At 40.5% G+C, this 144179-nt stretch overlaps 2 protein-coding genes across 2 annotated transcripts; both read left to right on the forward strand.

The window, feature by feature from the left end:
- Window positions 1-20659: 20659 nt before the first annotated feature.
- Window positions 20660-72431, forward strand: LOC104107220 (cytosolic Fe-S cluster assembly factor NBP35-like). The gene is made up of 3 exons (XM_070192063.1): window positions 20660-20775; window positions 20874-20975; window positions 71617-72431. Exon 3 carries the CDS (start codon window positions 71640-71642, stop codon window positions 72429-72431), a length of 792 nt encoding a protein of 263 aa, XP_070048164.1. The 5' UTR covers window positions 20660-20775; window positions 20874-20975; window positions 71617-71639.
- LOC138903362 (uncharacterized) lies at window positions 21634-22839 on the forward strand. The gene is made up of 2 exons (XM_070191327.1): window positions 21634-22060; window positions 22178-22839. The coding sequence occupies exons 1-2, from the start codon at window positions 21634-21636 to the stop codon at window positions 22837-22839; spliced, it is 1089 nt and encodes a 362-aa protein (XP_070047428.1).
- Window positions 72432-144179: the final 71748 nt, after the last annotated feature.

A 144179-nucleotide genomic window follows, 5' to 3' on the forward strand; every position in this document is an offset into this window, starting at 1 on the left:
TATGATGACCCCCACTTTCTTGTCCTTAAGGATACAATTTAGCATAGTGATGCCAAGGAAGTCACTATTGGAGATGACGGTGTAATACGGATGCAGGGCAGGCGATGTGTACCCAATGTAGATGGCTTGCGTGAGTTGATTCTCCAGGAGGCTCACAGTTCGCGGTACTCCATTCATCCGAGTACTGCAAAGATGTATCTGGACTTGAGACAACACTATTGGTGGAGGCGGAAGAAGAAAGACATAGTGGAGTATGTAGCTCGGTGTCGAAATTATCAACAAGTGAAATATGAGCATCGGCGACAGGGTGGATTGCTTCAGAAGTTGGAAATTCCAGAATGGAAATGGAAGCGGATCACTATGGATTTCGTTGTTGGGTTCTCACAGACTCAGAGGAAGTTCGATGCAGTTTGGGTAATTATGGATAGATTGACCAAGTCAGCGCATTTAATTCCTATGATGACTACCTACTCTTCCGAGCAGTTGGCTCGAATCTATATTCGCGAGATTTTCAGACTTCACGACGTACCGGTATCTATCATTTCTGACTGAGGTATGCAGTATACATCACAGTTCTGGAGGGCAGTACATCGTGAGTTGGGTACTCGGGTAGAGTTGAGTATAACATTTCACCCTCAGACGGACGGGAAGTCTGAACGCACTATTTAGATACTGGAGGATATGCTTCGTGCGTGTGTAATAGATTTTGGGGGTGCTTGGGATCAGTTCTTAGCACTTGCGGAGTTTGCTTACAACAACAGTTACTAGTGAAACATTCAGATGGGTTGTATCGAATCGGGCAAGGCTAGACTATTAGGTACAGACTTAGTTTAGGATGCCTTGGAAAAGGTTAAGTTGATTCAGGATTGTTACGATCCAAAATCCCAACCTGTCGTGACGACGCCTATCTCGGTACTAGGCAAGCTAATAATCTCGATAAACCACAATTTCTCTTAAGTTTTAAATCACAATAATTTAATACAACTTTCACAAATACTAACACGAACACTCCCCAAAACCTGGTGTTACTGAGTAAATGAGCATCTAATATGAATACAAGTCTGGAAAATACGGTCTATAATAGTCTGAGACCAAATACAGTATACAAGGATATAGAGAAGGAGAGGCAAGGTCTGCGGAACACGTCAGCTACCTAAAACTCTTCTAAAAATTAACTGCACAAAATGATCAACACTCGCTATGTCCAGGAACATCTGGATCTGCACACGAAGTGCAAGGTGTAGTATAAGTACAACCAACTCAGCAAGTAACAATAATAACTAAGGAACTGAAGATAATGACGAGCTAAATAATTTTCGTTCAATTTCAGTAATTCCAGCAAAGAATAGACATGCTTTCAAATCCGGCAGTTTAAGTCAAATCAATTTTTATACAGTTCAATTTTATGTAATCCGGATAAAAAATCTTCCAGAGATTTCACAACAATGACAGATAGCAATCAAGTACAATAACAAATGCAAAGCAAGTACAACCTCTCAAGCAACAGTCACTCAACTCATCACTCGGCTCTCAGCCCTCAGCACTCACACTCAATGGGTACTCGCGCTCAGTGGGGGTCTACAGACTCCGGAGGGGCTCCTACAGCCCAAGCGCCATAATCTGCATGGACAACTCACGTGCTATAATATCCTCCACGGACAACTCACATGCCATAATATCCTTACCTCACCGACAGGCCCTCGGCCTTACTTAGTCCTCAACCTCTCTAGTCTCTCGGGCTCTCAAATATCACAAAGATCATCCCAAATAAAGATAACATAATGCATCAACAAATATCAAGAAAGACTGAGGTATAATACGCAAGTAAAATCATGACTGAGCACAAGATAGAAATTAGCAAATAAATCAATAAGTACGTGCCTTCTGTGGGTCCCAATAATACTATCACATAGACTAAGCATGATTTCTAACATGATTTATAGTCAAATTTCCTCAACATATAGAGAGCATATAGCTAACAACAAATTATTCAACTTTACAGTTTCACGGGATGGACCAAGTCACAATCCCCTCGGTGCATGCCCACACACATGTCACCTAGCATGTGTGTCATCTCTAAAATCATCACTTGACACAAATATTGGGTTTCATACCCTCAAGACCAGATTTATAACTGTTACTTACCTCAAGCCGTGAAATTCTTATTCTGCAATGTCCTTTCCTCGTGAATTGGTCTCTAAATGCCTCCAATCTAGCCATAAATAATTCGTTTCAGTCAATAAAATTCATTGGAAATAATTCCATAAGAAAATGATAATTTCCCATAAAAATCCGAAATTTAGCTCAAAAATTGCCTGTGGGGCCCACGGCTCGGAACCCGACAAAATTTACAAAATCCGAAAGCCCATTGAACCACGATTCTACCCATACCAATTTTACCAAAATCCGACCTCAACTCAACCCTCAAATCTACAAATCTTATTTCCAAATTTCTAAGTACAAATCTCCGATTTACACCTCAAAATCACGTAATCTAGTCCGATTATTCAATGATAATTGAATATTATGGAGTAGAAATGATCACAAGGGACTTACCTGAAGTTTTCCTTGAAAATCTATCAAAACTCGCCTCTACTCAAGCTCAGATTTGTCAAAAATGGCGAATGGGACGAAATCCCTGTTTTTATAATTCTGCCTTGACCACCTCGATTCTGCCTCGATCTTGGTCTTCGATCTTGGCCTTCGGTCAAGGTCCTCGATCCTCGGCCACGATCCTGGGCCTTGGATCTTGGGACTCGATCATGGCTTCTATCCTGGTCCTTGATCATGGCCATCGATCATGTCTTTGACCCTGGCCTTCGATCGTGGCTTCGATCGTGGCCCTCGACCATGGGCTCGATCATGGCTTCGATCGTGGCCCTCGACCCTGGACTCGATCTGGGATCATATCTGGGCTCGATTTCTAGGCTCGATTCTGGCAGATTCTGGACTAGATTCTGGGAGATGAAATTTGTAGTAGAAGGAAATTGCAGCATCTATTTTTGTCCGCTTTTTGATCCGTTAACCATCTAAAACTCACCCGAGGCCCTCGGGACCTCAACCAAATATACCAACAAGTCCTAAAACATCATATGAACTTAGTCGAGTCTTCAAATCACATCCAACAATACTAAAAACATGAATCAAACATAGATTCAAGCCTAATGAACTTTGAAACTTTCCATTTCTACAAACAACGCCGAAATCTATCAAATCACGTCTGATTGACCTCAAATTTTGCACACAAGTCATGAATGACATAACGGAGGTACTCAAATTTTCAGGATCGAATTTAGACCCCGATATCTAAAAGTCAACCCCCGGTCAAACTTTCCAAAAATTAAACTTTCAGCATTTCAAGCCTAATTCCACTACGGACCTCCAAATAATATTCTAGACACGCTCCCAAGACCAAAATCACCATACGGGAGCTATTGGAATCATTAAAATTCAAATCTGAGGTCGTTTACACATAGGTCCATATCCGATCCATTTTTCTAACTTAAATTTTCAATTATGAGACTAAGTGTCTCATTTCATTCCGAATTTCTTCCGGACCCGAACCAACTAACCCGATAAGTCACATATCAACTGTAAGGCATAAATTGCGCAGTAAATGGGGGAACGGGGCTGTAATACTCAAAACGACCAGCCGGGTCGTTACATTCTCCCCCTCTTAAACAAACGTTCGTCCTCGACGTGCCAAGAAGTTGTTCCAAGCCATGAAATCACTATTCAATCTTACCACGCGCGTACCCGGGGGTGATCCCACGTCACCATATTTCACATAGGCCTCACAACGCAATACAACTGGAAATCCTTAATTTAGACTTAGCCCAAAAACCTTGGAATTCAATTCCCAACCTTCAGAATTTCTTTTCTAGACACGAATCTTACATTTACACATTGTATGAGTCTGAACAAGCTGCATCGAGCAATAACTATAATCACGGATATAATCACCCGGCATATTACACAACTCGCCCACTCGTAGCACCATTCCTGATCACAGTAACTATTTCAAACCAACCAAATACTAGCATTAAACCCCATATCGAACAAAAACTCATCCCAATACCTTCGTACATTGTTGATAATAAATGAAACGCGCAGAAATTCGTAACTATTCATCAAATCCGCTAGTTGTGGATCTCCCTCTCCTTCGACAAGAACCATAGCAATTCCTAAGCCGACTTTCAATATTATCCTTCCGAATATACTGTAATCAAACATAATAGTACCCATTCTAGGTCCGATGACCTTTTATTATTAAACACAACTATCCCACAGACACGCCATATAAATATAACTCCAGCCACCACTGCGCAATCTGTGTACCCAAATATGGGAGATGTCTCAAGAAAGAGAACCATATTGCAAGTTCAACAAGCACCACCACAACCACAATGTTACAACCAACTCCTCAAATTTCGTGAAGAGGATAACCATAGGTGCATGTACACAATTCCTCAAATACGCTGCTCGTGTAATTTTTTTTTTATCATAGAGGAAGGAAAGCAATGAAATTCGATAAATTATCAAAGAAATAAAATTCTTACACACGGCACGGACAACTCACGTGCCAATAATATGAACCGCCTGGCATGGTCACAGGCCTCCAGTCCCAGCATATCATACAAGAGTAATTAAACAAGTACACTTGTATATGATAATGAAATAAGATTCTCATGCTCCTAGACTGGTATAAATAGCACGCCATAGTGCAAACATGTGTATAGTCTGCTATCACACTTCAAATCGGCAATTATAGTCAAGATAGTTCTCAACAAAGGTACGAATATGGGAAACATTATAACTTTACACTTAACAATCAACTCTAGGCATATTATAGCCTAAGCATTCCTCCGAGTATGAATACTTGCTCTAATGCCCACACATGGGCTCAAACCTCACATATATGCGCACTCATAGCGCATAGATATCATAAATAATTAACGCAACTAGTGCCTCTACTTAGTTTAAATAAAGTACTCACCTGAAACAATATGCTTCTGAGAACTCTCAGTCTCCAAATTCATCGAACACATGACTCACCATAACTGATCTCAACTCCAGCACTAGAATGACTAATATGTCTTCCATTAACGATCTTCCCATGAGGAATACATCCATAATTCTTTTGTGTCACATAGAAATAATTTGAATATTAGTAGTCTATCAACTAGGTGAGTCTGCAATACCGATGGACATCCGTAAGTCAAAAAATAACGCGCCTTCTGAAATGCGCACCCTTCTTAGGAATTACCGGGCAGTTATAACATTAATTAAAATATCTGAAACTGACCATGTTGTCCAACATTCGTTACCTTTTCTTCAAGACTGAACTGTGATTTTGTACATGTAAATTCTAATCCCACACAACACACCACATCTACTATGCCATCATATGACAAGCACAAGAATCTCATTATCAACTCTAAGTCACTAGCAAATTACATACCTTATTAGTTAGAAACCTCTCTCTTGCTCCTTTCCAGGAGGAAATCACAATACACAACATGTTCCATACACCGGTAGAATATATACGGTTCAAACCATGGTGGAAACCATCATGAACACTTTGAAATCCGTTTACACATAACCAAGCTATCAGAACTAAATTTTTCTAACTCCACCAAGCCACACAGGTTGCCAAATCTGAGCGTATTGCCACAAAACACTCATAAAGTCCCACATCATCATAAGAACCAAAAGAACCGAGCATACCATTACCATACTAATCCAGCATGTTACCCATTTGTCCTATTTTCTCCGAGTTTCTTCTGAATCACCCTCAAGTTGACATATCCCCTTGTCAAAACACTATTATCCTTACCCAAAGCTCACTACAAGACATCCTAAAATAAAACCACATCACCCTAAGGCCCATAAGCCATTATATTCTTCTTAATCACCTTCATAATAAACCCAACCGTAACACTCACTCTTAAATACCTTATGCGAATTTAAAATTGTTCTTCTTTCCTTTCTTATACGAAAATGTAGAATCCATAGTCAAACAGAATTATCGCATGTCCTGATACCATCCAATATAAGTAACTGATTCTAGTGATACACAAATTAAAAAAAAAATTCAATTTCCACATATACATTTTGAATCCATTAGAACCCTCTCGATAGTCTTCCACTCTGCTCAAATCTAATTTACTCCGCCTGAAACAGGCCGAAAGACATGTGCTCCTTTAGCACAGTCAACACTCAAAAAAGTAACCCTGCCTTAACACGACCAATCAAATTTATACTTTGTGTGCACTACATCCTTCAAAATAACAATTTAATTGTTCTATAACTTTCATATTTCTATAAAGTGCCATATATCCCGTATTCAGGAATTTCCTTACTCGGGTCATCCTCGATATCCATCTCTGCAAGTCATAACTGATCCACAAGTATGCCTATCGCCAAAACTAAAATTTAACACATAACCATGATATCAAATTGTTAATAGCAGGCTCCCTCACTTAGCCTTAAGCTACAATTATATAAAATTAGAACCCGCAAGGATTTCCCTTTCTCAATTACCAAGATCTCACACTGTTAACCCGCTAGACTTTTCGAAGTCTTTTGTTAAGCTTTTCATGAACATTCTGAATCATCAGCTACAGTCACACACTCGACCTTTTACCAAGTAACAACTAATATTCCTCGCAGAAGTTTCATCAACATCACGCCACCGCTAACTACTCACAGGAGATAACCCACATGTGGAATTCCTTACCGACATCTTCCGACGACGCTGCACTGGGTGCAACGACTATGTAATCAGTAAATTCTCCTAAGCTCATGCTCGCCCACCATTTGTATAAGTTTGCACTTTCCTTATTGACATTAACTGAAAGTTTAACAATGCCTTCCGAACTTAAGTCATATTCAATCTTTCTCCGTACAGTAACCATTACTCAAATAAAGTCCGTAGGCCAAATCACATTCTATCACGATTCCAAACCGTTCTACACTTTCTCAAGGCACGAGACTACCCTACCACATAATCCATATGCTAATCTTCCACTCTTATTTTGGTTAAACCATCTCCTTTAAGCAACTTCTTAAACTCTACTTCTCCTACTTGGCTTGCTAGTACTTCAACCACCATGAAACACTTCCCATCATGTCTTCCCTCACACTTTGCTGCCCACTGTTGCATCAAATCAAAATGCATCTTTGTCTCACCTGAACCAATAAAATGTTACCGACTCTAAGCCTCTTAGAAGCTCACCTTTCTCGAGCCATTAACATTAGAAGTATCCATTCGCAACCACAATTACTACATAATCACTTACTCTTCTTGATTCCAAACTCATTGACAAGCCATGAGAATTTAATTTGTCCTACAATTTAACAACGTGAAAGACCCTTCAATACACTCACAACTCGAGACTATACGTCAAATCAAGACAGAAATCAAGTACCCAATAGCAAACTCTTGAGTCATAAGTAAACTTTATTTGTCTCATTCAACCCATCTGAACACATCCTGCACTCACTTCATACTTATCATATAGTCATTCAACCATTCATCGAGCCACAAATTCCACTCATAGGGACACTACCGAACATATGAGTCCAAATATACAAGTTCACATAACAGAAGCTACTAAGCCTAAGCTGCGGTCTAACCCTGGCCTCAAGTCCTCTAGACTAGCCCATTATCGAAACACAGAATACACATCTTGAACCTCGTTCATAGAATCAAAAGTCGGCGATGCACAGCTGATACCGAGCGCTCATATGTGCATACAAAATGCGTGGAAGGAATTCAAAGAATTATGTTTCAAGCTGAATCAATTCTGCACGATAGAAAACAAGAAGGGAAATTTTCCTAAGGGTTCTGCAGCCTCTCGAAGATAAGTACAGACGTCTCCGTACCGATCCACAAGACTCTACTAAACCTGCTCATGACTCGTGAGACCTATGTAACCTAGGGATCTGATACCAACTTGTCACGATCCAAAATCCCAACATGTCGTGATGGCGCCTATCTCGGTACTAGGAAAGCCAATAATCTCGACACCATAATTTAATACAATACAAAATTCCACAAATACTGACACGAACACTCCCCAAAACCTGGGGTCATTGAGTACATGAGCATCTAATATGAATACAAATCTGGAAAATATAGTTTATAAAAGTCTGAGACCAAATACAGTATACAAGGATATAGAGAAGGAGAGGCAAGGTCTGCGGAACAAGTCAGCTACCTAAAAATCTTCTAAAAATTAACTGCGCAAAATGATCAACACCCGCTATGTCCGGGAACACCTGGATCTGCACACAAAGTGCAGGGTGTAGTATGAGTACAACCAACTCAGCAAGTAACAATAATAAATAAGGAACTGAATATAATGACGAGATACACAATTTTAGTTCAATTTCAGTAATTCTAGCAAAGAATAGACATGCTTTCAAATTCGGCAGTTTAAGTCAAATCAATTTTTATATAGTTCAATTTAATGTAATACAGATATAAAATCTTTCAGAGATTTCACAACAATGACAGATAGCAATCAAGTACAATAACAAATGCAAAGCAAGTACAGCCTCTTAAGCAACAGTCACTCAACTCATCACTCGGCTCTCAGCCCTCAGCAGTCATACTCAATGGGTACCCGCGCTCACTGGGGTTTACAAACTCCGGAGGGGCTCCTACAGCCCAAGCGCCATAATCTGCACGGACAACTCACGTGCTATAATATCCTGCACGGACAACTCACATGCCATAATATCCTTACCTCACCAACAAGCTCTCGGCCTTACTCAGTCCTCAACCTCTCTAGTCTCTCGGGCTCTCAGAAATCACAAAGATCATCCCACACAAAGATAATATAATGCATCAACAAATATCAAGAAGCACTGAGGTATGATACGCAAGTAAAATCATGACTGAGAAAAAGATAGAAATTAGCAAATAAATCAATAAGTACGTGCCCTCTATGGGTCCCAACAGTACTATTACATATCCTAAGCATGATTTCTAACATGATTTATAGTCAAATTTCTTCAAGCTATAGAGAGAATATAGCTAACAATAAATTATTCAACTTTACAGTTTCACGGGATAGACCAAGTCACAATCCCCTCGGTGCATGCCCACACTCCTATCACCTAGTATGTGTGTCACCTCTAAAATCATCACATGACACAAATCCGGGGTTTCATACCCTCAGGACCAGATTTATAACTGTTACTTACCTCCAGCCGTGAAATTCTTATTCTGCAATGTCCTTTCCTCGTGAATTGGTCTCTAAACGCCTCGAATCTAACCATAAATAATTCGTTTCAGTCAATAAAATTCATTGGAAATAATTCCATCAGAAAATGCTAATTTTCCAAAAACATGCGAAATTTAGCTCAAAACTCGACGTCTCGGAACCCGACAAAAGTTACAAAATCCGAAAGCCCATTCAACCACGAGTCTACCCATACTAATTTTACCAAAATCTGACCTCAACTCAACCCTCAAATCTACAAATCTTATTTCCAAATTTCTAAGTTCAAATCTCCGATTTACACCTCAAAATCACGTAATCTAGTCGGACTATTCAATGATAATTCAATATTATGGAGTAGAAATGATCACAAGGGACTTACCTCAAGTTTTCCTTGAAAAGCTACCAAAACTAGCCTCTACTCACATGCCATAATATCCTTACCTCACCGACAGGCCCTCGGCCTTACTTAGTCCTCAACCTCTCTAGTCTCTCGGGCTCTCAAATATCACAAAGATCATCCCAAATAAAGATAACATAATGCATCAACAAATATCAAGAAAGACTGAGGTATAATACGCAAGTAAAATCATGACTGAGCACAAGATAGAAATTAGCAAATAAATCAATAAGTACGTGCCTTCTGTGGGTCCCAATAATACTATCACATAGACTATGCATGATTTCTAACATGATTTATAGTCAAATTTCTTCAACATATAGAGAGCATATAGCTAACAACAAATTATTCAACTTTACAGTTTCACGGGATGGACCAAGTCACAATCCCCTCGGTGCATGCCCACACACATGTCACCTAGCATGTGTGTCACCTCTAAAATCATCACTTGACACAAATCTTGGGTTTCATACCCTCAAGACCAGATTTATAACTGTTACTTACCTCAAGCCGTGAAATTCTTATTCTGCAATGTCCTTTCCTCGTGAATTGGTCTCTAAATGCCTCCAATCTAGCCATAAATAATTTGTTTCAGTCAATAAAATTCATTGGAAATAATTCCATAAGAAAATGATAATTTCCCATAAAAATCCGAAATTTAGCTCAAAAATCGCCTGTGGGGCCCACGGCTCGGAATCCGACAAAATTTACAAAATCCGAAAGCCCATTGAACCACGATTCTACCCATACCAATTTTACCAAAATCCGACCTCAACTCAACCCTCAAATCTACAAATCTTATTTCCAAATTTCTAAGTACAAATCTCCGATTTACACCTCAAAATCACGTAATCTAGTCGAATTATTCAATGATAATTGAATATTATGGAGTAGAAATGATCACAAGGGACTTACCTGAAGTTTTCCTTGAAAATCTATCAAAACTCGCCTCTACTCAAGCTCAGATTTGTCAAAAATGGCGAATAGGATAAAGTCCCTATTTTTATAATTCTGCCCAGACCACCTCGATTCTGCCTCGATCTTGGCCTTCAATCTTGGCCTTCGGTTGAGGTCCTTGATCCTAGGCCTCGATCCTGGGACTCGATCCTGGGACTCGATCGTGGCTTCTATCTTGGTCCTCGATCATGGCCCTCGACCCTGGCCATCGATCATGTCTTCGACCCTAGTCTCCGACCCTGGCCTTCGATCGTGGTTTCGATCGTGGACCTCGACCCTGGGCTCGATCATGGCTTCGATCGTGGCCCTAGACCTTGGGCTCGATCTGCGATCACATCTGGGCTCGATTCTGGGAGATGAAATTTGCAGCAGAAGGAAATTGCAGCATCTATTTTTGTCCGCTTTTTGATCCGTTAACCATCTGAAACTCACCCGAGGCCCTCGGGACCTCAACCAAATATACAAACAAGTCCTAAAACATCATAAGAACTTAGTCAAGTCTTCAAATCACATCCAACAACACTAAAAACAGAAATCAAACATAGATTCAAGCCTAATGAACTTTGAAACTTTCCATTTCTACAAACAATGTCGAAACCTATCAAATCATGTTCGATTGACCTTAAATTTTGCACACAAGTCATGAATGACATAACGGAGGTACTCAAATTTTTAGGATCGGATTTTGACCCTGATATCTAAAAGTCAACCCCGGGTCAAACTTTCAAAAAATTAAACTTTCGGCATTTCAAGCCTAATTCCACTACGGACCTCCAAATAATATTCCAGACAAGCTCCTAAGCCCAAAATCACCATACAGAGCTATTGGAATAATCAAAATTCAAATCTGAGGTCCTTTACACATAGGTCCATATCCGATCCATTTTTCTAACTTAAATTTTTAATTATGAGACTAAGAGTCTCATTTCATTCCGAATTCCTTCCGGACTCGAACCAACTAACCCGATAAGTCACATATCAAGTGTAAGGCATAAATTGCATAGTAAATGGGGGAACAGGGTTGTAATACTCAAAACGACCGGCCGGGTCATTACAAGGATTGACTTCGTACAACCCAATCTAGACAAAACAGTTATACGGATTGGAAGGTTCATGATGTTACATTCATGGTTGGTGAGCGGGTATTGCTTCGGGTTTTGCCTATGAAGGGTGTGATGAGGTTCGGGAAGAAGGGCACGTTGAGCCCTAGGTATATTGGGCCTTTTGAGATTCTTGATAGAGTTGGATATGTGACTTACAAACTTGCACCACCACCTAGTCTCTCTGCGGTTCATCCGGTATTCCATGTTCCCATGCTTTGAAAATATCACGCTGATCCGTCTCATGTGTTAGACTTCAGTTCGGTTCAGTTGGACAAGGATCTATCTTATGTTGAGGAACTAGTGGCTATATTAGATAGGCAGGTTCGAAAGCTGAGGTCAAAGAACATTATTTCCGTGAAAGTTCAGTGGAGGGGTCATCCAATCGAGGAGGCGACTTGGGAGATCGAGCATGATATGCACACCTGTTATCCACACTTATTCACCAGCTCAGGTACTTTTTCTAACTCTGTTCGAGGACGAACGTTTGTTTTAGAGGTGGAGAATGTGATGACCCAAAATGTCATCTTTAAATTTAATAATTAATTATGTGTTCTAAAATATCAAAAAGCACTATTTATCATTCCTCGACTTGCGTGCACAGTCAGTAAAATTTTACAAAACATTTGTAGGTGAAAAATAGATTAAAATGTGAATTAGAGCTTTAAAACTCAACTAGGTTGACTTTGGTCAATATTTTGAACAAACGGACTCGAATCAGTGTTTTGACAGTTCTAGTAGGTCCATATCGTGATTTGAGACTTGGGCGTATGCCCGGAATCAAATTCCAAGGTCCCTAGTCTGAGATATGGGATTTGGATGAAAAATTAAAAGTTTAAGTTCAAATAGTGAACGGATATCGAATTATGTGCAAACGACACCGGAATAGAATTTTGATGATTTCAACAGTTTTATATGGTGATTTTGGACTTAGAAGCGTGATCGAAATTTTATTTGGAAGTTCGTAGTGAAATTAGGCTTGAAATGGCAAAAATAGGAATTTAATGTTTGGAAGTTAGAGCTAATTTCAGATTTTATTGAAAAGTGTAATATTGTCATATGAAATTAGTTCCTATAATTTTTGTTGACTGTATCGAATTAATTATGACTAGGTACTAGTTGATCGGAGTCGAAAAATCGAGGAAAAAGCATAATACTTGGTTAAATTAGAGCAAGTCGAGGTAAATGACTTGTCTAACCTTATGTGGGGGAAATTTCCCCTAGTATTGGTATTGATGTGATTATTGAAATGTGTTGAAAGTCGTGTACACGAGGTGACGAGTATGTACACGGGCTAAATATGAAAGATTATATTTTTAAATTGTGTAGATCATTGTTGCGCATTTATTAAATTATTTTATCTTGTTATATTCTTCATCATTGATCTGAGATATATACTTTAAATTTGTTTGACCTTTTCCTACCAATTGTTTTACCTATTTAGTTGAAACTTTATTTCTTTTATTCGGTGTATTATTTGAAGGTTGATTTTCTTTAAATTAAATAATATTAATATGAAGTATTTGACATTTTTAAATTTTATATTGAAGCAACGTATTAAAGATTTTAAAATATTATTTTCCTGAATATTTTTGTAAGATTTTCGTACTCATTGTGATGGAGCCGTGAGCTCTTTGTTGTGAAAAATTATTATTGATGATTTATTTTGGCATGAGCCGTGAGCTCTTTATTGTGGAAAAATATTGTTGTTGAATTATTTTGGCAAGTTAAATTATTTGAGCACTTGAGGTGCAAATTGTGATATATTGTGATATTGATATGCATGCGGTGGTATAAGGACTGGGTATTGAAACGCATGCGGTGAGATAAGGGTGGCTTGATACGCTTGGCTAGTAGGAAAAACTACTAGAAGTCATGCGGTGTGATAAGGATGGCTAAAACGCAGGATGCTATTTCGGGAAAAAGGTTTTCTTTAAAATAAATTATGAAGGCTCCCGCGGTGAGATAAGGAAATGAGATATTGTGAATTTATTTATGATTTGGGACTACGAGGCGATACCTCGGGAGTGCCCTTGTTGTTATTAATTTATGGCGCAGTTGCCTTTGATTATTTGTTGTGATTTTCTTAAAATTGAAAGGAATTTTGTTTTGTTTCGATGAGATATTATTTGCCATTATTTTGCGTAATTAAATAGTGACATACTACTTGATTCATTTCTAAATATCATTTTATTTTACTATATTGTTAAACATTTTACCATGTCATTATTATATTCCAGTAGGGCCTCACCTGACCTCGTCACTACTCTACTGAGGTTAGACATGGCACTTACTTGGTACCGTTATGGTGTACTCATACTACGCTTCTGCACATATTTTTGTAAAGATCCAGGTACATCTTACCAACCTAGACGTCAGTGAGTTACCTGCGCATCGGAGACTTCGAAGTATATCTACCAGCGTCCGCAAACTCCGGAGTCCTCTTCTATAATTTTTATGTTGCTTCCTTATTTTACTTTAGACCTTGGTGTATAGAGACATTGAGAATAAATTCTTAGAAGGTTGTGACTTATTTTTACCGGGTTTTGGGAGTTGAAATTGTTTGAATTGTAGTTTATTTATTTCAGTTATTATTATTATTATTCCGTATTGATAGGCTTACCTAGTCTTAGAGACTAGGTGCCATCACGACATCCTACGGAGGAAATTTGAAGTCGTGACAATAATAATAACTGATATATATATATTATTTAACACCCCACACACAAATATTAATAAATATATATTTTAATTATTTTAAAATCGTTTTTCCTACCAAAATCGGTCGGAAATATTCAATTATAACTTATTTCGGTTGGTTAATTAAATATATATAATTTTTGTCTTGGACGGGAATTAATTATTTTAAACTTTTCGACCGATTTCGGTCGGAAATTTGGAAAATATTTTAATAAATAATTATTTTTGTACATTATATACACATATGACCAAATTGGTTGATGTATTTTTCATGCAGTTACATTGCATGTTCACACTTAATATGATGTCATGCACGACATTATTAAGGCCATTTCCCTTTTATAAATAGCAAGGGTTTTGTTCATTTGAAAACATCTCTCACTTGCCTTCTTATCTCCTAAGGCATTTGAATCTTCTTCCTATCTTGTAGTATTTCACTTGTATTTTTGGAGTGAAATAAATTTGAGTTGATTGTGTCCGAGGACTAGGCAAAAATTAAACTTTGTCGAACCTCGTTAATTTCTGGTGTTCATTTTACTATTGTCTCATTTACTATTTATTAGTTACCTTTAGATATAGTAGTTGTGATTTAATCACTCTCTATATATTCAGCTTCCACAATAATTGGTATCAGAGCCAAGGTTCTATCTTAGTATGCTATGTGGTTGCAGCATAGTTTGAACTTCCACATCAGAAAAGAATTATTTTGGTATTCTGTACTGTCAGCAAATAAATAGTATCTGTAGTCAAAATGGGAGATAATAAAAATAAAGAGTCCACATCGGGTGTCAGTAATACGTCGTTGGCATATTCGCTTATGACAAGAATTATGTCAATTGCAAAATTTGCGGTTGAAATTTTTGACGGATCGGGACATTTCGGGATGCTTAGGTTCTTGATATCCTTTTTCAACAAGGGCTAGATATTGTCATAGAAGAAAAGAAACCAGACAATTTCGGAGAAGGAGATTGGAAGATTATCAACCGCGTTGCTTGTGGTACCATTCGATCTTACCTCGCAAGAGAACAGAAGTATTCATACACAAAAGAAACTTCTGCAAGTAAATTGTGGAATGCGTTGTAGGATAAATTCTTGAAGAAAAACAGTCAAAATAAACTTTACATGAAAAAAAGACTGTTACGCTTCACATATGTTCCTGGTACTATAATGAATGATCATATCACCAGCTTTAATAAGTTGGCGAATGATTTGCATAATATGGACGTGACTTTTAGTGATGAAGATATGGCCTTAATGTTATTAAGTTCACTTTTCGATGAGTACGAGCACCTTGAAACTGCTCTACTTCATGGGAATGATGAAGTGTCTCTCAAAGAAGTTTGTTCTGCCTTGTACAACTATGAACAAAGAAAGAGAGAAAAACAAAAGAGTGGAGAAGGAGAAGCACTGGTCGTGAGAGGTCGTTCTCAAAATCATATGAGAATGAAGAAAAGAAGATCCAAGTCAAGATCCAAACCCAGCAAAGATGAATGTGCTTTTTACCGAGAAAATGGGCACTGGGAGAAAGACTGTCCAAAGTTGAAAAACAAGGCCAAACCTAATAATGGGAAGGTTCTCATGGATTTAAATGTAGCTAATTGTGACGACTCTGATTTCTCACTAGTTACAACTGAGCCATTCAAACCATCTGACATATGGCTGATGGATTCAGCTTGTAGCTATTATATGTGTCCTAACAAGGATTGGTTCGTTGATTTTCAAGAAGGAGAATGTGGAGTTATTCACACCGCAAATAACAATCCTCTTACCACATATGGTATTGGTTCAATCCTATTAAGGAACCATGATGGATTGATCAGAATATTAACAGATGTTCGATAGTACCGGAATTGAAGAAAAATCTCATTTCTGTAGGAGCCCTAGAGTCAAAGGGGCTCAAAGTCTTGCAGAAAATGGGGTAATAAGAATATGCTCTGGTGCACTAGTGGTAATGAAGGGAATTCAGCGAAATAATAACATGTACCACTACCGTGGTAGTACAATTATTGGAACAGCAACAGTAACATCCAGCGATGACAAAGAGGCAGAAGCAACCAAGTTATGGCACATGCGCTTGGGACATGCTGGAGGAAAATCCTTGAAACTTTTATCAGATCAAGAATTGTTAAAAGGAGTAAAGACTTGAAATTTGGAGTTTTTTTAGCATTGTGTCAAGGGAAAACAGACAAGGGTAAAATTTGGAACAGTTATCCATAATACTAAAGGTATTTTGGGTTATGTTCACTCTGGTGTTTGGGGTGCTTCCAAAACATCTTCATTAGGTGGAAAACACTATTTTGTAACCTTTATTGATGACTTTTCCTAAAGAGTGTGGGTGCATACTATGAAAACCAAAGATGAGGTACTGGGAATTTTTCTCAAATGGAAGGCGATGATAGAGGCTCAAACAGGCAGAAAGAGAAAGTGTCTCCGCACAGATAATGGTGGATAATACAAAAATGATCTTTACAATAAGATTTGTGAAGATGATGGCATTTTGAGATATTTCACTGTCAGAAATACACCACAACAGAATGGAGTGGCAGAACGCATGAATCGGACTTTGCTCGAGAAGGTTCAATGTATGTTGTCCAATGCAGGTTTGGGCAAAGAATTTTGGGCTGAGACAATAACATATGCATGTCACCGCATTAATCGTCTACCATTTGCCGCTATTGGTGGCAAGAAACCATTTGAAAAATGGTATGGAAAACCTGCTGAAGATTATAATTTTTTACATGTGTTTGGCTCAATTGCATACTATCATGTGAAAGAGTCAAAATTGGATCCGAGAGCAAAGAAAGCTATATTTATGGGAATTACTTATGGAGTCAGAGAATACCGATTATGGAGTCCAGAGACAAGAAAAATTATATTCAGCAGAGATGTTACCTTTGATGAATTTTCCATAACAGATAAGGTAATAGTTGAAGATGTCAAACAAATTGATGGTACTTCAAAGCAGGTGGAGTTTGAGGGAAAATTATTTTTTTCCAACACATGGAGAAAAGGAGGAAACAATAGAAGATTTTCCTGGGGAAGAAGAGTCAGTAGAGAGGGAGATTCTAATTCGGAACCTCAATAACAACTTGAATCAATAGCAATCAGTAAGCCAAAAAATAATAAAGAAACTTGTTCGTCTCATAGAGACGGTGGCTTGTACAGCCTCAATTGTAGCTGATGGTGTTCCTACCACTTATAAAGACGCAGTCCAAAGTTCAGAAGAAGATAAGTAGAGGATTTCTATGAATGAAGAAATGCAGTCCCTTCATTAGAATCGCACATGGAAATTGGCCAATCTCCCGAAGGGCAAGAAAACAATTGGGTGCAAATGGGTATTTGCAAAGAAAGAAGCATTTTCTAACCAAGAAGATGTTCTCTACAAAGCAAAATTGGTGGCCAAAGGGTACACTCAAAAGGAGGGAATTGATTACAAACACTTCTCCATTAGAGTTTTGTTGGCCTTGGTAGCATAGGTAAATTTGGAACTAGTTCAGTTAGATGTAAAAACTGCATTTTTACATGGAGACTTGGAAGAGGAAATCTATATAACTCAGCCAGAAGGATTCAAAGTTGCTCAAAAGGAAATTATGGTGTGCAAACTTAAAAAATTATTGTACGGATTGAAACAATCTTCTAGACAATGGTACAAATGATTTGACAAGTTTATGTTGCGACAGAAGTACAGAAGAAGCAAATACGATCATTGTGTGTATTTGCGCAAGCTTGAAGATGGATCCTTCATATATCTTCTCTTATACGGTGATGATATGTTTATAGATTCCAAAAGTCAATAGGAAATTGAGAAGTTGAAAATTCAACTAAGAAAGGAGTTTGAGATGAAGGATTTAGGTGAGGCGAAGAAATTTCTTGGTATGGAGATAAAAAGAGATAGACATTCAAAGAAACTCTATCTATCTCAGAAAGAATACTTGAAGAGAGTAATAGATCAATTTGGCATGAATCAGAACACGAAGTCGGTTAGCACTCCTCTTGCTCCTCACTTTAAGCTTAGTGCTGCTATGTCGCCGAAGAATGAAGATGAACGAGAGTATATGTCAAGAGTGCCATATGCGAATGTCGTTGGTAGCTTGATGTATGCAATGGTTTGCATAAGAACTGATATTTCACATGCTATCGGAGTTGTAAGCAGGTATATGCATGATCCAGGAAAGGAGCATTGGCAAGTTGTGAAATAGATTCTACGATATATTTGTAATACTGTAGATGTTGGATTGATTTTTGAGCAGGAAGATAGTCAGTATCTGGTTGGATATTGTGACTCGGATGCGGGTGATTTGGACAAGCGTAGATCAACTACTGGTTATGTTTTTACTTTTTGAAATGTATCAGTTAGTTAAAAGTCTACTTTGCAGTCAACGGTTGCTTTGTCTACTAATGAGGCAGAGTACATGGCAATTACGGAAGCTGTAAAGGAGGCAATTTGGCTTCAAGGGCTACTTAGAGATCTTGGTATTGGTCAAAAAAGCATCACATTATTTTATGATAGTCAGAGTGCTATCCAATTAGCAAAGAACCAAGTTTATCATACAAGGACGAAGCACGTTGATGTTCGATATCACTTTGTACGAGATATTATAGAAGAAGGTGGAGTTATGGTGCAGAAAATTCGGACTACAGACAACCCTGCCGATATACTAACAAAAGTAGTGACTGCGATCAAGTTTCAACATTGTTTGAACTTGATCAACATTGTTGAACTTTGAAGATTGAAGTTGAAGAAATAATCAAAATTTATCAGTAAGAGAAAATTAAAAAAGTGGAATCTTGCCAAGGTGGAGATTTGTTGAATTTGACAAGATTAATGTAAACTAGTGCGAATATTTGAAGCCTCCTTTTAGAAAGAAATTGATAAATGCATTTTTCATGCATTTGCATTGCATGTTCACACTTAATATGATATCATGCATAATATTATTAAGGTCATTTCCCTTCTATAAATAGCAAGGGTTTTGTTCATTTGAAAATATCTCTCACTTGTCTTCTTATTTCCTAAGGCATTTGAATCTTCTTTCTCTCTTGTAGTATTTCACTTATTTTTTTGGAGTGAAATAAATTTGAGTTGATTGTGTCCGAGGACTAGGCAAAAGTCAAACTTTGCCGAACCTTATTAATTTCTGGTGTTCATTTTATTATTATCTCATTTACTATTTATTAGCTACCTTTAGATATAGTAACTGTGATTTAATCACTCTCTATATATTCGGCTTCCACAATAATGTTATGTTTCATCTTGCTTTACGGATGCATGAACAAGAGACAAAAGTTTTTTAAAAGAAAATACAGTATAGGTTTGTTTTTTGTGGTTTGTGCAAATACGAAAATTAAATAATGATGTTAAAAACATATTTAGCCAATTTTCAATTTGAATTTTATTTTCTTCGCCGTATATAACTGTGATTAGTATAACTAGAGAAAATGTACAAGATACCTATTTTAAATTTTAAAAAAGTGGTATTTTTTTCCTCGTAAAACTGCATTATTTTTCAAGTGAAATACATGTTCAGACACAATTTTAACTTTTAAATATTTTTTCTCAACTTAACATCAAAAACCACGTTTAAAAAACTAAAACAATACAAAGAAAATGATCAAAATAGTTTCTCATGTTTGAGAATAAATTTATACAGAGCTATTTTGGACCTTTAAGTTTGTTAACTTTTAATTTTCGTGAAATATTTAACAATTTATGTATGTTATATTTGACGAAAAATATGAAAAGAAAATTCAGCCTAAACATCACAAAAGTCCTATCAAATCCTAAAAAGTGCATTAGATACCAAAAATAACAAAAACTATACTTCCAAAAGGTGCATCAAACTCTAGAAATTGACCAAAAATAATCGAAATTACAAAATTTTACCTCTAAATGTAAGTGGTAGCTAATTTTCTTTATAATTTTCATCAAATAACAGATATAGTTCGTTAAATGTTTGACGATAGTATTAACTTTTATCAAAATTTAAAATATCAAAATTATTCAATACATACTACTTTGTATCTAACTTCAAATTAAAAATAAGGGAACGAGAAATAATAGTCAAACATTTCCACTTACGTTCCTTTTTTTATCTCTCTCCTACGATAAACTCCATAGCCATTTAGAAATTTGCAGCCATTTGTCAGAGCCTTAAAGGCGGCATAAAAGAACCTACAAAATTTTCGTTTAATTCTGTAAACCTTAGACCGACAACTACTGATTTGTTGCAGAAGAAAAAGGTACTGGAATTTGCAATTACTGATTTAGCTCTAATTCAAGTTTAAATCTTTGGGCTGTATTCTAGCTGCTCTGCATGTTGATAGAGCCAAGGGGAAAAGATGGAAAACGGAGGAGGGTCCAATGAAATCCCGGAAAATGCTCCTGAACGTATGTACATTCTTTGATTTGAAGCTTAATTTTTTTTCCCTTGGATTTAATTCTTTATAAGCGTCTATATTTGTTTTATTTTGTTGTTGGTATTTCAGATTGTCCAGGTCCACAATCAGAAACGGCAGGAAAATCGGATGTTTGCCAAGGATGCCCCAATTAGGAAATTTGTGCTACTGCTCCTAAAGGCCCTGACCCAGGTCTTTTCTTGCTCTGTTGGGAAGAAGAAATCGTACCCTAATTCTAACACTTGTGGAGATTTACTTAGAGATAGAGAAGGAAGAAGAAGAAGAAGGGTGAAGAAGTAGTCGGGCATATTATGTCTTTAGAATATAGGGGACGTAATTAATGGGTTAGGGGACATAAATTAGTGGACACGAGGGGACATAAATTAATGAGGTTAGTAAGAGGATTATAATATAAGGAGACATAAGTTAGTGAGTTAGTGTGGGAGGATTAAATATATATGTCAAGTATATAATATATACATGTACAAAGCAAGCAATGTAAAACACGGGAGATTTTTTTTCAATCAGATTTCTCCTTCAATTTTGTACATGGTATCAGAGCAATAAGCTCGATCCAACAGTAACAACAACAATAACCCAGTATAATCTCACTAGTGAGGTCTGAGAAGGGTAGTGTGTACACATACCTTACCCCTACCCTGGATAGAGAGACTGTTTCCGATAGACCCTCGACTCCCTCCCTCCAAGAACTCCCCACCTTGCTCTTGGAGTAACTCGAACTCACAACCTCTTGGTTGGAAGTGGAGGGTGTTCACCGCTAGAACAACCCACTCTTGTCAACCATCAAATCCATTTACATTAGATTCATCATCATAGTCAGTAACCTAAAATGCCTGAAACAACCATCACTTTTACTGGTGATACGAGCAATGCTGCAAAACCAGTCAGCTATGATGTCAATCACTCTTATCATCTCAACAACTCTGATTCACCTGAAATAACTCTAGTCAACATTGTGTTTGATGGAAGAGGATACCGAGGGTGGAGGAGATCTATTCTCCTGTCTTTGTCAGCCAAGATGAAACTTGGTTTCATCAATGGAGCATGTCAATCTCCAGATATGAAATCTCCGGACTATGAACAATGGAGTTGTGTGAATCACATGGTCATCTCTTGGATCCTAAATGCTCTCTCAAAGGATATTGCAGACAGTGTGATATACTCTAAAACTGCAAAAGAACTTTGGGACAACTTGGAGCAGAGATTTGGGAGATCAAATGGAGCCAAAATTTATCATCTGTGTAAGGAGTTATCAGGTTTAGTACATGGAAACAATGACATTGCAGCATACTTCACTAAGCTCAAACGACCGTGGGATGAATTAGATGCTTTAAATATTATCATATAATGTTCATGTGTTTATGTTTGTGAAGGAAAGGCAAAGTTGACCAAGTGTCTTGAGGATCAGAGATTGATCCAATTCCTAATGGGATTAAATGATATCTATGCCCAAGCAAGAGGAAATATCCTCATGATGAACCCTTTGTCTAGCATAAATGTTGCTTATGCACTTATCTTGCAAGATGAAAATCAAAGAGAAGTTTATGCAAATGCACATTTTAATTCTGAATCAGTATCATTCATGGCAGTTGGAGAGGCCAAGCAGCCCAATACACAACTTCTATCTGATTTTGCAGCTTTTATGATCATAAGACAAGGGAAGAATTATCAGAAACTTAGAAGCCAAATACAAAGAGGGGCAGCTATATCACCTAAATATAACAACTCAGGGCAAAAGTTTAATAAACTTCAGGAAGGGTTTAAAGGGAAAAGGAAGTACAATCCAAATGTGTCTTGTACTTATTATGGAAAAACAAGAAATACACAAGAGGACTGCTATAGAATTATTGGATTTCCAAAAGATTTTGCGTTCACCAATCACAAAGGTTATCAAATTCAAATTGAAGGAAATGCAGTACTAACACACGAGGAACGTGAGAATTCAGAAGGACAAAGCACCGAGCTCAACAATAGTAATTTTGGACAGCAACTCACCAAGGAACAAATTGCAGAAATGATGAAAATATATAAGTAGACAAAGTTAGCACGGCCAGGAAATACATGAATCAAAATGCAGTTGCTAGTACTATTCTAAAAAACTCAAGTTCAATATTTACTAGTCTAAAATCAGACACCTGGATTATTGATTCAGGTGCCTCAGAGCATATGTGTTTTGATCCTAATTCTTTCCTGTTTCTAACTCCACTTCCTGTACCTTTGAATATCATTTTACCTATCTCTTTCAAGGTGATTGTTACTCATATAGGGAGTATTTCTATTCTGCTAGGTCATATCCTGAACAATGTGTTATATGTTTCAGATTTCAAATATAACTTATTGTCAATTAATAGGTTTTGTGTTCAGTTCAAGTATGATATCTAATTCACATCTATTGGGTATGTGTTGAAGGGCCTTTTAATGAAGAGTCCACAAGTTTTTGGTGAAATTAGAAAGGGACTCTACTTATTGGAACCAAGTAGCCTTAAGTCTAAGTGGTTATTCAGTAGTAATGTACCTTCAATTCCAAAAGAAAGAAATCTCATATTCCAGTTCAAGTTAATGGTACTCCTGATGTTAAACTTTGGCATGTAAGATTGGGACACCTACCATTTTCAGCAATGAAACATTTAGATTTCCTTCATTGTAAGTCAAATTCTGAGTTTATCTGTGATGTTTGTCATAAGGCAAAGTAAATCAGGAATCTTTTTCATGCCAGTAGCATAAAATCCAAGAATATATTTGAACTTATACATGTAGACACATGGAGACCTTATAAGTCAAATACTTACAATGGATTCAGTTATTTCCTTACTGTAGTAGATGACTATAGCAGAGCAATATGGACATTTTTATGAAGTGCAAAAAGTAATGCTTTTTCTATGCTTAAATCTTTTCTATCTATGGTTAAAAGGCAATTCAATGTGAAAGTTAGAATGATAAGATCTAACAATGCATTAGAATTGGGAAAAGGTACACAAGAGACAACTTTCCTAGCTTTAGAAGGAATTCTACACCAATTGTCTTGTGTAGCAACTCCTCAACAGAATGGAATTGTTGAAAGGAAGCATAGACACCTCTTAGAGATTGCAAAAAGGTTAATATTTCAATCCAAGCTACATATGTCATATTGGGGTAACTGCTAGGATTCCTTCTAGCGTTCTAAAAGGAAAAATACCATATGAGATTTTATTTCAAAAAAAACTCAAGTATGATCATTTAAGAAATTTTGGATGCCTCTGTTATGCTTCTACAATAGCCCAGGGAAGAGGCAAATTCGATGATAGAGCAACAACTTGTGTTTTGCTTGGTTATCCGCTTCATCAGAAGGGATATAAGCTATTGGAATTGTCCACAGGAAGAGTGTTTGTGACAAGGGATGTGAAATTTCATGAATCACACTTCTCTTTTGTTAAAACCATCACATCATAACATCTTATATTCCCAAGTATAATATTTACTACAGAACCTACCTATTAACCTTCATCACAGGATCAATCCTCACTCATCTCTTTAGAACCTAAAATTTGTGATATTTTCTCCTTATCATTCATACACTCCCTATCATCACCAATTGTCTACTAGCCCAATTCCTTTTCAGTCTATCCTAGATACACCACACAGTACCTCACTTGTTTCTATACCCAAGCAACCTACACCATTGAGAAAGTCAGGTAGAGTTTCTAATCAACCAGCCTACTTGAAAGATTATGTATACAATAATATCATGTTCACAAATGTAGCAGCATCTTGTTTCACTCAACCAAGTAAGCCTATGGAATTTTGTTTCTTTTCTCTGTCACCCAACAATCAATATGTGTTGCAATCCCTCTCTACTCTCATAGAACCTAACAGTTTTGGACATGCTTGTCAATATCCATGTTGGATATAAGCTATAAATTCAGAGCTTAAAGCTCTAGAAGACAACCACACATGGGATGTGATTGAATTACCTAAAGGAAAAAAGGCTCTACCTTTCAAATGGGTGTACAAGGTAAAACATTTGTCGGATGGAAGAATTGAAAGGTTGAAGGCAAGGTTGGTGGTCAGAGAGATATCCAAAGAGAAGGAATAGATTATAGTGAGTCTTTTTCACCAGTGGTAAAAATAACAACCATAAGGTGTTTACCCACTATTGGAGCCAAAAGACATTGGAATGTGTGTCAATTAGATGTCAACAATGCATTTTTACATTGTGATCTAAAAGAGGGGTGTACATGAGGTTTCCAGCAGGGTTAACACCTCCTGGTCCTAAGCATGTTTGTTTACTAAGGAAGTCATTGCATGGTTTAAAACAAGCTTCCAAGCAATAGTATGCTAGGCTTGCAGGAGCTTTGAATTTTAAGGGGTATTCTTCATCATTAAACGATTACTCATTATTCTTTAAACGGACAGGAAACCTGATTTTCTATCCCAGTTGTCTATGTAGATGACATACTGCTTATTGGAGATGACTTGAAAGAAATTCAGCATATCAAGGGTTTTCTAAACAGTGAATTCAAGGTCAAAAATCTAGGAGACATACATTATTTTTTAGGGATGGAAATTCTACGAGAAAATGAAGCTTTTATTGTAAGCCGAAGAAGATTTACCCTGGATATGCTGGTGGAATTTGATGTATCTCATTTGTCTCGAGTCATTTCTCCTCTTGATCCTTCCTCCAAGCTTCAAGCTGATGATGGCCACCCTTTGCAATATCCAACAGTATTTCATCATCTGGTTGGCAGATTGAACTATCTCACTAACACTCACCTGGACCTTTCTTTCATAGTCCTTACCCTCAGTCAATACATGCAGAGACACTGTAAGTCTTATTTCTCTGCTGCCTTATGAGTGCTCAAATATTTGAGTTGTGATCCAGGACAAGGAATTCTTCTCTCAGCAAAACACTCATTCTCCTTGCTTGCATTTTGCGATGCTGATTGGGCCTCTTGCAAGGATTCTAGGAGGTCCGTAAGTGGATTCTTCATCAAACTATGAGGAGCACTAATTTTCTGGAAATCAAAGAAATAAGTGTTAATCTCTCTATCTTCTGCAGAGGCAGAATACACATCTATGAGAAGAGTAACTGTAGAACTTACATGGTTAGTTCGACTTTTTGAAAATCTCTTTGCACCAGTAAGTTTTCCCATACCTCCTCACTCTGACAGCAAGGCAGCCATTCATATCTCCCGTAACCTCGTCTTCAATGAACGCACACAACATGTAGAAATTAACTGTCATTTTGTGCATCAACAGTTCCTTTCCGGTTTAATTACCTTTTCTTTTGTTCTATCTAAAGACCGTCTGACAGATCTCTTCACAAAGCCACTTTTTGGAGTTTCTCACTCCGAGATATTGAGCAAGTTAGGGGTCACAAAGTTACCCTCCAACTTGAGGGGTGTTGGGAAGAAGAAACCATATCCTAATTCTAACACCCGTGGAGATTTACTTAGAGATAGAAAAGAAGGGTGAAGAAGTGGTCGTGTATATTATGTCTTTATAATATTGGGAGAGATAATTAATGGGTTAGGGGACATAAATTAGTAGACATGAGAGGACATAAATTAATGGGTTAGTAAGAGGATTATAATATAAGGAAACATAAGTTAGTGGGTTAGTGTGGGAGGAATAAATATATATGTCAAGTGTATAATATATACATGTACAAAGCAAGCAATGTAAAACACGGGAGATTGTTTTCAATCAGATTTTTACTTCAATTTCGTACATTTTCCAATATTTTTTCCATCACTATTTTGCTCTTTAATCATGCATAATATGATTTTGTAAAATACTTCGTTTGAACTTATTTTTCTTGCCTTGAAATATTAGGTGTCTATTCTTTTGACTTGAAATGTTATCCCTTTTATTTTTTAATATCCTAGTGTCGTGCTAGCTTGTGTGCACTTGGATTATGCATCTTATCGGGTTAACTATGCGCGCCAAAGCTAAAGCTTATCGGGATGGGAAAAAATCAATTGCTTTATTCCAAATGCTAAGAGGAATAAGGATGGGACTATGCCGATGTGTATTGACTACTGCCAGTTGAACAAAGTTACCATCAAAAATAAGTACCTGTTGCTGCGGATCGATGATTTGTTTGACCAGTTGCAGGGTGCTAGGGTATTTTCCAAGATTGATTTGAGATTAGGGTACCATCAACTAAATGTTAGGGACTTAGATCTTCCGAAAACTATCTTCCGTACTAGATATGGCCATTATGAGTTCCTCGTGATGTCCTCTAGCTTGACTAATGCCCCAACGACGTTTATGGATTTGATAAACAGGGTGTTCAGGCCTTATATTGACTCATTTGTCATTGTCTTCGTTGAAGACATCTTGATCTAGTCACGTAGCCTGGGGGAGTACGAGCAGCATTTGAGAGTAGTGCTCTAGACTTTAACAGAAGTTGTATGCTAAGTTCTCCAAGTGTGAGTTTTGGTTAGATTCTGTGGCATTCTTGGGACATGTGGTATCCGGAGAGGGCATCAAGGTGGATCCCAAGAATATTGAGGCAGTTCAGAGTTGGCCTCGTCCTACTTCAGCGACTGAGATCAGGAGTTTCTTGGGATTGGCAGGTTATTATCGCCGGTTTGTGGAGGGCTTTTCATCCATTTTAGCCCCTCTGACTAGATTGACCTAGAAGGGTGCCCCATTCCGATGGACCGACGAGTGTGAGGCAAGCTTCCAGAAGCTCAAGACAGCTTTGACCACATCACCAATTCTAGTCTTGCCTTCCAGTTCGTTGATGTATACAGTTTATTGAGACGATTCACACGTTGGCTTGGGATGTGTATTGATGCAGGAGGGACGAGTTATTGTATATGCTTCACGTCAGCTGAAGGTTCATGAGAAGAACTACCCCGTGTATGATTTGGAGTTAGCAGCAATTATTCATGCCCTTAAGATTTGGAGGCATTACCTGTATGGAGTGTCTTGTGAGGTTTATACAGACCACCACAGTTTGCAGCACTTGTTCAAGCAGAGGGACCTTAATTTGAGGCAACGTAGATGGCTTGAGTTACTGAAGGACTACGACATCACTATTCTTTATCATCCGGGCAAGGCGAATGTGGTTGCAGATGCCTTAAGCAGGAAGGCAGAGAGCATGGGTAGCTTGGCATTCATTTCAGCGGAGGAGAGGCCACTAGTTTTGGATATTCAGTCATTGGTTAACAGACTTGTGAAGCTGGACATTTCAGAGCCCAGCCGAGTCCTTGCATGCGTTGTTGCTCAGTTTTCATTTTTGGGACATATCTAGGCTCGACAGTTAGATGATCCGTATTTAGTAGTTCTCAGGGAGACGATACTACAGGGTGGTTCCAAGGAGGTTTCTATTGGAGAGGATGGTGTTCAGCGACTCCAGGGTCGCCTATGTGTTCCTAATGTTGATGGCCTGAGGGAGAGGATTTTAGAGGAGGCATACAGTTCATGGTATTCTATTCATCAAGGTGCTACGAAGATGTATCGTTACCTAAGGCAACATTATTGGTGGCGGCGAATGAAGAAAGACATAGTGGAGTATGTAACTAGATGCGTAAATTGCCAGCAGGTTAAGTATGAGCACCAGAGGCCAGAAGGCCTACTCCAGCGGATGACTATACTTGAGTGGAAATGGAAGTGCATCACTATGGACTTCGTAGTTGGGTTGCCACAGACTTTGCAGAAATTCGATGCAGTATGGGTTATTGTTGACAGGTTGACCAAGTCGGCACACTTTATTCCAGTAGTCAATACTTACACTTCAGAGAGGTTGGCCCAAATCTACATTCGGGAGATAGTTCGGTTGCACGGTGTGCCTGTGTCCATCATATCAGATAGAGGTCCTCAGTTCACTTCGCATTTCTGGAGAGCCATACAGAGTGAGTTAGGCACCCATGTAGAGCTCAGCACAACATTCCACCCATAGACTAACGGGCAGTCGAAGCGGACAGTTCAGATATTGGAGCACATGCTCAGGGCATGTGTGATTGACTTTGGAGGGCAGTGGGATCAGTTCTTGCCCTTGGCCGAATTTGCTTATAACAACAGCTATTAGTCCATCATCGAGATGGCTCCATTTGAGGCTTTATATGGTTGGTGATGTCGATCTCCCATTGGGTGGTTTGATCCTGGCGAGGCTAAGCTATACGGTACTGATTTTGTAAAGGATGCCTTGGAAAAGGTAAAGTTGATTCAGGAGAGGCTTTGCACGGCTCAGTCCAGACAGAGGAGTTACGCGGATCAGAAGGCGCGTGATGTATCATTTATGGTCAGTGAGAAGGTTCTCTTGAAAGTCTCGCCGATGAAGGGCATTATGAGATTCGAAAAAAGGGCAAGTTTAGACCAAGGTTTATAGCCCCCTTTGAGGTATTGAGGCGAGTTGGGGAGGTTGCTTATGAGCTTGCTTTACCTCTCAGCTTTTTAGGAGTTCATCCAGTTTTCCACGTGTCGATGCTCCGGAGGTATCATCCCGACTTGTCACATATGTTAGACTTCAACACGATTTAGTTAGATGAGAGTCTGGGTTATGAAGACAAGCGAAATGCCATTGTTGATAGATAGAGTCGCTAGTTAAGGTCTAAGAGGGTTTCCACCGTGATGGTCCAGTGGAGGGGCCAACTAGTTGAGAAGGCCACTTGGGAGCCATAGGGCGACATGCAGAGTAGATATCCACACTTTTTCAGCACTCCAGGTATAATTCTAGACCCGTTCGAGGACGAACGTTTGTTTAAGAGGTGAAGAATGTAACGACCCGACCGGTCGATTTGCTTTCTAGAACCTCGTGCCCCTAAATAAGACTTCCCGTACTTTCTTTTATTGATTTATGACTTGCGGGGATGGTTGGTTCAGGATTTTGAAGAATTTGGGTTGGAATCGGAACACTTGGTTCCTTAAGAATGACTTAAAAGGCCAAGTTTGACTTCGGACAACATTTTTAGTAAACGACCTCAGAATAGGGATTTGACGGTTCCAATAGGTTCGTATGATGATTTAGGACTTGGGCGTATGTTTGGAATGGGTTTCAGATGACCCGGTAGCGTTTCGGCACCAAATAGTGAACATATGATTCTTGAAGTTTTAGAAGTTCTATATTTGTGGTTTGGGATGTGTTTTGGTGCTATCAAGGTCCAAACGGAATTTCGAGATCGGGAATAGTTCCGTAATGTCGTTTAAGACTTGCACGCAAAATTTAGTATCATTCCGAGTAGTATAAGTACATTTCGGCATGTTGGAAGTAGATTTAAGAACTTAAAGTTCATAAATGTGATTCAATTGGTTTCAGGGTGTGATTCTTGGTTATAATATTGTTTTGGGTGTTCCGAAGGTTAGAGTGAGTCCGTTTTATGATTTCAAACTTGTTGGTATGTTTGGACGGGACCCCGGGGGCCCCGTATGCCATTCAGACGTCGCGCGAGTCGAGTCCAAGCTCAAAATGAGCTGCTGGTGCACCAGTTATGGTGCGACTGCATCTGCGGTTGGGTATCCGTAGGTGCGAGCTCGCAGGTGCAGGTGAAGCTGCGCAGATGCGGCCCAAGAAACGGAGCCCAGGTTCCGCAGATGCAGTCCCTTTTCCGCAAAAGCGGAACCGCAGGTGCGCTCACCTGTTCGCAGGTGCAACCCTAGCCAGTCCTCTCCTTTCCGCCGATGCGGACGATGGTCCACAGAAGCGAGACCGCAGGTGCGGTCCATGCGCCGAAGATGTGAAAATCACTGAAGGCAGTGGCCTTCATTTAATACGGGAGTTTTGACTCACTTCACTCAATACTTGGACGATTTGGGAGCTTCAAAAGGGGAGATTTTCACCCAGCTTTGTGAGGTAAGTAATTCCTACATAATGTGAGTTTAATACCTAGTTTATGGGTAGATTACAATATGTAAATTAGTGAAAATTATGGGTTTAGAGTAAAACCTAGGGTTTTGATAAAAAAATAAGATTTAATCATGAAATTAGTTATGAAATCTAGTAAAAATCATATATTATTGATCTTAAGGTTATGGGTAACAACTTTCCTTGAGAATTTCCGAAATACGAGCATGTGGGCCCGGGGGTAATTTTTACGAGTCGTACAAATTAGTTTGGGTAATCACTTAAATGGTAGAATTATGAACTTTTGAGCATAGATTGATTAGTTTATGTAATGTTTGGCTAGTTTCGAGTTGTTGGGCGACAAATTTGGAGGTTTGAGCGCATTCTTGAATCGGGAAGTAGGCTTGATATAAGGTAAGTCTCCTTTCTAACCTTGTAAGAGGAAAATTTCCCCATAGGTGAATTTATATGATATGTGAATATTTGTGGGGGACTATGTACACACGAATTGTCGAGAGTCCATGCGTAGTGACTATTCTTACTATGTCTGTGTAGTTTAGGCTTGCACCATGCTTCGTAAACATTGTTAATTGATTACAAGCACTATTTGTATTAAATGGAATTTAATTTCAAGATCTTAAGAATTTAAAGGTTTCAAGTCATTTATTATTTCAAAAGGATTGAGGAAAAATATGTAATGTTTATATGTAACCGCTTCGCAATTATATTCCGCGAGCGGGGTGATTCTTTCCACTACTCTTATGGGAGCGGGTCATTCGCCTCGGTATGTTAATATATGTATCTATGGTACACGCCGTTCGATCCTTCGGCAGTGAACATTTTATTATTCTATTGGATCGGGCCGTATGTCCTCGGCATTATATAGTAATTGAAATACATATATTTACGGAAAGGCTTGTCATTTCTTGTCATTATTTGTTATTAAATCTTGATATTCATGCTTAGCCTCATACTTAAATATAATGTTTGGCCCTAGTAAGTGTCAAGTCGGACCCTCGTCACTACTTCTTCGAGGTTAGGCTGGATACTTACTAGGTACCTATTGTTTATGTACTTATACTACGCTTCTGTACTTAATTGTACATGGTCTGAGGCATGTGTATCTAGCTATTCGTCTGTAGCGCGTTCTTGATATTTGGCCAGAGATTCCACGGTGAGCTACTCCTTTCTGATGCCGTTCAACAGCGTGTTGGAGTCTTTCTTTTGTTTTGACTGTCTATTCTATTTCAGGCAGTAGGGTAGATATATTCTTTTGTACATTCTACTAGATGCCCACATACTTGTGACACTAGTTCCTGATACACACATTGGTAGACTATTCTTTTAGGATGTAATTATTTAAATTTGACTTCTTTTGGTCATTACAATCTAACTTGCCTTAATCACTTGTTATTATCGAATGCTTATCAATTTAAGTTATGTAAAAGTTGGGAAGATTTTGGTAAAATAAATTGAGACTCACTATATGATTAGTGTTGGCTTGCCTAACATCGGTGTTGGGCGCTATCGCGACCTAATGTAGAAATTGGGTCGTGATAAAAGGGGATAACATATGCCCTTCCAAATAAATCATTTTGGCGCTACAAGGCTGAATTGCAAGGTATAGGGACTTCCGCCCAAGGCGAGGCGATTGATAGGTCGACTATATCATCTATGGAACAGAAGATCGCAAAGCTGACAGCAGAGCTTGAAGAGACAAAGGCTAGAGAAAAAAGAGAGATGAACAATTTGGTACAGTTCAAGTTCAGCTAGAAAGGAGGGACGAACAATTTAATCTCCTTTAAGGTCAGCTGGCCAATCTTCTTGCTAGTGGTGATTTCCCCATTCTCCAATCTCGTTAGCCTTCCCCATGTGCTGACGATGAAGGTTCTAAGAGTGTAGATGGAGATGATGCTAGATAAAAAACTTATTGAATGGTGTGCATTGCTAAACAAAGTATTGAACTTGTCAATATTTAGTTGAGACTAGTTTTGAATGATGATTATATTGTTATTTTGTTATTGAACATTTTAGTAGTTGTTGTTGTGATTGTTATTAGTTGTTGTGGTTGTTATTAGTTGTTGTTGTTGTTAGATAATGGTTGTTAGTGTTAGTTAATAGTTTTGTTAAAGTTAATTGTTGTTGTTGTTGTTGTTAGTATTTTCATTGTTGTTGATTAATTATGGTTGCATGGCAGCAATGTAATGCTGCCATTATAGGATGAATATTGGTTATAATTGGCAGGTCGTGTAGCTCAAAAATAGGCATTTTCTGCCCAGTTTTTACCCAGATTTCTGACCGAATTCGGTCGGAAATTTCAAATAAATTCTCCAGTTTATTGAAATTTCCGACCGAATTTGGTTGGAAATTATGAATTTAAATTTATTTGAAATTTTTGACTGAATTCGGTCGCAAATTATGAATCTATATTTATTTTTTAAAATAAATTAACAATTTATTACAATTTACAACTAATTATTTAATTAAATAAAATTATTATTATTTTAAATTTCCGACCGAATTCGGTCGGAAAATGAAAATTAAAAAAAAAAATAGTTTCCAACCGATTTCGGTCGGAAATTTGAAAATTAAAAAAAAATTAATAGTTTCCGACCGATTTCGGTCGGAAATTTGAAAATATTTTAAAAAATATTTTATTATTTCCGACCTATTTCGGTCGGAAATTAAAGTTTGACAGTCAGTCAACTCTTTGAAGTTTCCGACCGATTTCGGTCGGTACAGGTTTGCGACCATCATTTTCCCGACCAATTAAAATCGGTCGGAATTCGGTCGGAAATAGCGGACGGAATTACACTATTTTTTAGTAGTGATAGGTCTTGTTTATTCTTCATAAAAACGGATCAGTAAGCACTAATTTTTGGTGCAGCCCCATCATGGCTAGAAAATGTTCCGAATCTCCTCCCACCGTCGTTACTGAGTAATTAGCAGTAGACCGCACTTGGTCTGTTTGACTGACGCTTTCTAATGAATAATTTGTTTGCTACTGAAAGCTAGTATGCGGACATCCAGAGGTGGATCTAGGATTTCATGGCTACGGGTGCCACTATTTTAATGTAAAACGGCCACTAGTGAAGAAGATTAAATTAGGGTGCACATTCGGTCGATTCGATCCGTTTTGGATTATATCGGTTCGGTTCGATCCATTTTGAATTTATCCAATCCAATTTAAAAATAGCCCGTAGGCTTGGTCGAGTGTATGATTCGAACTCAAAGTAATGTAGCACGTAGGCTTAATGGTCAAGTGAGTGTTTGCTCGAACTCGAAATAAAAATAGCCCGTAGGCTTGGTCCAGTGAATGATTCAAACTCGAAGTAATGTAGGCCCTAGGCTTAATGGTCGAGTGAGTGTTTGCTCGAACTCGAAATAAAAATAGCCTGTAGGCTTGGTCGACTGAATGATTCGAATTCGAAGTAATGTAGCCCGTAGGCTTAATGGTCGAGTGAGTGTTTGCTCGAAATAGAAATAAAAATAGCCCGTAGGCTTAGTCAAGTGAATGATTCAAACTCGAAGTAATGTAGCCCGTAGGTGTAATGGTCGAGTGAGTGTTTGCTCGAACTCGAAATAAAAATAGCCTGTAGGCTTGGTCGAGGGAATGATTCGAACTCGAAGTAATGTAGCCCGTAGGCTTAATAGTCGAGTGAGTGTTCGCTCGAACTCGAAATAAAAATAGCCCATAGGCTTGGTCGAGTGAATGGTTCGAACTCGAAGTAATGTAGCCCGTAGGCTTAATGGTCGAGTGAGTGTTCGCTCGAACTAAAAATAAAAATAGCCCATAGGCTTGGTCGAGTGAATGATTCGAACTCGAAGTAATGTAGCACATAGGCTTAATGGTCGAGTTAGTGTTCGCTCGAACTAAAAATAAAAATAGCCCATAGGCTTGGTCGAGTGAATGATTCGAACTCGAAGTAATGTAGCACATAGGCTTAATGGTCGAGTGAGTGTTTGCTCGAACTCGAAATAAAAATAGCCCATAGGCTTGGTCGAGTGAATAATTCAAACTAGAAGTAATGTAGCCCATAAGCTTGGTCGAGTGAATGATTCAACCTCAAAGTAATGTAGCCCATAGGCTTAATGGTCGAGTGAGTGTTTGCTCGAACTCGAAATAAAAATAGCCCGTAGGCTTGGTCGAGTGAATGGTTCAAACTCGAATTAATGCAGCCCATAGGCTTAATGGTCGAATGTGTGTTCGCTCGAACTCGAAATTAAAATAGACCATAGGGTTGGTCGAGCGAATGATTTGAACTCGAAGTAATGTAGCCCGTAAGCTTGGTCGAATGAATGATTCGACCTCGAAGTAATGTATCCCGTAGGCTTAATGGTCGAGTGAGTGTTTGCTCGAACTCGAAATAAAAATAGCCCGTAGGCTTGGTCCAGTGAATGGTTCGAACTCGAAGTAATGTAGCACGTAGGCTTAATGGTCGAGTTAGTGTTCGCTCGAACTAAAAATAAAAATAGCCCGTAGGCTTGGTCGAGTGAATGATTCGAACTCGAAGTAATGTAGCACATAGGCTTAATGGTCGAGTGAGTGTTTGCTCGAACTCGAAATAAAAATAGCCCATAGGCTTGGTCGAGTGAATAATTCAAACTAGAAGTAATGTAGCCCATAAGCTTGGTCGAGTGAATGATTCAACCTCAAAGTAATGTAGCCCATAGGCTTAATGGTCGAGTGAGTGTTTGCTCGAACTCGAAATAAAAATAGCCCGTAGGCTTGGTCGAGTGAATGGTTCAAACTCGAATTAATGTAGCCCATAGGCTTAATGGTCGAATGTGTGTTCGCTCGAACTCGAAATAAAAATATCCCGTAGGCTTGGTCGAGCGAATGATTTGAACTCGAAGTAATGTAGCCCGTAAGCTTGGTCGAGTGAATGATTCGAACTCGAAGTAATGTAGCACGTAGGTTTAATGGTCGAGTGAGTGTTTGCTCGAACTCGAAATAAAAATAGCCCGTAGGCTTGGTCGAGTGAATGATTCAAACTCGAAGTAATATAGCCCCTAGGCTTAATGGTCAAGTGAGTGTTTTCTCGAACTTGAAATAAAAATAGCACATAGGCTTGGTCGAGTGAATGATTCTAATTCGAAGTAATGTAGCCCGTAGGCTTAATGGTCGAGTGAGTATTTGCTCGAACTCGAAATAAAAATAGCCCGAAGGCTTAGTCGAGTGAATGATGCGAACTCAAAGTAATGTAGCCCGTAGGTGTAATGGTCGAGTGAGTGTTTGCTTGAACTCGAAATAAAAATAGCCCGTAGGCTTGGTCGATTGAATTATTCGAACTCGAAGTAATGTAGCCCGTAGGCTTAATGGTCGAGTGAGTGTTCGCTCGAACTCGAAATAAAAATAGCACATAGGCTTGGTCGAGTGAATGGTTCGAACACGAAGTAATGTAGCACGTAGGCTTAATGGTCGAGTGAGTGTTTGCTCAAACTCGAAATAAAAATAGCCCGTAGGCTTGGTCGAGTGAATGATTCAAACTCGAAGTAATGTAGCCCCTAGGCTTAATGGTCGAGTGAGTGTTTGCTCGAACTTGAGATAAAAATAGCCCGTAGGCTTGGTCTAGTGAATGATTCTAATTCGAAGTAATGTAGCCCGTAGGCTTAATGGTCGAGTGAGTGTTCGCTCGAACTCGAAATAAAAATAGCACATAGGCTTGGTCGAGTGAATGGTTCGAACTCGAAGTAATGTAGCCCGTAGGCTTAATGGTCGAGTGAGTGTTCGCTAGAACTTGAAATAAAAATAGTCCATAGGGTTGGTCTAACGAATGATTTGAACTCGAAGTAATGTCTCCCGTAAGCTTGGTCGAGTGAATGATTCGAACTCGAAGTAATGTAGCCCGTAGGCTTAATGGTCGAGTGAGTGTTTGCTCGAAATCGAAATAAAAATAGCTCGTAGGCTTGGTCAGGTGAATTATTCGAACACGAAGTAATGTAGCACGTAGGCTTAATGGTCGAGTGAGTGTTTGCTCAAACTCGAAATAAAAATAGCCCGTAGGCTTGGTCGAGTGAATGATTCAAACTCGAAGTAATGTAGCCCCTAGGGTTAGTGGTCTAACGAATGATTTGAACTCGAAGTAATGTATCCCGTAAGCTTGGTCAAGTGAATGATTTGAACTCGAAGTAATGTAGCCCGTAGGCTTAATGGTCGAGTGAGTGTTTGCTCGAACTCGAAATAAAAATAGCCCGTAGTCTTAGTCGAGTGAATTATGCAAACTCAAAGTAATGAAGCCCGTAGGTGTAATGGTCGAGTGAGTGTTTGCTCGAACTCGAAATAAAAATAGCCCATAGGCTTGGTTGAGTGAATTATTCGAACTCAAAGTAATGTAGCTCGTAGGCTTAATGGTCGAGTGAGTGTTCACTCGAGCTAGAAATAAAAATAGACCGTAGGCTTGGTCGAGCGAATGCTTTGAACTCAAAGTAATATAGCCCGTAAGCTTGGTCAACTGAATGATTCAAACTCGAAGTAATGTAGTCCGTAGGCTTAATGGTCGAGTGAGTGTTTGCTCAAACTTGAAATAAAAATAACTCGTAGGCTTGGTCGAGTGAATGATTCGAACTTGAAGTAATGTAGCACATAGGCTTAATGGTCGAGTGAATGATGCGAACTCAAAGTAATGTAGCCCGTAGGTGTAATGGTCGAGTGAGTGTTTGCTTGAACTCGAAATAAAAATAGCCCGTAGGCTTGGTCGAGTGAATGATTCTAATTCGAAGTAATGTAGCCCGTAGGCTTAATGATCGAGTAAGTGTTTGCTCGAACGCGAAATAAAAATAGCCCGTAGGCTTAATCGAGTGAATTATGCCAACTCAAAGTAATGCAGCCCGTAGGTGTAATGGTCGAGTGAGTGTTTGCTCGAACTCGAAATAAAAATAGCCCGTAGGCTTGGTCGAGTGTATGATTCGAACTCGAAGTAATGTAGCACGTAGGCTTAATGGTCGAGTGAATGTTCGCTTGAACTCGAAATAAAAATAGCCCGTAGGCTTGGTCGAGCGAATGCTTTGAACTCGAAGTAATGTAGCACGTAAGCTTGGTCGAGGGAATGATTCGAACTCGAAGTAATGTAGCACGTAGACTTAATGGTCGTGTGAGTGTTTGCTCGAACTCGAAATAAAAATAGCCCGTAGGCTTGGTCGAGTGAATGGTTCAAACTCGAATTAATGCAGCCCATAGGCTTAATGGTCGAATGTGTGTTCGCTCGAACTCGAAATTAAAATAGACCATAGGGTTGGTCGAGCGAATGATTTGAACTCGAAGTAATGTAGCCCGTAAGCTTGGTCGAATGAATGATTCGACCTCGAAGTAATGTATCCCGTAGGCTTAATGGTCGAGTGAGTGTTTGCTCGAACTCGAAATAAAAATAGCCCGTAGGCTTGGTCCAGTGAATGGTTCGAACTCGAAGTAATGTAGCACGTAGGCTTAATGGTCGAGTTAGTGTTCGCTCGAACTAAAAATAAAAATAGCCCGTAGGCTTGGTCGAGTGAATGATTCGAACTCGAAGTAATGTAGCACATAGGCTTAATGGTCGAGTGAGTGTTTGCTCGAACTCGAAATAAAAATAGCCCATAGGCTTGGTCGAGTGAATAATTCAAACTAGAAGTAATGTAGCCCATAAGCTTGGTCGAGTGAATGATTCAACCTCAAAGTAATGTAGCCCATAGGCTTAATGGTCGAGTGAGTGTTTGCTCGAACTCGAAATAAAAATAGCCCGTAGGCTTGGTCGAGTGAATGGTTCAAACTCGAATTAATGTAGCCCATAGGCTTAATGGTCGAATGTGTGTTCGCTCGAACTCGAAATAAAAATATCCCGTAGGCTTGGTCGAGCGAATGATTTGAACTCGAAGTAATGTAGCCCGTAAGCTTGGTCGAGTGAATGATTCGAACTCGAAGTAATGTAGCACGTAGGTTTAATGGTCGAGTGAGTGTTTGCTCGAACTCGAAATAAAAATAGCCCGTAGGCTTGGTCGAGTGAATGATTCAAACTCGAAGTAATATAGCCCCTAGGCTTAATGGTCGAGTGAGTGTTTTCTCGAACTTGAAATAAAAATAGCACATAGGCTTGGTCGAGTGAATGATTCTAATTCGAAGTAATGTAGCCCGTAGGCTTAATGGTCGAGTGAGTATTTGCTCGAACTCGAAATAAAAATAGCCCGAAGGCTTAGTCAAGTGAATGATGCGAACTCAAAGTAATGTAGCCCGTAGGTGTAATGGTCGAGTGAGTGTTTGCTTGAACTCGAAATAAAAATAGCCCGTAGGCTTGGTCGATTGAATTATTCGAACTCGAAGTAATGTAGCCCGTAGGCTTAATGGTCGAGTGAGTGTTCGCTCGAACTCGAAATAAAAATAGCACATAGGCTTGGTCGAGTGAATGGTTCGAACACGAAGTAATGTAGCACGTAGGCTTAATGGTCGAGTGAGTGTTTGCTCAAACTCGAAATAAAAATAGCCCGTAGGCTTGGTCGAGTGAATGATTCAAACTCGAAGTAATGTAGCCCCTAGGCTTAATGGTCGAGTGAGTGTTTGCTCGAACTTGAGATAAAAATAGCCCGTAGGCTTGGTCTAGTGAATGATTCTAATTCGAAGTAATGTAGCCCGTAGGCTTAATGGTCGAGTGAGTGTTCGCTCGAACTCGAAATAAAAATAGCACATAGGCTTGGTCGAGTGAATGGTTCGAACTCGAAGTAATGTAGCCCGTAGGCTTAATGGTCGAGTGAGTGTTCGCTAGAACTTGAAATAAAAATAGTCCATAGGGTTGGTCTAACGAATGATTTGAACTCGAAGTAATGTCTCCCGTAAGCTTGGTCAAGTGAATGATTCGAACTCGAAGTAATGTAGCCCGTAGGCTTAATGGTCGAGTGAGTGTTTGCTCGAAATCGAAATAAAAATAGCTCGTAGGCTTGGTCAGGTGAATTATTCGAACACGAAGTAATGTAGCACGTAGGCTTAATGGTCGAGTGAGTGTTTGCTCAAACTCGAAATAAAAATAGCCCGTAGGCTTGGTCGAGTGAATGATTCAAACTCGAAGTAATGTAGCCCCTAGGCTTAGTGGTCTAACGAATGATTTGAACTCGAAGTAATGTATCCCGTAAGCTTGGTCGAGTGAATGATTTGAACTCGAAGTAATGTAGCCCGTAGGCTTAATGGTCGAGTGAGTGTTTGCTCGAACTCGAAATAAAAATAGCCCGTAGTCTTAGTCGAGTGAATTATGCAAACTCAAAGTAATGAAGCCCGTAGGTGTAATGGTCGAGTGAGTGTTTGCTCGAACTCGAAATAAAAATAACCCATAGGCTTGGTTGAGTGAATTATTCGAACTCAAAGTAATGTAGCTCGTAGGCTTAATGGTCGAGTGAGTGTTCACTCGAGCTAGAAATAAAAATAGACCGTAGGCTTGGTCGAGCGAATGCTTTGAACTCAAAGTAATATAGCCCGTAAGCTTGGTCAACTGAATGATTCAAACTCGAAGTAATGTAGTCCGTAGGCTTAATGGTCGAGTGAGTGTTTGCTCAAACTTGAAATAAAAATAACTCGTAGGCTTGGTCGAGTGAATGATTCGAACTTGAAGTAATGTAGCACATAGGCTTAATGGTCGAGTGAATGATGCGAACTCAAAGTAATGTAGCCCGTAGGTGTAATGGTCGAGTGAGTGTTTGCTTGAACTCGAAATAAAAATAGCCCGTAGGCTTGGTCGAGTGAATGATTCTAATTCGAAGTAATGTAGCCCGTAGGCTTAATGATCGAGTAAGTGTTTGCTCGAACGCGAAATAAAAATAGCCCGTAGGCTTAGTCGAGTGAATTATGCCAACTCAAAGTAATGCAGCCCGTAGGTGTAATGGTCGAGTGAGTGTTTGCTCGAACTCGAAATAAAAATAGCCCGTAGGCTTGGTCGAGTGTATGATTTGAACTCGAAGTAATGTAGCACGTAGGCTTAATGGTCGAGTGAATGTTCGCTTGAACTCAAAATAAAAATAGCCCGTAGGCTTGGTCGAGCGAATGCTTTGAACTCGAAGTAATGTAGCACGTAAGCTTGGTCGAGGGAATGATTCGAACTCGAAGTAATGTAGCACGTAGACTTAATGGTCGTGTGAGTGTTTGCTCGAACTCGAAATAAAAATAGCCCGTAGGCTTGGTCGAGTGAATGATTCAAACTCGAAGTAACGTAGACCCTATGCTTAATGATCGTGTGAGTGTTTGCTCGAACTCGAAATAAAAATAGCTCGTAGGCTTGGTCGAGTGAATGATTCGAATTCGAAGTAATGTAGCCCGTAGCCTTAATGGTCGAGTGAGTGTTTGCTCGAACTCGAAATAAAAATAGCCCGAAGTCTTAGTCGAGTGAATGATGCGAACTCAAAGTAATGTAGCCCGTAGGTGTAATGGTCGAGTGAGTGTTTGCTTGAACTCGAAATAAAAATAGCCCGTAGGCTTGGTCGAGTGAATGATTCAAACTCGAAGCAATGTTGCCCGTATGCTTGGTCGAGTGAATGATTCAACCTCAAAGTAATGTAGCCCGTAGGCTTAATGGTCGAGTGAGTGTTTGCTCGAACTCGAAATAACAATAGCCCGTAGGCTTGGTCGAGTGTATGATTTGAACTCTAAATAATGTAGCCCGTAGGCTTAATGGTCGAGTGAGTGTTTGCTCGAACTTGAAGTAATGTAGCCCGTAAGCTTGGTCGAGTGAATGATTCGACCTCGAAGTAATGTATCCCGTAGGCTTAATGGTCGAGTGAGTGTTTGCTCGAACTCGAAATAAAAATTGCCCATAGGCTATGTCGAGTGAATAATTCAAACTCGAAGTAATGTAGCCCGCAAGCTTGGTCGAGTGAATGATTCAACCTCAAAGTAATGTAGCCCGTAGGCTTAATGGTCGAGTGAGTGTTTGCTCGAACTCGAAATAAAAATAGCCCGTAGGCTTGGTCGAGTGTATGATTTGAACTCGAAGTAATGTAACCCGTAGGCTTAATGGTCGAGTGAGTGTTTGCTCGAACTCGAAGTAATGTAGCCCGTAAGCTTGGTTGAGTGAATGCTTCGACCTCGAAGTAATGTATCCCGTAGGCTTAATGGTCGAGTGAGTGTTTGCTCGAACTCGAAATAAAAATTGCCCATAGGCTATGTCGAGTGAATAATTCAAACTCGAAGTAATGTAGCCCGCAAGCTTGGTCGAGTGAATGATTCAACCTCAAAGTAATGTAGCCCGTAGGCTTAATGGTCGAGTGAGTGTTTGCTCGAACTCGAAATAAAAATAGCCCGTAGGCTTGGTCGAGTGTATGATTTGAACTCGAAGTAATGTAACCCGTAGGCTTAATGGTCGAGTGAGTGTTTGCTCGAACTCGAAGTAATGTAGCCCGCAAGCTAGGTCGAGTGAATTATTCAAACTCGAAGTAATGTAGCACGTAGGCTTAATGGTCGAGTGTGTGTTCGCTCGAACTAGAAATAAAAATAACCCGTATGCTTGGTCGAGTGAATGCTTGGAACTCGGAGTAATGTAGCCCGTAAGCTTGGTCGAGTGAATGATTCGAACTCGAAATAATAATATCCCGTAGGCTTAATGGTCGAGTGTGTGTTTGCTCAAACTTTAAATAAAAATAGCTCGTAGGCTTGGTCGAGTGAATGATTCGAACTCGAAGTAATGTAGCACATAGGCTTAATGGTCGAGTGAGTGTTTGCTCGAACTCAAAATAAAAATAGCCCATAGGCTTGGTCGAGTGAATGATTCAAACTCGAAGTAATGTAGCCCGTAAGCTTGGTCGAGTGAATCATTCAACCTCAAAGTAATGTAGCCTGAGGCTTAATTGTCGAGTGAGTGTTTGCTCGAACTCGAAATAAAAATAGCCCGTAGGCTTGATCGAGTGTATGATTTGAACTCGAAGTAATGTAACCCGTAGGCTTAATGGTCGAGTGAGTGTTTGCTCGAACTCGAAGTAATGTAGCCCGTAAGCTTGGTTGAGTGAATGCTTCGACCTCGAAGTAATGTATCCCGTAGGCTTAATGGTCGAGTGAGTGTTTGCTCGAACTCGAAATAAAAATAGCCCATAGGCTAGGTCGAGTGAATTATTCGAACTCGAAGTAATGTAGCACGTAGACTTAATGGTCGAGTGAGTGTTCGCTCGAACTAGAAATAAAAATAACCCGTATGCTTGGTCGAGTGAATGCTTGGAACTCGGAGTAATGTAGCCCGTAAGCTTGGTCGAGTGAATGATTCGAACTCGAAATAATAATATCCCGTAGGCTTATTGGTCGAGTGTGTGTTTGCTCAAACTTTAAATAAAAATAGCTCGTAGGCTTGGTCGAGTGAATGATTCGAACTCGAAGTAATGTAGCACATAGGCTTAATGGTCGAGTGAGTGTTTGCTCGAACTCAAAATAAAAATAGCCCATAGGCTTGGTCGAGTGAATGATTCAAACTCGAAGTAATGTAGCCCGTAAGCTTGGTCGAGTGAATCATTCAACCTCAAAGTAATGTAGCCTGAGGCTTAATTGTCGAGTGAGTGTTTGCTCGAACTCGAAATAAAAATAGCCCGTAGGCTTGGTCGAGTGTATGATTTGAACTCGAAGTAATGTAACCCGTAGGCTTAATGGTCGAGTGAGTGTTTGCTCGAACTCGAAGTAATGTAGCCCGTAAGCTTGGTTGAGTGAATGCTTCGACCTCGAAGTAATGTATCCCGTAGGCTTAATGGTCGAGTGAGTGTTTGCTCAAACTCGAAATAAAAATAGCCCGTAGGTTTGGTCGAGTGAATTATTCGAACTCGAAGTAATGTAGCACGTAGGCTTAATGGTCAAGTGAGTGTTCGCTCGAACTAGAAATAAAAATAACCCGTAGGCTTGGTCGAGTGAATGCTTGGAACTCGGAGTAATGTAGCCCGTAAGCTTGGTCGAGTGAATGATTCGAACTCGAAATAATAATATCCCGTAGGCTTAATGGTCGAGTGTGTGTTTGCTCAAACTTTAAATAAAAATAGCTCGTAGGCTTGGTCGAGTGAATGATTCGAACTCGAAGTAATGTAGCACATAGGCTTAATGGTCGAGTGAGTGTTTGCTCGAACTCAAAATAAAAATAGCCCATAGGCTTGGTCGAGTGAATGATTCAAACTCGAAGTAATGTAGCCCGTAAGCTTGGTCGAGTGAATCATTCAACCTCAAAGTAATGTAGCCTGAGGCTTAATTGTCGAGTGAGTGTTTGCTCTAACGCAAAATAAAAATAACCCGTAAGCTTGGTCGAGTGAATGATTCGAACTCGAAGTAATGTTGCCCGTAGTCTTAATGGTCGAGTGAGTGTTTGCTCGAAATAGAAATAAAAATAGCTCTTAGGCTTGGTCGAGGGAATGATTCGAACTCGAAGTAATGTAGCACGTAGACTTAATGGTCGTGTGAGTGTTTGCTCGAACTCGAAATAAAAATAGCCCGTAGGCTTGGTCGAGTGAATGATTCAAACTCGAAGTAACGTAGACCCTAGGCTTAATGATCGTGTGAGTGTTTGCTCGAACTCGAAATAAAAATAGCCCGTAGGCTTGGTCGAGTGAATGATTCGAATTCGAAGTAATGTAGCCCGTAGCCTTAATGGTCGAGTGAGTGTTTGCTCGAACTTGAAATAAAAATAGCCCATAGGCTTGGTCGAGTGAATGATTCAAACTCGAAGTAATGTAACCTGTAAGCCTGGTCGAGTGAATGATTCAACCTCAAAGTAATGTAGTCCGTAGGCTTAATGGTCGAGTGAGTGTTTGCTCAAATTCGAAATAAAAATAGCCCGTAGGCTTGGTCGAGCGAATGCTTTGAACTCGGAGTAATGTAGCCCGTAAGCTTGGTCGAGTGAATGATTCGAACTCGAAGTAATGTAGCCCGTAGGCTTAATGGTCGAGTGTGTGTTTGCTCAAACTTGAAATAAAAATAGCTCGTAGGCTTGGTCGAGTGAATGATTCGAACTCGAAGTAATGTAGCACATAGGCTTAATGGTCGAGTGAGTGTTTGCTCGAACTCAAAATAAAAATAGCCCATAGGCTTGGTCGAGTGAATGATTCAAACTAGAAGTAATGTAGCCCGTAAGCTCGGTCGAGTGAATGATTCAACCTCAAAGTAATGTAGCCCGTAGGCTTAATTGTCGAGTGAGTGTTTGCTCGAACTCGAAATAAAAATAGCCCGTAAGCTTGGTCTAGTGTATGATTCGAACTCGAAGTAATGTAGCACGTAGGCTTAATGGTCGGGTGAGTGTTCGCTCGAACTCGAAATAAATATAGCCCATAGGCTTGGTCGAGTGAATGGTTCAAACTCGAAGCAATGAAGCCCATAGGCTTAATGGTCGAATGAGTGTTCGCTCGAGCTTGAAATAAAAATAGCCCGTAGGTTTGGTCAAGCGAATGATTTGAACTCGAAGTAATGTAGCCCGCAAGCTTGGTCGAGTGAATGATTCGAACTCGAAGTAATGTAGCCCGCAGGCTTAATGGTCGAGTGAGTGTTTGCTCGAAATCGATATAAAAATAGCTCGTAGGCTTGGTCGAAGGAATGATTCGAACTTGAAGTAATGTAGCACGTAGACTTAATGGTCGAGTGAGTGTTTGCTCGAACTCGAAATAAAAATAGCCTGTAGGCTTGGTCGAGTGAATTATTTGAACTCAAAGTAATGTAGCTCGTAGGCTTAATGGTCGAGTGAGTGTTCGCTCGAACTAGAAATAAAAATAACCCGTATGCTTGGTCGAGTGAATGCTTGGAACTCGGAGTAATGTAGCCCGTAAGCTTGGTCGAGTGAATGATTTGAACTCGAAGTAATGTAGCCCGTAGGCTTAATGGTCGAGTGAGTGTTTGCTCAAACTTGAAATAAAAATAACTCGTAGGCTTGGTCGAGTGAATGATTCGAACTTGAAGTAATGTAGCACATAGGCTTAGTGGTCGAGTGAATGATGCGAACTCAAAGTAATGTAGCCCGTATGTGTAATGGTCGAGTGAGTGTTTGCTTGAACTCGAAATAAAAATAGCCCATAGGCTTGGTCGAGTGAATGATTCTAATTCGAAGTAATGTAGCCCGTAGGCTTAATGGTCGAGTGAGTGTTTTCTCGAACGTGAAATAAAAATAGCCCGTAGGCTTAGTCGAGTGAATTATAAAAACTCTAAGTTATGTAGCCCGTAGGTGTAATGGTCGAGTGAGTGTTTGCTCGAACTCGAAATAAAAATAGCCCGTAGGCTTGGTCGAGTGTATGATTCGAAATCGAAGTAATGTAGCACGTAGGCTTAATGGTCGAGTGAATGTTCGCTTGAACTCGAAATAAGAATAGCCTGTAGGCTTGGTCGAGCGTATGCTTTGAACTCGAAGTAATGTAGCACGTAAGCTTGGTCGAGTGAATGATTCGAACTCGAAGTAATGTAGCCCGTAGGTGTAATGGTCGAGTGAGTGTTTGCTTGAACTCCAAATAAAAATAGCCCGTAGGCTTAGTCGAGTGAATGATTCGAACTCGAAGTAATGTAGCACGTAGGCTTAATGGTCGAGTGAGTGTTTTCTCGAACTCGAAATAAAAATAGCCCGTAGGCTTGGTCGAATGAATGATTCTAATTCGAAGTAATGTAGCCCGTAGGCTTAATGGTCGAGTGAGTGTTTGCTTGAACTCGAAATAAAAATAGCCCGAAGGCTTAGTCGAGTGAATGATGCGAACTCAAAGTAATGTAGCCCGTAGGTGTAATGGTCGAGTGAGTGTTTGCTTGAACTCGAAATAAAAATAGCCCGTAGGCTTGGTCGAGTGAATGATTCAAACTCGAAGTAATGTAGCCCGTAAGCTTGGTCGAGTGAATGATTCAACCTCAAAGTAATGTACCCCGTAGGCTTAATGGTCGAGTGAGTGTTTGCTCGATCTCGAAATAAAAATAGTCCGTAGGCTTGGTCGAGCGAATGCTTTGAACTCGGAGTAATGTAGCCCGTAAGCTTGGTCGAGTGAATGATTCGAACTCGAAGTAATGTAGCTCGTAGGCTTAATGGTCGAGTGTGTGTTTGCTCAAACTTGAAATAAAAATAGCTCATAGGCTTGGTCGAGTGAATGATTCGAACTCGAAGTAATGTAGCACATAGACTTAATGGTCGAGTGAGTGTTTGCTCGAACTCGAAATAAAAATAGCCCGTAGGCTTGGTCGAGTGAATGATTCAAACTCGAAGTAATGTAGACCCTAGGCTTAATGGTCGAGTGAGTGTTTGCTCGAATTCGAAATAAATATAGCCTGTAGGCTTGGTCGAGTGAATGATTCGAAATCGAAGTAATGTAGCCCGTAGGCTTAATGGTCGAGTGAGTGATTGCTCGAACTAGAAATAAAAATAGCCCATAGGCTTGGTCGAGTGAATGAATCAAACTCGAAGTAATGTAGCCCGTAAGCTTGGTCGAGTGAATGATTCAACCTCAAAGTAATGTAGCCCGTAGGCTTAATGGTCGAGTGAGTGTTTGCTCGAACTCGAAATAAAAATAGCCCGTAGGCTTGGTCGAGCGAATGCTTTGAACTCGGAGTAATGTAGCCCGTAAGCTTGGTCGAGTGAATGATTTGAACTCGAAGTAATGTAGCCCGTAGGCTTAATGGTCGAGTGTGTGTTTGCTCAAACTTGAAATAAAAATAGCTCATAGGCTCGGTCGAGTGAATGATTTGAACTCGAAGTAATGTAGCACATAGGCTTAATGGTCGAGTGAGTGTTTGCTCGAACTCGAAATAAAAATAGCCCGTAGGCTTGGTCGAGTGAATGATTCAAACTCGAAGTAATGTAGCCCCTAGGCTTAATGGTCGAGTGAGTGTTTGGTCGAACTCGAAATAAAAATAGCCTGTAGGCTTGGTCGAGTGAATGATTCGAATTCGAAGTAATGTAGCCCGTAGGATTAATGGTCGAGTGAGTCTTTGTTCGAACTCGAAATAAAAATAGCCCGTAGGCTTGCTCGAACGAATGCTTTGAACTCGGAGTAATGTAGCCCGTAAGCTTGGTCGAGTGAATGATTTGAACTCGAAGTAATGTAGCCCGTACGCTTAATGGTCGAGTGTGTGTTTGCTGAAACTTGAAATAAAAATAGCTCATAGGCTTGGTCCAGTGAATGATTCGAGCTCGAAGTAATGTAGCACATAGGCTTAATAGTCGAGTGAGTGTTTGCTCGAACTCGAAATAAAAATAGCCCGTAGGCTTGGTCGAGTGAATGATTCAAACTCGAAGTAATGTAGCCCCTAGGCTTAATGGTCGAGTGAGTGTTTGCTCGAACTCAAAATAAAAATAGTCTGTAGGCTTGGTCGAGTGAATGATTCGAATTCGAAGTAATGTAGCCCGTAGGCTTAATGGTCGAGTGAGTGTTTGCTCGAACTCGAAATAAATATAACCCATAGGCTTGGTCGAGTGAATGATTCAAGCTCGAAGTAATGTAGCCCGTAAGCTTGGTCGAGTGAATGATTCAACCTCAAAGTAATGTAGCCCATAGGCTTAATGGTCGAGTGAGTGTTTGCTCGAACTCAAAATAAAAATAGCCCGTAGGCTTGGTCGAGCGAATGCTTTGAACTCGAAGTAATGTAGCCCGTAAGCTTGGTCAAGTGAATGATTCAAACTCGAAGTAATGTAGCCCGTAGGCTTAATGGTCGAGTGAGTGTTTGCTCAAACTTGAAATAAAAATAACTCGTAGGCTTGGTCGAGTGAATGATTCGAACTTGAAGTAATGTAGCACATAGGCTTAATGGTCGAGTGAATGATGCGAACTCAAAGTAATGTAGCCCGTAGGTGTAATGGTCGAGTGAGTGTTTGCTTGAACTCGAAATAAAAATAGCCCATAGGCTTGGTCGAGTGAATGATTCTAATTCGAAGTAATGTAGCCCGTATGCTTAATGGTCGAGTGAGTGTTTTCTCGAACGCGAAATAAAAATAGCCCGTAGGCTTAGTCGAGTGAATTATGCAAACTCAAAGTAATGTAGCCCGTAGGTGTAATGGGCGAGTGAGTGTTTGCTCGAACTCAAAATAAAAATAGCCCGTAGGCTTGGTCGAGTGTATGATTCGAACTCGAAGTAATGTAGCACGTAGGCTTAATGGTCGAGTGAATGTTTGCTTGAACTCGAAATAAAAATAGCCCGTAGGCTTGGTCGAGCGAATGCTTTGAACTCGAAGTAATGTAGCACGTAAGCTTGGTCGAGTGAATGATTCGAACTCGAAGTAATGTAGCCCGTAGGTGTAATGGTCGAGTGAGTGTTTGCTTGAACTCGAAATAAAAATAGCCCGAAGGCTTGGTCGAGTGAATGATTCAAACTCGAAGTAATGTAGCCCGTAAGCTTGGTCGAGTGAATGATTCAACCTCAAAGTAATGTAGCCCATAGGCTTAATGGTCGAGTGAGTATTTGCTGGAACTCGAAATAAAAATAGCCCGTAGTCTTGGTCGAGTGAATGATTAAAACTCGAAGTAATGTAGCCCGTAAGCTTGGTCGAGTGAATGATGCGAACTCAAAGTAATGTAGCCCGTAGGTGTAATGGTCGAGTGAGTGTTTGCTTGAACTCGAAATAAAAATAGCCCATAGGCTTGGTCGAGTGAATGATTCTAATTCGAAGTAATGTAGCCCGTAGGCTTAATGGTCGAGTGAGTGTTTTCTCGAACGCGAAATAAAAATAGCCCGTAGGCTTAGTCAAGTGAATTATGCAAACTCAAAGTAATGTAGCCCGTAGGTGTAATGGTCGAGTAGGTGTTTGCTCGAACTCGAAATAAAAATAGCCCGTAGGATTGGTCGAGTGTATGATTCGAACTCGAAGTAATGTAGCACGTAGGCTTAATGGTCGAGTGTATGTTCGCTTGAACTCGAAATAAAAATAGCCCGTAGGCTTGGTCGAGCGAATGCTTTGAACTCGAAGTAATGTAGCACGTAAGCTTGGTCGAGTGAATGATTCGAACTCGAAGTAATGTAGCCCGTAGGTGTAATGGTCGAGTGAGTGTTTGCTTGAACTCGAAATAAAAATAGCCCGTAGGCTTGGTCGAGTGAATGATTCAAACTCGAAGTAATGTAGCCCGTAAGCTTGGTCGAGTGAATGATTCAACCTCAAAGTAATGTAGCCCGTAGGCTTAATGGTCGAGTGAGTGTTTGCTCGAACTCGAAATAAAAATAGCCCGTAGGCTTGGTCGAGCGAATGATTTGAACTCGGAGTAATGTAGCCCGTAAGCTTGGTCGAGTGAATGATTCGAACTCGAAGTAATGTAGCCCGTAGGCTTAATGGTCGAGTGTGTGTTTGCTCAAACTTGAAATAAAAATAGCTCATAGGCCAGGTCGTGTGAATGATTCGAACTCGAAGTAATTTTGCACATAGGCTTAATGGTCGAGTGAGTGTTTGCTCGAACTCGAAGTAAAAATAGCCCGTAGGTGTAATGGTCGAGTGAGTGTTTGCTTGAACTCGAAATAAAAATAGCCCATAGGCTTGGTCGAGTGAATGATTCTAATTCGAGGTAATGTAGCCCGTAGGCTTAATGGTCGAGTGAGTGTTTTCTCGAACGCGAAATAAAAATAGCCCGTAGGCTTAGTCGAGTGAATTATGCAAACTCAAAGTAATGTAGCCCGTAGGTGTAATGGTCGAGTGGGTGTTTGCTCGAACTCGAAATAAAAATAGCCCGAAGGATTGGTCTAGTGTATGATTCGAACTCGAAGTAATGTAGCACGCAGGCTTAATGGTCGAGTGAATGTTCGCTTGAACTCGAAATAAAAATAGCCCGTAGGCTTGGTCGAGTGAATGATTCAAACTCGAAGTAATGTAGCCCGTAAGCTTGGTCGAGTGAATGATGCGAACTCAAAGTAATGTAGCCCGTAGGTGTAATGGTCGAGTGAGTGTTTGCTTGAACTCGAAATAAAAATAGCCCGTAGGCTTGGTCGAGTGAATGATTCGAACTCGAAGTAATGTAGCACGTAGGCTTAATGGTCGAGTGAGTGTTTTCTCGAACTCGAAATAAAAATAGCCCGTAGGCTTGGTCGAGTGAATGATTCTAATTCGAAGTAATGTAACCCGTAGGCTTAATGGTCGAGTGAGTGTTTGCTTGAACTCGAAATAAAAATAGCCCGAAGGCTTAGTCGAGTGAATGATGCGAACTCAAAGTAATGTAGCCCGTAGGTGTAATGGTCGAGTGAGTGTTTGCTTGAACTCGAAATAAAAATAGCCCGTAGGCTTGGTCGAGTGAATGATTCAAACTCGAAGTAATGTAGCCCATAAGCTTGGTCGAGTGAATGATTCAACCTCAAAGTAATGTACCCCGTAGGCTTAATGGTCGAGTGAGTGTTTGCTCGAACTCGAAATAAAAATAGCCCGTAGGCATGGTCGAGCGAATGGTTTGAACTCGGAGTAATGTAGCCGGTAAGCTTGGTCGAGTGAATGATTCGAACTCGAAGTAATGTAGCCCGTAGGCTTAATGGTCGAGTGTGTGTTTGCTCAAACTTGAAATAAAAATAGCTCATAGGCTTGGTCGAGTGAATGATTGGAACTAAAAGTAATGTAGCACATAGGCTTAATGGTTGAGTGAGTGTTTGCTCGAACTCGAAATACAAATAGCCCGTAGGCTTGGTCGAGTGAATGATTCAAACTAGAAGTAATGTAGCCCCTAGGCTTAATGGTCGAGTGAGTGTTTGCTCGAATTCGAAATACAAATAGCCTGTAGGCTTGGTCGAGTGAATGATTCGAATTCGAAGTAATGTAGCCCGTAGGCTTAATGGTTGAGTGAGTGTTTGCTCGAACTCGAAATAAAAATAGCCCATAGGCTTGGTCGAGTGAATGATTCAAACTCGAAGTAATGTAGCCCGTAAGCTTGGTCGAGTGAATGATTCAACCTCAAAGTAATGTAGCCCGTAGGCTTAATGGTCGAGTGAGTGTTTGCTCGAACTCGAAATAAAAATAGCCCGTAGGCTTGGTCGAGCGAATGCTTTGAACTCGGAGTAATGTAGCCCGTAAGCTTGGTCGAGTGAATGATTCGAACTCGAAGTAATGTAGCCCGTAGGCTTAATGGTCGAGTGTGTGTTTGCTCAAACTTGAAATAAAAATAGCTCATAGGCTTGGTCGAGTGAATGATTCGAACTCGAAGTAATGTAGCACGTAGGCTTAGTGGTCGAGTGAGTGTTTGCTCGAACTCGAAATAAAAATAACCACAGGCTTGGTCGAGTGAATGATTCAAACTCGAAGTAATGTTGCCCGTAAGCTTGGTCGAGTGAATGATTCAACCTCAAAGTAATGTAGCCCGTAGGCTTAATGGTCGAGTGAGTGTTTGCTCGAACTCGAAATAAAAATAGCCCGTAGGCTTGGTCGAGCGAATGATTTGAACTCGGAGTAATGTAGCCCGTAAGCTTGGTCGAGTGAATGATTCGAACTCGAAGTAATGTAGCCCGTAGGCTTAATGGTCGAGTGTGTGTTTGCTCAAACTTGAAACAAAAATAGCTCATAGGCTTGGTCGTGTGAATGATTCGAACTCGAAGTAATGTAGCACATAGGCTTAATGGTCGAGTGAGTGTTTGCTCGAACTCGAAATAAAAATAGCCCGTAGGTGTAATGGTCGAGTGAGTGTTTGCTTGAACTCGAAATAAAACTAGCCCATAGGCTTGGTCGAGTGAATGATTCTAATTCGAAGTAATGTAGCCCGTAGGCTTAATGGTCGAGTGAGTGTTTTCTCGAACGCGAAATAAAAATAGCCCGTAGGCTTAGTCGAGTGAATTATGCAAACTCAAAGTAATGTAGCCCGTAGGTGTAATGGTCGAGTGGGTGTTTGCTCGAACTCGAAATAAAAATAGCCCGTAGGACTGGTCGAGTGTATGATTCGAACTCGAAGTAATGTAGCACGTAGGCTTAATGGTCGAGTGAATGTTCGCTTGAACACGAAATAAAAATAGCCCGTAGGCTTGGTCGAGCGAATGCTTTGAACTCGAAGTAATGTAGCACGTAAGCTTGGTCGAGTGAATGATTCGAACTCGAAGTAATGTAGCCCGTAGGTGTAATGGTCGAGTGAGTGTTTGCTTGAACTCGAAATAAAAATAGCCCGTAGGCTTGGTCGAGGGAATGATTCAAACTCGAAGTAATGTAGCACGTAGGCTTAATGGTCGAGTGAGTGTTTTCTCGAACTCGAAATAAAAATAGCCCGTAGGCTTGGTCGAGTGAATGATTCTAATTCGAAGTAATGTAACCAGTAGGCTTAATGGTCGAGTGAGAGTTTGCTTGAACTCGAAATAAAAATAGCCCGAAGGCTTAAGTAATGTAGCCCGTAAGCTTGGTCGAGTGAATGATTCAACCTCAAAGTAATGTAGCCCGTAGGCTTAATGGTCGAGTGAGTGTTTGCTCGAACTCGAAATAAAAATAGCCCGTAGGCTTGGTCGAGCGAATGCTTTGAACTCGGAGTAATGTAGCCCGTAAGCTTGGTCGAGTGAATGATTCGAACTCGAAGTAATGTAGCCCGTAGGCTTAATGGTCGAGTGTGTGTTTGCTCAAACTTGAAATAAAAATAGCTCGTAGGCTTGGTCGAGTGAATGATTCGAACTCGAAGTAATGTAGCACATAGGATTAATGGTCGAGTGAGTGTTTGCTCGAACTCAAAATAAAAATAGCCCATAGGCTTGGTCGAGTGAATGATTCAAACTCGAAGTAATGTAGCCCGTAAGCTTGGTCGAGTGAATGATTCAACCTCAAAGTAATGTAGCCCGTAGGCATAATTGTCGATTGAGTGTTTTCTCGAACTAGAAATAAAAATAGCCCGTAGGCTTGGTCGAGTGTATGATTCGAACTCGAAGTAATGTAGCACGTAGGCTTAATGGTCGAGTGAGTTTTTGCTCGAACTCGAAATAAAAATAGCCCGTATGCTTGGTCGAGTGAATGATTCAAACTCGAAGCAATGAAGCCCATAGGCTTAATTGTCGAATGAGTGTTTGCTCGAACTCTAAATAAAAATAGCCCGTAGGCTTAGTCGAGTGAATGATGCGAACTCGAAGTAATGTAGCCCGTAGGTGTAATGGTCGAGTGAGTGTTTGCTTGAACTCGAAATTAAAATAGCCAGTAGGCTTAGTCGAGTGAATGATTCGAACTCGAAGTAATGTAGCCCGTAGGCTTAATGGTCGAGTGAGTGTTCGCTCGAACTCGAAATAAAAATAGCCCATAGGGTTGGTCGAGCGAATGATTTGAACTCGAAGTAATGTAGCCCGTAAGCTTGGTCGAGTGAATGATTCGACCTCGAAGTAATGTATCCCGTAGGCTTAATGGTCGAGTGAGTGTTTGCTTGAACTCGAAATAAAAATAGCCCGTATGCATGGTCAAGTGAATTATTCGAACTCGAAGTAATGTATCCCGTTGGCTTAATGGTCGAGTGAGTGTTTGCTTGAACTCGAAATAAAAATAGCCCGTAGGCTTGGTCGAGTGAATGAATCGAACTCGATATAATGTAGCACGTAGGCTTAATGGTCGAGTGAGTGTCTTCTCAAACTAGAAATAAAAATAGCCCGTAGGCTTGGTCGAGTGAATTATTCGAACTCGAAGTAATGTAGCCCGTAGGCTTAATGGTCGAGTGAGTGTTTGCTCGAACTCGAAATAAAAATAGCCCGTAGGCTTGGTCGAGTGAATGATTCGAACTCAAAGTAATGTAGCCCGTAGGTTTAATGGTCGACTTAGTGTTTGCTCGAACTCGAAATGAAAATAGCCTGTAGGCTTGGTCGAGTGAATGATTCAAACTCGAAGTAATATATCCCGTAGGTGAAATGGTCGAGTGAATGATTCGAACTCGAAGCAATGAAGCCCGTAGGCTTAATGGTCGAGTGAGTGTTCGATCGAACTCGAAATAAATATAGCCCATAGGCTTGGTCGAGTGAATGGTTCGAACTCGAAGTAATGTAGCCCATAGGCTTAATGGTCGAGTGAGTGTTCGCTCGAACTTGAAATAAAAATAGCCCATAGGCTGATCGAGCGAATGATTTGAACTCGAAGTAATGTAGCCCGTATGCTTGCTCGAGTGAATGATTCGAACTCGAAGTAATATAGCCCGTAGGCTTAATGGTCGAGTGAGTGTTTGCTCGAACTCGAAACACAAATAGCTCGTAGGCTTGGTCGAGTGAATGATTCGAACTCGAAGTAATGTAGCACATAGTGTTAATGGTCGAGTGAGTGTTTGCTCGAACTCGAAATAAAAATATCCCGTAGGCTTGGTCGAGCGAATGATTCAAACTCGAAGTAATGTAGCCCATAGGCTTAATGGCCGAGTGAGTGTTTGCTCGAACTCGAAATAAAAATATCCCGTAGGCTTGGTCGAATGAATGATTCGAACTCGAAGTAATATAGCCCGTAGGCTTAATGGTCGAGTGAGTGTTTGCTCGAACTCGAAATAAAAATAGCCCGTAGGCTTAGTCGAGTGAATGATGCGAACTCGAAGTAATGTAGCCCATAGGTGTAATGGTTGAGTAAGTGTTTGATCGAACTAGAAATAAAAATAGCCCGTAGGCTTGGTCGAGTGAATGATTTGAACTCGAAGTAATGTAGCTCATAGGCTTAATGGAGAAGTGAGTGTTCGCCCGAACTCGAAATAAAAATAGCCCATAGGCTTGGTCGAGTGAATTATTCGAACTCGAAGTAATGTATCCCGTAGGCTTAATGGTCGAGTGAGTTTTCTCTCAAAATCGAAATAAAAATAGCCCGTAGGCTTTGTCGAGTGAATGGTTTGAACTCGAAGTAATGTAGCCCGTAGGCTTAATGGTCGAGTGAGTGTTCGCTCGAACTCGAAATAAAAAAAGCCCGTAGGCTTGGTTAAGCAAATGATTTGAAGTCGAAGTAATGTAGCCCATATGCTTGGTCGATTGAATGATTCGGCCTCGAAGTAATGTAGCTCGTAGGCTTAATGGTCGAGTGAGTGTATGCTCGAACTCGAAATACAAATAGCTCGTAGGCATGGTCGAGTGAATGATTCGAACTCGAAGTAATGTAGCACATAAGGTTAATGGTCGAGTGAGTGTTAGATCGAACTCAAAATAAAAATATCTCTTAGGCTTGGTTGAGTCAATGATTCAAACTCGAAGTAATGTAGCCCATAGGCTTAATGGTCGAGTGAGTTTTTACTCGAACTCGAAATAAAAATAGCCCGTAGGCTTGGTCGAGTGAATGATTCGAACTCGAAGTAATGTAGCCCATAGGCTTAATGATAGAGTGAGTGTTTGCCCGAACTCGAAATAAAAATAGCCTGTAGGCTTGGTCGAGTGAATGATTCGAACTCGAAGTAATGTAGCCCGTAGGCTTAATGGTCGAGTGAGTGTTCGCTCAAAATCGAAATAAAAATAGCTCATAGGCTTTGTCGAGTAAATGGTTCGAACTCGAAGTAATGTAGCCCGTAGGCTTAATGGTCGAGTGAGTGTTCGCTCGAACTCGAAATAAAAATAGCCTGTAGGCTTGGTTGAGCGAATGATTTGAAGTCGAAGTAATGTAGCACGTAAGCTTGTTCGAGTGAATGATACGACCTCGAAGTATTGTAGCCCGTAGGCTTAATGGTCGAGTGAGTGTTTGCTCGAACTCAAAATAAAAATAGTCCGTAGGCTTGGTCGAGTGAATGATTCGAACTCGAAGTAATGTAGCACGTAGGCTTAATGGTCGAGTGAGTGTTTGCTCAAACTCGAAATAAAAATAGCCTGTAGGCTTGGTCGAGTGAATGATTCGAACTCAAAGTAATGTAGCCCATAGGCTTAATGGTCGATTGAGTGTTTGCTCGAACTCGAAATAAAAATAGCCCGTAGGCTTGGTCGAGTGAATGATTCGAACTCGAAGTAATGTAGCCCGTAGGCTTAATGGTCGAATGAGTGTTTTCTCGAACTCGAAATAAAAATAGCTCGTAGGCTTAGTTGAGTGGATGATGCGAACTCGAAGTAATGTAGCCCGTAGGCTTAATGGTCGAGTGAGTGTTCGCTCGAACTCGAAATAAAAATAGCTCGTAGGCTTGGTCGAGTGAATGATTCGAACTTGGAGTAATGTAGCACGTAGGGTTAATGGCCGAGTGAGTGTTTGATCGAATTCGAAATACAAATATCCCGTAGGCTTGGTCGAGTGAATGATTCAAACTCGAAGTAATGTAGCCCGTAGGCTTAATGGTCGAGTGAGTGTTTGCTCGAACTCGAAATAAAAATAGCCCGTAGGCTTGATCGAGTTAATGATTCGAACTCGAAGTAATATAGCCCGTAGGATTAATGGTCGAGTGAGTGTTTGCTCGAACTCGAAATAAAAATAGCCCGTAGGCTTAGTCGAGTGAATGATGCGAACTCGAAGTAATGTAGCCCGTAGGTTTAATGGTTGAGTGAGTGTTTGCTCGAACTAGAAATAGAAATAGCCTGTAGGATTGGTCGAGTGAGTGATTCGAACTCGAAGTAATGTAGCCCGCAGGCTTAATGGTCGAGTGAGTGTTCGCTCGAACTCGAAATAAAAATAGCCCATAGGCTTGGTCGAGTGAATGGTTCGAACTCGAAGTAATGTAGCCCGTAGACTTAATGGTCGAGTGAGTGTTCGCTCGAACTCGAAATAAAAATAGCCCGTAGGCTTGGTTGAGCGAATGATTTAACTCGAAGTAATGTAACCCGTAAGCTTGGTCGAGTGAATGATTCGACCTCGAAGTATTGCAGCCCGTAGGCTTAATGGTCGAGTGAGTGTTTGCTCGAACTCAAAATAAAAATAGTTCATAGCCTTGGTCGAGTGAATGATTCGAACTCGAAGTAATGTAGCACGTAGGCTTAATGGTCGAGTGAGTGTCTGCTCGAACTCGAAATAAAAATAGCCCGTAGGCTTGGTCGAGTGAATGATTCGAACTCGAAGTAATGTAGCCCGTAGGCTTAATGGTCGAGTGAGTGTTTGCTCGAACTCGAAATAAAAATAGCCCGTAGGCTTGGTCGAGTGAATGATTCGAACTCGAAGTAATGTAGCCCGTAGGCTTAATGGTCGAGTGAGTGTTTGCTCGAACTCGAAATAAAAATAGCCCGTAGTCTTAGTCGAGTGAATTATGCAAACTCAAAGTAATGAAGCCCGTAGGTGTAATGGTCGAGTGAGTGTTTGCTCGAACTCGAAATAAAAATAGCCCATAGGCTTGGTTGAGTGAATTATTCGAACTCAAAGTAATGTAGCTCGTAGGTTTAATGGTCGAGTGAGTGTTCACTCGAGCTAGAAATAAAAATAGACTGTAGGCTTGGTCGAGCGAATGCTTTGAACTCAAAGTAATATAGCCCGTAAGCTTGGTCAACTGAATGATTCAAACTCGAAGTAATGTAGTCCGTAGGCTTAATGGTCGAGTGAGTGTTTGCTCAAACTTGAAATATAAATGTAGCCCGTAAGCTTGGTCGAGTGAATGATTCAACCTCAAAGTAATGTAGCCCGTAGGCTTAATGGTCGAGTGAGTGTTTGCTCGAACTCGAAATAAAAATAGCCCGTAGGCTTGGTCGAGCGAATGCTTTGAACTCGGAGTAATGTAGCCCGTAAGCTTGGTCGAGTGAATGATTCGAACTCGAAGTAATGTAGCCCGTAGGCTTAATGGTCGAGTGTGTGTTTGCTCAAACTTGAAATAAAAATAGCTCATAGGCTTGGTCGAGTGAATGATTCGAACTCGAAGTAATGTAGCACGTAGGCTTAATGGTCGAGTGAGTGTTTGCTCGAACTCGAAATAAAAATAACCACAGGCTTGGTCGAGTGAATGATTCAAACTCGAAGTAATGTTGCCCGTAAGCTTGGTCGAGTGATTGATTCAACCTCAAAGTAATGTAGCCCGTAGGCTTAATGGTCGAGTGAGTGTTTGCTCGAACTCGAAATAAAAATAGCCCGTAGGCTTGGTCGAGCGAATGATTTGAACTCGGAGTAATGTAGCCCGTAAGCTTGGTCGAGTGAATGATTCGAACTCGAAGTAATGTAGCCCGTAGGCTTAATGGTCGAGTGTGTGTTTGCTCAAACTTGAAACAAAAATAGCTCATAGGCTTGGTCGTGTGAATGATTCGAACTCGAAGTAATGTAGCACATAGGCTTAATGGTCGAGTGAGTGTTTGCTCGAACTCGAAATAAAAATAGCCCGTAGGTGTAATGGTCGAGTGAGTGTTGGCTTGAACTCAAAATAAAACTAGCCCATAGGCTTGGTCGAGTGAATGATTCTAATTCGAAGTAATGTAGCCCGTAGGCTTAATGGTCGAGTGAGTGTTTTCTCGAACGCGAAATAAAAATAGCTCGTAGGCTTAGTCGAGTGAATTATGCAAACTCAAAGTAATGTAGCCCGTAGGTGTAATGGTCGAGTGGGTGTTTGCTCGAACTCGAAATAAAAATAGCCCGTAGGATTGGTCGAGTGTATGATTCGAACTCGAAGTAATGTAGCACGTAGGCTTAATGGTCGAGTGAATGTTCGCTTGAACTCGAAATAAAAATAGCCTGTAGGCTTGGTCGAGCGAATGCTTTGAACTCGAAGTAATGTAGCACGTAAGCTTGGTCGAGTGAATGATTCGAACTCGAAGTAATGTAGCCCGTAGGTGTAATGGTCGAGTGAGTGTTTGCTTGAACTCGAAATAAAAATAGCCCGTAGGCTTGGTCGAGGGAATGATTCGAACTCGAAGTAATGTAGCACGTAGGCTTAATGGTCGAGTGAGTGTTTTCTCGAACTCGAAATAAAAATAGCCCGTAGGCTTGGTCGAGTGAATGATTCTAATTCGAAGTAATGTAACCCGTAGGCTTAATGGTCGAGTGAGTGTTTGCTTGAACTCGAAATAAAAATAGCCCGAAGGCTTAAGTAATGTAGCCCGTAAGCTTGGTCGAGTGAATGATTCAACCTCAAAGTAATGTAGCCCGTAGGCTTAATGGTCGAGTGAGTGTTTGCTCGAACTCGAAATAAAAATAGCCCGTAGGCTTGGTCGAGCGAATGCTTTGAACTCGGAGTAATGTAGCCCGTAAGCTTGGTCGAGTGAATGATTCGAACTCGAAGTAATGTAGCCCGTAGGCTTAATGGTCGAGTGTGTGTTTGCTCAAACTTGAAATAAAAATAGCTCGTAGGCTTGGTCGAGTGAATGATTCGAACTCGAAGTAATGTAGCACATAGGATTAATGGTCGAGTGAGTGTTTGCTCGAACTCAAAATAAAAATAGCCCATAGGCTTGGTCGAGTGAATGATTCAAACTCGAAGTAATGTAGCCCGTAAGCTTGGTCGAGTGAATGATTCAACCTCAAAGTAATGTAGCCCGTAGGCATAATTGTCGATTGAGTGTTTGCTCGAACTAGAAATAAAAATAGCCCGTAGGCTTGGTCGAGTGTATGATTCGAACTCGAAGTAATGTAGCACGTAGGCTTAATGGTCGAGTGAGTTTTTCCTCGAACTCGAAATAAAAATAGCCCGTATGCTTGGTCGAGTGAATGATTCAAACTCGAAGCAATGAAGCCCATAGGCTTAATTGTCGAATGAGTGTTTGCTCGAACTCTAAATAAAAATAGCCCGTAGGCTTAGTCGAGTGAATGATGCGAACTCGAAGTAATGTAGCCCGTAGGTGTAATGGTCGAGTGAGTGTTTGCTTGAACTCGAAATTAAAATAGCCAGTAGGCTTAGTCGAGTGAATGATTCGAACTCGAAGTAATGTAGCCCGTAGGCTTAATGGTCGAGTGAGTGTTCGCTCGAACTCGAAATAAAAATAGCCCATAGGGTTGGTCGAGCGAATGATTTGAACTCGAAGTAATGTAGCCCGTAAGCTTGGTCGAGTGAATGATTCGACCTCGAAGTAATGTATCCCGTAGGCTTAATGGTCGAGTGAGTGTTTGCTTGAACTCGAAATAAAAATAGCCCGTATGCATGGTCAAGTGAATTATTCGAACTCGAAGTAATGTATCCCGTTGGCTTAATGGTCGAGTGAGTGTTTGCTTGAACTCGAAATAAAAATAGCCCGTAGGCTTGGTCGAGTGAATGAATCGAACTCGATATAATGTAGCACGTAGGCTTAATGGTCGAGTGAGTGTCTTCTCAAACTAGAAATAAAAATAGCCCGTAGGCTTGGTCGAGTGAATTATTCGAACTCGAAGTAATGTAGCCCGTAGGCTTAATGGTCGAGTGAGTGTTTGCTCGAACTCGAAATAAAAATAGCCCGTAGGCTTGGTCGAGTGAATGATTCGAACTCGAAGTAATGTAGCCCGTAGGTTTAATGGTCGACTTAGTGTTTGCTAGAACTCGAAATGAAAATAGCCTGTAGGCTTGGTCGAGTGAATGATTCAAACTCGAAGTAATATATCCCGTAGGTGAAATGGTCGAGTGAATGATTCGAACTCGAAGCAATGAAGCCCGTAGGCTTAATGGTCGAGTGAGTGTTCGATCGAACTCGAAATAAATATAGCCCATAGGCTTGGTCGAGTGAATGGTTCGAACTCGAAGTAATGTAGCCCATAGGCTTAATGGTCGAGTGAGTGTTCGCTCGAACTTGAAATAAAAATAGCCCATAGGCTGATCGAGCGAATGATTTGAACTCGAAGTAATGTAGCCCGTATGCTTGCTCGAGTGAATGATTCGAACTCGAAGTAATATAGCCCGTAGGCTTAATGGTCGAGTGAGTGTTTGCTCGAACTCGAAATACAAATAGCTCGTAGGCTTGGTCGAGTGAATGATTCGAACTCGAAGTAATGTAGCACATAGTGTTAATGGTCGAGTGAGTGTTTGCTCGAACTCGAAATAAAAATATCCCGTAGGCTTGGTCGAGCGAATGATTCAAACTCGAAGTAATGTAGCCCATAGGCTTAATGGCCGAGTGAGTGTTTGCTCGAACTCGAAATAAAAATAGCCCGTAGGCTTGGTCGAATGAATGATTCGAACTCGAAGTAATATAGCCCGTAGGCTTAATGGTCGAGTGAGTGTTTGCTCGAACTCGAAATAAAAATAGCCCGTAGGCTTAGTCGAGTGAATGATGCGAACTCGAAGTAATGTAGCCCATAGGTGTAATGGTTGAGTAAGTGTTTGATCGAACTAGAAATAAAAATAGCCCGTAGGCTTGGTCGAGTGAATGATTTGAACTCGAAGTAATGTAGCTCATAGGCTTAATGGAGAAGTGAGTGTTCGCCCGAACTCGAAATAAAAATAGCCCATAGGCTTGGTCGAGTGAATTATTCGAACTCGAAGTAATGTATCCCGTAGGCTTAATGGTCGAGTGAGTTTTCTCTCAAAATCGAAATAAAAATAGCCCGTAGGCTTTGTCGAGTGAATGGTTTGAACTCGAAGTAATGTAGCCCGTAGGCTTAATGGTCGAGTGAGTGTTCGCTCGAACTCGAAATAAAAAAAGCCCGAAGGCTTGGTTGAGCAAATGATTTGAAGTCGAAGTAATGTAGCCCATATGCTTGGTCGATTGAATGATTCGGCCTCGAAGTAATGTAGCTCGTAGGCTTAATGGTCGAGTGAGTGTATGCTCGAACTCGAAATACAAATAGCTCGTAGGCATGGTCGAGTGAATGATTCTAACTCGAAGTAATGTAGCACATAAGGTTAATGGTCGAGTGAGTGTTAGATCGAACTCAAAATAAAAATATCTCTTAGGCTTGGTTGAGTGAATGATTCAAACTCGAAGTAATGTAGCCCATAGGCTTAATGGTCGAGTGAGTTTTTACTCGAACTCGAAATAAAAATAGCCCGTAGGCTTGGTCGAGTGAATGATTCGAACTCGAAGTAATGTAGCCCATAGGCTTAATGATAGAGTGAGTGTTTGCCCGAACTCGAAATAAAAATAGCCTGTAGGCTTGGTCGAGTGAATGATTCGAACTCGAAGTAATGTAGCCCGTAGGCTTAATGGTCGAGTGAGTGTTCGCTCAAAATCGAAATAAAAATAGCTCATAGGCTTTGTCGAGTAAATGGTTCGAACTCGAAGTAATGTAGCTCGTAGGCTTAATGGTCGAGTGAGTGTTCGCTCGAACTCGAAATAAAAATAGCCTGTAGGCTTGGTTGAGCGAATGATTTGAAGTCGAAGTAATGTAGCACGTAAGCTTGTTCGAGTGAATGATACGACCTCGAAGTATTGTAGCCCGTAGGCTTAATGGTCGAGTGAGTGTTTGCTCAAACTCAAAATAAAAATAGTCCGTAGGCTTGGTCGAGTGAATGATTCGAACTCGAAGTAATGTAGCACGTAGGCTTAATGGTCGAGTGAGTGTTTGCTCAAACTCGAAATAAAAATAGCCTGTAGGCTTGGTCGAGTGAATGATTCGAACTCAAAGTAATGTAGCCCGTAGGCTTAATGGTCGATTGAGTGTTTGCTCGAACTCGAAATAAAAATAGCCCGTAGGCTTGTCGAGTGAATGATTCGAACTCGAAGTAATGTAGCCCGTAGGCTTAATGGTCGAATGAGTGTTTTCTCGAACTCGAAATAAAAATAGCTCGTAGGCTTAGTTGAGTGGATGATGCGAACTCGAAGTAATGTAGCCCGTAGGCTTAATGGTCGAGTGAGTGTTCGCTCGAACTCGAAATAAAAATAGCTCGTAGGCTTGGTCGAGTGAATGATTCGAACTCGGAGTAATGTAGCACGTAGGGTTAATGGCCGAGTGAGTGTTTGATCGAATTCGAAATACAAATATCCCGTAGGCTTGGTCGAGTGAATGATTCAAACTCGAAGTAATGTAGCCCGTAGGCTTAATGGTCGAGTGAGTGTTTGCTCGAACTCGAAATAAAAATAGCCCGTAGGCTTGATCGAGTGAATGATTCGAACTCGAAGTAATATAGCCCGTAGGATTAATGGTCGAGTGAGTGTTTGCTCGAACTCGAAATAAAAATAGCCCGTAGGCTTAGTCGAGTGAATGATGCGAACTCGAAGTAATGTAGCCCGTAGGTTTAATGGTTGAGTGAGTGTTTGCTCGAACTAGAAATAGAAATAGCCTGTAGGATTGGTCGAGTGAGTGATTCGAACTCAAAGTAATGTAGCCCGTAGGCTTAATGGTCGAGTGAGTGTTCGCTCGAACTCGAAATAAAAATAGCCCATAGGCTTGGTCGAGTGAATGGTTCGAACTCGAAGTAATGTAGCCCGTAGACTTAATGGTCGAGTGAGTGTTCGCTCGAACTCGAAATAAAAATAGCCCGTAGGCTTGGTTGAGCGAATGATTTAACTCGAAGTAATGTAGCCCGTAAGCTTGGTCGAGTGAATGATTCGACCTCGAAGTATTGTAGCCCGTAGGCTTAATGGTCGAGTGAGTGTTTGCTCGAACTCAAAATAAAAATAGTTCATAGCCTTGGTCGAGTGAATGATTCGAACTCGAAGTAATGTAGCACGTAGGCTTAATGGTCGAGTGAGTGTCTGCTCGAACTCGAAATAAAAATAGCCCGTAGGCTTGGTCGAGTGAATGATTCGAACTCGAAGTAATGTAGCCCGTAGGCTTAATGGTCGAGTGAGTGTTTGCTCGAACTCGAAATAAAAATAGCCCGTAGGCTTGGTCGAGTGAATGATTCGAACTCGAAGTAATGTAGCCCGTAGGCTTAATGGTCGAGTGAGTGTTTGCTCGAACTCGAAATAAAAATAACCCGTAGGCTTAGTCGAGTGAATGATGCGAACTCGAAGTGATGTGGCCCGTAGGCATAATGGTCGAGTGAGTGTTTGCTGGAACTCGAAATAAAAATAGCCCGTAGATTTGGTCGAGTGAATGATTCGAACTCGAAATAATGTAACCCGTAGGCTTAATGGTCGAGTGAGTGTTCGCTCAAAATCGAAATAAAAATAGCTCATAGGCTTTGTCGAGTAAATGGTTCGAACTCGAAGTAATGTAGCCCGTAGGCTTAATGGTCGAGTGAGTGTTCGCTCGAAATCGAAATAAAAATAGCCTGTAGGCTTGGTTGAGCGAATGATTTGAAGTCGAAGTAATGTAGCCCGTAAGCTTGTTCGAGTGAATGATACGACCTCGAAGTATTGTAGCCCGTAGGCTTAATGGTCGAGTGAGTGTTTGCTCGAACTCAAAATAAAAATAGTCCGTAGGCTTGGTCGAGTGAATGATTCGAACTCGAAGTAATGTAGCACGTAGGCTTAATGGTCGAGTGAGTGTTTGCTCAAACTCGAAATAAAAATAGCCCGTAGGCTTGGTCGAGTGAATGATTCGAACTCGAAGTAATGTAGCCCATAGGCTTAATGGTCGAGTGAGTGTTTGCTCGAACTCGAAATAAAAATAGCCCGTAGGCTTGGTCGAGTGAATGATTTGAACTCGAAGTAATGTAGCCCATAGGCATAATGGTCGAGTTGTATCTTAATTCTGATTGCACAATAAATCTCAAAATAGAGTAATTTTCATTGGATATAAGACGCCGATAAAAAAGAGAAATCTCTTCGCACGTTATTACACGCCTGGGCTCGGGCCAATCTATATGAGCATGGTTCGCTTCGACCATTTGACTCTTTACAGTTTTTCCTATTGGGACCCTGTTGTTGTGAAATAACTTTCTTGTGGGACCTCGGATATTTTCATAAATGTTGCACGACCAATGTTTGCCTCATTAAAAACCTTGCCAAAAAACCCATTTGGGATAAAACTGGTCTAAGGGGAAAAGAGTGCAACGCGTGCTTTCTAGCGAGAGATCCGTCCCTTGTTCAGACTTCTGCAGGGGTCAGTTTCGAGATATAAACGAATATGGAAAGGTTGTACCTTAACAGTAGTACCTTTTTAGATGTGATACATTCTAGCTACTTGATAGCTGTTTGCTGTTTATAACGCCGATCCTGTACGACCCCTTTCCGATGCCCTCGAGTACCTGATATGGTCCTTCCCAATTCGGTCCTAGCTTCCCTTCATTCGGATTTTGGGTAGTGATGGTAATTTTTCTCAACACTAAGTCTCCAGGCTTGAAATGGCGGAGCTTGGTTCTTCGATTATAATATCTTTCAATTCGATGTTTTTGTGCGGCCATTCGGACGAGAGTAGCTTCTCGTCTTCCGTTCGATAGTTCGAGGCTTGTATTCATAGCCTCGTTATTTGATTCTTCCATCGCGAATCGTAATTTGGCACTGGGTTCACCAACCTCGACTGGTATCAATGCTTCGGATACATATACTAAGGAGAACGGGGTCGCCCCCGTACTGGATTTTGACGTTGTCCGATATGCCCAAAGGACGTCGGGCAGGATTACTCTCCATCTCCCTTTAGCGTCTTTCAACCTCTTCTTTAAGTTTTGAATGACAGTTTTGTTTGTTGATTCGTCCTGCCTATTCCCACTTGGGTGGTATGGCGTCGACAATATCCTTCTTATCTTATGGTCTTCGAGGAATCTTGTTACTTTGCCGCCGATGAATTGCTTTCCATTGTCACATACTATTTCGGCAGGTATCCCGAACCGGCATGTGATATGATCCCAAATAAAGTCTATAACTTCTTTCTCTCTTATTTTCTCGAACGCCTGCGCTTCAACCCATTTAGAAAAATAGTTAGTCATAAACAAAATGAATTTGGCTTTACCTGGGGTCGATGGCAGAGGGCCGACGATATCCATTCCCCATTTCATGAATGGCCATGGGGATAGGACTGAGTGGAGTTGCTCTCTGGGCTGGTGGATCATCGGTGCGAACCTTTGACATTTGTCACATTTACGAACAAATTCCTTCATATCTTTGCCCATATCGATCCAATAATACCTTGCTGTAATTAGTTTTCAGACTAATGTATCGGCTCTAGAGTGATTCCCGCAAGTACCCTCATGCACTTCCCGTAGGACGTAATCGACATCCCCCGGACCCAAGCATACCGCCAATGGTCCATCAAACGTTCTTCGGTAAAGCATTCCGTCCGAAGCCAACGTGAATCGAGCAGCTTTGGTCCGTAGGGTTCTTGAATCTTTAGGGTCCAATGGGAGTTTGCCGCTTTTCAAGTATTCAATATACTTGTTTCTCTAATCACAGGTTAAGCTTGTATAATTTATTTCGGCGTGACCTTCTTCGATTACTGATCTTGAAAGTTGAACAACATTCCTCGAGCCCGTATCATCTACCTCGACCAATGACCCCAAATTTGCAAGCGCATCGTCCTCATTATTCTGTTCCCGTGGTACATGCCATAAAGTCCATTGTTTGAAACGGCGCAAAGTGATAAGCAGTTTATCTAAATACTTTTGCATTCTACCTTTTCGAACTTCGAAGGTTTTGTTTACTTGACTCACCACCAGCAAGGAGTCGCAGTTGGCTTCAATGACTTCTGCTCCCAAGTTTCTAGCTAACTCGAGACCTGCAATCATGGCTTCATACTCGGCCTCGTTGTTAGTCAACCTGACAGTTTTAATAGACTACCTAATAGTGCTACCCATGGGTGGTTTCAAAACTATGCCCAGCCCGAACCCTTTTACGTTCGAAGCCCCGTCTGTAAAAAGGATCCATACCCCTGATGATGCACCTGATTTCAATAGTTCCTTTTCAACTTCGGGTACGAGGGCTGGTGTGAAATTGGCCACGAAGTCTGCTAAAATTTGAGACTTGATGGCCGTGTGGGGTTGATATTCGATATCGTACCCACTGAGTTCGACGGCCCATTTGGCCAGTCGGCTTGATAACTCGGGTTTGTGCAAAATATTACGAAGTGGGTAAGTGGACAATACACATATGGGATGGCATTGAAACTACGACCTTAACTTTCTTGAGACGCTTATCAGTGCAAGCACCAATATTTCTAGGAGCGGATATCTAGTTTTCGCCTCTCCTAAGGTTCGAGTCGTATAATAAATGGGGAATTGCATACCTTGCTCTTCTCGAACTAGGACACTGCTCACGGCGACTTTCGATGCTGCCAAGTACAAATAAAGTTTCTCGTCAGTTTTTGGAGTGTGAAGCAGTGGTGCGCTTGATAGATATTGCTTTAGTTCTTCTAATGCTTGTTGGCACTCCGGGGTCCAAGAAAAATCGTTCTTCTTTTTGAGTAGAGAGAAAAATTTATGACTTCGATCAGATGATCTTGAGATGAACCGGCTTAAGGTAGCAATCCGACCCGTTAGCCTTTGTACGGCCTTCACGCTGTCCACAATGACGATGTCTTCGATGGCCTTGATTTTATCGGGGTTAATCTCTATTCCCCGATGTGACACCATGAAGCCGAGGAACTTGCCCGAACCGACCCCGAAAGCACATTTCTCGGGGTTGAGCTTCATGTTGTATTTCCTTAAAATATCGAACGTTTCCTGCAAATGAATTAAATGCTCCTCTGCGCGCAGGGACTTAACTAACATGTCATCAATATAAACTTCCATTGATTTTCCAATTTGTTCTTCGAACATTTTATTTACTAGGCGTTGGTAAGTAGCCCCTGTGTTTTTTAGCCGGAAGGGCATCACATTATAACAATACGTTCCATATTTTTTGACAAATGAAGTTTTTTCCTGGTCCTCCGGGTTCATCTGGATTTGATTATACCCGGAATAGGCATAGAGAAAAGTGAGGATCTCGTGGCCGGCCGTGGCATCGATTATGCGATCGATATTGGGCAGCGGAAAGGAATCTTTGGGGCATGCTTTGTTCAAATCCTTATAGTCCACGCACATTCTAAGTTTGTCCCCTTTTTTAGGGACTACAACTACGTTGGCTAACCATTCGGGATATTTCACCTCCCGAATGGACCCTACTTTGAGAAGCTTGGTTACCTCGTCCTTTATGAATGTGTGCTTTCTATCGGACTGGGGTCTTCTCTTTTGCTTCACCGGTCTGAACCTGGGGTCCAAACTTAGCTGATGCATCATTATGTCCGGCGGGATCCCTGTTATATCTAAATGGAACCAGGCAAAACAATCGATGTTATCGATAAGAAATTGAACGAGTTTCTTCTTGAGTTCAGGGCTCAACCCCCTTCCCAAGTATACCTTTCGCTCCGGCCAGTGCTTGATTAATATGACTTTCTCTAGCTCCTCGATCGTCGATTTTGTGGCGTCAGAGTCATCGGGAATCACGAAAGATCGAGGGACCCTTTGATCTCCATCCTCTTCGATTTTCTGGTTATCTGGCTGGGTTGAAGCCGATGTCTGTGATTGCTATTTGGTATCTCGTTCTCCTTACGGACCCGATCTTTTTATCGGCGAAAGTGAGGACACTGGTTTAGCTTCGTCGACGATGAATATTTCTTTCGCGGCTGGTTATTCTCCGTACACCATTTTGACATCTCCCGACATTGGGAATTTCAGGGCCTGGTGTAGGGTCGAAGGCACAACTCTCATGTTGTGGATCCTTGGCCTTCCCAAAAGGGCGTTATATCTTATATCGCGTTCGATCACGTGAAACTTTATTTCCTGGATGGTTTCGACCACGTTTATTGGTAGGACTATCTCACCTTTGGTGGTTTCGCATACCATATTGACCCCGTTTAGGACCAAAGTTGCGGGTACGATCTGATCCTGTAGGCTGAGCTGCTCCACTACCTTCAATCGGATGATGTTGGCAGAGCTACCTGGATCGATTAACACACGCTTAATTTTAGTTTTATTCACGAGTACAGATATTACCAGTGTGTCGTTGTGAGGTTGGACGACCCCCATCTGCATTTTCATCATCAAAGGATAGAGTCCCCATGGGTGCGTAATCTTGAGTCCGAGATCGCTTTTCCCTTACCATCGATGTTTTAGTGCATTTAAGCATTGGTACCCGACGGGTATCGATGCCGCCGATGATCATGTGGATGACGTGTTGCGGTTCTTCTTGCTCATTTTGTTTGCCGAAATCCCTACTTCTAAAATGGCTCTTTGCCCTATCATCAAAAACTCCCGAAGGTGCCCTTTGTTAAATAAGCGAGTTATTTCCTCTCTTAGTTGCTTGCAATCTTCCGTTCTGTGGCTATGGGTACCATGATATTCACACGTTTGATTGGGATTTCTTCGGGCAGGATCGGTCTGCATTGGTCGAGGCCATTTAGTGTCTTTGATGCGTCTGATGGCCGACATGAGAGCAGATGCACCAACGCTGAAGTTATATTCTGATAATCAAGGTGCTTCTATAGGATCGGCATATTTATCGAAGCCGCTCTTACTCATAAGCCCCTGAGAATTTTGTCCTCGATCAATCCTTTGATTGTTCCGAACTGCGTTGCGTGCTGAACCGATGTTCACCCAATCTGCGACATATGGTCGATATCGGTCTTTGTTCGACCTTTGTCCTCTGTCGATCTGCTTTTGATTAATAATTGTCCTGTTCTGATGAACGGGTCCGTGCGGGGCACTCGACTGATCATCCTCGACCCTAATTTTCGATTGATATCGGTTGTGCACATCTGCCGATGTGATGCTGTCGAACTTATCCCGTTCAACCCTTGGGCGAAGTCTTGTACGGCCCAGTCGTCTGCGACTAGGGGTAATTCCACGCGTTCCATTTGAAATCGGGATACGAATTCCCTCAGCATCTCACCCTGCCCTTGCTTTACTTTGAAGAGGTTTGATTTCCTCGTTGCAACCTTTATGGCACCAGCATGTGCCTTTACAAATGAATCTGCTAGCATGGCAAAAGAATCGATGGAATTCGACGGTAAATTGTGGTACCAGATCATAGCTCTTTTCGAGAGGGTCTCCCCGAACTTTTTGAACAACACGGATTCGATCTCATCGTCTTCCAAATCGTTGCCTTTTATGGCACATGCGTAAGAGGTGACATGTTCGTTAGGATCGGTCGTACTGTTATATTTGGGAATTTCAGGCATACGGAATTTTTTGGGGATTGGCTTCGGTGCCGCACTCGACGAAAAAGGCTTTTGTGTGAATTTTTTCGAATCAAGCCCTTTTATCATTGGTGGAGCCCCGGGGATTTGGTCGACCCTGGCATTGTACGTTTCCACCCTCTTGTCTTTCGCTTCGACTCGTTTTGTGAGTTCCTAGAGCAATTTAGTAATTTCGGGAGTAGTCCCCGATTCTTGCTCGTTAGATTTCACTATGGCAGGCTCTGTTCTGGGGGCGACTTCTCGAAGTGGATTGGAGACCGACCTGCTTTGTGCGCGAGTTTGGCTCTGTAGCTGAGCTATCGCTACTTGTTGGGCTTTTAGCATCTCGAAGATCATACATAAGTTGGCCCCGATTTTCCCTGGGTTTTGGGTGTCTCGGGCTATGGATCGAGTACCGCCCTGAATGCTTTTTTCCGGTTTGGAATGCTGGTTCGCCTCCAAAGCTATTTGTGAATTGACATCTAGTGGTATTTCGGCTCGAATTTTGGGTACTTCGATTCGAGCCTCGGGTGCCAAGTTGTTGGTTTCATCTTGAAGGCCGGCTTCGTAATCGATCAGTGAAGCCATTCGATCGGTGGTTATTCGTAGCTGACCCTAAATTCAAGATATTTTCAGAAATAAGTGCAAAGCACAATGGCGTGTTTTTTAGATTTGTATCAAATGACCACTGTTATCCTCGGCCCCACGGTGGGTGCCAAACTGTTTACCCGAAAAATGGATAGAGTTGAATTTATACGCAGTTCCGAGGATATGTGATGTAACTTGATACAAAATGCAAGGATAAATAAAATGTAAATATAGATTGGAGAGAATGCAATCTAGATGAGGTTATCAAGAACAATGAACCTTATGATTCGACAAATAGAATTAATCTAAGAAACTGGAAGAGGGATGCTTTACTGTAGAGGAATATAATACTTTTATCACAATGTAAGTCTCATGAGAACCCTCCTACAGAAATGATAACCAAGCCCTTTTATAGTGGAGGGATTCGGCTCCAAGCATAATTAAATAAACATTCAGTGGGAGACCCATGGTAAGTCAGCATTTCCATAATTTCTGCCAAGATTCCCTCTAGTGGGATTGCAACGGCTTTTGTCTGTGAGCTCGATCTCGCTTAGAATCCTCGATTTTGGTTCGATCTTGATTTCGGCTCGAACTTGTGATCTTGGTTCAAGCCCGATCCTGTTTTGAGCCTTTGAATTGATCCCAGACCAGTGTTGGTTGGTCTTTGGATTATCAGCACGATAGGTCTACCATGTGACACGGTTTGATTCTTGTTCGAGTTTGATTATGGTATCGATCTCGACACGGACCGGCCTCCCCGGGTTCGAGGTTAGTTCGTCTCCCCTTCGGGATCTTACTTCGATACATCCCCCTTCGAACCATATCGGACGTGCCAAGGCTGAAATCTATTTCGACCATATACAATGGTATTCATTTGTCACGTATTTGTATTTATTATTTCGTGCAGACTTGGTGGAGATAGTAGAAAGAATGGCAACTGTGAAGCAGAAAATACTGGTTTTATCTGGCAAAGGCGGAGTTGGTAAGAGTACATTCTCAGCTCAACTTGCTTTTGCATTGGCAGCTATGGATTTTCAAGTAGGTCTCCTTGATATTGATATATGTGGTCTAGAAGGACAAGAGATTCACCAGAGTAACATCGGATGGTCCCCTGTTTATGTTGAGTCTAACCTTGGGGTTATGTCAATTGGTTTCATGCTTCCCAACCCTGATGAAGCTGTCATATGGAGAGGTCCCCGCAAGAATGGTCTAATTAAGCAATTCCTCAAAGAAGTTTATTGGGGAGAGCTTGATTTTCTTGTGGTTGATGCTCCACCTGGGACCTCAGATGAGCATATTTCAATTGTTCAATTCCTACAAGCAACTGGAATAGATGGTGCAGTTATCGTCACAACCCCACAGCAGGTATCACTGATAGGTGTGAGGAAAGAAGTTAGTTTTTGCAAGAAAGTTGGGGTGGAGGTTCTTGGTGTTGTTGAGAACATGAGTGGTCTTTCCCAACCACTCACAGAGTTCAAATTCATGAGAATGACAGAGGCCGGTGAGCAAAAAGACATGACCGAGTGGGCCATGGCTTATATGAGAGAAAAAGCCCCGCAAATGCTAAACTTGGTTACTTTTAGTGAAGTTTTTGATAGCAGTGGTGGAGGTGCGGCAAAGATGTACGGTGATATGGGTGTCCCTTTTCTTGGGAAAGTACCACCTGATCCTCAGCTATGTAAAGCAGCTGAAGAAGGACGATCTTGCTTTTCAGATGACTAGTTTTATAGTATACTTGCCTCTCACGTGTTGCCTGGCGATTATTGTAAAATTTATATTTAAAATTAATAAAATTAAAATAAGATTAAATACCATAAATTTAGAATGAGTCTGAATTCTTTCTTAAAAGTGAACAACAAGAATATTATCATAATTACTATATTAGAGCGACTCGAACTCATTTTTTTATTTAACCTCTAACATAAAAAGTCAAAACAATAAAAAATTGGTATTTAACTTGTAAATATAGCAAAAACATCTCTATAATTGAAAATCTTACCAATACAATATAATGTCTAAAGTATATCATTAATGTTGTTCATTTAGAGAAAAGTTCATTAGAGAAAAGAAGAAGAAACTTAGATTATATGTTGAAGGAGTAAATAGATGTTGAAGATAGAGTATTAGTTGAAGTATTGATAATTGTAAAATTTCTCACACTCAAATCTACAAAAAGACTTAGAGAAAAATAATTATTCCTTAAGGTAAACTGAAAATGGCATACTATTGGCTTATTCATGCGACAAATAATTATTTATTCTTTGCATCAGAATTAATATGGATTAAATCATAGCATGGAAAGACATTATATTGTATTGGAATTTTCCGAATTAATATCGATTCATGCTATGATTAATGTATCAGAATTAATATAGATAAAAATTTTCAGAAAGTTTTTATGTGAAAATGGATTTAAAATGTGAATTAGAGTTTTATTGACTTTGGTTAGTATTTTGAGCAAACAGACTCGGATCAATATTTTGACAGTTCCAATAGGTCCGTATCGTAATTTGGGACTTGGGCGTATGCCCGAAATCAAATTCCGAGGTCCCTAGCCCGAGATATGAAATTTTGATGAAAAGTTAAAAGTTTAAGTTCAAATAGTGACCGGATATCGAATTATGTGCAAACGACCCTAGAATAAAATTTTGATTATTCTAATAGCTCTGTCACGACCCGAAATTCCCACTAACGGGACCGTGATGGCACCTAACATTTCACTTGCTAGGCAAGCCAACGTTAGAGAATCATTAAAGCCAATAATTAAGTAAATAACAATAATTAAGTAAGATGAAATATAATAAGTGCGGAATATTATAAAACTGTATTAATCACTACCACCCAGATTTGGAGTCACAATTCATGAGCATTCTAGAATTTACTACAAGTAATAGTCTGAAAGAAATACAACTGTCTGAATGAAAGAAAACAGTAGGACATAAAAGATAGACGGGGAATTCAAGGACTGTGAACGCCGACAGATCTACCTTGAGTCTCCGGACAGCGGACCAATAGCAAAATCTCGATCAACCTGAGCCGGTACCAAAATCTGCACAGAAAGTGCAGAGTGCAGTATCAGTACAACTGACCCCATATATTAGTAAGTGTCGAGCCTAACCTCGACGAAGTAGTGACGAGGCTAAGGTAAGGCACCTACAATCAACCTGTACAATTTAACAGTGTATAGACAAATAACAAAAATGAAGAACTAAATAGGAAATGCTGGGAGGGAAACATACTGAGGGAAATACAAGATAAATAACTACAATAGAATGATCACCGGAACAGTCAATATACCATGAATCGACACGAATAGTGAATACAGTAAGGAAAAATGCACGACATCTCCCTTCGTGCTTCTACTCTCAATCTCACCATAAAATCAATAGAAACGATAAGACAACACTCTTCGTGCATTAACTCTCAGGCATCACCCTTCGTGCTTTTACACTCACAATATGGCACGACATCACCCTTCGTGCATTAACAGTCACAATATGGCACGACATCACCTTTCGTGCATTAACACTCACACTATGGCACGGCATCACCCGCCGTGCATTAACTCTCACAATATGGCATGACATCACCCATCGTGCATTAACACTCTCCCTTACCATAATGGAATGGATAAATAACAACAGGTAGATAGAATAACAAGTACAAACCTTACTCCAATATTTGCTTCACAATATAAATCTCAACTTTTAAATAAATACTTGATTACCAACCGTAAATCCGTAAACATGATAATGACGATTAATTTAACAACACTAGTGTAAACATGTAGCAATTAAGCATAGGAAAGAGACAATATAAGAAAAGCGGAAGAAACATGGAAAACAGGTAAATTGGCGACGCATAAGTACTCGTCACCTGACATATACGCCGCTCACATGAATTTCACCTAGCAAATAATCTAAGGTTCCTAATTCCCTCAAGTCAGGGTTAGACATAACACTTACCTCGCTCCGAAGGCTACTTAATTCTCAATCACAACTTTTTCCTTGAAATTCAGCTCCAAACTACTAGTATCTATTCAAAAATGACTCAATAATATCAAATATTTCTAAAGGAATCAATTATATTGCATAAATTAAATTTCCCAAATTTTCTTCTAAAAAGTCGAAAAATCGACCCCGGGCCTGCTTGGTCAAAACCTGAGGTTTGGACCAAAATCCTTTTACCCATTCTCCCCTGAGCCCGAATATGTAATTAGTTTTGGAATCCGACCTCAAATTGAGGTCTAAATTCCTAAATTTCCGAAATTCCTAGTTTTCTACCCTAACCCCTAATTCTACCATGAAAACTCTAGATTTTAGGTTAAAAATTCAAGAAATGTAATGGGTAATTGAAATAAAATGGTTTTTAATCATTTACCAACACTTTGGGGAAGATATGACTCTAGAAAAAACGCCTCACACCGTTTAGTTTTTGAGAAAAATGAATTTTTGGCTAAATCTCGTGTTTGGATTTTGTTAAGTGCTGGGTGACAGTGTACATCGCGTTCGCGAAAAGTATAGGTTGCCAAGCCTTTGCATTTGCGAGACAGTGTTCGCATTCGTGTAGGCTACCACCCCCCATGACCTTAACGTTCGCGAGACATTGCTCGCCTTCGCGATGAAGGAACGATCGACTCTCCCCCAAGTGTGCCTAACACTACGCGTTCGTGAGGAGGTGGTCGCATTCGTAAAGGGTAGCGCCCTCATCGCTTCGCGTTCGCGAAGAAGAAAACTTTAGCTGCTTAGTTTACTCTCCGCGTTCGCGAGACTACCTTCGCGATCGCGAAGAAGGACATGCCAAAACACCTGCTGTAGCAAACTAGCAAATTTTCAAAGTCCAAAACATCTTGTGGCCTACCCGAAACTCACCCGAGCCCTCCGGGCTCCAAACCAAACATGCACATAAGTCTAAAAATATCATACGAACTTGTTCGCGCGATCAAATAACCAAAATAACACCTAGAACTATGAATTTAGCACCAAATCAAATGAAATTCTCAAGAACACTTTAAAATTTTTATTTTCTCAACTGGACGTCCGAATCACGTCAAATCAATTCCGTTTCTCATAAAATTTCACAGACAAGTCTTAAATATCATAGTGAACATGTACCGGGCTCCGAAACAAAAATACGGACCCGATACTAACAATGCCAAACATCAATCAATTCTTAAAAACAAATAATTTCAAGACTTTTAATTTTCATCAAAAATTCATAACTCAAGCTAGGGACCTCCGAATTCGATTCCGGGCATACACCCAGGTCCCATAATTTTATACGGATCCACCGGGACCGTCAAAGAACGAATCCGAGCTCATTTTCAAAAAATATTGACCGAAGTCAACTAAAATTAACATTTAAGGCAAAAATTCTTATTTTCATTAGTTTTTAACATAAAAGCTTTTCGGAAACATGCCCGGACTGCACATGTAAATCGAGGAGGGTAAAAATGAGATTTTTAAGGCTTAAGAGCGCCGATTCGAGGTCTAAAACATAAGATGACCTTTTGGGTCATCACATTCTCCACCTCTAAAGCAACTGTTTGTCCTCGAACGAACATAGAAAAGTACCTGGGCTGGTGAAAAGGTGGGGATATCTACTCCGCATATCGGACTCAGACTCCCAAGTAGTTGCCTCAACAGGCTGACCCCTCCACTGTACTCGAACATAAGGGTAATTCACATGGCACGCCATAAAGATAGTGCCTCCAAATCTTTAGCGCGTGAACAATGGCTGCCAACTCTAGATCATGAACAAGGTAATTTTTCTCATGAACCTTCAGCTACCGCAAAGCATAAACAAGAACCTTGCCACCCTGCATCAATACCGCACCCAGACCAATACGAGATGTGTCACAATATATTGTATAATATCCTGAACATATGGGTAACACCAATAACGGTGCCGTAGTCAAGGCTGTCTTGAGCTACTGAAAGCTCGCTTCATACTCGTCTGACCACCTGAACGGGACACTCTTCTGGGTCAATCTGGTCAACGGGACTGCTATAGATGAAAACTCCTCCACAAATTGACAGTAATAGCCCGCTAAACCTAGGAAACTATGAATCTCTGTAGCTGTTTTGGATCTAGGCCAGTTCTGAACTTCCTCAATCTTCCTAGGATCCACTTGAATACCCTTTATTGATATAACATGACCCAAGAAAGCGACTGAACTTAACCAAAACTCGCATTTTGAGAATTTATCATATAACTGGTTGTCTTTCAGAGTCTGAAGAACGATCTGAAGGTGCTGCTCATGCTCCCCTTGGCTGTGGGAGTAGATTAAGATATCATCAATAAACACAATCACAAAGGAATCCAAGTAGGTCTTGAACACCCGGTTCATCAAATCCATGAATGCTGCTGGGGCATTTATCAGCCCAAATGACATCACTAGAAACTCATAATGCTTATACCGAGTCCGAAAAGCTGTCTAAGGGACATCGAATGCCCTAATCCTCAACTGATGGTATCCAGATCTCAGATCAATCTTCGAAAATACTTGGGCACCCTGAAGCTGATCAAATAAATCATCAATCCTCGGCAATGGGTACTTGTTCTTGATGGTGACTTTGTTTAACTATCGATAATCTATACACATCCTCATCGATCCATTTTTCTTATTCACAAACAACACAGGTGCATCCCAGGGTGAGACACTAGGTCTAATGAAGCCCTTATCAAGCAAATCTTGCAACTACTCCTTCAATTCTTTCAACTCTGGCGGGGCCATGCGGTATGGCGTATTGGAAATGGGCTGAGTGCCCGGAGCCAAATCAATGCAGAAATCAATATCCCTGTCGGGTGGCATCCCCGACAGGTCTGCAGGAAACACCTCTGGAAACTCACGAACAACCGACACTGAATCCATGGAAGAAACCTCCGCACTAGAATCGCGGACGTAAGACAAATAAGTTAGACACCCTTTCTCGACCATATGCCGAGCCTTCACATAAGAGATAACCCTGCTGGTAGAATGGCCAAGATTCCCTCTCCACTCTAATCGAGGCGACCCCTTCAAGGCTAAGGTCACCATCTTGGTGTGACAATCTAATACAGCATGATAAGGTGACAGCCAATCCATACCTAGTATGACATCAAAATCAACCATGTCGAGAAGTAGAAGATTTACACGAGTCTTAAGACTCCTAATGGTAACTACACACGAATGATAAACATAATCAACATTGTAGGTTTAATCCCCTTATGCTTAAAATTAGTAGGCAAATTATGTAGGTTTCTGGAAATCGTATTTAAGAAATACCTTTTGCGTGTAGCTAACTGCTCATTAATTTGTATCACATAGAGATCCTGCCTATAGGATTCTGCAAACTTAACTCATTAAAATTTGTCAATGTTAATCAGTTTGGCGTGCATTTGTTGTCTAAATGCGGAGGCTAATTTGAGCCTTTATTTGCTTATATGTGAAAGTCCTAAATATTTTGCTTGTCGCCTAGTATTTTCCATTTTGAGCAACCTAATTTAAAGTCTGGAACCACCCTGAAATAGAGGTCCAAATGCCTTTTGGACCATAGGCATGGGACAGGTAGTGCACGCATAGAGTACGACTTAGAATTGACTAGTGCGCTTTGGGTAAACAACTTAAAAATAGTAATCGGGTAGGAGGAGATGATAGTTTGTGCCCGCTGAATAATATGAGTAACACCCCATCTTGAGGGAGTTACGAATTATTATTTATGTTGCACGGGGTGATCTTTTAGGCTAAAAAACTTAGGACCCCCCTCCCCCCCTTTGCAAAATAAGTGCCCTAACGCACCTTAATCCGTTAGTTGTCGACTCTCTTTTAGTACCCTTCCTTTAAAAGAGTTGTCATGACGTCGAGGCGTGATTTCACGAGAAAGAAGAGGCGCGACACCTTGTTCCCTAGGTGCAACTAGAAATAGTGAGCACTACCATCATTGCAATTTTCTGGCATACTTATGCTATAACACTACTAAAGAACAGCGCAAATCCGTCCACCAAATCCGACTAAAATCAGTCGAAAATTGATAAAAATCGACCGATTTCCGACAGATATTAATTGGTCAGAAATATGATGGTCGTTAATGTGTACCGACCGAAATCGGTCAGAAATTTCAAATCGTTGACTGACTGTCAAACATCATTTTTCGAACGAAATCAGTCGGAAATTTAAAAGAATTATAATTTTATTTAAATAAATAATTAGCTGTAAATTGTAATATATTGTTAATATATTTTAAAAAATAAATATAAATTCATAATTTTCGACCGAATTCGGTCGAAAATTTCAAATAAACTAGAGAATTAAATATTTAATCAACCATAATTAATCAACAACATTATCTAACTAACTAACAACAACAACAACAATTAACTAACACTAACAAACATTATATAACAACAACAACTAATAACAACGCCAACCACAACAACAGCTACTAAAGTGTTCAATAACAAAATAATATCAACAATACAATCATCATTCAAAACTAGTCTCAACTAAATATTGACAAGCTCAATACTTTGTTAAGCCATACACACCATTCAATGAGTGTTTTATCTAGCATCATCTCTATCGTCACTCCTAGAACCTTCATTGTCGACATATGGGGAAGGCTCACGAGACCGGGGAATAGGGAAAGCATCATTTGCAAGAAGATTGGTCAGCTGACCTTGAAGGAGATTAAATTGTTCGTCCCTCCTTTCTAGCTGAACTTGAAGGGTACCAAATTGTTCATCTCTCTTTTGTTCTCTAGCCTTTGTCTCTTCAAACACTGCTGTCAGCTTTGCGATCTTCTGTTCCATAGACAAGATAGTCGACCTATCAATTGTCTCACCTTGGGCGGAAGTCCCTATACCTTGCAATCCAGCCTTGTAGCGCCGAAATGATTTCTATGGAAGGTTGTATGCTATCCCCTTTTTAGGACCACCAACAACATCTAACCATATCCTCTGCACTTCTTCGTCTGCAAGGGGTGTTCGCTCGCCTTGCTCATTCGGTGGCAAGCTCTGAGTGTACTCCTCCGCATTAATCTTGGAGTGACCCTTTATTTAGAAGATAGAAAATTATTAACTATATAATCTTATAAACATTTATAGTAGTTATGAAGCTTACATATGCAGTCTCCGCTCGGTCCTCGACCCATCTAGTTGGATCTGTCGGTGCCTTCTTCTTCCGGATGTGAGTATCCATGAAAACCTCATCATGAGTCATCTTTCTCCCATATTTTTTTTCCTACAAATATAATAAAACGTGTTAACTAAATTAATATATATAAATATAGTTCGATAAAAATAGACCGAAATATTTTAAGCAATTACCAGTAGTCTCCTAGTAGCCCCCATGCTGCTCGCACCAACACAGTACAAGGAGCCACCCTTCTCAGATGCTCGGGCCTTCTTTCCCAATTCACCCTACTTCTCGAATTTCTCGGTGGTCCAATACCTATGCAGATCCTCCCATAAAAGTAGTAGAACCCATGAAGGCTTCTTGTTAACCTTTCGAGTGGAGGAGAAGGAATCAGAGAGTCTCTTACGGTATTTGTACTCCCAATTTTCCCAAATTTCACGGTTATACCGGTCCTCCCAGGCACACTTAGTCTGCAAATAAAGTATATAGCGTTAGATGAAAATATTGTTAATATAATGCTTAAATAGATAAGAATTGTATTAAAACCTTAAATTGGTTGAACATTTGTTGCATGAGATCCTATGGAAAGTCACTCCAAGTCGGATAGGGTGCATTATACAACCGGCCAAGAATTTCAGTGATTGTCTATGTAACCTGATGATTAGGTATGAACCTGCAACATAGCAATTACATTCAATAAACAAGAGTAGCTATTATAATTCAGCAAAAATAAAGAAGTAATAAATACATCTTACCCATTGCCCTCAGGCCTGATTATCATCCTATGATAACGATTATAACGCACTTCATATGGATGATCATCTTCCAATAAATGTGAAGCGTGCGCAGAAGTGGAGGCATCTGGCATAGTGCTACTATCCCGAAGACGAAGTATAGAAATACTAGGAGACGAACTCCGTGGAGAGGGAGACGGCGTCCCTGATGAAGATGGTTGGGATCCACACCCCTGCATCAATCTAGACCCCTGCTGCGATCCAGACCAGTGCTGCATCCGGCCGGCTGAAATCTCGATGGATACGATGAAGAAAATGGAGCATATGATGGGCGTACCACATGGCTCTGTGACTGTTGACTCTATGGACCCATGTAACTACTTGTATGATCATATACTGGAAGCGGGGTATATCCCTGTGGCGGAGAATGGTAATAATACTGCTGGGAGGGCGAATGGTGGGTAGTATGATGAGTAGATGGATGTAGTGGAATAGATGTGTGCCTAGAAGATTGCTATCGACCATCAGCAGCAGAGGGATGCAAGTGTGGAGTGGAAAGAAGCGAGGGTGTAGCACCATCATCATGATCAATAGGCCTTTTATCCTTCCTAGACCAACCTCGACCACTACCGGTCATCTGCATAAATTAAAGAAAAATGTTAGAATTGAGAATATAAATCTATATAAGTTGAGAGCGCTTGAAAAAACTAACATGCTAGTCATCTTCATCGACGTATCCTTCCTCGTCTGAAAATCCTTCCTCTTCACTTATTTTATTTTTTATTAGGTGATTCGTCATCCTCATTTTATTATAATTGTTATTTCCTCCATATCAACTTCTTCTAATATGCATTAAGGATGCTCCAAGTAATTTTCTAACTGATCATCCACTATTTGGTTAACACTTGAGGTATCATTTTCGTAAGCAACATTTAGCACATTCTCAACTTCCATCCTACCAATAGGCTTTGTTTTGATTACAACCAACTAATCAGCCTTATCCCTCCGCAATGGATATGGAGCATAGTACACTTGCCTAACTCTTTCTGTAATTATAGAAGGATCATGCGATCATACTCCCTCTTTTTGTTAACCTCAATTATGTTGTACTGTGAGTGTACATTTGTACCTCTTCTTGGTGTTGGGTCAAACCACTTGCATCGGAAAAGTATGATCTTCTTATTTAGCCAACCTGAATATGACAATTCTAGAATCTCTTTGATCACACTATAATAATCATTTTCCCCATCATGGTTGCCTTCACCATCTTTGACACACACCCCACTGTTATTGCTTTTTTTATACTTGGAGCATTCCTCGGTGTGAAGTTTGTAACCATTTACATAATACTTAGACATAGTCGTAACCATAGGTACAGGTCCCCAAGATATGTCTTTCAAAAATTGATTAACACTGTTGTTTGGATTATTGACCTATATGTAGCGTTAAATAAATCACAAGTGAGCAAGTATACTCACAAGTATGTATATTCACATGTGAGAAAGTATGTAAGATGCACTTACACACTCTTTAAACCATGCCTCAAATGTAGAATATACAACACCATGGCCAAATTGACTAACGAAGTCACTGAGCGACCCATTGAAATTTAGTTGCATCAACCAAATTAAATAGTATCCCATGTAAATTAATCTTATGTCAACACTTACTTAATTAAGGGTTGAACTTCCGGACAATTTAGCAACACATGATTTGAAGCTGATTTGTACTCCATACTACTTAGGCCCCTTTTTGTTCGATCTTTAGAACCTCGGCCTGCTTGATTAAATATGGACATTGGTGGATATAATGGATCAATCTCAATCACCACATTGTGCCGATTGGGCCTATTTCTAGCACATGGCACATTACTGTCAAACAAATAAGAACAAAAATCGGCAGTTTCCTTTGCAAGATAGGCTTCACATATGGATCCTTCAATCATATTCTTCTGTTTAAAAAATTGTTTATACTTGCCGATAGTCCTGCACATTGCCATATTAGACGATAATGTTAAAGAAAATTACAAGAATAAATCAAGGTTTGATCATTACCTCTCGAATGGATACATCCACCTGCATTGAACCGGGCCTCCATGTCGCGCCTCATGTATAAGGTGAATTGGAAGGTGTTCCATCACATCAAAGAAACCACATGGAAAAATCCTTTTCAACTTATTACTGATTACAGGAATGTTCCGATTCATTTGAAATATGTTGTCTTCCTTTAATGTGGTAGAACATAAGTCTTTGAAGAACAAACTTATCTTTGTGATGAGTTTCCATATATTTTCAGGCAAACAACAAAATGCAATGGGGATTAAGGTTTCCATGAATATATGACAGTCATGACTTTTCATATGAGTCAGCTTTTCCTCAACCATATCGGCACATTTACCCAGGTTCGATGCATAGCTCTCGGGCATCTTTAAGTTTGTAACCCACTCACAAATTTGTCATCTTTGTTCCAAAGTGAATGTGTAGCTGGCCTTGGGCTTGAACACCTTACCATTGTTCCCAGACTGCAAATGTAATTCAGGTCGCGTGTAATATTCTTGTAAGTCCAGTCTAGCCGTCGGGTTATCTTTTATCTTATTCTTATCATCCATCACTGTGTTGAATAAATTGTCAAAATAGTTCTTCTCAATATGCATGACATCAAGATTGTGTCGGAAAAGATTATCCACCCAAAATATGCTCTGTTTTGTCCAGTTATGAGTAACACCATATCCAGGAAATCTAGAAGGTGGGGCCTTGGTAACTTTAGTGAAGTTCTGAACCCTCTCCCAAATTTCCTCACCGGAATAAATTAGAGGTGGCAAATCATGTTCAACTGTATTCTATTTGAATGCGTTCTTCATCCTTCTGAACTCATGATCAACTGGCAAGAACTGACAATGACAATCAAACCACGACTGCTTTCAGCCATGTCTTAAAAGTAAACGTTTTACCATTTTTCATGCACTAAGGACATGCTAACTTTCCGGCAGTCATCCACCGAGACAACATTTCATACACAGGAAAATCATAAAGAACGAATAAATTACATGTTATATTGATCATAATTCAAATTAATTTATAGAATAAAGTTGCATAATAAATTATAATTTGTTAGCACACTCAATTAATCTAACATAATTAGTTAAGAATAATTAGCATAATTAATTAAGCATAATTAGCATAATTATTAGTTAAGCATAATTACCATAATTAGTTAAGCATAATTAGAATAATTAATTAATTATAATTTATTAAGCATAATTAGTTAAGCATAATTAATTATAATTTGTTAGCACACTAATAGAACAATATTATCCCCTAAATTACACTAATTCAATTATACTAACTCAAGGTTCATAATTTATACTTTAATTCTAAATCTAATGTAGTTCAAACAAAAAATCCTAAAAAATTATAATTTTAGGTAGTTCAATTCTAAATTTAAATCTAATGTAGTTAAAGAACCCTATTTAGTCACACAAATCCTAAATATATAAAAATCCTAAATAATTACATAAAATTAAATTCCGAAAATTAAAAGAGTAATAAGGTAGAACACTAACCTTGAAAGAGCTTTAATGGTAGTGACAATGGTGGAGGCGATGACAGGTGGCAGGCGACGACAAGTGGGGGGCTGGGGGAGGAGGGGGCTGGGCGAGGTGGGAGCTGGGGGAGGAGGGGGCTGGGCGAGGTGGGAGCTGGGGGAGGAGGGGACTGGGGGAGGAGGGGGCTGGGCGTGGTGGGGCTGGGGGAGGAGGGGTGGAATTTGAGTGGGATTTGGGTAGAAGAGAGATGGAAGAGATAAAGAAGAGACGGATTGAAAATAGGAAAATGGGGAAAAACAACCCGTCTGGTGTTGGTGAAGATACACAGATTTCCGACCGAATTCGGTCGGAAATACAAAAATATGTTGACCGTTTGACCGAATTCGGTCGGAATTTAATTAAATATTATATTTCCTTTTTAAATAAACTGACCAATTTCGGTCGGTTATATAAAAATCTATATATATATATATATATATATATATATATATATATATATATATATATATATATATATATATATATATATATATATATTGTAAGGCCCCGTAAAAATTCCCTAATGATTTAAGTTTTTAAAGTGCGCCAACGGTATCTGGGAATAACGTATTTGAGTATTAAAGGAGACCTATGGGATAGAGCCACATCATATTGAATTGATAATGTATTTTTAAGGTGTGTTGGAATATACTAAGGAGTTTTGGGAATGGCAAGAACTTGTGTGGAACAAGTTGGACTCATTAAGTGGAAATGATGTTTCAATTGGCACGAGACCCAACTTCAAATGATTATAATTTCCTCAATATAATGACTTAGGTGGTCATCTACCTATCAAATGAAAGCCCTTTGAATCTAGTTTCCAACGCATCAAACCGTTCGTCATGTGGGTATGTATACAGAAAGTGATGGCCATTTTACTGGACCTGTGTCATATGCGCGGCCAGATGCGCGGCCAAATCTGCGGCCGCACATATTTGAGAGTTTCTGCCTCCAATCCGCGGCCAATCCATTGCCAAATCTGCAGCCGCGCACGTAGAAACCCATTAAATACCCCCAAGACCGGGTAGAGAGAGAAATACGTCATTTCTTTGAGCTAGGGCTTGTATATCAAGAGGAGTCCGCCCAACACCTCCCTCCCATGAACCAAGGTAATGTTTTTTGAGTAATTTTGAGTTGGTTACTACTTCTAAACACTTGTATTAACAAGGATTAATCTTGAAGATCGGTAAATTTTCATTTAAATCCCCAAATTGGTCAAGAACACTACAAGTTGGGATTCTCAAGAGTTTCACTATAAGAGGTATGTCTACCATCTCTAACTAATCTATGGTGATTCTTTATGTACAAAATATGTGTTAGGACTTATGGGATGGTTATTAGAATAAATAAGTGCCCAACCTAGGTGTGTTGATATTGTAGAGATTGTAAAATGAATTAATTTATAAAATTTGTGGGTTGGGAGTGAATTGTTGGGCATGTATGTGCTAAGGGAAGTTGTGGATGACCTAGAGATGATTGTGAGATCAATAATTTGTGTGGAAGGTGATTGTTGGATGAAGAAACATCATTAGTAGAGGTAGTAAAATGCTATGTACTCTAGGTGTTTGATAAAATGACTAAATGACCAAAAATCTGGAAATTTGTTACTAATATTGGTGCAATTGTGTTTTACTTTTGTAGATTGAAATTTGTTTATTGTGGTGGACCATCGTAGTATTATTAAGGGGCCAATTTCATATTTGAGCCGTCCAGAGGTGGCTTCACTCGCGAAGATCATTTAAAGCATTGATTTAGTTTCGTCGAGGTAAGTGTCTTGCTTAACCTCGAGTGGGGGAATTACCCCTTAGGCATCGAGTCTTATGTGCCATTTGTGAAATGTGAAAAGCCGTGTACGCGAGGTGACGAGTACGTACTCGGGCTTATATGTGCAAAATTTATTGAGTCAAAGTCTTGGACATATTGTGTAGTAAATTGGATAATTGTTGGTATATATTTAATCATCTAATTGCCACACCTCAAATCACAATTATTGAACTTGTTTTTATTTCACAATTCGATGTAATAATTACTTGTATAATTATGTGATTTCCGTGAGTTTGATGGTTTGATATTTCTTGGAATTTGATTTCATTATGAATTTTTTCTATGCAAATAATTAATTAAGCAAGCTTAAGAAGAAGTGTTAATATAATTATCTAAATTTGGATTAATGAAGGTGTACCCTATGTTGATTATTTTTCTATCTCTATGGATTGTTTCTGGGTGTTATATACATTGTATGGAGCCTTAGGCTATTTGTTGTGAAATTAATTGATTTTGATATATCTTTGGAATTTGGTTGTGGCCATTGGAAAAATTGTGATATGAATTTATTTTTATTATGTTACTGTGTTAATTTCCCGTGTAAATTGTTGTGTTGTGTGAGTTATTATTTTGGGAAGATAAGGGTGACATTTCACCGTTGATATTATGTGCGTATAAGGGTGGCATTTCACGGTTGTTGTGTTTGTTGTAATATTGTCTGGGCGGAGCGATAAGGGTGGCTATAGGAGCGATAAGGGTGGAGGGTGGCAATAGGAGCGATAAGGGTGGCTATTGATATTGTCTGGGCGAAGCGATAAGGGTGGCTATAGTAGCGATAAGGGCGACAATAGGAGCAATAAGGGTGGCTATTGTCAGGGACGAATTGTGATGATGTGGGGTTGTGGTGTTGATAATTTTCATGTGATGTTGTGATTTACTTGTGTCTATTTTTATACCTTGTGCAATTTGCCTTGTTGTTGGTAAATTGATAACAATCTGATTTATGTTGAAATTGAGAGCATGTGGCCATTTCTAAGCGGATTATAAAATAAAATGTGGGCACGAGGTGCCGTGAGTAAATAATGAGGATATTTGGCACGTGAATTGTCCGTGCAGTTGTGATATAAAATGTGGGCACGAGGTGCTATGATGAAATGATAATGATAATTGGCACGTGAATTGGCCGTGCAGTTGTGATATGAAATGAGGACACGAAGTGTCGGAAAAATATGATGATTTAATTATGGGTACGAGGTGCCGTAGAAATATAAAAATGGGTTGAGAGCCGTATTTCTTTATGATTATGAAATGAGGTGTCACATGATGACTTTTTAATTGAAAGAATTATATTCAATATATTTATTTGGAAGGATTTTTATTGAAAGAATTATATATTTGAAAAATAATTATTTAAAAAACTTTAATTAATTGGGCGTACATGTATTTATTAATTGTTGAGTGATATTTATGGTATTCTTGTTATCTTGCTGTGTATACCACTAGTTGTTTTGTTCTGCCCTTATTGCTATCGGTTTTCTAGTATTTTGTATATAATATTGCACAGGTTATTAGACTAGTGAGTGTCTTGACTGTACCTTGTATCTACACCATTGAGGTTAGTCTTGATACTTACTGGGTACCGACCATGGTGTACTCATACTACACTTTTGCATATTTTTGGGCAGAGCTAGGTATTGGAGATATCAAACTTGAGCAGAGTTAAAGCGAGATCGTAAGGATTCAAGGTAGAGTTGCTTGGCCGTCGCAGTCCCTTGGAGTCTTTTCATTTCATTGTACTGTTAATTTGTAATCAAACAATATAGAATATTCCGTCCTCGTGATCATTCCATGCATTCAGTTAGAGTTCGTGACTCAGTACTACCAGTCTTGGGAGGTTGTATATTGTAATTATTTCCGCTGTTAGTTTAAAAACAATATAGCTTCAAAAGGTAACTAAAATCGGCTTACCTAGTCTTAGAGACTAGGTGCCATCACGACGCCTGTGGCATTTATAACAATATAAATTATATATAAAATACACTTATGCGCGCAAAATACAATTTAATTCAATTATAGTAAATTCTAATCGAATATAATTGATTTTTCAATTGATCCAATTATATTGAGTTAGCACACAATATAAGCTATATATATATATATATATATATAAGCTATATTCGATATTATATATATATATCAAATATAGCTTATATATATATACTATACCATATATGTACATAATATTAAATTGAATTAAGATCCTAAATTTTAATATTCAATATTTAATATCGAATATAGCTTATATATATATATATATATATATAGATATATATATATACACACACACTAAGTGTATAGTATATAAGCTATATTCGATATAACATTAGCTATATTAAGATGCATATATATGTCACGACCCAATTTCCCCTCCGTTAGGTATCGTGATGGCACCGAGTTTTAGGGACTAGGTAAGTCTAACATTTACTGAATAACAACAATAATAAAGGAAATCTAACAGTCTTGATATAGAAATCTTTACAGAATTTACAATTTCACAAAACCGGTAGTACAAGTCATAAGCTCTACAGAGTTTACTACAACTTCTAAATACAATTGTTCGGAAGTAAGTAAAAACAGTGTAAATACAAAATAGGAAGGTGACTCTGAAGCCTGCGAATGCAGCGGCAGGTTTACGTTGAGTCACCTCAGCAAGGATCCGCATAGCTACTAACGATCGATACCTGGATCTACACAAAATGTGCAGAAGTATAGTATGAGCACACCACAGCGGTATCGTGATACCAACTTATCAATACCCAATTTACCCTCCGTTAGGTATCGTGATGGCACCTAGTCTTAGGGACTATGTAAGCCTAACATTTACTGAATAACAACAATAATAAAGGAATTCTAACAGTCTCGATCTTAGAAAGCTTTACAGAACTTACAATTTCCCAAAACCGGTAGTACAAGTCATAAGCTCTATAGAGTTTACAAAAACTTCTAAATACAATTGTTCGGAAGTAAGTAAAAATAGTGTAAATACAAAATAGGAAGGTGACTATGAAGCCTGCGAATGTAGATGTAGGTTTACCTTGTGTCTCCTCTGCAAGGATCCGTACAGCTACTAACGATCGATACCTAGATCTGCACAAAAAGTGCAGAAGTGTATTATGAGCACACCACAGCGGTGCCCAGTAAGTATCAAGACTAACCTCGGTGAAGTAGTGATGAGAACTAGTCAAGACACCCACTAGTCTAATAAACTGAACAAGCATAAGTATAGGGATGACAGAACATGACATCTATCTAAGGACCCCGCGATATGGCTAATGACATAGAAACTGCAATAAGGAAGGAAAGAAAACAGCAAGTAACATCGGAACTCCAGAATAAGACACAGAATAATGAACGGAAACACAACCCAAATCCAAAAACAATCACAATACAGTAAAGGCAAGTAGTAACTGTGCAGCTGCAATAGTTTTCACATCATGTCTCAGCCAACAAAACCCCAATAAATTAGTCAAATCCTTCAAGTTGTAAACTTTCACCCGTAAGTTTTTAGGTTGAGGTCTTTAGAATATAATCCTTTCCAATAAGAAATTATTTTTTGAAATATACTTCCTTCAAATAAATATCTTTCAAACATAGTTCTTTCTAGATAAAAACCTTTCAAATATAAACCTTTCAAATAATTAGCCTTCAAACATAGTTCTTTCAAGATAAATACTTTTCAAGTATAACCGTTTCATATATATATCCTTCAAACATAGTTCCTTCAAGATAAATACTTTTTAAGTATAACCCTTTCAAATAAATATCCTTCAAACATAGTTCCTTCAAGATAAATATTTTTCAAATATAACTTTTCAAGTAATATCCTTCAAGTATAAGTCACTCTGCGACACCTAAGCATGGAAGATTAGCAGCTCCGAACACAGATATAACCATAGGGGAAATCTACCGGGATACCGTCCCGTAATCCCTACTTAATTATGCAGTACGAAAGATCTCCTGGAATACGTCCGTAGTCCCATAGTAAATATGCAAGACAGGGATATCTCCAAAAATATGTCAATAGTCCCAATTTAAATATGCAGTGCTGGGGGATCTCTCGGAATACATCTGTAGTCCCAAAATAAATATGCAGTGCTGGGGGATCTCCCGGAATACGTCAGTAGTCCCAAAATAAATAAGCAGTGATGGGGGATCTCTCGGAATACGTTTGTAGTCCCAATTCAAATATGCAGCGCAAACAACATAGATAACAACTATAACACGACAAAATCACCACAACAAGTACAAAAGCAACAATGACAGAAATGCAAAGTATGGCGAGCAAATCAACTCAAGAATTTAAATCACAAGAACGGTAGAACTCATTCACAACGAATAACAACAGTAAAGAATGATAGGCACAAGGAGAACAACTTAACAAGGGAAAACAAAACACAAATGTAGCAATGATTCCACAATATTCAAGTTAACAATAAGAAGCCAACACGAGTCAAATAGTTCCAAATAAAGACAAGTCAACTAAGATATAGGTTATCTAAACTCCTTTTGAGGTTGAGCAATTACAAGGGATATTCAACAATTCAAGTAAGGGTAAGCAGCAAATGATAATCATAACTCCAATTAGGACTAAACAATTATAGAATGAGATAATAATAATTTCAATTAAAGATAAGCAGTTATGAAAATATAGCATGCCGATAGAGGAGGTAAAATCTTCAGTTAAGTCAAATCCGGTTCAAGTAGACAGTAAGGATGAATCCTAAAGCAATTATCTCTAATCAAAGCATGTAGTGGTGAAACTAGCAAATAGGGACTCAAACGTATCAAGAACAACTTCATACACGGTGAATATAAGGATCTAAGAACCCTAAAAGGCCAACTTCCCACAAATAAATCTGAGCATGCACTCGTCATCTCGCGTACACAGACTACAATCAACATAGATGACTCAAATCCTAAGGGGTAGTTTCCCCCACACAAGGTTAGGCAAGATACTTCCCTCGAATCGCTCGACTCAATCCGAAACCACGCTCTTGCCACGAATATCCAACTCCGAATGACACAAATATAATCAAATCAATTTCATAATGTAAATAATACTACAAGTAACTACTTTAGCTAATGAATTCGAAGCTAAGGCAAGAAAATAGGAAAAACACCCAAAACGTCTCCCTGGGCCCACGACTCGGAATCGGGTAAAAGTTACAAATTTAGAACACCCATTCACTCACGAGACCACTCGTACACAAATCATCTAAATCTGATGCCTAAAACTCGATCAAAACTCAGAATTACGATTGGGGAACCCCCCCCCCTTCCCCCCCATTTCTTACATTTCTCACCCAATTACCTTGATTAAATGAGGAAAACTGCAATAGGTTATTGCACTAAAACCAAATTCGAGTAAGAAATCGTTACCCACAAGATTCCTCTGAATATCCCTCAAAGAATCGCCTTCTCCCGAGCTCAAAATCAAAAATGGAGTGAAAATCAAGTAACCCTCGATTCCAACCCCTTTTCTGCCCAGTGATCCTCGCACCTGCGACTATTTCTCGCACCTGTGCCTACCACTAACTCCCACAGTCTCCGCACCAGCGAGCCTTCTGCGCATCCGCGGGCATCGCAGATGCGAAACTTCCTAGCACCTGCTACCCCAGGCCAACTCTCAATTCTCATATCTGCGCTTCCATCTCCGCACGTGCTAGTCCGCACGTACGGTTCCCACTCCGCAGGTGCGAAACACGAGACACCAGAAAAACTACAGCAATGGCCTAAGTCCAAAAATTCATCCGTTAAGCATCCGAAACACACCCGAGGCCCCCGGGACCTCAACCAAACATACCAACCAATCCTATAACACCATACGATCTTATTCAAGCCTTCAATCCATATTGAACGACAGAAAAAACATTAATGGAACACGGATTCAAGCCTAAGGAACTTTGAATTTTCCTAATTCAACAAATGATGCCGAAACATATCAAACCTAGTCCGAATGACTTCAAATTTCACACACGGGTCACAAAATGAGACTATGAAACTAGAACCACTTCCGGAATTCCATTCTGGGCTCGATATCAAAATTTCCACTGCCGACCGAAATCGCCAAAAAATCCAACTTTCGTCAATTCAAGCCTAAATCTACTAAGAACCTCCGAAACACATTCCGGATGCGCTCCTATACCCAAGATGACCATACAAAGCTGCTGACATCATCCATAACTCATTTCGGAGCCGTTTACATAAAATATCAAATTCACACCGTTTAAGCTTCCAAAACTAGAATCCTTCTTCCAATTCGACTCCAAATCATCCGGCAACTGAATCCAACCATGCACGTAGGTCGATATACAAAATATGAAGCTGTTCAAGGCCTTATGCCGCCGAACGGAGCTTAAATTATCAAAACGACTGGTCGGTTCATAACATTCTCCACCTCTTAAAACAAACGTTCGTCCTCGAACGTGCCAAGATTCGCCTCGAACTCATCAAATCACTGAAATCACACTTTTATCATACACCCGCGGGTGATCCCACATCACCCCAATCTACGTAAGCCTGACGACACCATATCAACTGTAATTTAGCCTTTCTACCAACACCGGTATGCCTCATATCCGATAGAACTCTGTTTCAAACCTCCATAACACTGATAATAATGTAAGAAATACGAAGATCTCATAATTTGACACCCGAATCACCAATCCACAATTAACACCACCGGGCACACACCCCGCATGCTAAAACTCAAGAAGCACAGAACGAAATTGACTAAATATGAAAAGAGAAACACATAAGGAAACTACCATACAAGCCCGATAGGCACAACTCTCTATCAATAATAACCTATAAAACAATATAACAAGGAAAGAATTAAAGCATATGAACAATCACAAGGGTCCCATCCTGATATAACTTCCACCGCGGTACTCAACCCGGTTTAAACATATCCAATCACAAGAGATCATGAGGGTGTCACCCTCAACTCTAAATCACATATCGAATATATATCATACCAATTGAAATCTTCCACTAACTCAGCTCTATGAATAAATCACAACACTCGCTGAACTCTCAACCCGGTAGAGTATCAAATCACATCAAGCTTACCATGATGAAAAACAAGGACTCACTTCTAGTCTCACCACTCTCAATGATGAATAAAAACAATGATAGACACAGGCTACCACTCATAGAATCTCCCAATAGGAGCAAACACGAAAATAGAGTTCAAAGCATGAAACTCACTCATAAATAAAGCAACAAATAAGGGATTCATCCCGACCAGTAGAACTATAATGAAATACAAATGGTGTCCCTCTGTTGCAGATCAAAGTATACATGTATGATAATATCTGGAACAACGGCCTCCAGCCTACTATATGAAACACATCAACGCGTCGGGCCTCCCCCTCTTGGGTGCCCTCTACTTACCTGAATAACTCGCTGTGCCACACCAGCCCGAAGCCTAGGACAATCTCTCACCATGTGGCTGATATCACCACACTCAAAGCAACCTCTCTACTGACGTGGATGTGGAAACAGAGTAGTACGAGTACTGTGAGACCCATGAGCACCTGAAATACTACGCGAAGTCGGAAGTGCAACTGAACTGGCTGACCCACCAAACTCCTACCATGTGATACCCTGCCTCCAAAATAAGGACCAGTAGATCTCTCCGGTCTACGAAGCCTCCTCGCCTCCGTGTACTCTCTCTCTTGATCTCGTTTGTCCTCTCGCTCCTGGTCCCACGTGCCCTCTAACTGGAGAGCGATCCCTACCACCTGCTGAAACGAAACATATGACTCCAACTCTCAAGCCATGCTGAACCGAATATCATGCCTGAGCCCCTCGATGAATCTACGGACTCGCCCTCTAACTGAAGCGATCAAGGAAGGTGTATATCTAGCCAAATCACTAAATATGACGGCATACTCTAATACTGACATAGTTCCCTGATGCAACTGCTCAAACTTCACGTGCCATGCATCCCGAAGGGACTGAGGTACAAACTTTCTCAAAACATCTCAAAAAATTGAATTCATGTAAGTGAAGCTGCATCGGCCGGGCTACCCAACTCATATGCCTGCCACCACTGATAAGCCGCTACCTTAAGCTGGAACGTAGTAAAAGCAACCCCACTCGTCTCAACAATATCCATAGTGCGAAGGATGCTATGGCACTCCTCCAGAAATTCCTATGCACTCTCTGAAGCCAAACCACTGAATGTAGGAGGGTTATATCTCTTGAACCTTGCAAATCTAAGCTTCCCTTCCTCGGATGTTGCTGCTCTGACCATGAGCTGAACTGGAACCACATGCTGTGTCACCATGACACGTGGAACCTTTCCAACGTGAACTCACTGCTCTGGAGTGTGGGCGGCGGGAGTCTGGGCTCCTCCCCTGTCTCTGAGGTAACTGGTGCAACCGGAAACAACCCCGCCTGAGCCAATGTACCAAACATGCTCAAGAACTGTGCTAAAGTCTCCTGAAGTCCGGGGGTAACAGTAGGCGCCTCCGGTACTTGCCCCCTAACTGGAACTACTGGTGGCTCCCCAACTCCTGCTCTGGTAGGTGCCCTAACTGCAGCACGTGCTCCTCGTCGGCCTCTGCCTCTGACCATAGTGACATCTGCTGCAAGGGTAACATCATCAGGAACCGCAGCTCGTGTCCTCACCATTTGTGAGAGAATGGAATGATAAATTTCAAACTTCAAGATCAATGAAATCGCATGGTAGGGACGAAGGAAGTGACATTGTCCTAAACGTTTTGTAGCCTCTCTAAGATAAGTACAGACGTCTCCGTACCGATCCGCAAGACTCTACTAAACTCGCTTATAACTCGTAGCACCTACAAACCTAGAGCTCTGATACCAACATGTCAACACCCAATTTACCCTCCGTTAGGTATCGTGATGGCACCTAGTCTTAGGGACTATGTAAGCCTAACATTTATTAAATAACAACAATAATAAAGGAAATCTAACAGTCTCGATCTTAGAAAGCTTTACAGAACTTACAATTTCCCAAAACTGGTAGTACAAGTCATAAGCTCTATAAAGTTTACAAAAACTTCTAACTACAATTATTCGGAAGTAAGTAAAAATAGTGTAAATACAAAATAGGAAGGTGACTACGAAGCCTGCGAATGCAGAGGCAGGTTTACCTTGAGTCTCCTCTGCAAGGATCCGTACAGCTACTAATGATCGATACCTAGATCAGCACAAAAAGTGCAGAAGTGTATTATGAGCACACCACAGCGGTGCCCAGTAAGTATCAAGACTAACCTCGTCGAAGTAGTGACGAGGACTAGTCAAGACATCCACTGGTCTAATAAACTGAACAAGCATAAGTATAGGGATGACAGAACATGACATCTATCTAAGGACCCCGCAATATGGCTAACGACATAGCAACTGCAATAAGGAAGGAAAAAAAATAGCAAGTAACAGCGGAACACCAGAATAAGACACAGAAGAATGAACGGAAACACAACCCAAATCCAAAAACAATCATAATACAGTAAAGGCAAGTAGTAACTCTGCAGCTGCAATAGTTTTCACATCATGTCTCAGACAACAAAACCCCAATAAATTAGTCAAATCCTTCAAGTGTAAACTTTCACCCGTAATATTTTAGGTTGAGGTCTTTAGAATATAATCCTTTCCAATAAGAAATTATTTTTTGAAATATACTTCCTTCAAATAAATATCTTTCAAACATAGTTCTTTCTAGATAAAAACCTTTCAAATATAAACCTTTCAAATAATTAGCCTTCAAACATAGTTCTTTCAAGATAAATTCTTTTCAAGTTTAACCCTTTCAAATAAATATCCTTCAAACATAGTTCCTTCAAGATAAATACTTTTCAAGTATAACCCTTTCAAATAAATATCCTTCAAGATAAATATTTTTCAAATATAACTTTTCAAGTGGTATCCTTCGAGTATAAGTCACCCTGTGACACCTAAGCATGGAAGATTAGCAGTTCCGAACACAGATATAACCACAAGGTAAATATACCGTCCCGTAGTCCCGGATTAATTATGCAGTACGGGGAATCTCCCGGAACACATCCGTAGTCCCAAAGTAAATATGCAAGATAGGGGGATCTCCCGGAATACATCCGTAGTCCCAATTTAAATATGCAGTGCTGGGGGATCTCCTGGAATACGTCCGTAGTCCCAAAATAAACATGCAGTGCAGGGGGATCTCTCGGAATACGTCCGTAGTCCCAAAATAAATATGGAGTGCTGGGGGATCTCCTAGAATACGTCTGTAGTCCCAATTTAAATATGTGGTGCAAACAACAGAGATAACAACTATAACATGACAGAAAACTCGTACATAACCACAACAAGTACAAAAGCAACAATGATAGAAATGCAAAGTACGGCGAGCAAATCAACTCAAGAATTTAAATCACAAGAACGGTAGAACGCATTCACAAGGAATAACCACATTATAGAATGTTAGGCACAGGGAGAACTGCTTAACAAGGGAAAACAAAACAAAGATGTAGCAATGATTCCACAATATTCAAGTCAACAATAAGATGCCAACATGAGTCAAATAGTTCCAAATAAAGGCAAGTCAACTAAGATATAGGTTATCTAAACTCCTTTTGAGGTTGAGCAATTACAAGGGATATTCAACAATTCAGGTAATGGTAAGCAGCAAAAGATAATCATAACTCCAATTAAGACTAAACAATATAGAATGAGATAATTATAATTTCAATTAAAGATAAGCAGTTATGAATATATATCATGAGTAAAATCTTCAGTTAAGTCAAATCAGGGTCAAGTAGACAGTAAGGATGAATCCTAAAGCAATTATCTCTAATAAAGCATGTAGAGGTGAAACTAGCAAATAGTACTCAAACGTATCAAGAACAACTTCATACACGGTGAATATAAGGACCTAAAAACCCTAAAAGGCCAACTTCCCACAAATAAGTTCGAGCACGCGCTCGTCACCTTGCATACACAGACTACAATCAACATAGATTACTCAAATCCTAAGGGGTAGTTTCCCCCACATAATGTCAGGCAAGATACTTACCTCGAATCGCTCGACTCAATCGGAAACCACGCTCTTGCCACGAATATCCAACTCCGAATGGCCCAAATCTAATAAAATCAATTGCATAATCTAAATAATACTACAAGTAACTACTTTAGCTAATGAATTCAAAGCTAAGGCAAGAAAATAGGAAAAGCGCCCAAAACATCTCCCCGGGCTCACGACTCGAAATCGGATAAAAATTACCAATTTAGAACACCCATTCACTCACGAGACTACTCATACAAAAATCATCTAAATCTGATGCCTAGATCTCGATTAAAACTCAGAATTTCGATTGGGGAACTTTCTCCCCCCATTTCTTACATTTATCACCCAATTACCTTGATTAAATGAGGAAAACTACAATAGGTTAATGCAATAAAACCAAATTTGAGTAAGAAATCGTTACCCACAAGATTCCTCTAAAAATCCCTCAAAGAATCGCCTTCTCCCGAGCTCAATATCAAAAATGGAGTGAAAATAAACTAACCCTCGATTCCAACCCTTTTTCTGCCCAGCAATCCTCGCACCTGCGACCATTTCTTGCACCTGCGCTACTGCACCTGCGGTCTAACCAGTCGCACCTGCGGTCTAACCAGTCGTACCTGCGTAAGTTACTAACTCCCACAGTCTCCGCACCTGCGAGCCTTCTGCGCATCTGCAGGCAACGCAGATGCGAAACTTCCTAGCACCTGCGACCCTAGGAAAACTCTCAATTCTCGCATCTATGCTTCCAACACCACACGTTCGAGTCCTCTCCTGCGGTTCCCACTCCGCAGATGCGAAACACCAAACACCAGAAAAACTATAACAATGTCATAAGTACAAAAATTCATTCGTTAAGCATCCGAAACACACCTGAGGCCCTCGGGACCTCAACCAAACATACCAACCAATCCTATAACACCATAGGATCTTAGTCTAGCCTTCAAACCATATTGAACGACATCAAAAACATGAATGGAGCACGGATTCAAGCCTAAGGAACTTTGAATTTTCCAAATTCTACAAATGACGCTGTAACATATCAAACCTAGTCCGAATAACTTCAAATTTCATACATAGGTCACAAATGACACTACGAAACTACATCCACTTCCGTAATTCCATTCTGGGATCGATATCAAAATTTCCACTGCCGACCGAAATCGCCAAAAATCCAACTTTCGCCAATTCAAGCCTAAATCTACTACGGACCTCCAAAACACACTCCAGATGTGCCCCTAAGCCCAAAAACACCATACAAAGTTGTTGACATCATCCATAACGCATTTCGAAGCCGTGTCCCCAAAAAGTCAAACTACGGTCAAATTCTCACCGCTTAAGCTTCCGAAACTAGAATCCTTCTTCCAATTCGACTCCGCATCATCCGGCAACAGAATCCAACCATGAACGCAGGTCGATATACAAAATGTGAAGCTGTTCAAAGCTTTATGCCATCGAACGGAGCTTAAATTATCAAAATGCCTGGTTGAGTTGTTACAATATATATATAGTATAGTATAGTTGTAATGATCCGACTTGTCGGTTTAAGAATTTTGTCACGCCCCAAACCTGAAGAGACGTGGCCGGCACCCGGTACCATACTCGACCCGAGTGTACCACTCTGTAACTATGAACTCTAGAGAGGTAACCCTCAACCTAGGTTGATGAGGTCATATTCTGAATCATCTGAAAATATCGTCTCTCTCATCTGAGGGGTAAACATACCCAAAAACTCATATATATTTAAATATATATATATATATATATATATATATATATATATATATATATATATATATATATATATCTATATATAAATATGCAGGCTGACGAGGCCGCCATGAATATCTACTGATATACAAACTATACAGGACTTGTCTACAAGCCTCTAGAGATAGTTGAACTGTATCATGGTCGGGACAGGGCCTCGACCTACCCATCAAACCTGTATATATAAAACAGACTCCAAGGTCTAGACCTGGTAACTCCGGGGAAGTGGAGCTTATAAACCAAGCTGTCATTTAGCTCTGTCTACTGGGAAGGTCTATCCAGCTGTGTATCAGGACCTGCAGGCATGAAATGCAGCGTCCCCAGCAAAGGGACGTCAGTACAAATAATGTACTGAGTACGTAAGGCAACAGAATAACTGAAAGCTAAAACTGAGCTGATGATATAATAACTGAATGTAACTGGGAGTCAAAAATAATATGAAGATATGCTTACCTGTTGATACTGACTCAACTCGCTCCGTATAGTATGTAAAATAGTTGTCCGGCCCTATAAGGCTCGGTATGTGTAACTGTACTGCCATAGTAGGCTCGCTCATAGGCGTTCGGCCATACTAGGCTCTGTATCTCAACCATTCTGGGCTCGCTCATAGGCGCTCGGCACAGTAGGCTCTGTATATAACTTACCATCTGATCAGAGGTTGCCCAATAGGGGCCTGCCCACCGATTATAGCTCGATGGTGGTAAAAATACTGTAATACTGTATATATATACACTCTATGCTCTATTAGCTGAAATAAGCCAATACTAAACTGAATATGAAGTCCCGATAAGGGAGAATACTATAACTTCTGAGACTAGGATAATGTGAATAAATTCAGGAATACAAACTTCTCTTTATGCTTCGTTATCAAACTCATGTAGTTACGAGATCATGCCAAAATGAAGAAAGGTTTAGCCTTAACATACCTTATCACAATCTTTCCAATCACCAAGTTGAACTCACCTCTTTGCTCCTTAATCTACAAGAATGATAATAATGCTATCGTTAAGTTACGAAAGGTACAACTATCGCACAACGAAAGACAAGCTTATTTTGTATTAAAACGGGCAGCATCTCCCCTATAATCCTTACTTCCTCCAAATTCAAGATAACACCAACAATATAAGAACAGAACAATAACAACATATATACATCATTTTACAACTCTATACACGCCATCAAATATACAAAACATCCCAACACACCCCAATCTCTTCATACACAAAACAACCACCGTAGTAGAGTCAAACGACCCGAAAATATTATGACGAACGAACAGCCTAACACCCTAAATATGTATGGTGTTTCTACACCCCCTTAATCCTCCAAAACTCCACAAAATAGTAGTAAAACATGCAGCCCAACAGCAACACAAAACAATTCACAAAACAGTCTGCTACAAGTGAATAACTAGAACTCACGGCTTCCTATCACCGTCCCGTCAGTTCTTACAAGTATAGAACGACTTGCCATGAATTTACACCAGAAAAAATGGATGAAAGAGAGCAGTAAACTCACTTTATTTGTTGGATAACTCAGCTCCTATCTTGGTTCTTCAAACTCTAGGTTTTACCTCCAATTAGAACTTGAAATGGAGAGAAAATCAATTAGGGTTTGTGGGAAAGTTTTGGGAGGAATTTTGCAGAGCTTATGTCTGGTTATTATGCTCTATTTTAAGTCTAATATATGAAGAAAATAGGCCTTTAAAAGGCCTCTTTGGACGACCCTAAATGGCCCCTTTTTGGGCTCTCATTTAAGCAAGTAAGTGACACACGTACTTGTCACCTAGAAGCTTGCGCAGTATCGCAACAATGACCATATCTCTCTACTCCGATGTCGTATTGACAAACGGTTTAATGAGTTGGAAAATAGACTCATAGATCTTTAATTTGATGGGTATAACACCCCATAAATCTAAGTATATTGGGAGAAAATTGCAGTTACATTGGACCCAAAGTTTCAATAAAACTTATGAATGTAACTTGTGATGACTTTCATCGACTTTTGTTCCACAACTCGCTTGACTTCAAAACATAATACACAGATGTCATACGAATAATATAAATCATAACATAATCTCCTTATCATGTTAAGCACCCTATTCTCACCCCAAAGGTACATGTTATAACATTCCCAACTTGTCGACTTTCGACAAAACATTGTTTTCTTCAATTGCTTCAGCTTCTGAACCGTCCAACCCTCTTTGTACTTGTTGTTCGTGATCTTAAATATTTGTAACCTCAGAGGTAACATGATTATCTTACTTTATATACTTTTAAAATATGATTTCATTTCTGAGCTTACATTAATTGACTTACGACGTACTCGTACGTACGAAAACATGGGTTGTAACAAATTTACCCCCCGTTCAGTGACTTAAGGTATCGAGCAGCCTCACAATATGTATTATGACTTGCGTGTGTGGTCGAGTTTGATTTACGGATGATTCAAAGTGATTTGGGACACTTTGTCCCTAAGACGGAAGCTTAAGTCTTAGTATTTTGACCGTAGTCGGAACTATGTGAAGACAACTCTGGAATGGAGTTCCGTCGATTTTGTTAGCTCCGTTGGGTGATTTTGGACTTTAGAGCGTGTCCGGACTGTGAATCTGAGGTCTGTAGCCAATTTAGGCTAGAAATGGCGAAAGCCGAATTTTTGGAGAATTGGACCGGAAGTGGACTTTTTGATATCGGGGTTGGAATCCAATTTCGGAAGTTGGAGTAGGTCCATAATGTCAATTATGACTTGTGTGCAAAATTTGAAGCCATTCCAGATTGATTTGATGTGTTTCGGCACAAGTTATAGGATTTGAAAGTTCAAAGTTCATAGATTTTGATTTGGGGTACAATTCGTAGTTTTGATGTTGTTTGAGGCGATTTGAGAATTTGACTAAGTTTGTATGATGTTTTAGGACTTGTTGGTGTATTTGGTTGAGGTCCTAGGGGCCTCGGGTTTGATTCGGGGTGGTTCCGGACCAAGTTTGGGTGTTTTGATGCTGCTGGTTGCTGGTTCCGGTGTTGTTCTTCACATTCCGGGGAGCCTCTCACGTTCGCAAAGAAGGATTTTTCTGTTGGGACTTTGTTCTTCGCGTTCGCGAAGAAGAAACTTTTGTTGTTCGTCGTCTGATTTTAGAGGCTCATATCTCGCAATCTATAAGGAATTTGGAGATGATCCAAAAATGAAAGTTTTAGCCGTTTGTGTCTAGGTTTCAGAAAAGTAAATCATTTGGTATTTGGAGTTGTTTAAAAAACGTTATGGTGGATACACTATATGCTGTCCGGGAAGAGTTTGGAAATCTCTATTGCATAGGGCTCACGTTGGAAGCTTATATCTCATAATATATAAGGAATTGGGAAGTAAGTCTAGTGTTTGGAAAGTCAAACCATTCATCATTTGGAGTTTTGTACAAAAGGTTATGACCATTATACTAGAGGTTGTTTGAGAAGAGTTTGAAAATGACTTTTGAAGAATTTGTTCATCGCGAACGTAAAGGGAGTCTCGCGAACGCGAAGAACAAAACCTTAGGCAACAGAATAAAGTCCAAACTCATGTCATTTTTCCATATTTGGACCAAGGAAGCTCGGGTGAAGCGATATTTAGAGAGTTTTTCAAGGAAAACATTGGGGGTAAGAATTCCTAACTTGATTTTGATTAAATTAAATGAATCTATTATTGTTTTTATCACTAAATTAGTGAATTGGGTTGAAAAATTTAGAAAACTCTCTTGGTTTAAATTTAAGATTTGGAGGTCGATTTGTTATTGGAATTCGATAAAATTGGTATGGTTGAACTCGTATCGGAATGGGTGTTCGGATTTCATAAAAAGTTTGTCGGGTTCCGAGAGGCGGGTCCCGCGTTGACTGTTGTTGACTTTTTGGAATAAAATTTTAAGTCGACGTATTATTATCCAGAATTGTTTCCGATGAATTTTAATAAAGTTGTACAATTAATTTGGATAGACTTGAGTTGTCTGGAGGTCAATTCAAGTAAGAAGGCTATTTCGGAATATCGGCCTAACTTCAAAAAGGTAAGTGTCTTGCTTAACCTCAAGTGGGGGAATTACCCCTTAGGCATTGAGTCTTATGTGCCATTTGTGAAATGTGAAAAGCCGTGTACACGAGGTGACGAGTACGTACTCGGGATTATACGTGCAAAATTCATTAAATTAAAGTCTTAGGCATTGTTGTGTAGTAAAGTGAAAAATTATTAAATCATTTGTTTGCCTTGCCCAAATCCTTATTGTTGAATTTGTTTTTATATCATAATTTGATGTGATTGTTACTTGAAATATTTATGAAATTTCGTGAGTATTATTGGTTTAGTATTTCTTGGAAATTGATTCCAATATGAATTTTATTATGCAAATAATTAATTTAAGCGAGCTTAACAATAAGTGTTAATATAATTATCTAAATTTGCATTAATGAAGGTTTTGCTTTATGCTGAGCCATGCCTGAGTTGCCGATATTGGAGTGGAGAGGTTCCTCAGTTAGTGCAGCTGGTCGGGTTATTTCTTTTCTAAAGGCTCAACGTATGGTCGAGAAGGGTTGGTTGGCTTATCTAGCTTATGTACGGGACACTACCACAGAGTCTCCGACGATTGATTCAGTACCAGTAGTCTGAGATTTCATCGATGTGTTTCGTTTTGACCTTCCAGCAGGCTACCAGATCGTGATATTGATTTTTGCATTGACTTGGCTCCAGGCACTCAACCTATATCTATTCCACCATACCGTATGGCTCCGAAAGAATTGAAAGAACAGCTTGAGGAGTTGCTAGCTAAGGGGTTTATCAGACCGAGTGTATCACCTTGGGGTGCTCCAGTGTTATTTGTGAAGAAGAAGGATGAGACTATGCGGATGTGTATTGACTACCGCTAGTTGAACAAAGTTACCATCAATAACAAGTACTCGTTGCCACGCACCGATTATTTGTTTGACCAGTTTTAGGGTGCTAGGGTTTTTCAAAGATTGATTTGAGATCGGGGTACCATCAGCTGAAGGTTCGGGACTCAGATGTTCCGAAAACTGCCTTGCGTACTAGATATGGACATTATGAGTTCCTCGTGATGTCCTTTGGCTTGACTAATGCCCCAGCGACATTTATGGATTTGATGAACAGGGTGTTCAAGCCTTATATTGACTCTTTTGTCATTGTCTTTATTGATGACATCTTGATCTACTCACATAGCCTGGGGGAGCATGAGCAACATTTGAGAGTAGTGCTCCAGACTTTGCGGGAACAGATGTTGTATGCTAAGTTCTCCAAGTGTGAGTTTTGGTTAGATTCTCTGGCATTCTTGGGACATATGGTATCCAGAGAGGGTATCAAGGTGGATCCCAAGAAGATTGAGACGTTTTAGAGTTGGCCTCATCCTACTTCAGCGACCGAGATCAGGAGTTTCTTGGGATTGACAGGTTATTATCGTCGGTTTGTGGAGGGATTTTCATCCATTTCAGTCCCTCTGACTAGATTGACCTAGAAGGGTTCCCCGATCAGATGGACCGACGAGTGTGAGACGAGCTTCCAAAAGCTCAAGAAAGCTTTGACCACAGCACCAGTTCTAGTGTTGCCTTCCGGTTCGGGGATGTATACAGTTTATTGCGATGCTTCACGCGTTGGCTTGGGATGTGTATTGATGTAGGAGGGACGAGTTATTGCATATGCTTCACGTCAGCTGAAGGTTCAAGAGAATAACTACCCCGTGCATGATTTGGAGTTGGCAGCAATTGTTCATGCCCTTAATATTTGGAGGCATTACCTGTATGGAGTGTCTTGTGAGGTTTATACAGACCACAACAGTTTATAGCACTTGTTCAAGCAGAGGGACCTTAATTTGAGGCAGCATGGATGGCTTGGGTTACTGAAGGACTAAGACATCACTATTCTTTATCATCTGGGCAACGCGAATGTGGTTGCATACGCCTTAAGCAGGAAAGCAGAGAGCATGGGTAGCTTGGCATTCATTTCAGCGGAGGAGAGGCTACTAGCTTTGGACATTCAGTCCTTGGCTAAAAGACTTATGAGGCTGGACATTTCAGAGCCCAGCCGAGTCCTTATATGCATTGTTGCTCAGTCTTCATTATTGGGACAGATCAAGGCTCAGCAATTAGATGATCCGCATTTAGAAGTTCTCAGGGAGACGGTACTACAAGAGTAGTGCCAAGCAGGTTTCTATAGGAGAGGATGGTGTTCTGCGACTCCAGGGTCACCTATGTGTTCCTAATGTTGATGGCCTAAGGGGGAGGATTCTAGGGGAGGCACACAGTTCACCTTATTCTATTCATCCAGGTGTTACGAAGATGTATCGTGACCTGAGGCAGCATTATTGGTGGCGGAGAATGAAGAAAGACATAGTGGAGTATGTAGCTAGATGCCTAAATTGCCAGTAGGTTAAGTATGAGCACCAGAGGTCAGGAGGCCTAATCCAACAGATGATTATACCTGAGTGGAAATGGGAGCGCATCACTATGGACTTCATAGTTGGGTTGCCACAGACCTTGCAGAAATTCAATGCAGTATGGGTTATTGTTGACAGGTTGACTAAGTCGGCACACTTCATTCCAGTAGCCACTACTTACACTTTATAGAGGTTGGCCCAGATCTACATTCAGGAGATAGTTCGGTTGCACGGTGTGCCTGTGTCCATCATATCAGATAGAGGTCCTCAGTTTACTTCGCATTTCTGGAGAGCCGTATAGAGTGAGTTAGTCACCCGTGTAGAGCTCAGCCCAGCATTCCACCCACAAATTGACAGGCAGTCAGAGCAGACAGTTCAGATATTGGAGGACATGCCCAGGGCATGTATGATTGACTTTGGAGGGTAGTGTGATCAGTTCTTGCCCTTGGCTGAGTTTGCTTACAACAACAACTATCAGTCCAGCATCGAGATGGCTCCATTTGAGGCCTTATATGGTCGGCGATGTCGATCTCCCATCGGGTGGTTTGAGCCTGGCGAGGCTAAGCTATACGGTACTGATTTGGTAAAGGATGCCTTGGAAAAGGTAAAGTTGATTCAGGAGAGGCTTTGCACGGCTCAGTCCAGACAGAAGAGTTACGCAGATCAGAAGGCACGTGACGTATCATTTATGGTCGGCAAGAAAGTTCTCTTGAAAGTATCGCCGATGAAGGGCATTATGAGATTCGGAAAGAAGGGCAAGTTGAGCCCAAGGTTTATAGGCCCCTTTGAGGTATTGAGGTGTTGAGGCAAGTTGGGGAGGTTGCTTATGAGCTTGCTTTACCTCCCAACTTATCAGGAGTTCATACAGTTTTCCACGTGTTAGACATCAGCACGATTCAGTTAGATGAGAGTCTGGGTTATGAAGAGGAGCCAGTTGCCATTGTTAATAGTCACGATCGCCAGTTGAGGTCCAAGAAGGTTTCCGCCATGAAGTTCTAGTGGAGGGGCCAACTAGTCGAGGAGGCGACTTGGGAGCCTGAGGAGGACATGTGGAGAAGATATCATACTTGTGCAGCACTCCGGGTATAATTCAAGACCCATTTGAGGACGAACGTTTGTTTAAGAGGTGGAGAATGTAATGACCAGACCGGTAGTTTTGCTTTCTAGAACCCCGTGCCCCTAAATAAGACTTTTCGTACTTGCTTTTATTGATTTATGACTTGCGGGGATGGTTGGTTTGGGATTTTGAAGAGTTTGGGTTGGAATTAGAACACTTGGTTCCTTAAGGATGGCTTAAAAGGTCAAGTTTGACTTCGATCAACATTTTTAGTAAACGACCTCGGCATCGGGATTTGATGGTTCCAATAGGTTCATATGATACTTTCGGACTTGGGCGTATGTTCGGAATGGGTTTCGGATGACCCGGGAGAGTTTCGGCGCCAAATAGTGAAAATATGATTCTTGAAGTTTTAGAAGTTCTATAAATGTGGTTTGGGATGTGTTTTGGTGATATCGAGGTCCAAACAGAATTTCGAGATCGGGAATAGTTCTGTAATGTCATTTAAGACTTGCACATAAAACTTGGTATCATTCCGAGTAGTATAAGTACGTTTCAGCATGTTGGAAGTAGATTTAAGAACTTAAAGTTCATAAGTTTGATTAATGTTGTTTCCGGCGTTTTGAAGGTTGTGATTCTTGGTTTTAATGTTGTTTCCGGCGTTTCGAAGGTTCGAGCGAGTCCGTTTTATGATTTAGAACTGGTTGGTATGTTTGGGCGGGGCCTCGGGGGCTCCGGATACCATTCGAACGTCGCGCAAGTCGAGTCCAAGCTCAAAATGAGCTGCTAGTGCACCAGTTCTGGTGCGACCACACCTGCGGTTGGGCAGCCGCAGGTGAGAGCTCGCAGGTGTGGGCGAAGCTACGCAGATGCGGCCCAAGAAGCGGAGCCCAAGTTCCGCAGATGCGGTCCCTTTTCCGTAGAAGCGGAACCGCAGGTGCGCTCACCTGTCTGCAGGTGCGATCCTAGCCAGTCCTCCCCTTTCCGCCGATGCAGATGATGGTCCGTAGAAGTGAGACCACAGGTGTGGTCCACGCGCCGCAGATGTGAAAATCGCTGAAGGAGTTTATCATTTTTGACTCACTTCACTCAACACTTGGATGATTTGGGAGCTTCAAAAGGGGAGACTTCCACCTAACTTTGTGAGATAAGTAATTCCTACATAATGTGAGTTTAATACATAGTTTATGGGTAGATTACAATATGTAAATTAGTGAAAATTATGGGTTTAGAGTAAAACCCAAGTTTTTGATAAAAATAAGATTTAGCCACGAAATTAGTTATGGAATCCAGTAAAAATCATATATTATTGATCTTAAGGTTATGGGTAACAACTTTCCTTAAGAATTTCCAAAATACGAGCATGTGGGCCCGGGGATAAATTTTAAGAGTCGTACAAATTAGTTTGGGTAGTCACTTAAATGGTGGAATTATGAACTTTAGAGCATAGATTGATTAGTTTATATAATGTTTGGCTAGTTTCGAGTTGTTGGGCGACAAATTTGGAGGTTTGAACGCATTCTTGAATCGGGAAGCAGGCTTGATACGAGGTAAGTCTCCTTCCTAACATTGTAAGAGGGAAATTTCCCCATAGGTGAATTTATATGATATGTGAATATTTGTGGGGGACCATGTACGCACGAGGTGACGAGAGTCCGTACGTAGTGACTATTCTTGTTATGTCCGGGTAGTTTAGGCTTGTACCATGCTTTGTGAACACTGTTCATTAATTACAAGCACTCTTTGTATTGAATCGAATTTCATTTCAAGATCTTAAGAATTTGAAGTTTTCAAGTAATTTATTATTTCAAAAGGATTGAGGAAAAGTATGTTATGTTTATATGTAGCCGCTTCGCAATTATATTCCGCGAGCGGGGTGATTCATTCCACTACTCTCATGGGAGCGGGTCGTTCACCTCAGCAGGTTAATAGATGCGTCTATGGTACGCGCCGTTCGACCCTTCGGCAATGCACATTTTATTATTTTGTTAGATCGAGCTGTATGTCCTCGGCATTATATGCGCATGCTATTTGCTTAGCACTTTTCCGTGGTTTTAAACTTTTAAATGCCTTGGAATATAAATTGTCAACTGAAATGATAGTAATTGAAATACATATATTTACGCAAAGACTTGTCATTTTTTGTCATTATTTGCTATTAGATCTTGATATTCATGCTTAGCCTCATACTTAAATTTAATGTTTGGCCCTAGTAAGTGTCAAGTCGACCCCTCGTCATTACTTATTCGAGGTTAGGCAGGACACCTACTGGGTATGTATTATTTATGTACTCATACTACGCTTCTGTACTTAATTGTATAGGGTTTGAGGCAGGTGTATCTAGCTACCCGTCCGGAGCGCATTCTTGATATTTGGCCAGAGATTCCACGGTAAGTTGTTCCTTTCTGATGCCGTTCAACAGCGTGTTGGAGTCTTTCTTTTGTTTTGACAGTCTATTATATTTCAGGCAGTAGGGTAGATATATTCTTTTGTACATTCTACTAGATGCCCACATACTTGTGACACTAGTTCCTCGCACACACATTGATAGACTATTCTTTTGGGATGTAATTATTTAAATTTGACTTCTTTTGGTCATTACAATCTAACTTGCCTTAATCACTTGTTATTATCGAATGCTTATCAATTTAAGTTACGTCAATGTTGGGAAGGTTTTGGTAAAATAAATGAGACTCACTGTTGGCTTGCCTAACATCGGTGTTTGGCGCCATATATTGAGTGTATAGTATATAAGCTATATTCGATATAACATTAGCTATATTAAGATGTATATATATATATATATATATATATATATATATATATATATATATTTGTGTGTGTGTGTGTGTGTGATGACCTAAAATATCATCTTTAAATTTAATAAGTAATTCTATATTCTAAGACTTTGAAAAGAACTATTTATCATTGCTCGACTTGCGTGCGCAGTCCATAAAATTTTCCGGAATATTTTTATGTGAAAAATGGATTAAAATGTGAAATAGAACCTTAAAACTCAACTGAGTTGACTTTGGTCAATATTTTGAGCAAATGAACCCGGATCAGTATTTTGACAGTTCTAATAGGTCCGTATCGTGATTTGGGACTTGGGCGTATGCCCGGAATTTACTTTGGAGATCCCTAGCTCAAGTTATGACCATTTAACGGAAACTAGTAATTTAAAGGCTAAAGATTTTCAAGTTTGACCACGGGGTTGACTACTTTATATCGGAGCCGCAATTCGATTCTGGAAATTTAAATAGCTTTGTTATGTCATTTAGGACTTGTGTGCCAAATTTGAAGTCATTCCGAATTCATTTAATATGTTTTGGCACAAGATTTGCAAATTGAAAAGTTTAAAATTCAAAGTTCGAATCGGGGTGTGAATTGTAATTTCAGGGTTGTTTGACGTGATTATTGACCCCGAGTAAGTCCGTACTATGTTACGGGACTTGTTGGTATATTCGGACGGGGTCCCAAGTACCCCGAGTATGACTCGAATCGAAATCGGAACAAGAATTGGACTTGAGCAAAATCTGAAATTTTGCCTTCTGTTGTAATCGCACCTGCGAATTTTTGACCGCAGGTGCGAGCTCGCAAAATATTAGAAGTGGCCTGGGAAGGCTGGACAAAGTTCCGCAGGTGCGGAAACTTGCCCGCACCCGCGCGTCTGCAGAAGCGAACTTGACAATCTCGGAAGCGGAAGGCAGCGCAGGTGCGCATTTTTCCTCCGCAGATGCGAGGCCTCGCCTGGAAGCCCCATTTCGCAGATGCGAGATTTTTCTCGTAGATGCGAGCTCGCATGTGCGAGCCCAGGCACCGCAGGTGCGAAAATGCCGGGGCAGTGTATATATCGAAGAGTCCGACATTTTTACTCATTTTGGTCATTTTGAGCTCGGTTAAGGCGAATGTTTGAGAGGTTTTTCACGATTATGAACTGGGTAAGTGTTCTATAACTAAAAGTATTTATATTTCATAAATCCATGTCTATAATCATACCTTATATCGGATTTAGATGCAAGAAATTGAATTTTTTATAAAATCTTTCAAAAATGAAAATTTAAGATTTGAAGGTCCATTTGACATCGGAACTGGATAATTTTTGTATGGTTGAACTCGTAGCGAAACATGTGTTCGAATTTCGCGAATTTTTCCGGGATTTCAGATATGGGTCCTACTATTGAATATTTAAATAAATTTCGGATTTTTTTCCGGAAAATTAGTAAATTCATATGGAATTAACTCCTACCATTTGTATTGAGTATATCGAATTGTTTGTGAATAGATTTGAAGCTTTTGGAGATAAATTTAAAAGGAAAAGTTGTGGTCGAGTAATTGATTGAAATGTCAAAGCGAAGTAAGTGTCGTGGTTAACCTTGACTTGAGGGAATATAACCCTTAAATTATTTGTTATGTGAATTGCATGTGAACGACATATAGACGAGGTGACGAGTGTCTATACGTCGTCAAATTAATTGATTGCATAATTATTTGAAAATTCTAAATTTTGTTTAATACATGAATTAATTGTTATAATAATGGTTTCTCTCATATTCTTTGCCAAATATTAATTCTTGAATTCCTGTAATAATTGCTACATGCTTATTTGAATAATGTGCACTAATTGCTACTTGACATTTAGCATAATAAATATTCAACTGTCTATTTTCTCCCTGATTTCTAAAATAAATTGTTATTGCCATTGTTTGTTCATAAATAAATTATAATTATTGTGTGCCTTGATGCTTAATAGTTTCTCATTGGACGTGGTATTTATTGGAGTAATTTTTATTTACATTTATGATTTTTTTTAAGTTATATATTGGGGGAACGGGTTGCACGCCACAACGGAAATGAAAGTAAATATATCTATATTGGGGGATCGGGTTGCACGCCGCAATAAACTTATTAAAAATTCTATATTGGGGGATCAGATTGCACGCCACAATAGACTTATTTCAAAGTCAATATATACTTGATTAAAAGTAATTATATGAGAGGATTGAAAATGAATATATTGTGGAAGCAGTTTGCACGTTATAACGAAAAATGGTTGAAATAATAATGGATTATGACTGTTGAGTTGGCTTCAATATTATAAATGAGTTACCTGATGTATTTCTATTATTTGTTTTTGTTACTAATATTGCATACAGGTTAATGTAAGTGAACCGCCTTAGCATCGTCACTACTTCATCGACGTTAGGCTCAGCACTTATCAGTACATGGGATCGGTTGTACTGATACTACACTCTACTCTTCATGTGCAGATTTTGGAGTTGGTCCCAGTGGCGTACCATAGAATTGTTAGGATTTCAGCTACGAGGGGAGACTTGAGGTATAATTGCCCGGCGTTCGCAGTTCTAAAGTCCCCGTCTACTTTACTTTAGCTGTGTGTTTGTTTCTAGACAGCTTTATTTTATTCAGACCTTTATTTATATTATTCTAGAAGCTCGTGCACTTGTGACACCAATTCTGGGATGGTATTTAGACACCTTTATTTTTATGAATTATTTACTACATTTAAGACTTTACTTCTGCATATGACCGAATGAACAAACCCTTGTTTTATATATTTTTATGCCAGCTATTCTGCCTCGTTTCTCATGCCAAATGATCACGAAACTTACTTTTTATTCCTCTAATAGATTTCTTGTGAAATTCTAGTCAAGTTAGGATTTTGAATCAATCAATTTGACCTTATAATGAAGAAGATATGTTAGTTTCAATATTTACAAATAGTGCAGATTTTTAAATACGCCCTCATACGATATCCAAATTCGATGATTCTTTTTGCTACGGGTCCATAATTACGATACGAATCTGATGCTTCAATCAAAAAGAAAATCGAAGCTCATATTTTTAATATAATATCATTTATGCTTGAAGAAACGGCGTCGAAACGTAAGAAAAACGAGCGCAACACAACCCAAACCTATCCTAAACTCACCTGAGGCCCTCGGGACCTCAACCAATAATTCCAACAAGTCATATATCTCTGCCTGAACTTAGTCGAACTTTCAAAACACCCAAAACAATGCCAAAACACCAAATCAACCTCGGATTCAAGCCTAAGAACTTCTAAACTTCCAAAATTCGCCAACGACGTCGAAACCTATCAAACCATTTCCGAATAACTTCAAATTTTGCACACACGTCCCAAATGACACTATGAACCTATTCCAACTTCCGGAATTCCATTCCGACCCCGATACCTAATTTTCCACTGCTAACCAAAATTACCAAATTTCTAACTTTCGCCAATTCAAGCCTAATTCTATCACGGACCTCCAAATTACATTCCGGACACACTCTTAAGGCTAAAATCACCCAACGAAGCTAACTGAATCATAAAAATCCAAATTCGAATTCGTTTACTCATAAGTCAACTTCCGGTTGACTTTTTCTAAATTGGCTTTCTAAATAAGAGACTAAGTATTCATTTCACTCCAAAAACTACTCCGAACCCAAACCTACCAACTCGATATAACTCAATACAACTCAACAACACAATAAGAAGCAGAAATGGGGGAAACAGGGATATAACTCTCAGAACAAATGACCGGGTTGTTACAAGGACCCACGTCTCAAATCCCATAAAACTCACGAAATTCGAACACGCATTCCGCTATGAGTTCAACCATACAAAAATTATCCAATTTCGATATCAAATGGACCTTCAAATCTTAAATTCTCGTTTTTAGAAGATTTTATAAAAATCTGATTTTTTGTCTTCCCTAAATTCATGGATTCATGATGTAAATAAGTATGGAATCCTAATATATAATCAATATAGAATAAGGAACACTTACCCCAAGAATCATACTCTTAATCACCCATCATTACCCAAACTCGAAATAGAAGATTAGGGGTTAGAACCTTACCTCTTTGATGAAGAACTTGAGGGATTTCTTGTTGGATTTCATGGCTTGGACAAGAATTTGATAAACAAGACACTTTATCTACTTACTCTCTCTAGAACACTCTCACTTCTCTCTAAAATCATCAAATAATTGCTCCAAAATATACCCCAAAACCTATTTATCAAAATGGGGTCGGGTTATGAAAACAGGAAGATTACCCCTCCTAAACAGGTATGCGGGCGCACAATGGACCGCACAATTGGTGTACGGATCGCAAAATGATTGCACAAATCGGTGCCCAGAACTGGGCTGTTTTGGACCATTTTGCTACCAGTTTGCAGTGGCATAACCATTTTGCGATCGCATAATGGTCGCATAATCGTATTATGTCAGCCTTTTGTAATTTGGTCATAACATTTTGTAGGAATGTCCAAATGCTGAACGGTTTGAAGCGTTGGAAACTTGACATATAGACCTTTCTTTTGATAGGTACTACACTATATATAAATTCGTATCATGAGAGTTATGCTCATTTGGAGTTAGGTCTTATGCGAACTCACTTGAAACTTTATTCTTATGAAATTTCCAACTTCTGCATTCTATGCCGAAACCTATCGAATCAAGTCCGATTGAACTCAAATTTTGCACACAAGTCATAAATGACATAACATAGCTATGAAAAATTTTGGAACTAGATTCCGGCTCCGATATCAAAAGGTCAACCCCGAGGTCAAACTTGGAAATCTTTAGCCTTTAAATTACTAGTTTCCGTTAAATGGTCATAACTTGAGCTAGGGACATCCAAATTAAATTCCGGACGTAAGCCCAAGTCCCAAATCATGACCTACCAGAACTGGAAAAATACTGATCCGGTTCCGTTTTTTCAAAATGTTGACCAAAGTCAACTAAGTTGAGTTTTAAGGCTGTAGTTCACATTTTAATTCATTTTTCACATAAAAACTTTCCGAAAAATTTTACAGACTTCGAACGCAAATCGAGGAGTGACAAATAGTGCTTTTCAAGGTCTTAGAACACATAATTAATTATTAGATTTAAAGATAACATTTTGGGTCATCACATTCTTCACCTCTAAAACAAACGTCCGTCCTCGAACGAAGTTATAAAACGTACCTGAGCTGGTGAATAGGTGTGGATATTTACTCCGCATTTCCGAGTCATACTCCCGGGTAGATACCTCTACCGACTGACCTCTCCAGTTTACTCGAACTGAAGGATAACTCTTAGACCTCAACTGTCGGACCTGTCGGGCTAGAATAGCCACTGGCTCCTCCTCGTAAGTCAAATCTTTGTCCAATTGGACTGAGCTGAAATCTAATGCATGGGACGGATCACCATGATATTTCCGGAGCATAGACACATGGAACACCGGATGAACCGCTGATAAACTAGGTTGTAATGCAAGCTGGTAAGCTACTTCACCCACCCTTTCAAGAATTTCAAAGGGTCCAATATACCTAGGGCTCAACTTGCCCTTCTTTCCGAACCTCATTACACCTTTCATAGGTGAAACCCGTAGTAATATTCTTTCTCCAACCATGAATGCAATATCATGAACATTACGGTCGGCATAACTCTTTTTCCTAGACTGAGCTGTGTGAAGTCGATCTTGAATAACTTTGACCTTATCCAAGGCATCCTGTACCAAATCCGTACCCAATAATCGAGCCTCTCCCGGTTCAAACCAGTCAACTAGCGAACGACATCGCCTTCCGTATAATGCCTCATATGGAGCCATATGAATGCTAGACCTGTAGCTATTATTATAAACAAACTCAACAAGTGGCAAGAATTAATCCCAAGAAACTCCAAAGTCCATAACACAATAGCGAAGCATATCTTTCAATATTTGAATGGTGCGCTTTGACTGTCCATCTGTCTATGGATGAAATACTGTACTCAACTCAGCCCGCGCGCCTAACTCACGCTGTACAGTTCTCCAAAAGTGTGAGTTAAACTGCGTACCTCGATCTGAAATAATAGACACGGGTACACCGTGAAGGCGGACAATCTCACGAATGTAAATTTCAGCTAACCTTTTTGAAGAATAGGTAACTGTCACTAGAATGAAATGTGCTGACTTGGTCAACCTGTCCATAATGACCCAAACTGCATCAAATTTTCTCTGTGTCCGTAGGAGTCCAACAACAAAATCCTTAGTGATACGCTCCCATTTCCACTGAGGAATTTCTAACTTCTGAAGCAAACCACCAGGTCTCTGATGTTTGTACTTAACTTGCTAACAATTCAAATACCAAGCTACATATCCAACTATATCCTTTTTCATTCTCCTCTACCAATAATGTTGCCACCAATCTTGATACATTTTGGCTGTACCTGGATGAATAGAATACCTGGAAGTGTGTGCCTCTTCAAGGATTAATTCATGAAGCCCGTCAATATTAGGCATACAAATACGACCATGCATTCGTAGAACTCCATCTTCCCCCACAACAACCTATTTGGCATCACCGTGTCGTACTGTGTCCTTAAGGACAAGTAAATGAGGATCATCATACTGTCTCTCTCGGATATGCTCATATAAAGAAGACCGAGCAACTGTGCAAGTTAGAACCCAACTAGGTTCTGAAACATCTAACTCACGAACTGATTAGCCAAGGTCTGCACCTCTGCAGCTAACGGTCTCTCACCAACCGGAATATAAGCAAGGCTGCTCATACTCACAACCTTTCTACTCAAAGCGTTGGCCACCACATTGGCCTTTCCGGGGTGATACAAAATGGTGATATCATAGTCTTTCAACAACTCTAACCATCTTCTCTGCCTCAAATTAAGATCTTTTTGTTTGAGCAGATACTGAAGGCTACGATGATCGGTAAATACATCACATGAGACACCGTGAACTTTAAACAGGTAATGCCTCCAAATCTTCAGCGCATGAACAATGGCCGCCAATTCTAAGTCATGAACAGGATAATTCTTCTCGTGAACTTTAAACATGCGCGACATATATGCAATCCCCCTGCCATCTTGTATTAATACTGCACCAAGCCCAATGTGAGATGCATCACAATATACCATATACGATCCTGAACCTGTGGGTAATACCAACACTGGTGCCGTACTCAAAGTGGTCTTGAGCTTCTGGAAGCTCAACTCACACTCGTTTGACCATTTGAATGGGGCACCTTTCTGGGTCAGTCTGGTCAATGGGCTTGCTATAGATGAAAACACTTCCACGAACCGACGATAGTAACTTGCTAAACCCAGGAAACTCCAGATCTTTGTAACTGAAGTAGGCCCAGGCCAATTCTGAATATCCTCTATCTTCTTAGGATCCACCTTTATACCTTCTGCCGATACAACATGCCCCAAAAAGGCAACTGAACCTAACCAAAACTCACATTTTGAAAATTTGGCATATAACTAGTTATTCTTCAAAGTTTGAAGCACACTCCGAAGATGCTGCTCATGCTCCTCTCGATTGCTTGAGTAAATCAAGATATCATCAATGAATACAACCACAAAAGAATCCAAATAGGGCTTGAACACCCGATTCATCAAATCCATAAATGCTACTGGGGCATTTGTCAATCCAAATGACATCACTAGGAATTCGTAATGCCCATATCGAGTCTGAAAAGCTATCTTAGGGACATCAGATGCCCTAAACTTCAAATGATGGTAACCAGACCTCAAATCGATCTTTGAAAATACCTTCGCACCCTGAAGCTGATCAAATAATTCATCAATTCTTGGCAGAATAGTTGTTTATGATCAATTACCGAATTTCCAATGAACCTCATGTTCACAAAACATACTCGTTTCAAACCTTCACAATACTAATAACGAGATGCGAGGCATGAAGACCTCATAATTATCTACCTGAATTAACAAGTAACATTTAACACCACCTGGGCGAGCACCTACCTCGTAGGTTAAAACGCAATAATTACAAACACGAATTTGGCAAGTATTCACAGAGAATTTCATACAAGAATTTTCAAATAAGCCTAACAGGCATGACTCCCTATTATTGCTATAGTACAAATTTAATTTCACAAGGGAGAACTTAAACACAAGAATTTTCCTCACAAGGATCTCGTCCTTATATAACTTCCACCGCAACTCGTAGCTCGGTTTAAACATATCAATTTATATTTAAAAAAATGTGAGGATATCGTCCTCGGTTCTGGATCACAAGTAATATGCATATCGTGTCAATCGAACATTTCCATTTTCTCTTTTTAAATAATTTCAGTTACACAAAATCACAACACATAATGAACCTCACACCTGTAGGTCATATAATTCATATTTTGAAATTAATTATCCGTAAATTACATCAAAACTTACCGAAATGAGTAACAAAAAGCCACATTTAGCCTCACAGCTCTTATTAGTGACCAACATGGAATGATAGGCATAGTTAGCTCCATAGAATCTCCCAACAGGAGTAAACACATAAGTAGATTATAGAATTACGAAGCTCACTCATAAGTGGAGCATAATTGGAGGACTCGTCTTGATACTCAGAACTGAATCAAGTTAAGGAAATTATTCTTTTATTTTAAATCGTGGTCGTACCTATAACGACACAATCTGATGTAACGACCTCCGCCATACCATAAAACAAATATAATAACGGATGGGTCTCCACCTCTAGGAGGCTTTCTACCCGCATGTCCTCCACCTCTAACGGTCTGACCTCAACCTCTAACGGTTTGACCTCCACCTCTAACGGCCTGACCTCCACCTCTAGGTACCTGACCCCTGCCATAAGTACCCCTGCCTCCAGACGAGGCACCACTGAAACCACCAAACTGACGAGGCCTCTTATCAGACCTCTGCCCTCTCTCCTGTGCAAGAACCATCTCGATCCTCCTCGCGACATTAGCAACTGCCTAAAAAGAAATCTCACTTCCGGACTCCTTAGCCATCTGAAACCTGATAGGGTGAGTGAGTCCCTCAATAAACCTCATCACTCTCTCTCCCTCGGTAAGTAGTGAAAGGAGAGCATGACGAGCCAAATCTACAAAACAGGACCTCGTACTGAGTAACAGTCATACTTCCCTGTTGTAGACGCTCAAATTACCTGTGAAAGTCCTCTCTCGGTGTGATAGAAAGGAACTTCTCCAAAAATAGCTGAGTGAACCTCTCCTAGGTAAGTGTATAGGATCCAACTGGTCTAGTCAATGTATTATCCATCCACCACCTCCTGGCAGAGCCCGTCATCTGAAATAAAGCAAAATTAACCCCATTGATCTCAACTATACCCATGTTCCGCAGCACCTCGTGGCAGTGTTCAAGATATTCTTGTGGGTTATCAGAAGGTGTATCACTGAAGTGAACTGGAAAGAGCTTGGTAAACTTATCCAATCTCAATAAGGCCTCAAACGACATGGCAGGCCTATCACCGGTTTGTGCCGCAATAACTGGCTAAACTACCCCAACTGGCGGGGCTGTTGGAGCCTGATTCTGGGGAGTTTCCTACTCCGCAGCGGGAGTAGTGGTAGTTTGTGCTCCTCCTCCAGCCTGTGAGACGGCTGGCACCACTTGGAAATATACCATTCTGGGCCACGCCCTCCAAAAGACTCACCAAACGGACTAGAGCGTCCTGAAGCACTAGAGTGGCTATGAACCTTCCGTGACATGAACTGGTCTAATTGGTACATTCTGAACTAGAACCTCCTCTTGAAGATCCACCTAAGGTTCTACAACAGTTGTGGCTGCTCGAACTCTGGATTGAGCTCTACCTCTGCCTCTACCTCGGCCTCTAGCGCGACTTCGGCCTTGGCCTTTGCCCCTAGTCGTAGCTGTCACTGGGGGCTCTGGCTCCTGTCTGGTTGTAGGCGCAGTGCGTGTTCTTGCCATTTGCGAGAAGACAATAATAGAAAAGTTCAATCGTCAATGATAGAATAAAATCGCACGACAGAGTAGAATAGAAGCGAAATTGTTCCTAAACTCCATAGCGTCTGAGATAAGTACAGACGTCTTCGTACCGATCCTTCACACTCTACTAAGATTGCTCGTGACTCGTGAGACCTATGTAACCTAGTGCTTTGATACCAACTGTCACGACCCGAAATTTCCACCTTCGGACAGTGATGGCACCTAACATTTTACTTGCTAGGCAAGCCAACGTTAGAATAATATTATCCATTTTTAAAAAAAAATTAAATTTATTAATAACAAAGAAATAAATGCGGAAGTAAAGTCTGAAATGTAGTGAATAATCCATAAATAAACAATGATGTCTAAATACCATCCCAGAATTGGTATCACAAGTGCACGAGCTTCTAGAATAATACAAATAAAGGTCTGAATAAAATAAAGTTGTGTGGAAACAAACACACAACTAAAGTAAAATAGACGGGGACTTCAGAATTTCGGACGCTGTGCAGTTATATATCAAGTCTCCTCTGGTAGCTGAAATCCGAACAAGTCTATGGTACGTCGTTGGGACAACCTCCGAAATCTGCACAAGATGTGCGGAGTGTAGTATCAGTACAACTGACCCCAGGTACTAGTAAGTGCTGGGCCTAACCTAGACGAAGTAATGACGAGGCTAAGGCGGTTCACATACATTAACATGTACGCAATATTAGTAACAACAACAAATAATAGAAATAAATCAGGTAACTCATTTATAATAATTGAAGCCAATTCAGCAGTCATAAGCCATTATTATTTCAACCAATTTCCATACCGTGCAACCACTTCCACACTATATTCATTTTCAATCCTTTCATATAATTATTTTTAATCAAATATATATTGACTTTTAAATAAGTCTATTGCGCATGCAATCTGATCCCCCAAATATTGACTTTTAATAAGTCTATTGCGGCATGCAACCCGATCCCCCAAATATTGATTTTTAATAAGTCTATTGCGGTGTGCAATCCGATCCCCCAAATATTGACTTTTAATAAGTCTGTTGAGGCGTTCAATCTGATCCGCCAATATAGACTTTTTAATAAGTGTGTTGCGGCGTGCAACCCGATCCTCCAATATATTCATTTTGATCAATTCTGTTGCGGCGTGCAACCCGCTTCTCCAATATATACATTTATCATTTCAATGCTATTGCGGCGTGCAACCCGCTCCTCCAATATATTCATTTACCAATTCTTATAGAATAAATTTTCCCAATAAATGCAACAATTAATATAAAATTATAAGACAACAAGCATACAATAATTATAATTTAATTATGAAACAAACAATGACAAATAGCAAGTTATTATGGAAATCAGAGAGAAAATAGGCGGTTTAATATTTAATATGCTAAATGTCAAATAACAGTTAAGATACATAATTCAAATAGCATGTAACAATTAATGCAAGAATTCAAGAATTAATATTTGACAAAGAATAGGAGAGAAACAATTATTATAATAATTAATTCATGATTTAAAACAATTTATAGTTTTTCAAGTAAGTAGGCAAACAATTATTTTGACGACGTATAGACACTCGTCACCTCGCCTATATGTCGTTCACATGCATTTCACATAACAAATAATTTAAGGGCTCTATTCCCTCAAGTCAAGGTTAACCACGACACTCAACTCGCTTTGCAATTTCAAATCAATTACTCGATCACAACTTTTCCTTTTAAATTTGTCTCCAAAAAGCTTCGAATCTATTCATAAATAATTCGATATACTCAACACAAATCATAGGAATTAATTCAATTTGAATTTACTAATTTTTTGGATAAAATCCGAAATTTATTTAAATATTCGACAGTGAGACCCACGTCTCAAATCCCAGAAAAACTAGCAAAATCCGAATACCCGTTCCGCTACGAGTTCAACCATACAAAAATTATCCATTTTCGATATCAAATGGACCTTCAAATCTTAAATTCTCGTTTTTGCAAGATTTTATAAAAATCTGAATTTTTTCTTCCCTAAATTCACGGATGCATGATGTAAATGAGTATGGAATCATGAAATATAATCAATATAGGATAAGGAACACTTACCCCCAGAATAATACGCTTAATCACCCATCATTATCCAAACTCGAAATAGAAGATTAGGGGTTAGAACCTTACCTCTTTGATGAAGAACTTGTGGGATTTCTTGTCGGATTTCAAGGCTTGGACAAGAATTTGATTAACAAGACACTTTATCTACTTCCTCTCTCTAGTACACTCTCACTTCTCTCTAAAGGAATCAAATAATTGCCCCAATATATACCCCAAAACCTATTTATCAAAATGGGGTCTGATTATGAAAATAGGAAGATTACCGCTCCGAAAACAGGTATACGGTCGCACAATGGACCGCACAATTGGTGTGCATGTCGCAAAATGATCGCACAAATTGGTGCCCAGAACTGGGCTGTTCAGGACCATTTTGTGACCAGTTTGCAGTCGCATAACCATTTTGCAATTGCATAATGGTCGCATAGTGGTCGCATACTCGCATTATCTCAGCCTTTGGTAATTTGGTCATAACTTCTTGTAGGAATGTCCAAATAATGAACGGTTTGAAGCTTTGGAAACTAGACACATAGACCTTTCTTTTGACATTAATATACCCTTTAAAACTTTGTATCATCAGAGTTAAGCTCATTGGAATATAGGTCTTGTGCGAACTCACTGGAAACTTTAATCTTATGAAATTTCCAATTTCTTCATTTGATGCCGAAACCTATCGAATCAAGTCCGATTGACCTCAAATTTTGCACACAAGTCATAAATGATATAACAGAGCTATGCAATGTTTTGGATCTGGATTCTGACTCCGATATTAAAAAGTCAACCACGTGGTGAAACTTGGAAATCTTTAGCCTTTAAATTACTAGTTTCCATTAAATGGTCATAACTTGAGCTAGGGACCTCCAAATTAAATTCCGGGCATACGCCCAAGTCCAAAATCATGATACATACCTACCAAAACTATCAAAACATTGATCCAGGTCTATTTGCTCAAAATGTTGACCAAAGTCAACTTAATTGAGTTTTAAGGCTCTAGTTAACATTTTAATTCATTTTTCACATAAAAACTTTTCGGAAAATTTTACGGACTTCGAACGCAAGTCGAGTAGTGACAAATAGGGATTTTCAAGGTCATAGAATACATAATTAATTATTAGATTTAAAGATGACATTTTTGGTCATCACACGCAGGCGCGCGCTTTGAGCCGCAGATGTAGAATATGGGCTCTTTAGTGAGTTCCGCACCTGCGATAGAAATTTCCGAAGGTGTGGCATTGCAGAAGAGGTAAAAGAGGCCACAAGTGCGATTGTGCTGGGCAGAAAAGCCCCAGCTCGTGGTTTTGTTTTCATTTTCAATTTTTATATTTGAGAAACTCGTGAGAGAGCCTATTTTTCGAAGGTTTTCAATAGGCAACGTTAGGGTAAGTGATTCTAACCCATAATGGTTTATATTTCGTGAATCTATGGCTTTGTTCATCACTAATTAGTAGGATTTTGGTGTGAAAATGAGGGGTTAGGGCTTGGGGGACCAAACGACGTCGGATTTTTGATACATTTTGTATGTATGGACTCGTGAGTGGATGAGCTTCCTAGTTTTATAAATTTTGTCGGATTTTGAGACGTGGGCCCGGGGGCCGAGTTTGAGCCAATTTCGGGTTTTGGACTAATTTGATAGTTTTTCTTGTGGAATTCATTCCATTAGCGAATATTGATGGTACTGTACTGATTGTGAATAGATTCGGAGAATTTGGAAGTCGAGAGGCAAGAGCATTGCGGGGTAGATATTTGACTGGTTTGAGGTAAGTAACGATTATAAATATAGTCCTGACGGTATGAAACCCCGGATTTCATATCATTCTACTATTTTGAGGTGATACACATGCTAGGTGACGGGCGTGTGGGTGTGCATTATTGGGGATTTTCACTTCGTCCATCTTGTAACAACTGTAAAGTTGCATATTTTGGTGAAACTATATGATACTTATATGTTTTAGAAAGAGTTTCTGTAAATTGGGTTGAATGCCATGTTTTGGGCCTTGTGCCAGTGCAGTGTGGACCCTTAGGGGCCTTTTTATTACTATCCTCTCACTGTTTTCGATTGAAGATCTATACTCAGTCATGGTTATACTTGTTTACTGCATAACTCAGTTTTATTACTCGATTTTGATGCATATAAATGTTGTTTGGGCTGAGCACCCTGTTTTTACTGAAATGCCCAAGTGTCTTGAGAGGTTTATGACTGAGTGAGGCCGAGGGCCTAATTTGTGAGGATATTTATGGGATTGGGCTGCATACCGCAACATGTTTGATATAGGCTGAGAGCCTGAGTGATTTATGCCATGATTTTGCTTGATATAGCGCTTGGGCTGAAGGAGGCCCTCCGGAGTCTGTACACATCCCCAGTGAGCGCACGTACCTACTGAGTGTGAGTGTCAAGTGCCGAGTGTTGAGTGACTGGGAGGCATGAGTGATTGTGAGGTATGCCCGAGTGGCATGAGTGATTGTGAGGTATGCCCGAGAGGCATGAGTGACTATGAAGTTTGCCCGAGGGGCAGTATATGAGTGATATTTTGCCCGAGGGGTTGTTTATGATTTTATCATTTTTACTCAGCTTTGCATTTAGCCTCTGTTTAAAAACTATTGAAAAATATCTTTAAATGATTTTACTGGAACTGGGTTTAACCGAGATGTTTTGATTCAAATCCTGATTTTAAAAGCATGTGGTATTTTACTGAGATTTCCTGATATGAACTTAATTGCTCTTCACTACAGCTCAGTTTTTATTTATTATTGTTACTTACTGAGTTGGCGTACTCACATTAATCTCTACACCTTGTGTGCAGATCCAGTTGTAGCTGGACACGGTATTAGTTGTTGATTAGTTTGGTTGCAGATTTCCTCGGGGATAACAAGGTAGCTGCTTGGCGATCACAACCCCTGCTCTTCTCCCTCTTATCTTCCTTTAGTTGTATTTAGCTATTTTTCACGCTGAGTTAGTCTTGATATAGTTAGACAGATTGTAGTAGATGCTCATGACTAGTGACACCCCGATGTCAGGCTTTCTTTTCTTTTCCGCACTTTTGTTTTGATTTGAACTCCTCTACGTAGGTTCCTACGCTAAATAGCCTTGAAATTATCCTTGAAATTAAAATATCGATTTGTTTTGGAATGAATCGGCTTTTCTAATTCCATGATAGGCGCCATCACGATAGGTTAGGTTTTGGGGTTGTGACAGATTGGTATCAGAGCCTAGTTTACATAGGTCTCACGAGTCATCAGCGGGTTTAGTAGAGTCTTGTGGATCGGTACGGAGACGTCTATACTTATCTTCGAGAGGCTGCAGAACCCTTAGGAAAATCTCACTTTCTTGTATTATATCGTGTGAAGTTGATTCAGCTTGAAACATAACTCTTTGAATTCCTTCCATGCATTTGTATGCGCACATGAGCGCTCGGTATCGGTTGTGTATCGCCGGCTTATGATTCTATGAACAAGTTTGGGATGTGTATTCTGTGTTTGTGGTTGTAGGCTAGTGAGGAGGACTTGAGGCCATGGTTAGACCGCAGCTTAGGTTTGGTAGCTTCAGTTGTAACCTATACATTTGGACTCATATGTCTGATAATGTCCCAACGAGTGGAATTTGTGGCTCGATGAGCAGTGGAATGGCTTGTGGTAAGTATGGCATAACTGTGGGAGGTGTTAAGACGATGTGAATGTGACAAGAAGTGTTTCTTGAAATGTAAAAGAAGACCATTGGGTGCTTGATTTTCGTTTTGATGTGATGTACGGTCTCGAGTGAATGTTTTGAAGGATCTTTCACATTATTAAACTTTGGGAAAATTAAATTCTCATGTCTGTCAATGAGTTTGAACTCAAGAAGAGTAAGGGGTTGTGTAGTAATGGTAGTTGCGAATGGGTATTTTGATGTTGATGGCTCGAGAAAGATAATCTTCGAAAAGACTTAGAATCGGTAACCTTCTATTAATTCTGGTACGACAGATATGCATTTCGAGTTGATGCAGCAATTGGGCAGCAAAGTATGAGGGAAGACATGACGGGAAGCGTTTCACGGTGGTTGAAGTACTAGCGGGTCAAGTAGGAGAAGTAGAGGTTGAGAAGTTTCTTAAAGGAGATGATTTAACCGAAGTAAGAGTGGCAGATTAGCATATGAATTCACTGGTAGGGTAGTCGTGCGCCTTGAGAAAGTGTAGAATGGTTTGGAAATGTGTTAGTATGTGACTTGTCCTGCAGACTCTATTTGGAGTGATGGTTACTGTACAAAGGAAGATTTAATATGGCAGAAATGAGTGTGTTTGAAATGAAGAGAGGCGTGAATATTTGATTATCGTGGCGCAATATGACTTGCGTTCGGAAGGTATTGTTGAACGTACAGGTGATGTCAATAAAGAAAGTACAGACTTATACAAATGGTGGGCGAGCATGAACTCAGGAGAATTTACGGATTTCATGGTCGTTGCACTCAGTGCAATGTCATTAGGAGATGTCGGTAAGGAATTCCACAGGTGGGTTATCTCCTGTGTGTAGCTAGCGGTGGCGTGATGTTGATAAAGCTTTTGCGAGGAATATTACTTGCTACCCGGTAGGAGGTCGCGTGTGTGATTGTGGCTGGCGATTCAGAATGTTCATGAAAAGCATAATAAAAGACTTCGAGAAGTCTGGTGGGTTGACGGTGCGAGATCTTGGTAATTGAGAAGGAGAAATCCTTGCGGGTTCTAATTTTATATAATTACAGCTTAAGGCTAAGTGGGGGAGTCTTCTATCGATGAGTTGATTGCATGGTTATGTGTCGTATTAGTTTCAGTTCGGGGTATACTGGTGAATTAGTTATGACTTGCACAGGTCGAGATCGAGGATGACTCGGGTAAAAGAATTTCTGGACACAAGTTGTATTACACTCTATGGTTATAGGAGGACCATAAAATAATTGAGTGGTTATTCACAAAGAATGTAGTGTACACGGAACGGGAATTTGCTCGGTTGCGTAGGAGTATGGGTTACTCTTTATTTCCCTTAGGTGTTAGTGTGCTAATAGGGCACATGTCATTTCGGTCTGTTTGGTCGGTTAATTCGAGATTTGAGTGGAGTGGATGACTTTCAAGAATGGTTCTAATGGATTCAAGATTTATATGTAGCGATTTGGAATTTTCAAGATTTATATATATATGGCTAGAAAAATGGGAGTTGCATTGAACGGTGTCGAGACTCGTGGCATTTTATATCATTGTGAATTATGTATTTCAGTATCAAGAAGGTGAAGGAAAAAGTTTTAGGTTCATATAAAGTCTCTTCGGGGTAAGCATTTTGGGTTGTGGTACTTTTGGTATACATAAAAATGGAATTTAGTGGCTTATAAGCCTTAGGGCGGTGTGATTCTATGCTAGAGCTAGTGGGGCAAGTTTTAGTTAAGGATAGTAGTGTTATAACAAGGAATACGTAGCAATTTGAAGGCAATTTGGAAAGGACTTTGAGAAATAGGACAGCTTGGTAGTAGGTTGGGTTAGCACAGTAATGGGTATGAATGGTTCTTTGGGTACTTATGACGTGGCTAGTATCTACAGGTGTTTCGTGTCAATGCTCTCGGATTTGGCAACATGTGTGGCTTGGTGGAGTTAGAGGAATTCAGTTCAGATAGCTTGGTTATGTGCAAATGGATTTCAAGGTGTTCATGATGGTTTCTACCATGGTTTGAACCAGATATTTTCTACCGGTGTACAGAACGTGTTGTGTGCTATGATTTCCTCCTAGAAAGAAGCAAGAAAGAGGTTTCTGACTAATAAGGTATGTAATTTGCTAGTGATGCAGAGTTGATAATGGAATTCTTATTCTTGTCACATGATGGCATAATAGATGTGGTGTGTTGTGCGGGAATAGGATTTACATATACAAGGTTACTGTTCAATTTTGAAGGGAAGGGCGTCAATTCTTAGGCAGCATGGACGGTTTCAGATGACTAGGTAAATGATATTACTATTTGGTATGGCTTGATGAGAGTATATATTTCACAAGGGGTAGTGTGTTTTGATTTATGGGTTCTTCGTTGGTATTGCGGCACTCTCCCGGTTAATCGACTGCTGATATTCAAATTTTTGCCAGGTGGCACGGAAGAATTTTTAAACTATTTCTCGTGGGATGATTGTGTAATCAAATATGGTGATTCGTGTGTTCTATGGAATTGGAGATTAAAAGTTCTCAAGAGCAGATTGTTTCATGGTTGTGGACTGTGAAGTTATGACCGGAGCTAGCCAGATGATAGAATGTGTTATGATTAAGTCATTGTGGACTTTCGGAGGTTAGTTATCTATTGGTGGCTGACCAGAGGTGATTTGGGGCCCATTGGTAAGCCCAATTAGGGTGTGTATTCTACACCGAGCCGGATTGGTTGTCTCCATACTGCTATTGTTGAAGGATGTGCCATTCGGTTGATGTGAAGCTTATTCATGTTCTAAAATAATCTTTGAGTTACTCTTCTGTGCTACGAGGAGTTGTGATTCATTGGTTACATGCACCTAGGGTGCGGTTCTGTTGTGACCTTATAGCGGAATTTGAGCGAGAATAGTATTGGATATTTCTTGGTCGATGGCGCATTGGCCATGTTCTTTCAGGTTTTGTGTGGCATGATGTCATTTGCTTCTCCGCGGTTTTGGTAATGCACTTTGGGTACTTGATGTCGAATTGCGCATGGTTATTGATTTTAGCAGGGTGGCTTGAGGTGCTTCATGTAGACCAATATTTGGATAGGGTCGCGTATTGCAGCAGAGTTATGTGGAAATATGACCCTTTGTGTAAGATTCATGTGTTTTGGTTCTGCGGTGTGATGGGTTCTTATCATTGCGTTAGGGTGGTACCCGTTGAGCTTGCCGAACGGTTCTCATGTTCGGGTCATTGTTACGATTGGGTATTTTTGGAATGTTGCTATCTGGTGCACGGGTTGCACGGGTTATGGCTTTAGATTGTATTGATGTGTCATGTCACTAGAGTAGTCGTGTTGCATGAGACGAGGTCATTGGGCTTAGAATGGATGCTATCAGATTTGATTGTGGTATAATTGGGAGGATAATATCGGAAGTCGGCTTTGAAATTTGGCTATAGTTCTTGTAGAAGGAACGGGAGCTCCATGACCTGTTAGTCTAATGAATGAGTTACACCCTATATTTTCGTACATAAAAATGCGTCGTAAGCAAAGTAATGTAGGACCAAAAATTAGATAATATTTTAAAGTATATAAAGTAAGTTAATCATGTTACCTCTGAGGTTACAAATATTGAAGATCATGAACAACAAGTACAAAGAGGGTTGGACAGTTCAGAAGCTAAAGCAATTAAATAAAATAATGTTTCGTCGAAAGTCGACAAGTTGGGAATGTTATAACATGTACCTTTGGGGTGAGACTAGGGTGATTAACATGATAAGGAGATTATGTTATGATTTATATTAGTCGTATGACATCCGTGTGTTATGTTTTGAAGTCAAGCGAGTTGTGGAACAAAAGTCGATGAAAGTCATCACAAGTTACATTCATAAGTTTTACTGAAACTTTGGGTCAAATGTAACTGCAATTTTCTCCCAATATACTTAGAGTTATGGGGTGTTCCACCCATCAAATTAAAGATCTATGAGTCTATTTTCCAACGCATTAAACCATTTGTCAATACGACATCGGAGTAGAGAGATATGTGCATTTTTGCGATACTGCGCAAGCTGCTAGGTGACAAGTAGGTGTGTCACCTACTTGCTTAAATGAAAGCCCAAAAATGGGCCATTTCGGGTCGTCCAAAGAGGCCTTTTAAGGGCCTATTTTCTTCATATATTAGACTTAAAATAGAGCATAATAACCAGACATAAGCTCTGCAAAGAATCCTCCCAAAAATTTCCCACAAACCCTAATTGATTTTCTCTCCCTTTCAAGTTCTAATTGGAGGTAAAACCTAGAGTTTGAAGAACCAAGATAGGAGCTGAGTTATCCAACAAATAAGGTGAGTTTACTGCTCTCTTTCATCCAGTTTTTCTTCTGTAAATTCATGGTAAGTCGTTCTATACTTGTAAGAACTCACGGGACGGTGATCGGAAGCCGTGAGTTCGAGTTATTCACTTGTAGCGGACTGTTTTGTGGACTGTTTTGTGTTGCTGTTGGGCTGCGTGTTTTACTACTGTTTTGTGGAGTTTTGGAGGAGGAAGGGGGTGTAGAAACACCATATAAATGTAGGGTGGTTGGCTGGTCGTTCGTCATAACATTTCCGGGTCGTTTGACACTACTACGGTGGTCGTTTTGAGTATGAAGAGATTGGGGTGTGTTGGGCTGTTTTGTAGTGTTTGATGGCGTATATAGGGCTGGAAAATGATGTATTTATGTTGTTATTGTTCTGTTCTTGTATTGTTGGTGTTATCTTGAATTTGGAGGAATAAGGATTATAGGGGAGATGCTGCCCGTTTTAATACAAAATAAGTTTGTCGTTCGTTGTGCGATAGTTGTACCTTTCGTAACTTAACGATAGTATTATTATCATTCTTGTAGATTAAGGTGCGAAGTGGTGAGTTCAACTTGGTGATTGGGAAGATTGTGATAAGGTATGTTAAGGCTAAGCCCTTCCTTCCTTTTGGAATGATCTCATAATTACATGTGTTTGATAACGAGGCATAAAGAGAAGCTCATACTCCCAAATTTATATACACTATCCTAGTCTCATAAGTTACAGTATTCTCCCTTATCGGGACTTCATATTCAGTTTATTTTTGTCTTCATTCAGTCAAGAGAGCAGAGGGTCTATATATATACAGTATTACACTATTTTCACCACCATCGAGCTATAATCGGTGGGCAGGCCCCTATTGGGCAACCTCTGATCAGATGGTAAGTTATATATACCGAGCCTACTGTGGCCGAGCGCCTATGAGCGAGCCCAGGATGGCCGAGGTACAGAGCCCAGTATGGCCGAGCGCCTATGAGCGAGCCTACTACGGCCGAGCAGTTACACGTACCGAGCCTTATAGGGCCGGACATTTATTTTACTTACTATATTGAAGGAGTTTAGTCACTATCAGCAGGTAAGTTTATCTCCAGATCATCTTTGACTCCCAGTTACTACCAATTATTATATTATCAGTTCAGTTTCAGTTTTCAGTTATGTTATTTCCTTACATACTCGGTACATTATTTCGTACTGGCGTCCCTTTTCCGGGGACGCTGCATTTCATGCATGCAGGTTCAGATAGACAGACGGGTAGACCTCCTCAGTAGGTATTTCCAAAGTTTAGCCTGATCGGTAAGCTCCACATCCTTCGGAATTATCGGGTCTAGGTTTTTGTGTACATCTTATATATGTATTTATATATATATTATGGGTAGGTCGGGGCCCTGTTCCGATCACAATATATCTATCAGTAGAGGCTTGTAGACATATCCTGTTGGTTAGTGCAGTATGTTGGGTTTGTAGGCCTAGTATGTATAATTTGGTGGTTTGTCATCTGTAGTAGCTATGACGGCCTTGTCGTCCTAGCTTTATATTGATGTTTAGTTAGCGCTAGTTTCCATTCAGTTTTATATTTTGCTTCGCAAATTGTCTTGCAAGGTGGCCCCATGGCCAAAGTATGACATTATATGTTCAGAGTCCCTTAGTCGCAATTTGGTACGCCAGGTTAGGTGAGGCACCGGGTGCTGGTCTCGCTCCTAGGTTCGGGGTGTGACAAACTTTATATCAGAGCAGTTCTGTCCTAGGGAGTCTACAAGCCGTGTCTAATAGGGTCTTGTTTATAGATGTGTTGTGCACCACATTATATAAGCAGGGAACTACATGGCATTTAGGAGTTGGTTACCCTTCTTTGAAATCTAAATCGTGCTATAGAACTGAGTTATAGGAAATTTGAATTAAACTTATGTGTTGGTGTTTGCATGCACAGATGACGGTGACTAGGAAGACTACGGCTAGCCAGAGGAGAGATACAGCAGCAGGTGAGGGGACCAGCAGGGTACCCCCAGTAGATGGGGCCCAGTCTGAGGCTCAAGGCGAGACCCCTACTCAGCCATTACCGGCTCCTCCACCAACTACGGAGATTCCTAGGGAAACCGCACATCCAGTTCCCCCTCCACTTCTATTAGATCAGGACTTGAGAAGTGCGGTGCATTTGTTGACACAGTTGGTAGCTACCCAGCAACAGGCTAGGGCATCAGCTAGTGCAGGAACTTCTGAGGGGTCTGGGAGTTCAAGGGTCCGAGAGTTTATTGCTTTGAGTCCCCCAGAGTTCACGGGGACAGATCAGAGGGAGGACCCGCAGGATTTCATAGATCAGCTTCACAGGATCTTTCGTGTTATGCATGCCACGGAGAAAGAGGCAGTTGAGCTAGCAGCTTTTCGACTCCGAGATATAGCCATCCTTTGGTACGAGGGATGGGAGAGGTCCAGGGGACGTGATGCACCTCCAGCTATTTGGGAGAATTTTTCAGATGCCTTCCTTGACCAGTACTTACCACGGGAGATCCGACAGGCTCGAGTCGATCAGTTTCTAGCCCTCAAGCAGGGTAATATGAGTGTTCGAGAGTATAGTCTCCGTTTTGACTCATTGGCCAGATATGCACCATCCATAGTTGCTACTATGCGGGACAGGATTCACAGGTTTATAGCAGGGTTAGCCCCAGAGTTAACCGAGGCATGTGCCACCGCTGCATTGCAGGATAGTATGGATATCTCCCGGATTCAGGCATTCGCCCAGAATATAGAAAGGGGTAGGCGTCGGCAGCAGGGTACACACAGGGCTGAGCAAGGGAAACATAAGAGGATGAGATTTCCCAGGTCTCAGGAGCAATCTCAGGGTAGTTATAGGACCCAGTACTTCGGACGGCCACCTAGGCCTCTGCCACCTCAGTTACAGGGTTACAGGTATGACCGTTATACTCAGTCAGGACCAGGTGAGAGCTCACGGGCGTCGGGTTTGCAGTGACAATGAGGTTTTGCGCAGACATGGTCATTTCCTCCGCGGTGTGACAACTGTGGTAGAGGACACTTGGGTCAATGCCGAGCAGGTTCTGATACTTGTTATACATGTGGGCGTCCGGGGCATATGATGCGAGATTGCCCAAGTAGAGATTCTGGGGGAATGGAACAACCAGCGAGTTCAGCGACAGGATCATCTATGTTTGTGCATCCATCAGGGCGCGAGTCTCAGTCTTCGGCTGGTAGAGGTCGAGGTAGAGGTAGAGGTTCCAGTTCAGGTGGTAATCAGAACCGTATCTATGCTTTAGCGGGTCGACAGGACCAGGAGTCTTCACCAGACGTTGTGACAGGTATATTAACCATTTGCTCTCACGATGCTTATGCTTTGATAGACCCAGGATCTACTTTATCGTATATTACCCCATTTGTCGCGAGGAAGTTTGGTATAGTGCCTGAAATACTAAGTGATCCTTTTGCAGTATCTACACCGGTCGGAGAATCGATTATTGCTAGACGGGTTTACCGAGGTTGTACGGTGACAATTTGTAGTCGTCAGACCTCAGCTGACCTAGTTGAGCTAGAGATGATGGATTTTGATGCTATCATGGGCATGGACTGGTTGGCAGCTTGCTATGCCACAGTTGATTGCCGAGCAAAGGCAGCCAGATTTCATTTTTCGGGTGAGCCAGTCCTTGAATGAGTAGGTAATACAGCAACACCTAGAGGTAGGTTTATTTCCTATCTGAAGGCGAGGAAAATGATCGCAAAAGTGTGCATTTATCATATTGTGCAAGTTAGAGATGCAGATGCTGAGATACCTACACTTCAGTCTATTCCCGTAGTCAAAGAGTATGCATATGTGTTTCCAGATGAGCTTCCAGGTATTCCTCCAGAGCGAGAGATTGATTTTAGCATCGATTTGCTTCTAGGAACTCAACCAATATCCGTCCCTCCGTATAGAATGGCACCTACCGAATTGAAGGAGTTGAAGGAGTAGTTAAAAGATTTGCTAGAGAAAGGTTACATCAGGCCCAGTACCTCACCTTGGGGTGCACCGGTACTATTTGTGTGGAAGAAAGACGGCTTGCTGAGGATGTGTATCGATTATAGGCAGCTGAACAAGGTAACTATTAAGAATAAGTATCCACTTCCAAGGATCGATGACTTGTTTGATCAGTTGCAGGGAGCTAGATGCTTTTCAAAGATAGATTTGAGGTCGGGGTACCACCAGGTCAGAGTTCGGGAAAAAGATATTCTGAAGACAGCCTTCAGGACCCAATATGGCCACTTCGAGTTCCTTGTCATGTCCTTCGGGTTGACAAATGCACCCGCCATATTTATGGACTTGATGAATAGCCTATTCCGGCCATTTTTAGATCTGTTCGTGATAGTATTTATTGATGATATTCTGGTTTATTCCCGTTCAGAGGATGAGCATGCGGACCACCTGCGAGCGGTACTCCAAACCCTCCGTGATCGTAAGTTGTATGCTAAGTTTTCTAAATGTGAGTTCTGGTTGAAGTCTGTAGCATTCTTGGGGCATATTGTATCAGATGAAGGGATAAAGGTGGACACTCAGAAGATTGAGGCCGTGAAATCTTGGCCTAGACCTACCACTCCGACAGAGGTTCGTAGCTTTCTAGGCTTAGCAGGATACTATCGGAGGTTCGTAGAGGGTTTTTCTTCCCTTTCGGCACCATTGACGAAGTTGACACAGAAAGAAACTAAGTTTCAATGGACAGAGGCTTGCGAGCGGAGTTTCCAAGAGCTTAAGAACAGGTTGACCTCAGCTCCAGTTCTAACACTTCTAGAGGGTCTAGAGGGTTATGCCGTGTATTGTGATGCATCAGGTGTCGGGTTAGGATGTGTCCTGATGAAACATGGGAAGGTAATTGCGTATGCTTCAAGGCAGTTGAGGAAGCACGAGAGGAATTATCCGACCCACGACCTCGAGTTAGCTGCGGTTGTCCATGCACTTAAGATATGGCGGCATTATTTATATGGTGTTCATGTTGATGTATTTACTGATCATAAAAGCCTACAATATATTTTCAAGCAGAAAGAGTTGAATTTGCGACAGAGGCGATGGCTTGAGTTATTGAAAGATTACGATGTTAACATTCTCTACCATCCAGGGAAAGCTAATGTTGTAGCAGATGCCTTAAGTCACCGATCTATGGGTAGCTTAGCACATGTAGAGCCCGAGAAAGACAATTAGCTAGAGAGATTCATCAATTGGCTTCGTTGGGGGTTCGGTTAGTAGATTCTGAGGATGGTGGAGTTGTACTCCAAAACACTGCAAAATCATCCCTCACAACTGAAGTCAAGGAAAGGCAGTATGAGGACCCAGAGTTGGTCGAGTTGAGAGAGCAAGTTCCGCAGTAGAAGAATCCATTGTTAGAGCTCAAGGGAGATGGGGTTCTCAAATACAGGGGTCGTTTGTGTGTTCCAGATGTAGCAGGGCTACGAGACAGGATTATGTCAGAGGCACATTATTCATGGTATTCCATCCATCCTGTATCGATGAAGATGTATCATGACATTAAGGATATGTACTGGTGGAACGATATGAAGAAGAACATTGCTGAGTTTGTCACCCAATGTACTAGTTGCCAGCAAGTGAAGGTAGAGCACCAGAAGCCCGGAGGGCTAATGCAGACTATAGAGATCCCGACATGGAAATGGGAGGCGATAAACATGGACTTTATCATGGGTTTACCTCGTTCTAATCGTAAGTTCGATTCCATATGGGTGATAGTCGATAGGCTCATGAAATCAGCTCACTTCCTACCGGTCAGATCTACATATACAGCAGAAGATTATGCAAAGTTATATATTAAGGAGATAGTGCGGCTACACGGAGTACCGGTTTCTATTATATCTGACCGTGGGGCTCAGTTTACAGCATATTTTTGGAGGTCATTTCAGAGAGGTCTAGGGACTCAGGTGAATCTTAGCACAACTTTTCATCCACAGACTGATGGACAAGCCGAGCGCACAATTCAGACGCTCGAGGATATGTTACGAGTATGTGTGTTGGATTTTAAAAGAAGTTGGGATGAACATCTACCTCTTATCGAGTTTGCATGTAATAACAGTTACCACTCCAGTATCCAGATGGCTCCGTACAAGGCTTTGTATGGGCGTAAGTGCATATCTCCTATAGGGTGGTTTGATGTTGGAGAATCTGGGTTACATGGGCCAAACCTGGTTCAGCAGGCCATAGAGAAAGTAAAGCTTATCCAAGAGCGACTATTGACAGCTCAGAGTCGTCAGAAGTCATATTCTGACGTGCGGCGACGAGACTTAGAGTTCAGGATTAATGACTGGGTATTCTTAAAGGTATCACCTATGAAGGGCGTGATGAGGTTTGGCAAGAAAGGCAAGCTTAGCCCATGGTATATTGGGCCCTATAGGATCATTCGGAGAGTGGGCCAAGTAGCTTATGAGTTAGAGTTGCCCTCAGAATTGGAGTCTGTCCATCCGGTTTTTCACGTATCTATGCTACGGAAGTGCATTGGCGATCCTACTCGAGTGGTGCCCACGGATGATGTACAAATTACCAAGGACTTGTCATACGAGGAAATTCCAGTTGTCATCCTAGACCGACAAATCCGCAAGCTACGAAATAAGGAGGTAGCTTCCGTGAAGGTTTTATGGAGGAGCAAAAATGTAGAAGAGATGACGAGATTTAGAGTTCAGGATTAATGACTGGGTATTCTTAAAGGTATCACCTATGAAGGGCGTGATGAGGTTTGGCAAGAAAGGCAAGCTTAGCCCATGGTATATTGGGCCCTATAGGATCATTCGGAGAGTGGGCCAAGTAGCTTATGAGTTAGAGTTGCCCTCAGAATTGGAGTCTGTCCATCCGGTTTTTCACGTATCGATGCTACGGAAGTGCATTGGCGATCCTACTCGAGTGGTGCCCACGGATGATGTACAAATTACCAAGTACTTGTCATACGAGGAAATTCCAGTTGCCATCCTAGACCGACAAATCCGCAAGCTACGAAATAAGGAGGTAGCTTCCGTGAAGGTTTTATGGAGGAGCAAAAATGTAGAAGAGATGACGTGGAAATCAGAGGGAGAAATGAAGTCTAAATACCCCCACCTATTTCAAACTGAAGATATGGTTCGAGATGGGACGCTACAACATAGCTCTATTTAGGCTAGCAGGTCATTAGGTAAGCTTTATTTTTCACTTTTAATATTTATGATTTACGGTCGGTGAGGCAAATTGTTGCTATTTATAAAGATTGGCCATGTGTGGCATGCATAATATGTTTTCTGGCTGTGTGCAGGTTGGTTTTAACCTAGTGTACGAAGGATACTCTGGCAAAATTTTCCAAAGTCTCTAAGAGTAAACATTCGAGGACGAATGTTCCCAGGGGGGAGTGATGTTACACCCTATATTTTCGTACATAAAAATGCGTCGTAAGCAAACTAATGTAGGACCAAAAAAGAGATAATATTTTAAAGTATATAAAGTAAGTTAATCATGTTACCTCTGAGGTTACAAATATTGAAGATCATGAACAACAAGTACATAGAGGGTTGGACAGTTCAGAAGCTAAAGCAATTGAATAAAACAATGTTTCATCGAAAGTCGACCAGTTGGGAATGTTATAACATGTACCTTTGGGGTGAGACTAGGGTGCTTAACATGATAAGTAGATTATGTTATGATTTATATTAGTCGTATGATATCCGTGTGTTATGTTTTGAAGTCAAGCGAGTTGTGGAACAAAAGTCGATGAAAGTCATCACAAGTTACATTCATAAGTTTTACTGAAACTTTAGGTAACATGTAACTGCAATTTTCTCCCAATATACTTAGATTTATGGGGTGTTCCACCAATCAAATTAAATATCTATGAGTCTATTTTCCAACCCATTAAACTGTTTGTCAATACAACATCGGGGTAGAGAGATATGGGCTTTTTCGCAATACTGCGCAAGCTGCTAGGTGACAAGTAGGTGTGTCACCTACTAGCTTAAATGAAAGCCCAAAAATGGGCCATTTCGGGTCGTCCAAAGAGGCCTTTTAAAGGCCTATTTTATTTATATATTAGACCTAAAATAGAGCATCATAACCAGACATAAGCTCTGCAAAACAATCCTCCCAAAAATTTCGCACAAACCCTAATTGATTTTCTCTCCCTTTCAAGTTCTAATTGGAGGTAAAACCTAGAGTTTGAAGAACCAAGATAGGAGCTGAGTTATCCAAAAAATAAGGTGAGTTTACTGCTCTCTTTTATCCAGTTTTTCTTCCGTAAATTCATGGTAAGTCGTTCTATACTTGTAAGAACTCACGGGACGGTGATCGGAAGCCGTGAGTTCGAGTTATTCACTTGTAGCGGACTGTTTTGTGTTGCTGTTGGACTGCGTGTTTTACTACTGTTTTGTGGTGTTTTAGAGGAGGAAGGGAGTGTAGAAACACCATATAAATGTAGGGTGTTTGGCTGGTCATTCGTCATAACATTTCCGGGTCGTTTGACACTACTATGGTGGTCGTTTTGTGTATGAAGAGATTGGGGTGTGTTGGGCTGTTTTGTAGTATTTGATGGCGTATATAGGGCTGGAAAATGATGTATATATATTGTTATTGTTCTGTTCTTGTATTGTTGGTGTTATCTTGAATTTGGAGGAAGTAAGGATTATAGGGGAGATGCTGCCCATTTTAATACAAAATACGTTTGTCGTTCGTTGGCGATAGTTGTACCTTTCGTAACTTAACGATAGTATTATTATCATTCTTGTAGATTAAGGTGCGAAGAGGTGAGTTCAACTTGGTGATTGGGAAGATTGTGATAAGGTATATTAAGGCTAAGCCCTTCCTTCATTTTGGCATGATCTCGTAATTACATGTGTTTAATAACGAGGCATAAAGAGAAGCTCATACTCCCAAATTTATATACACTATCCTAGTCTCATAAGTTACAGTATTCTCCCTTATCGGGACTCCATATTCAGTTTTTGTCTTTATTTAGTCAAGAGAGCAGAGGGTCTATATATATACAGTATTACACTATTTTCACCACCATCGAGCTATAATCGGTGGGCAGGCCCCTATTGGGCAACCTCTCATTAGATGGTAAGTTATATATACCGAGCCTACTATGGCCGAGCGCCTATGAGCGAGCCCAGGATGGCCGAGTTACAGAGCCCAGTATGGCCGAGCGCCTATGAGCAAGCCTACTATGGCCGAGCAGTTACACGTACCGAGCCTTATATGGCCGGACATTTATTTTACTTACTATATTGAAGGAGTTTAGTCACTATCAGCAGGTAAGTATATCTCCAGATCATCTTTGACTCCCAGTTACTTCCAGTTATTATATTATCAGTTCAGTTTCAGTTTTCAGTTATGTTATTGCCTTACATACTCGGTACATTATTTCGTACTAACGTCCCTTTTTCGGGGACGCTGCATTTCATGCATGCACGTTCAGATAGACAGACGGGTAGACCTCCTCAGTAGGTGTTTCCAGAGTTTAGCCTGATCGGTAAGCTCCATATCCTTCAGAGTTATCGGGTCTAGGTTTTCGTGTACATCTTATATATGTGTGTGTATATATATATATATATATATATATATATTATGGGTAGGTCGGGGCCCTGTTCCGATCACAATATATCTATCAGTAGAGGCTTGTAGACATATCCTGTTGGTTAGTGTAGTATGTTGGATTTTTAGGCCTGGTATGTATAATTTGGTAGTTTGTCATCTGTAGTAGCTATGACGGCCTTGTCGTCCTAGCTTTATATTGATGTTTAGTTAGCGTTAGTTTCCATTCAGTTTTATATTTTGCTTCGCAAATTGTCTTGCAAGGTGGCCCCATGGCCAAAGTATGACATTATATGTTCAGAGTCCCTTAGTCGCAATTTGGTACGCCAGGTTAGGTGAGGCACCGGGTGCTGGTCTCGCTCCTAGGTTGGGGCATGACAGAATGGTTATGAATTCGATATGTATCTTTCATCATCAGTAGTGTACGAAGGTTTTAGAATGAGGTTTTGTCTAATATGATGTTTATTACCGGCACTGGGTTGATTTGAGCCGATATTGTGATTAGAAATCATTGTTTCGAGCAAACGAGCTATGCGGTATTTGAATTTGAGTATTTGAGTTATGGTTATGGCTTTTGGTACAACTTGCTCAGACTTATACGGTATGTAGATGCGAACTTTTGAATTATATTTCGGATGTTGGAAATTTGATTCGAAGGCTTGTGGGCTAGGTTGAATTGAGAAATTTCAGTTATGTTGTGCTATCAGACCTGTATGGGATAGGGGTGACGTGGGATCACCCCTGGGTATGTGCATGGGAAAGTTACACAGCGATTTGATGGCTTTTGGAACAACTTTGGGCACGTTCGAGGACGAACGCATGTTTAAGTGGCGGAGGATGTAACGACCCGACCTATCATTTTGAACATTTGCAATTCGCTTGGTTGTTTGAGGGCATGAGTATCTCTGTATAATGTACTTTGACTTATGTGAATCATCGGTTTTGGTTTGCAGATATTTTGGAATCGAATTGAAAAAAAGAATTTCATTGTTGAAGCTTTAAATTGGGAGAGTTGACCAAGTTTACATTTTTAGCATTTTACCTCGGATTGGAATTCTGATGGTTCTATTAGCTCCGTTAGGTGATTTTGTACTTAGGAGTGCATCCGAAATGTGATTTAGAGGTCTGTGATAGAATTAGGCTTGAATTGGCGAAATGGAAATTTGGCGATTTTCGGTCGGCAGTGGAAAATTTGATATCAGGGTGGGAATGGAATTCCGGAAGTTGGAGTAGGTTTGTAGTGTCATTTTTGACGTGTGTGCAACATTTGAGGTCATTCGGACGTGGTTTGGTTGGTTTCAGCATCGGTTGTTGAATTTGGAAGTTTTAGAAGTTCTTAGGCTTGAATCTGAGGGTAATTTGGTGTTTTGATGTTTTTTGAGTGATTCGAAGGTTCAACTAAGTTTTTATGTTGATATATGACTTGATGGTATTTTTGGTCGAGGTCTAGAGGGACCCGGGTGATTCCGGGTGGTTAACGGAATTATCGAAGTTGGAAAATATAGTTGAAGCTGCTGCTACTGTTATTTCCGCATATGCGGAAAGGGGAGTCGCAGGTGCGGGGTCGCTGGTGCGCATGGGGGTTTCGCAGATGCGGAAAAGGAAGGCCAAGGCTGGGAACACAGGTGCGAAGAATTTGGCAGCATCTGCAAGCCCGCAAGTGCCAGGCCTTGAGCACAGATGCGGAGAGGAGGATTTTGGGCTAGCTTCATAGATGCGAAGAGTAACGTGCAGGCGCGCAAGCGCAGGCGCGCGCTTTGGGTCGCAGATGCGAAATATGGGATCTTTAGTGAGTTCCGCACCTGCAATGGAAATTTCCGCAGGTGCGGCGTAGCAAAAGCGGAAAAAGAGGCCGCAGGTGCGATTGTGCTGGGTAGAAAATCCCCAGCTCGTGGTTTTGTCTTCATTTTCAATTTTTGGATTTGAGAAACTCGGGAGAGAGGCATTTTTTCGAAGATTTTCAAGGGGCAACATTGGGGTAAGTGATTCTAACCCATAATGGTATAAATTTCGTGAATCTATGTCTTTGTTCATCATTAATTAGTAGGATTTTGGAGTGAAAATGAGGGGTTATGGCTTGGGATTTTGGAAAAAATTAATTTAAGTATTTGGGGGACCAAAAGATGTTGGATTTTGATAAATTTTGTATATATGGACTCGTGAGTGGATGAGCTTCCTAGTTTTGTAAATTTTGTCGGGTTTCGAGACGTGGGCCAGGGGGCCGGGTTTGAGCCAATTTCGAGTTTTGGACTAATTTGATAATTTTTCTTGTGGAATTCGTTCGATTAGCATATATTGATGGAATTGTACTAATTGTTAATAGATTCAGAGCATTTGGAGGCCAGGTCGTGAGGCAAGAGCATTGCGGGGTGGAGATTTGACTGGTTTGAGGTAAGTAACGATTGTAAATCTAGTCCTGAGGGTATGAAACCCCAGATTTCGTATTATTCTACTATTTTGAGGTGACGCACATGTTAGGTGACGGGCGTGTGGGCGTGCACTGTTGGGAATTCTGACTTGGTCCGTCCCGTAGCAACTGTAAAGTTGCATATTTTGTTGAAACTATATGATACTTATATGTTTTAGAAAGAGTTTCTGTAAATTGGGTTGAATGCCATGTTTTGGGCCTTGTGCCAGTGTTGTGTGGACCATTAGGGGCCGTTTTCTTACTATCCTCTCACTGTTTTCGATTCAAGATCTATACTCAGTCATGGTTATACATGTTTACTGCATAACTCAGTTTTATTAGTCAATTCTGATGCATATAAATGTTGTTTTGGGCTGAGCACCCTATTTTTACTGAAATGTCTGAGTGGCTTGAGAGGTTTATGACTGAGTAAGGCCGAGGGCCTGATTTGTGAAGATATTTATGGGATCAAGATGCATGCCGCAGCATGTTTGATATAGGTCGAGGGCCTGAGTGATTTATCCCATGATTTGGCTTGATATAGTGCTTGGGCTGAAGGAGCCCCTCCGGAGTCTGTATACATCCCCAGTGAGCACAGGTACCTACTAAGTGCGAGTGCCGAGTGACTGGGAGGCATGAGTGATTGTAAGGTATGCCCGAGTGGCATGAGTGATTGTGAGGTATGCCCGAGTGGCATAAATGATTGTGAGGTATGCCCGAGTGGCATGAGTGACTGTGAGGTTTGCCCGAGGGGCATTATATGAGTGATGTTTTGCCCGAGGGGCTGTTTATGATTTCATCATTTTTTCTCAGCTTTACATTTAGCCTCTGTTTGAAAACTGTTGAAAAATATCTTTAAATGATTTTACTAGAACTGAGTTTAAACGAGATGTTTTGATTCAAATCCTAATTTTAAAAACATGTGGTATTTTACTGATATTTCATGATATGAACTTTATATGCTTTATTGCTCATCACTACTGCTCAGTTTTTATTTATTGTTGTTACTTACTGAGTTGGCGTACTCACGTTACTCCCTGCACCTTGTGTGCAGATCCAGGTATAGCTGGACAAGATAGCGGTTGTTGATTATTCTGGTTGCAGATTTCCTCGGGGATAGCAAGGTAGCTGCTTGGAGATCGCAGCCCCTGCCCTTCTCCCTCTTATCTTCCTTTAATTGTATTTAACTATTTTCCAGGCTGAGTTAGTCTTAATATTGTTATACAGATTATAGTTGATGCTCATAACTAGTGACACCCCGATGTCGGGCTTTTTTTTCTTTTTTGCACTTTTGTTTTGATTTGAACTCCTTTATGAAGGTTCTTACGCTAAACAACCTTGAAATTATAATTGAAATGAAAATATCGGTTTGCTTTGGAATGAATCGGCTTGCCTAATTCCACGATAGGCGCCATCATGACAGGTTAGGTTTTGGGGTCGTGACAGTTCCTTTATTATTAATAAATTTAAAAATTATTTTAAAATGGATAATATTATTCTAACATTGGCTTGCCTAGTAAGTGAAATGTTAGGCGCCATCACGGTCCGAAGGTGGGGATTTTGGGTCGTGATAGTTGGTATCAGAGCACTAGGTTAAAAGGTCTCACAAGTCACGAGCAAGCTTAGTAGAGTCTGAAGGATCGGTACAGAGACATCTGTACTTATCTTAGAGGCTATGAAGTTTAGGAACAATATCACTTCTTTCTTATTCTATCGTGCGAATTTATTCTATCATAGATGATTTAACCATTCTACTCTTATTATCTCACAGATGGTGAGAACACGTAATACCTCTATCGATGGACATGGACCAGAGCCCACTGTGGCAACTATGGCCAAGGGTAGAGGTCGAGGCCGAGGCAGAGGCAGAGGTATAGCTCAGTCTAGAGCTCGAGCAGTTGCACCTATTGTAGAACCCCAGGTGGATCTTCAGGAGGAGATTCAAGTTTAGAATATACCAGTTGAACTAGATCAGGTCCCGGAAGGATTTATAGCTACTCCAGTGCTACAGGATGCTCTATTCCATCTGGTGAGTCTTATGGAGGGCGTGGCTCAGAATGATATATTTCTAGTTGCACCAGCCATCTTACAGGATGGGGGAGGAGCACAGACTCCCACTACTCCTGCTCTGGAACAGATGGCTCCCCAGAATCAGGCTCCAGCAGCCCCTCCAGTTGGGGTAGTTCAGCCAGTTGTTGCGGCCCAGACGAGGGATAGGCCCGCCATGTCTTTTGAGGCCTTATTGAGGCTGGATAAGTTTACTAACCTCTTTCCAGTTCACTTCAGTGGTACACCTTCTAAGGACCCACAGGATTATAATGAACGTTGCCATGAGGTGCTGTGGAATATGGGTATATGTAACAACTCGGCCGATCATTTTGAGTATTACAACCCCGTTTACTGCTCAAATTGTACTTCACAATTGTTGTGTGAATTGCCGGGGGTAAATGGTTCAGGTCCGGTCAGGTTTTGGAATGAGTTGGACCACTTAGTTTCAATGTTTAAAGCTTAAGTTAAAATAGTGACCGGATGTCAACTTATGTGTAAATGACCCGGAACAGAGTTTTGATGATTCTAATAGCTCCGTATGGTGATTTTAGACTTAGGCGCAAGATGAGCAAGTCATTCCGGATTGATTTGATGTGTTTCAGTACAATATGTAGAATTTGAAAGTTCAAAGTTTGTTGATTTTGAATTGAGGTGTAATTCGTCGTTTCGATGTTCTTATGTGTGATTTAAGGCCTCGAGTAGGTCCGTGTTATGTTATGGGAGTTGTTGATATAGTTTGTTGAGGTCCCGGGGGCCTCGGGTGAGTTTCGGATGGTTAACTGATCAAATTCGGACTTAGAAGAAAAAGTTGATGTTTCTGCCATCTGATGCAATCGCACCTGCGGAAATTCCATTGTAGGTGCGAGCTCGTAGAAGCGAGTCTAGCAAGCGCAGATTTGGGCAGGGACTATGAGGCATTGGTCACAGGTGCGAGGGAAACTTCTGCACCTGCGTGAGCACAGATGCGGAAGGTTGCGCGTAGAAGCGAGATGTCCGGAAGCTGGGGATTTTCCCGCAGATGCACACTCACAAATGTGATGGTTTCCTCACAGATGCACAAAATGGGCAGGCAAGTGAAGTTCGCATATGCGACGTTTTGCTCGCACGAGCGGAGGTGCAGGTGCGTAAATCTTGTCCGCATGTGCGGATAGACTAGGCAGAATCCTTTAAGTTCGAGGGTTCGACATTTTTCACCCATTTTTGTATTTTG

This window comes from Nicotiana tomentosiformis, chromosome 12 (assembly GCF_000390325.3).
Source record: "Nicotiana tomentosiformis chromosome 12, ASM39032v3, whole genome shotgun sequence".
In the NCBI taxonomy this organism is placed as follows: domain Eukaryota; kingdom Viridiplantae; phylum Streptophyta; class Magnoliopsida; order Solanales; family Solanaceae; genus Nicotiana; species Nicotiana tomentosiformis.

Bases quoted from the DNA above. Each gene is read 5' to 3' on its own strand.
- LOC104107220 (XM_070192063.1), top strand. From the start codon at position 71,640: ATGGCAACTGTGAAGCAGAAAATACTGGTTTTATCTGGCAAAGGCGGA.
- LOC138903362 (XM_070191327.1), top strand. From the start codon at position 21,634: ATGCCTGAAACAACCATCACTTTTACTGGTGATACGAGCAATGCTGCA. The intron at 22,061-22,177 runs GTTTAGTACATG...ATGTTTGTGAAG, and splicing joins TCTGTGTAAGGAGTTATCAG to GAAAGGCAAAGTTGACCAAG.